Genomic DNA, 144179 nt, shown 5'->3' on the forward strand with positions numbered 1-144179 from the left:
ATTGTTAGTCCCAATACTATAGCTATGTCCAGCACTGTGTTGAAGTGGGCAGGGACTGGCAGTGGTCTTCTATCTCAAAGCACAAGGACTCCCTCCTCTTCTGTGGCCTTCGTTGGCCAGGTATCCAATGCCTTTACAAAACGTGATGGTGAGGATTACTCCATCTATGGATGAGGATTTTCCTCAATAACAGGAAAGAGTTTGAAGAGAACTCCAAAAAAAACAAGCATTTACAATGCAACGGTCTCGCCTTTGCAAAAGTTAGAGCTATTGGCATTGTAAATGACAAACTTTATTTATGTGTTGGGTTTGAAAACAGATAAATAAATGGCATTGTCATTTACAATGACAATAGCTTAATCTCTCACAAATGCGAGACCTATTGCATTAGCACACACACAAAGACACACGCACCCACACACACACAGAGCCACACGCACCCACACACACAGAGCCACACGCACCCACACACACAGAGCCACACGCACCCACACACACAGAGCCACACGCACCCACACACACAGAGCCACACGCACCCACACACACAGAGCCACACGCACCCACACACACAGAGCCACACGCACCCACACACAGACCGAGCCACACACACACAGAGCCACACGCACCAACACACACAGAGCCACACGCACCCACACAGAGCCACACGCACCCACACACACAGAGCCACACGCACCCACACACAGAGCCACACGCACCCAGAGCCACACGCACCCACACAGAGCCACACAGAGCCACACGCACCCACACACACAGCCACACGCACCCACACACAGCCACACGCACCCACACACAGACCGAGCCACACACAGACAGAGCCACACACACACAGAGCCACATACACACACACAGAGCCACATACACACACAGAGCCACCCACACACAGCGCCACCCACACACAGCGCCACCTACACACAGGCTGCATCTCTTACCAGTGTAATTCTATGCCCATGACCTGTAGTGCCCTTGGGCAAGCCCTTTCCTGGGAATGGAATGGAATGAAATACCCACCAGTCAACACGTGCAAGGCCCGCCTAAAGAGCGGTCGTCTTTGTCAGGCATGGCTAAAATTAGAGTGTTTACATTTTACATCCACGAGGGTAAAAGAGCTTGATTTGAACACCAAGAATATCGCACTTTCACAAGGGAGACTATGATTCATATTAAAGATAAGGACGTGTTTTCCCAATCTTGTGTGCATTATTTTGCACAAAGAAAACAATAGTCTCAGGAGGGAACGTGCAGAATTACAGAAAATTGTGGCATTATTTTAACAGGAAAACATTTTAGCTGAATAATGTAAAGAACATAATGTCAATCCTTTGCAAACAAGAACTGAAGCATATAGCAATCGAGAATGCTTGGTGTTAATGTTAATTATGGTGCTACTTGTAAAAGGATGCGTGCCAAAGTATTTCACCCAGTGGGGGGGGGGCAAGTCACATTCAATGAAGCTCCTTACCATTGCCCTTCATGGTCATTCCGATGGTGCCCCCGGTGAGGATAACGAGCACTCGGACCGCTGAGAGTCTCTTGAGAAGCCGAGATGCTGCGGCTACTGGACAGGTTCCGGCCGCAGGCCGGTGTCCGATCATCTCCACCCTTCGAGGTAGGGGACGTCGTGGGCAGCCCTGCGGCCACCTCAGCCTCCACCTCATTCAGGCTGGTACGGGACAAGGGTCTACCTAGCACAGAGTTCAGACTTTCCTTCCTGTCTGCCATGATCTTTCAAACTAGGGGCTCGCGGGAGGAGGCTGTGTCTAAAGGAGCTGTGCATGTCACGTGATCTGCGGCTACGTCATGATTGCAGCCGCCCCCTGTACAATGTGCGTCGTGCATGCATTGCACAGACAGTACATGTGAGCGTTAGTGCTGAGGCTGAGCGATAAATGTGCGGTGCAAGAGTATTCTGGTTGAATGTTGCCATACGGAGGGCACAGAAATCGCAAATCGCAGTTCCAGAAGCCAAATACATTTTTCCATTTTAGTGATGCCATTTACCATAATGTAGTGCATTGCTTTAAATGGGTACGGAGTACCTGCATTTTTCAATAGGGATTCAATACTTTTAATGGGAGACTCCGGCAGCAGCGGGCGGGGAAGGAAGCCGGAAAGCAGGCAGCAGCAGCGGCGGAGGGGGGCGCACTGCTCAGCGAGTCCTCGGCACGGCGGCCATTTTAAGAGTGGCGGAGAGTCCAGGAACAGCTGCCCACTGCCGTCTGTGTCTTCTTTCGTCTACCTGGGTAAAACTCTTAACATTACAAGGAAACTTTTTTCAATTGTCACACAGTGTTTCAAATTGAAAACAAGCGTTGTCAGAGCCGCCACTGTGGGAGCACAGGGAGGAGACTGCGAGCGAGCGGGGAGCTGGCACAGACTGACGAAAAAACAGCCCAGGCAAAAAAATAAAAAAAAGCATTTGCAATGCAATAGGTCTCGCAGCATTAAAGTTTGAGTTATTGGCATTGTATATGACAATGTGTTGCATTAAATTTTTAGCAAAGTCTGTATTGGTGTATAAAGATGATTTGCAAGATGATAGCTGTTGCAAAATATTAAGCAATGTTGGCAATGTTGGCAATAATATTATATTATAATAATATTGTAAGTTACTGTTGTACTTATAAGCATTTTGGTAGCGCATAGTGATGTTGTGGTGCCCCTGAGTGATGCTGTAGTGATAGGATAGATAGCGAGGGCGATAGATAGATAGAGGGAGGCCGAGAGAGAGATAGAGGGAGGGTGAGAGAGATAGAGGGAGGGCGAGAGAGAAATAGAGGGAGGGTGAGGAATGGAGTGTGGGGCAAGGGATGGAGTGTGTGGCGATAGATAGATAGAGGGAGGCCGAGAGAGAGATAGAGGGAGGGCGAGATAGAGGGAGGGCGAGAGAGAGATAGAGTGTGGGCGATGGATGGAGTGTGGGGCGAGGGATGGAGTGCGGGGCGAGGGAATGGAGTGCGGGGCGAGGGAATGGAGTGCGGGGCGAGGGAATGGAGTGCGGGGCGAGGGAATGGAGTGCGGGGCGAGGGAATGGAGTGCGGGGCGAGGGAATGGAGTGCGGGGCGAGGGAATGGAGTGCGGGGCGAGGGAATGGAGTGCGGGGCGAGGGATGGAGTGCGGGGCGAGGGAATGGAGTGCGGGGCGAGGGAATGGAGTGCGGGGCGAGGGAATGGAGTGCGGGGCGAGGGAATGGAGTGCGGGGCGAGGGAATGGAGTGCGGGGCGAGGGAATGGAGTGCGGGGCGAGGGAATGGAGTGCGGGGCGAGGGAATGGAGTGCGGGGCGAGGGAATGGAGTGCGGGGCGAGGGAATGGAGTGCGGGGCGAGGGAATGGAGTGCGGGGCGAGGGAATGGAGTGCGGGGCGAGGGAATGGAGTGCGGGGCGAGGGAATGGAGTGCGGGGCGAGACATGGAGTGCGGGGCGAGACATGGAGTGCGGGGCGAGACATGGAGTGCGGGGCGAGACATGGAGTGCGGGGCGAGACATGGAGTGCGGGGCGAGACATGGAGTGCGGGGCGAGACATGGAGTGCGGGGCGAGACATGGAGTGCGGGGCGAGGGATGGAGTGCGGGGCGAGGGATGGAGTGCGGGGCGAGGGATGGAGTGCGGGGCGAGGGATGGAGTGCGGGGCGAGGGATGGAGTGCGGGGCGAGGGATGGAGTGCGGGGCGAGGGATGGAGTGTGGGGCGAGGGATGGCGTGTGGGGCGAGGGATGGCGTGTGGGGCGAGGGATGGCGTGTGATAGAGGGTGTGCGTGTGGGGCGAGGGATGGAGTGTGGGGCGAGGGATGGAGTGTGGGGCGAGGGATGGAGTGTGGGGCGAGGGATGGAGTGTGGGGCGAGGGATGGAGTGTGGGGCGAGGGATGGAGTGTGGGGCGAGGGATGGAGTGTGGGGCGAGGGATGGAGTGTGGGGCGAGGGATGGAGTGTGGGGCGAGGGATGGCGTGTGGGGCGAGGGATGGCGTGTGGGGCGAGGGATGGCGTGTGGGGCGAGGGATGGCGTGTGGGGCGAGGGATGGCGTGTGGGGCGAGGGATGGCGTGTGGGGCGAGGGATGGCGTGTGATAGAGGGTGTGCGTGTGGGGCGAGGGATGGCGTGTGGGGCGAGGGATGGCGTGTGGGGCGAGGGATGGAGTGTGGGGCGAGGGATGGAGTGTGGGGCGAGGGATGGAGTGTGGTGCGAGACTGTCCCATTGTTTGGGGGCTCGAGGCGAGTTTGGACGATTAAAATGAGCCACAAGCCGCTCAAAGTCACCTACCTACATGTCCATTAGATGGACCGCAAACATGGCAGGAAGCACCACATCTGCTGACACTCGTATAGCCACCATGACCACCATCGCTGCTGCAACACCTGTGGTCACCACATCCACCCCCTCTGCTTCAACACTTGTAATCATCACATCAACCACTTGTGCTATCGACTTCTGTCATTTACCATTGCAGGCACTACTGCTGCTGGGCACACAACTGCTAAAAGCAGAGAAACAGCCCAACACAAGTGCCATATGTCAAAGTTGCTATTACCCCTGCCTCAGATGCCACCCCATCCTGAGTGAGTACATCTACTCTCACAAATCTGCTTTTGACAGCCCCAGTCATAGGCTCCCATCCGCCCGGGACTGGCGAAGAAAGGTTAAGTGACACCCAGGCTAGGGTTTCGCTTTAAAGACGCCTTACTGCTTTTAAAATGTTCCTGTATTAACTTGGCCTCTTGCTTTCAATTTAGTGCCTGTGCGCAGGCGGGTTCAGAGCTCCGCTGTCTAATGGCGGGGGGCTACGGCGTCTCAGAAGGGCGGGCAGTCACAGCGCCGTGAGGAATGTTGAAGCTGAAAGATAGACTCTATCAAAGAGTGTCACTTTGTTCTCTCGAGATGGCCAACTGAGCTGTCAAAACCTGGATTTGTCACATTTTTCTATTTAAAAACTATTTGTGTTTCTGCCAGTCTCATGGTGCAATTTTACTCATGGTATTACAATGGTAAATAAACGTGGAATGGAATGGATTTCTTCACGGCTCTGAACCGATTACATTCATTCACCGGAGCAGAGTTCCGCCAGCAGTAAAAACATCGCGAGACCAGCCTGTCAATGTTCCAGTCGATCAAAGCTATACACTGAATGGGACCACAGAGCTTTTCATCCTCTCTGCATCCCTGTATGAAATCCGACCTGTTCACAGTGGCATAGCAAGTGTGTCATTGGCCTAATGCAAGTACTGAAAACAGGCCCATTCCCTATGGCTGGGTAGAAAAAGGCACCCATAAATGTGGTGCAGTGCACCAGTACGCCTGTCGGCCCGGTGCCACTGCTCCTGCTGCACCTCCTTGCAATGTGTGCGCCAACGCCAATGACAGCACTTGAAAGGCTGTCAAAAAGCACCATTTTCCCCGGGCATAATGTTGGCATGTCAATCTTGCCGATATCTACCATGGGAAAAGGCCCAGAAACTAACGGAACGTGCTTATTTTCGTGCAGTAAGATTCAAAACCAGGATGTTATGCCCAGATTTCCTGGATGCAGATTGTTACTGGAGTTACTTGTCGAATCCAATAAACAATCTCTAGACTAGAGTATCTGATGTGATCAGTAACTCCTAATCAGGGTCTTTGTGTGGGGTGCAACTGGTGCATCCGAAATGTTCTGCATACAGTATAGGAGCACATGATGGGAAGCTTGCATTGAGGAAAAGCCATTGTACCGACCTAGTTGATGCTCTCAGCTGCCACTTTTGGGGTGTTGGCCGTTCACTTCCTCTTCACAGACGCCCCCCTCTTCTCAGATTGCCTGCTTCTTCTCTCTTGCAGGGACGTGGTGGAAGCGCTGCTGAGGAACAATGCAATAACGAACGTGGGGGACTGCAAGGGCTGCTACCCGCTTCACCTCGCTGCCTGGAAGGGAGACGCCCAGATTGTCAAGCTTCTCATCCACCAGGGACCCTCGCATACCAAAGTCAACGAGCAGGTGGGGCGCTCTCCTCACGCATATGGCAGACTCCGAGTGAATAGTGTGCCCAGTAGGTGGAGTGAAAAGGTATGGTGCTGGCCCTAAAGAATCTAGAAGGTTTTCATTTGGTACATCTGATGGAACTCTGAGTCAGAGGTCGTTCGTTGCCTGTTGGACGTCAGTTTTCACTGTTTGGCAGCCGTCTATGAATTTGTTCAAACGTGCAAGTTCCAAATTTAATTGGCCATTATAAAAGTCTAATTACCTCGTAATAATGGCTCAGTGTTAAAGTGCTCCAGCCCACATTTTATGTAACGAAATATCATTTTTTGTAACCCGGGTATCAGTCTGGCCACCGGCCTCCTGGAGGAAGATTGGAGGCTCGTTTAACCCTCTTACCTTTCCAGCCGCCATTACATCTTGTGACGTGTTTCTGCTCATTTGCGGACAAAGTGACGGCTGCGGGGTACATTACAGCTCCCAGTTGGTACCGCCATCACGGATAATGTCAAATACACACAGCTCTGGTGAAGACCGGCTGCAGGGTCAGGGCAAAACGTGCAGTTCGATTCCCTAAAGTCAACTCGTTTGAAGGAGAAACAGGTGAATGGACAAGGGTTTGAGAGATGTTACATTGAGAAAGCAAAAGTCTGCAAGTTAATGCGATATAATATAGTGTTGTATGCCGATACATTAGGAACACACTTTAGTAATATCTTTATTGTTGGATTAGGAGAGATCTCCCTCAAGCTTTGTGGATTCTGGCGATGCAATTGAGTCCTGGATTAGAAACGGAACCCGTTGTGTAATATTCTTGTGTTCTTAAGTCTGAAGCATAATTGAAATTCTCTCCAGAGTACTCCGAAACTTTCTAAAAGAGCAGGACTGATGTTCTGGTTAATGCAGTTATAGTATACTTCGTAAGAGTAACCGTGAAGCTGAGCAGTAGGTACGTTCTCAGGCATCGAAAAAACGACTCTTCCAATTAATTAATTGGAGTCCTTCGAAAGCTTAATAAAACAAGCAGTGTTGTAGGCGGGAGGGGTGATGCGCTTGTGCGTGCGCGTGTGTATGTGCGCTTGTGTGTGTGTGAGAGAATGCAGCGTGGGGGGCCTGTATGTGCGTGCGTGGGTGCATGGGTGCGTGTGTGTGTGTCTGAGAGAATGCAGCGAGCGCGTTCGCGTGCGCGTGATCGTTTCGAATCGCCTCCAAGGCGATGCGCGCGGCAAGGAATGTCTCCTGGAAAGGAGACACGGCCACAATAAGTTCTCGGCCTAAAAAGGAAACACCCACAATGGGCCACCTTTTCATGACGAAACAAAGGGGGTGGGGCTAAAAAAAACACAAACGCCCACGAATCTGCTCTAAGAATGAGTGACATTATTATCTTCCAATGGCTAGCCTCCATTTATGGAGCTAGCCAATGGAAGACAGAGGCGGGTTCAACCCCACTAGCTAAGACAAAGTTTCTCGAGCAGCACGACACTGCTGCGCAGTGTACGCCAGTCGAGACCTAAAAATGACTGCTGGTAAAAGAGAAATAAGGTAACAACGCCCAATAGGTCTTAGGAAGCGAATGAGGCTTCGTTGCCATTGTTTAATGTTCAGTGGATGTTCACGAAAGTTTAAATCCATGCTCGATTTCCCAATCGGTCACACACAAACGCATTTACTAACAATTCGTCATTTTATTGTGGAAGTATAGCATTACTCACCCCTCCTACACCCATATTGAACACCACACTCCTAGGCCATAGGACTGTGCGTGTTTGGACTTACCTTAGGATTTTGATTGCAGACATTTTGGCCCATTCAACAGAGGGCCTCTCTTTTTGTGTGTCAGACTGCTCTCCTTGGCAAGATAAGCCAGTCCCCCCCCTTTTTAAAAGAACTCTGAAGCCAATACTGTTCTGCATCCTCCTCAGCCAAGCCTGTAGCAACATAGATTTGATTATAGGTGCTTTTCACATCCCCCGCCCGCCTTGTTGAATAGATTAGCTTGCTCTACAGGCACACTTTTCAGCCCTGCAGCACCAGAACTGTAGAGCGCGGCCCCAGGAGTGATGCTGTGAGCTCACACTAAATGTCTGGTCAAGATGAAGTCCTATGACAAGCATACTGTGGTGATGGTCAATGGGTCATTGTCTTTTCAGTCTAACTCGTATGCTAATTCTGTGAATCTTGCAATATTCTATCTGCAACAGTATCAATAGCTTTACTTTAACTCAAGGTGGAGGGCACAGAATCGTTTAGATCAGCAAAGACATGGCATTCAAGAACAGCAAATAAAAACAACCCAACCTGCCCCGGTCCATTTGACGAGGTGAGAAATGGGCCCACTGACCATTTTCAAATACACACTGGTTTTATTGTTATTTCTCCAGCATAAACCTGTATGAAAACTGCACAACTTAAAAGTAGAGTTCTTTGCGGGGTTGGATGTGGAGCAGCCACTGTGTCAATGAGCACCATTTACATCTCGACAATAAAAAGGTTGTGTTCCTTCGCCCTGAATTGCCCCACAGCACACTCCCTCCACCAGGCATCATAATGCAAAGCATGTCTTTAGTTTCCTTTCGTACGCCATGGACTCCCGGCGGACCCTGACGGACAGGGTTCTGTGCCACGAGAGAGTACGTATTCCTGCATGTCCCTTTAAGAGGCCGAGTCTGATGCCTCCGAGCTGTCCTTGACATCGGTGCTTTCTGTGGCCTCGCTGACTTCACTCACATCCTTGCTGTCCCCGCTGTCTTCGGTTCCTTCCACCTTCGCCACGTTTCCGCCTCCGCTGGTGCATTTCTCATCCCGGCAGCACTCGCCTACATGGTTCGACTTGTGATCTGCTTTGCTGTCGATGAAGCCCAGTGCGCTCTGCTTGCCTCTCTCCTTCACCTCCGTGTGCTTCTTGTGTTGCTGTGATAGAAGACAGTGTTTACAAGTCTGAAACTGTGCACCCATGGTCACAAGAACATTAAAGGGTCTATGCGCGGTGCAATGTCCGTATACTACAGGCCATAGAAGGCCACCAACCGCTTAATCGTCCAGCACACTCACGGTGGAACTTTGTGCAGCTGAGTTACAGCACACATCAGACCCTGGAATTCCCTATATGTGATTAAATATATATATATATATATATATATATATATATATATATATATATATATATCACACACACACACACACACACACACACACACACACACACACACACAAGTAACTGGCCAATGCTGAGATGGAAGTATCTGCCTGCACCTTCAGTTTTCCAGCATTGATATCTTTCATAGATTAACATGTTTGTATCATTCCCAGTTGTCAGGGCTGCAATCACCAAATAGAATTGTACACAAACTGTATCAAAACACAAAAATATAATACCCTAGTGCTTGCACCCTATTCACCCCAATGTCTGGGTCTGCAATGGAGCCCATTAGGTGAAAGCTTCTTTCTTATGAAGGCACCATACCCTGAAAATTCACAGACAAAATGTGTGATGGAATAAAATTATGGCTTAATTTAAGGGTGGAGGGAAGTTTACTAGTGAACTTAAAAAAGGAGCCATTCTAAGTAACTACAGTTACAGGCAAGGAACTTATGTTCTAGCTTTTTCATTCATTTGCATATGCTTGAATGAAGGCTAGCAGGCAGTACAATAAAAAGAAGGAACAAGGGAGTGAAATAGGCTTCTTGGAGCTTCATTTGAATTCAGTGCACTCTTTTGACAGTCAGTATAAGCAGCGTGTTTTGTGAAATATGTAGGTTGTCCGCGACGTTGCAGCTTTGGAAATATCCAGGAGAGGAACTAGAGGGTGGGTGCTGTAGAGACTGCTATTCCTCCACTGGAAGGTGCAGAGGGTTTCGAGTGAGCAGCTTTTCACTGTGCTGCGATGGTGTAATACAGACCACAAACAGCGGAATGTCTCCTGACCGGACATCATCTGTCCTTTACTGGGGTGGAGTGAAGGGGAGTTGATCAGATCTGCAATGCCTTGTCCGCTCCAGGCAGAATTTGTGGGCTTTCTTTAGATCAAGTGAGTAGCGTGAACGTGGGCAAAGATGGTGGGTTTACAAAGAAAATAGGAAATCCAAATGCAGAATCTTTTGGAGAGCACTCACGGAATAAACGTGGACCGTCTTTCCAAAATGACAATGTTTGCAGGTTTTAAGAAGAGTGTCCATGCCCGAGAACGTTTGATTTTCACCAACACGTCTGGCTGATGCAACGGCTAGCAGTAGTGTCTTTTTCCAACTAACACATTTTACTACTGCTCCTCTTATGCTTAGCAACAAAAAACAGCCCAGTGCTCCAAGGAAGATTCTGCAATAGATGGACGAGCCCTTGCTCAAAGTCCTGTATTATATACTAAGACAATGCACAAGTGTCACTGGGTTCCAACATGCATTTTGGGTAGCAGCACCTATCGCCCAACGAGAAGATCGCTTGAGACCAAAGTGAGGAACTAGCAGCAGATATGGGAGTAGCTCACCAGCTCCCATTGGGTATTCTGAGCCTTAAACAGTGTCAGAAAGTTACACTACTCTATTGAACAGACCATCGGGCTCCTGTCCAGTTTACATCAAATGAGCTTGCTGCTGTCCATGTGCGGATAGCAGTCATTCAAACGCTTCCTTGTGTACATTCTGCACACCCTCAGCAGGGCTCTGTGCAACCTAAGCAGGGTTAAATTACCTACAGCGTAACCTCATCAACTTTGTTCATGTGATAGAAATTAACGTCAGAGGGAGCAGAAAGGTCCCGAGGAGGAAAAACCTACTTTGCTGAGCTCCGGTCAGGTCTGTGGGCAAGTGGAGATCGCAGTCTACTTCACACACTGAATCTCCCAGCACACAGAAATACCGAAGCGGCCATGGCAAGGATTCGCCATTAGTACACAGCCTCAGACGTTCAACTGAAGATGGATCTTCTAGTACCCTGAGCACCTGTCAATCCAAGAGGCACTAGTAGTAAGTGTCCTCTAAGCAACCAGCAGAGGCACACCAGGGAGCCCCACCTGAAATTAAGTAGCTTCCAAACTATGCTTACTGAGTGTGGGGGGGATATGTGGGGAGATGCATGTTGATCAAAACAATCACTTAAAATAACATCGGTCTTTCTTGCGACAAGCAACCTTGAGCCAAAACACTTTCCAGATGTGTGTGTCATTAGCAGAGGCACTGGCTCTTAGAAGGAACATCCAGTAAAGATGTTGGGAAGGTGGAGACAAGCTAATGCTTGTCCTTTTTGCCTTCAACTTGTAACTCAAATTATCCTCTATTGACGCCACTGGAGATGGCTTCTAGACCTGCTCTGGCCAGGCGCCGCACTTACCAAATTCAGCTTCATGTGAACAGTAATGTGCGCGGAGAATTAATCTGGGTATCTGTATTACCTGCCCGTCTCCGGAGTAAGTGCACAGGACTAAGCCAGGTCTTTAATGGACCCTCTTGCCAAAGGCGGTACAAGAACTGGACAGCTTTCAACATCTTGCAAGCTTTTTGCCCGGTCATAGTAAAGGAAGCATTAATTTTTCTTCTCATCAAACCAAGATAACATTTTGCGTGGGATATTTTGGGTGTGGAGTAAGAATTTTTAATATCATCTGGTGGAGAATAAACCGGAGGCGAAAGGGGGGTGGTCTTCTATAAACACCGAGTCGTGTTGCTCTGGCCGTTGCTTTAACAGCGGTCACTGTTCTGAGATTCACCACTACTATTTCCACTCTATGCACCAATGTTGGTAAATTGTTTTACCAAGGCGCATCCTCATACTAGGCAGAGATAGCAGCAAAGCCCCAACTCTCCTAAAAGGTCGCAGAAGTTGTGATGCGGGCACTACATGACTAGGAAGCCTCTTCCATGAGCGAACTGAAGAGGTACTTGTGAACGGAGAACCTATGAATGGGTACATTATCAATGAGGTAGGAGGAGAGAAAGGCTTACCTACTGACAACGAAGTAGATATATAGATGAGGGGGATTTTGATGATTTTTTTCTTTATTGAAGACAGAGGTTTCCAGAAGTGGAGAAAATAATTCACTCAAATTCTTTAACTTTCTTTATTTTATCCTCCGAGGTGCAAACGTGGTAGATTCCACTCCAGAGGATGGGATAGCTGGTTAAAAAAGAATCTCCACACTTTAGGATTGCGGATGGAAATAATCATATTAAAATCCTAGCTCTAACAGCTGCGGTGCGAGTGATAGATGCACTACAGTTTGGGTCATCCGCATAAATATTTATGACTGGACCAGCCACAGGGAAACATCTTTTCAAAGAAGGGGAAGGAAAATACGGAAAAGGTATCTCATCTCTCAGAGCGAAGTCGATGAAAAGCTGCAGCGGACAGATACTTCATATTATGGCAATAGCACAATGTGTGGTGGAATATCGTGTGTACGGTGGCCTCAAGGGAGAGTGGAGTTGTAAACCTATCTACTTGATCAGCTGCAGTGTAGACCTGGGAAATAGGATAGGTATACTATCAGCACCAAGGTATTTGTCTTTGTATAAAACGCTATTCCTAACATTCTCAGTCATAGGGTGTAGAATAGTTTGTGCAAGGCCATGAAACATACAATGTTCGAGAACCTGGGATTCCCTGCTCCTTTGCTTCGGTGCAGGACTTCAACCCCAAACTTCCCCCTATGATGCTGGAATCCCCTGCATGCGGTTAGTCTACAGTACAGCACCAAGCCCTTCAGTTGCCAGTGTGCTGCTGTGTTACATGGGTTTCATGCTCTGCAGCTAGAAGCTTCTCTCCACTGCTAGCGCTCAGGGTACTGTTAACCGCTCTGATCAGAAGGATGACTGTCACTCATCTTACCTCATCAGCCATCAGTGTCAGGTCCCGCTTCATGGCGTAGGCGTCCTCGCCATCCGCGTAATACTTGGGCTCCACTTCACTGATCCTGCAGAAGGAAGGAACCACAAGATGGTTTCAATTTCCAGTTTTTATTTGTTGGGAATGCTGGAGTGTTAAGTGTTTCCCAGGTTTTAAAAGTTATAAAAGCAGTGGTTACCCTGGTTTACCCTTTTTGTAGCCCAAAAAAAAACAAAAAAAAAAAACTACACGGAGGCTTTTCCAGTGCTTATAGAAATCTGATAGTATTGCTGTCGGCTCTATGCGAGTGCTTTTCTGTCAGTGGTGGGCGTTTGTGTACTAGTCTCTGTTATTGTTGAAACATTTTTAAGGGGCCGTTTTTAGTTGGAAAAAACAGTGGTCCTGGAAGAAGTCCAAGCCTCTCGACCCATTACCCTCACTCAAAACTTGCATCATGCTCACTCGCACCTCCTCTCGCCTGCGCGAGCACACACAAATTCAACGCATGGAGGATTCTACTCAAAGCCTGCAGGTTTCTACTCAAAGCCTGCAGGTTTCTACTCAAAGCCTGCAGGTTTCTACTCAAAGCCTGCAGGTTTCTACTCAAAGCCTGCAGGTTTCTACTCAAAGCCTGCAGGTTTCTACTCAAAGCCTGCAGGTTTCTACTCAAAGCCTGCAGGTTTCTACTCAAAGCATGCAGGTTTCTTCCGTCATGTTAGTCCTGCACGGATCCAGCTCGGTTGGACCCACGCAGGATGCCCCAAGTTTACAACGTATCTAAATGTGCTCATTGTGGCTATAAATTGGTTTTGCATGTTTAAACATTAGAGCAGGCAGACAAGAAGGCCAATGGTCCATTTCTCACGTTGTGCACCATCACTGACAATGACAGATGTCCACTTGAGGCATAACACTCTGTTATTGAGATGTGTATAGTTTTCTAGCACAGACCAAATACTGTACCCTTTGCTTTGCACCGAAGTAATTGGTATTTAAGGGATAAGCTATCAAATGTTGGTATGTGCGAAGTGCAGTCACACACAGCTACGTTACTGTCATTTGGCAATCACCAGGCCGCCCCGGCAGTCTGTCTCTTTAAACTATCCATTAAAATGCACACACCTAGCTCAATAAACAAGCTGTTCGGTTTTAGAATAAGAGCCTTAACTCCAAAAACCTAAGCTAAGTTAAAAAAATTAAAAAGAGACATTGCAACATGAACAGCAGCAGGCACACATTATTATTAATTAATTCTTGTAGAGCGCATGGCTACCCTTGGCATCCCTGAAATGTAACAAGGAACGTCGGCAGCAGAGACATTTTGTAGTTTTTTTTTTCTTAGAACATATGGATCAATAAGCTGCACAGAGATTTGAAAAGGAATATGCTACTTACCAGTATGCATCTGTTCTTGGCATGTAGGGCTGCTGACATTCATATCTGTGCATAGATCGCCGCCTAGTGTTGGGTCCGGATGATTGCACATTGTTGTCCTGGAAGAGTCTTCGAAGTATCACGAGATAGGTGGCTCCTCCCCTTGACTACAGTGCGCATGGGCATCCTCTCCATCCTTGGATAGTTTTTTGCCATTGTGGCAGAGGTGGAGTGTTGTACAGTAAGAGATGTCCATGCAAGAAAGTGAGAGTTAGAATGAATGCTACAGCTGCGACAGGCACCGGGGAGGAGGGTGGGCGGTATGAATGTCAGCAGCCCTACATGCCAAGAACAGATGCATACTGGTAAGTAGCATATTCCGTTCGAGGCATGTGGGCTGCTGAATTCATATCTGTGCATAGAATGTATAGCAGTCTCTCCCTTAGCGGTGGCTACCTGTGCCAGCTGCAGAAGTCTGAAACAAAGTTTTTAGAACAGCCTGTCCTACAGCAGCTTGCCGTTTGGAATGTACATCTACACAATAGTGTTTTGTGAAAGTATGTATGGTAGACCATGTGGCTGCTTTACATATTTCCTCTAGAGGAACATTTCCTAGGAAAGCCACGGATGCCCCCATTTTGCGTGTTGAATGTGCTCTTGGGGGAACTGTTAAAGTGCGTTTTGCCTTAAGATAACATATTTGAATGCACTTAACAATCCATTTGGCTAACCCAGATTTAGAAATGGGTTTGCCTTTGTGTTGTGGTGAAAAAGCAACAAACAACTGTTTTGTTTTCCTGAAATCTTTTGTCCTGTCTATGTAATATAGGAGAGCCCTTTTAACATCTAGTGTGTGCAGGGCCCTTTCAGGTACTGACTGTGGATTTGGGAAGAACACGGGCAGTTCTATTGTTTGATTGATGTGGAAGTGGGACACCACTTTTGGCATGAATTTAGGGTTTGTCCTAAGCACGACCCTATTAGCGTGGATTTGGAAGAATGGCTCTTGAATAGTTAGGGATTGCAGCTCGCAACTCTTCTAAGCGAAGTAATCACTACGAGAAACGCCACCTTCCATGTTAAAAATTGTATTTCACACGAGTGTAGAGGTTCAAAAGGTGGTCCCATTAGTCTGGTTAAAACGATGTTTAGGTTCCAGACAGGTGAAGGTGGGTGTCTTGGGGGGATCACTCGTTTGAGCCCCTCCATGAATGCTTTAATTGCAGGCACTCTGAATAGGGAAAGGTGTTGCTGTTTTGAAGGTAAGCTGCTATGGCAGCTAAGTATCCTTATAGATGTATAGGCTAGATTGCAGCGATGTAGGTGCAAAAGATAGCATATGATATTTTGAGTTGATGCGTCTAGTGGGTTTATGTCATTGTTCTTACAGTAAATGACAAAACGTTTCCACTTTGCCGCATAGCATGCTCTTGTGGTAGGTCTTCTTGCCTCTCTGATAATGTGCATGCAGTCAGGAGGTAAGTTTAGGTAGCCACACTCTATGACTTCAGGAGCCAGATTGCAAGGTTCAGCTGTTGTGGATCTGGGTGCTGAATGTCTCCATGGCTCTGCGTTAAGAGACTGGGTGTTAGTTTTAGTCTTTCATGAGGCACCACGGAAAGTTCTAGGAACGTGGTGTACCACGGTTGCCTCGCCCATGTTGGAGCAACTAGGATTAGCGTCATGGAGTGCTGGCGCAGTTTGCGTGCCACTAGCGGGATCAACGGTGCTGGTGGAAAAGCGTAGGCAAATTTGCCTGACCAGTTCATCCATATCGCATTGCCCTGAAACTGCGGGTGTGGGAACCTTGCGGCGAAGTACCGGCATTTTGCGTTTTGTTTTGTGGCAAACAGGTCTATCTCTGGTTGTCCCCACTGTTGAAAGTATGGTTGAAGCACTGTGGGATGAATCTCCCACTCGTGCATCTGTTGGCTGTGTCTGCTGAGCAGATCCGCTATCTGATTGTCCTTGCCTGGGAGGTGTTCGGCCATGAGAAAAATGTTTCTTTGAATAGCCCACTTCCACATGCTTTGAGCCAGATGTGACAGCTGTGGAGAGTGTGTTCCTCCCTGCTTCTGTATGTAGTACAGTGCAGTTATGCTGTCCGTCCGGATCAACACGGTCTTGTTGCACAGATGTACTTTGAAAGCTTTCATTGCCATAAAAATTGCCATCAGCTCCAGTAGGTTGATGTGCATTTTTTCTGCTCCGTGGTCCATAAGCCCTGTACTGTGTGGTGGAGGACATGGGCTCCCCACCCTATCAGGGATGCGTCCGTTGTCAAGACTATTTGTGGTACAGGCTCTTGGAACAGTTGTCCTTTGCAAACGTTTTGTGGGTTCCACCAATGCAGAGAGTTGTATGCACGACTGGTCACCAACACTAGGTTGTCTAATTGTCCTTAAGCCTGGTTCCACTGACGTGCTAGGCAATCCTGCAGCGGACGCATGTGTAGTCTTGCGTGAGGGACTATGAAAATGCATGAGGCCATCATACTTAATAGTTCATAAACACTCGGGCTGGGAGCGAGTGTTGGGGCTTGAACCTTTGGATTAGCGTCTGAATGCTGTTTATTCTGACAGAATTCGGCTGTGCCTTCCCTGCTAGAGTGTCTATCGTCGCTCCCAGGTATTGTTGTACGTGGGCAGGCTGAAGATGGGACTTTGGGTAGTTCAGCGAGAAACCTAAACTGTGCAGGAGGTGAATAGTGCGTGACATGTGGCTGGCACATTGCTGGGCTGACTGTGCTTGTATTAGCCAGTCGTCCAGATATGGATAGACATGAATATGCTGTCTTCTGAGATGTGCAGCTACTGTCGCTAGGCACTTGGTAAATACTCTGGGGGCTGTTGTCACCCCGAAAGGAAGGACTTTGAATTGACAGTGCTGATTTTGTATTGTAAACCCGAGATATTTCCTGTGTGCTGGGTGTACCGGTATATGGAAATATGCGTCTTTGAGGTCTAGTGTTGCGAGGAAGTGTCCTTGATGCAACAGTGGCAACACCTGCTGTAGAGTGAGTATGTGGAAATGTTCTGATAAAATGTATTGGTTTAAGGGCCTGAGGTCCAAGATTGGCCTGAGAGACCCGTCCTTTTTGGGGATTAGGAAGTATAGTGAGTACACCCCTGTACCCTGGTGTTCTAAGGGTACTAGTTCTATGGCCCCCTTTTGTAGCATGCTGATGACTTCTTGCTGCAATAAGTGTAGGTGTTCTGGCGGACATAGGACGGTGTTTTGGGGGTATGTTGGGTGGTGTGGAGATTAATTCTAGGCAATAGCCATGCTAGATAATTTGCCTCACCCACCTGTCTGTAGTGGTTTTCCCAGACTTGCAGGAACTGCTGTAATCTTCCCCGACCGGTATTACATGGTCTGGGGGCATTGACAAGAAGTCACTGCTTGGTATTGGTAGAGGATCTGGTGGTGTTATTCCCTCGTCCTCTACCTTTGCTGTTATTGCCACGGTATCCACCTCTACTGTTTTTGTTGTAGGTGTTTTGCGTGTTCCCTTTGTTGTATGAGGTTTGCTGCGCTGACCCTCCTCTTGCAGCTCCTCTGTTGCCGGAGCGACGAAAGGTGCCGCCTCTGTATTGTTGTGACTGCAAGGCTCCCATAGACTTAGCTGTCTCGGTATCCTTCTTCATTTTGTCTAATATTGTGTCCACATTAGGGCCAAACAAATAATCAGGGTTCACTGGCTGATTAAGTAAAGTGGTTTGAACCTCATTTTTGAACCCAGAGATGCGGAGCCACGCATGTCTTCTGAGCATGACACTGGTATTGATAGCCCTGGCTGCTGTGTCACCTGCGTCTAACGCACACTTGATGGAGGCGTTCGATATTAACTTTCCCTCCTGTATTAGGAACTCTGCCTGTTCCTTATAAAGGTCAGGTAGATGCTGGAGAAGGTGCTCAAGTGTGTCGTAGTGTGCCCTGTCATACCTGGCTAACAGGGCTTGTGTGTTTGAGATTCTCCATATGTTAGCTGCTTGAACAGCTACCCTTTTGCCTGAAGCCTCCAAAATTTTAGACTCTTTGTCTGGAGGCGGAGCTTCGCCAGTAGTTTGAGAATTAGCACATTTGCGTGCATTGGATACTACCAAAGAGTCCAAGGGCAGCTGTCCCTTAATGTATGTAGGGTCCACTGGTGCTGGCCTATATTTCTTTTCTATCCTGGGGTTAATGACTCTTGCCCTGGTTGTTTCCTTAAATATGTCCCCTGCGTGTTTAAGCACCCCTTTAGCATTGGCAATGTTTTCACTGATCTTTCAGAAGTGTTGAAAGTGTCAAAGAGGAAGTCTTCCTCAATGGGGTCTGCATGCATTTCCACGTGGTGGTTGTATGCTGCTCTTTCGATTAATGCATTGAAAGCAGCTGTGTCCTCTGTAGGCGAAGTTTTTACAGGGTATGCAGTATTATCTTGCACGGGCTGCGAGTCGACAGGATCGACCGGATCAGACCATGGTTGATTTTGGTTGTCCTGGTCATTGTCCACTGGATAATTATACAGTTCATTATCCTCATATTCTACATCGTCATCTGTGCGTGTGGGAGAATATGTATAAGTTTCTTGCACATGTGTGCTGATGGGCTCAAAGAGAGTTGGAGATGTAGAAGAGTCTTTTCTTTTTTAGTGGTATTCGGTAGGTTTCAGCAGAAGTGTCTGGTCTGATTTTCCTTTTTAATAGGGTAAGTTTGCCAGTATCTGGGTCCACATACAGTTTGGTCTGCTCTTCTGCGGAGGGCTCTTGCTCTTCATGTGCCTGAGCTATTTTCCCCGTTATCGCCTTTCTTGTTTGTGTCGGTTCGATTTCCGTCGTTGGTTCGACCGATTTTTGGCGTATGTGCATCGGAAGTCCGAATTTTATCGGTCCGAGGGACTTTTGTGCTTCAACAGTCTTTTTAGGCTGTATGACCTTCTTCGGTGCCGTGATTGTTATCGACCCGACTGTTTTTGTTTGTTCGATAACCACTTTTTGGCCTTGTGTCGTCTTCGGAGCTTGGTGCTTCGGAGTGATGTTTTGCCTCGGCTCGACCGCCCCTTTGGCCTCGATTCTTGCCTTCGGCTCGAGTGGTCTTGTTTGCACCGTCTTTGGCTTGTCGACTTATTGTTTCGGCTCGACAACCATCTTCTGCTGGAGTCCTTTGTTTGTGTTGCCTGGCGTCGACATCAATCTCGTCGGTTCAACGGCTTTTAGTTTAGGCATGTCTCTGGGCGTACTGGCTCTTGGCTCGACAGCCCCGATATGCGACCCAGCCATGTCGACGGCCATTTTGTGTTTGGTCGGCGCCGATGGATCCGCACCTTTCGGTCTGAAGAGTGGGAACTCTATCAGTTTCGGTTTTTGTTTTGCTTCTTTAACTTTCGGTTTCGATATTACCAGGGAATGGTAATGTTGCACAGATGGCTCTTGCCTTATGTTCTTAGCCGGGCTGAATTGCGGGGCTATAGAATAGATGTTTAGATCTTGGCCAAGGCCTTCCGGCGATGCCTCGACCTGAGCCTTTGGAAGCGTATCGGTGAATGTACTGGGCTCCGTACTCACGGTTGGCCCAGTGTCCTCGCCGGAGTCGTCCTCGACGGCTCCGATGCCTGGATCGTCGTCCCCTACCTCGACGATGTCGTCTTCTTCGTCGACGTAGTAGTTGGAGTCATGTTCCGACCCCTGCTCCGACTGCTGGTCAGAGTCCTCTGCTTCGACGACCTCTTCGTCGTCTTCAAAGATGTTCTCCGGGTCAGGCGCTGGCTTCTGCATCGTCTGCCTCGCTGCTCTTCGAACCCGAAGTGTTTTCTTGGAACGAAACTGCGCACAAGCTAAGCAGTCGGCTTCATTGTGTTCAGGAGATAAACACTTGTTACACACAGGGTGTTTATCTATGTGTGGGAATTTCGAGTTACAATTGGGGCATCTTTTGAATGGACTTCGTTCCATCGACGATTGGCCCTTGGTGTCGAGAAGGCCACGTGGCCTGATTCGACGATCTGAGTATAAAACAACCGAAATAAAGTAGTCGTTACCGATCGAATAACAATACCGACGACCCCGAAGGCCTTTTAGAAAAAGTTTTTTTATCGACTCCAAACTCCGAGTTGGAAATCACATCCAAACCCAATGGCGGGAAAAAACAATCTAAGGATGGAGAGGATGCCCATGCGCACTGTAGTCCAGGGGAGGAGCCACCTATCTCGTGATACTTCAAAGACTCTTCCAGGACAACAATGTTCAATCATCCGGACCCAACACTAGGCGGCGATCTATGCACAGATATGAATTCAGCAGCCCACATGCCTCGAACACATTGTTTCTTTCATTGCTCTCCTGCAAGGATTCAATACAGCTGCCCAGGTGCAGACTCGGAAGCCTCCTGGTAGTCACAGAGTGAACATGAGCCGGAAGGAGCACTTGTCTTGAGAGGCGTGGGAGATTCTACATCCCTCTGCCACCATTCCTCCTCGCAGGGTTCACTCAATGATAACAAGAGCCCCTCTTGGGATTCTCCTCGCCCTGCACCGGATACGGTGCACACATCTCCACCATGGCAATGTCCACTGCTCCCTGCGCCAATGGTTGGGGCTGTGCCACCTGTGGACTCAAGAGAGGGAGCGATGGCAGCAGTGCGGAGAATGCAGCATGCTGGGGGCACCTGTGAGTGAATAACACTGCACACGATCGGTTTGTCTGGGCTGCAGAGCTCATTGCACAGGACCTTCTTAGCAGCATGTGTCTAGTATTAGCACGAGGGCTGCGCGTACCCTGCATTGGAGCCTTCGTGTGTCAAAGCAGGATAGGTACAGGACCTTGCATTGGAGCCTTTGTGCGTCAAAGCAGGATACGTACAGGACCTTGCATTGGAGCCTTTGTGCGTCAAAGCAGGATACGTACAGGACCCTGCACTGGAGCCTTCATGCATCAAAGCAGGATAAGTCTTGGATCCTGCACTGGAGCCTTCACAAGTGTCAAAGCATGATAAGTTAAGCTAAACTGTTTTCTAGCTTTAACGTTTTTACATTGGTGGAATTTTCTCAGTAATCAAGTTTCGGAATCCCTCGCGATGGGACAATACCAAGGATGGTGGACACATAGGAAGAAAATGACATTCTGGAAGAATGTCTGTCTTAACGGGGCTCTCTCATAGGCTGGTCCGCAAAGAAGCCATCAACAAATGAATAAAACAACGTCAGTATTAGCGAAAAGAGGTTAAGTCAAGCAGTGAAAGAGGAGACATCCTAACATACTTACTGGAAATTTAGAGTGTTCGAGTACAGGTGCAACGCAGCTCGGTTACTAAAACAAACACAGAAAACACAATTATTTGAATTTTGTACATGTAATGCACCTATAAGAGCCTTTATTATATTTCATAAGACAGATAAAAATGAATTGCTTGAATCCTTTCCATCCATGGCCTTTGGTAGGATTACTATTTGGTCTCTCTGCAGGATAGCCTACATCTGCTCAATCACAGAGTTCACATGACTGCTTTAAATCGCCAGGATGCTTACTTCCATGTCCAAATTCACTGAAATCATCGCACGTTTCTGAGATTTGAAGTAGCCGGCACTCACTATCAATTCAAAGTTTTCCCTTTCGGATTGAAATCTTAGGGTCAACAAACAAAAATCGTCTTTCAAGACTTCAACAACTTAAACGTTCTTGTGAGCAGTTCGACATAATTCAATCCAAGGCATTCGTCTCAAAGGAAAGACAAATACGGATTCAACTGTTAGCACGGAAATTGCTCAGAAGAAAGTCTGTTTTAGTTCACCTATACAAATCACTCCTCAGAACACTATCCTATAGCAGGCTACTGATACCAAATTTCTGCCTCCACATGCGACCTATGCAGGAGGAACAAGACACACAAGTCGCAGGTTCAAGAGTCCCTCGACGGTGTAATTCAGATCACTTAGACCATGATAACATCTTTGCAATGGTGGATACAGAATACAAACCTGTCCAAAGGATAACAGGATCATCAGTACTAAGTCATACGGACAAAACCACCAGCATGCATTATATAAAGAAGCAAGGGGGTAGGAGGTCAGCAGCTTTATCGCAACAAGCACAGGAAATTTGGAAGCAGGCTCTGCAACATCAACTAACACTCAAAGCGGAACACATTCCAGGAACAACCAGTGTCCTAGCAGACACATTGAGCAGAACAAATACCAGCTGTCAGAATGGGAACTCAACCAACAGATTCTGGACAGCATTTTCGATTGTTGGGGAAAACCAAACCTAGACCTGTTCGTGACAAGGGAAATATCGAAAATGCAGGTTCTACGCAAGCTGGCACCCATAGCAGGGGTCGGGGAGGGGGATGCGTTTTCGATCAGATGGTAGGGGATCCTGGAATACACTTCCCCGCCAATCCCATTGATCCCAAAAGCTACCGAGAAAATTGAAGAGGGGACTTTGTTGAATAATTCTATTTGCCACCAGATGGCCCCGGCAGTCTGGTTCAATGAGCTCCTGCTACTCTGAGAACAGACCCACATTCAGTTGGAGAAAATACAAACGCTACTTCATCTGAACCAGACATCCTTCACTTGTCGGCCTGGCCGCTGAATACATTGAATGTAAGGCTGAGTATTCCAAAAGATTGCAGAGAAATCCTTGCGAGGGCCTGAGCTGACACTACCAACAAAACAGACAAACTCAAATTAAAAGGTTTCCGTTTTTAGTGGCAGGAGGTAAACATTCATCCCATTTCAGCACCACCAGAGCAAAGCAACATCTCCCGTATCTGCTTCTGCTAGCAAAATTAGACTTGTGTCACACTTCAATAAAAGTACATCTGGCAGCGATTTTAGGATTGAGAAGATCGGATAAATCCCCTATATTGTGGTCTAGCAGAGTGATCAAGCAGACTCTCAAAGGCCTTTTTAGAGCGTTTCCCCCTGTAAAGACACCTCCTCCATCTTAGAACCTGAACATAGAACTTGGGCAACTGTTGAAAGCCACATTTGAGCCCATTCACAAAGCAGATCTAAAACTCTTAACATGGAAAACAGCACTAACATCAGCAAGGAGAGTTTATGACATTCAAGCGTTCACAAATGAAGAACTGTTCACGCAGTTCAGACATAACAGTGTGATTCTAAGAACCAATCCTAAGTTCATACCAAAGGCTGCTTCGGATTTTTATTTAAATGAGCCGACCATCTTAGGATATGCTTTCCAACTCCCCAGTGCCTCTGAAAGATCTTTGCCTATATTGGAAGTTAAAAGAGGTTTCAGGTTTTATTATAATAGGCCACAACAGTTTAGGAAACCGGACCAGCTATTTGTCGCTTATGGAAACCTTCTAAATGGTTTCCCAGTTTCCAAGCAGAGTATAGCCTGATGAATCTCAGCAGCTATGCAATTTTGCCATAGAAAAATCCGAAAGCAGTTGAAGGATAAAGTAAAAGCTCATTCTACCAGGGCTGTCTCTACTGCCACAGCTCTCTGTAATGGTGTACCTACTGAACAAATTTGTCGCACAGAGATGTGGAGAAACAGGCACATGCTGACATGGCACTACTGCCTAGACTGCTCTGAACGGAGTGATGCCGCTGTGGAGTAGCAGTGTTGGGCCATCTATTTCAATATGGTGAGACATGTCTTAATTTGTTTCCCCCCTCCTCTATTCTATTAATTTATTAATGATAGTGCAAGTGTTTTAACTGCCAACTACTCTGATTCAAGCATGTGCATCTAGGAAAGATCCAATAATGGAGAAGAAAATAAGTTGCATACCTGTAATTGTAGTTCTCCAGTATTGGTGTCTTTCATAGATTCACCGGCGACCCACCCTCCTGCCCATAGAGGCTCCCATTATTATCTGGGTCCTTCTATTCCACTTGTGTTACAAAATCTGAGGGATTGATGCCTCTGTGGAGAGTGTTCTAGAGTGCTGTTGCCTGATTGGCTGAACTTTGGTTCTTAATAAAGCATAAGGATTAGTTATTAAAGTGAAAGTTTTTATGCATATAATTGAATCCTGCTTTCTTGGTACCATGGGACTCCCACTTCAATGACTGGGAATGATTGAAGCATGTGAACCTGTGAAAGATACTATAATGGAGAACGATAGTCACAGGTAAGTGCCTTATTTTCTTCTCCTGGATATAACAATCACGCTTGATCTTTCACGTCCTGAATATGGCAATGTGCTTTCTATATACCTACTTAACAAACTTCAGCTAACTTTATACTTTGGATTAAAATACCACATCACACCGACGATACAGGATGCCTACGTTTAAAAACAACATGCACCAGTCTCGGAGAAGTATAGTACTGATCCCATATTCCTGCCTCACAAATTGGTTGGATTTCATCCTACCTGCACCATATGGCTGCAACCTTTCTTCGTCTGGTCAATAAAATCAAGTGACATATCCTGCTTCTCCTTTCTAGTACATCAGCTGTGCATTCACTATTCCTGCCAGTCGAGCATAAAGTCTGTGTTCTATGGCAGGAAATCTTCTCGGGGCTAGAGTTCAGTCCTAACATTCACTCAGTAACTGATCTCTCTAAGAGTTCCCTTTTAGGGAAAAAGGTGGAGTTAAATGTGTACATATAATTTATTGTCCCCAAATAAAATGCTCACAGCTATAGCCAGAGCATAGATTCAGCATATGACCAAACACTGTAAGGCTTCTACCTAGGAATGGATTCAAGAAGCAGACGGGAAGGTAGCGGAGGCAAAAGGAATTCAGTGTCAATAGAAATGCTGGAAACATTCCGTTTGCCGGTACAGAAAGCCTGTTCCACTCACCTTTTCCGGACGTGCAGAGACACATATTTGGCGTTGAAGTTCTCAATCATGGCTCGGGACGCCTGGTCCATCAGCTTTTGCGCCAGTCCCAGGCGCCGGTGCGACCGCTTCACTGCCTGAGGATGGAGAGGAGAGATGAACAGCCACAGCTTCCACAAATCACACCTGAAATCCTTGAGAGGAATGGCTCCTCTCTGGCTGGGGCTTGCAGCCAGGACACATCAGAACATAGACAATTCACAGAAAGGAGGGCAACAACTGCTGCTCAACAACACAAAGCCTTAAATGACACAAGAGGCTCAAACATTGAAAGTCAGAAAGAAAATAACTGCTACTGCTGTTTCCGGCCATGTGCTGGATGCTGCTGCAAAAATTTCCTGCATTATTTTCATGCAGCAGCAACGCTGTATCTACCTATCACCACCTACTGTCAGCGCCCATTGCAACAAGACCCAAATACACTTCCAGAAGGCAAACTAGACTTAATCAACTACAGTAGCTGCATCGCATCCTCGGATCCGTGGGGGTGCATCTAGGCTACACCCTACAGTGCTCTTTAGAAGTCAGGAGTAGAAATCAAGCACAACTGAACTCTTGCTGGTGGGCAGGGGTAAAAGACCCACCCTATCAGGCAACCTTAAGCAAAAAGGATAAAGTCTGTCAGATAGTGGACCCAGACCTGTCTCCTATACACCTCCTTTGAAGCACCAGCCAGGCTTAACCAAAGAGAGCAATGCACAGATTCATTCTGGGGAGTTACTGGGGGACACCAGGAAGGGCGAAGGAACTTAAAGTATTAATAAACTGAACTGGCTCGATGAACTCACACTAGACTGCAAAGTGTGCAGATGGTGCTCATCAAGACAACCGCATGGAAGGCCCTGCAGGGATAGGTTCTTTGTTGTGGTTGTCTTTACTGATATTCAGCGACACTCAGAGAAAATCTTTCCCTTACACAAAACAGCCTATTTAATGTCAATCTTTCCAAAACCCGATTTAAAAGCACAAGATTACAAACTGCATCGTTTAGTTTTATATACGTAACTAGCCCCATTTTAAAACAATGAATTGAAATAGCTAGTACCCCTAAACTAAGCGAGGGATGTTCCCACTAAACGCAGCAACGAAAAACTAGATAGTTGTGTGTGGAAAGCTTGAATTATCAGTCGACACCACAATCCAGACCGTTTTTTAAAAACTTATTGTGCCCCGTCAGACACATCATCATCTGTGGTCATGCTTCAATAGGAAGAGAAGCGCCAGAGCGCCGCACACCCAGAAGCGACGCGCACCCGGAAGCGCCAGAGCGCCACCCCGAAGTGCCAGAGCGCCGCGCACCCCGAAGATTTCTCTGCACTGAAACACAGGTAACCCTAGATGGGAATAATGAGCCTCGTGAGTGAGGTGCAGCCCCAGTCTGTGGCACAGCAAGCCTTTGTGACCCTTGCCGGTAGCCGTTAAATAAATACTAGTGTCCTCTCGTAAGTTAGGTGATTCCCCCAATTTTTCCCCCATTTCTTGTTTTCTTCAAAACGTGAGCTAGTTTTTGTGCTTTGAAATTCGTACTTGCACATTTGTTCAAGAATTCAACCAAGATAGCCATGCTTGCACTTCTTGCACTGGCACCCACTACCTCAAAGGGCTCAGAAGGGCGAGGAGGGAGTTTGCTTCCAATAGAATCCCTGGCACTTCTCCTGCAACTACCACCTGGATAGCCAATTTCTTGAACACTATAATACGAAGCATTTCATTAGTGCACTTGTGAGAGAGAGGGTGCATCTCTTGTTTAGAGGGTGCATCTCTTGTTTAGTGACTGCAGCATAATGAGCCCTTCAAATATTCGAAGCCTGCAGAGTAAACTTACAGGTTTATTTAGTGATAGAGCAGGATGGAGCGACTGGGTACCGATCCTCAAAGTTTTGGGCTGACCTGGGAAACTTCATAACTGGATTCACACGAACACAATGAAAAATTGATCTTGGTGTGTCGGTGGTGTATGCAGTGTTCTCACGCAGCCTGACCTCGGTCAGGAAAGTGAATGTTCCTTCTGACACTCCTGGCCACACAGAAGCCACGCTACATGCACTCTTTTGATGCATTAATCCCCAGAAATGTTTAAATGAAAGAGGTCAACACGTGGGGGGAAATGGCTGTTGCATTTTGTTTGCCCATACAGGACCACTAACTTTCCATTTCAAAATATAAAATATATATATTTACAAAATATGTAAACAGTAACAATTTGCCACAAAGCAAATAGTCTTTTGAGAACAATCGTACAGGGACATTGTAGAAGGGGAAAGCGGCAGAAAGGAGCTAACCAATGCCAAAAGTATTGTATCTAAAACCACCTGGAGAAATTCGCCTGGACCTTCAAGGATGCCAGGCTCTCGTCCCATTCTGTCTGCGCTCCCCTATAGCCTACACAGGTGTGTTGCCCGCAGGTGCACTGGTTGCACGTGGGAAAACCAGACTGGAGGCAACATCAATAATATGCCTGTGCCACAAAGACAGATCAGGGCCTCACCCAAGAACTTCTAGCATCTCCTGGTATCTTAAACACGACCACTGTGTTCTGCTGTCACGTATAGATTTGTGACAATGTAATTAGTAAGCCGCATTAAGAGCAGGGCAGGCACTATCTTTTTGAATTTATGGAGGCCTTCTCGAATAATGGAATATTTGGATGAAAGCATCTACCCAAGAAGAACAGAAAAGTACTTACCAATGAGGTGATGTGTCCATGGGGAACGTCGTCCGGATCCTCTTCCCTAAGAGCACAAAGACCGCAAGAAAGAAAAAAATGATTCTTTCCCTTCAGCAAGAATAACTTGCAAGCCAGTCTCTACTGAACAAAATAGTTACTATTTGCATGCAAAATGGGAGGTTAACATCCACTGTAAGGTCAGCGGCATTAACTGGCCTGTTTTTGTTCTTCCTAATCAGTTTTTGTTAACAATAGTAATTTTAAAAGCACTGCAATCAAATGAAAAATGCCTTGTACACAGATTATAAGACAACTGCTGTTCCACAAATGCTCGTACGAGACATGCTATTTTGTTTATAGTTTGTACAAAAGCTTTTTTATCCTTTATTATTATGGTGACTCCATGTTACAAGGAGGTGGTGCTCCTGTCCTGGTTTTTGTGTTTTACAACCTAATGCATTTTGAGGCTTGTGATGTTGGTTAACTTCAACTGAACTAACACAACTGAAAACAATGATTTGTAAAAGAACAGCCCAAGACTGGAGTATTGTGTCCTTGGGGGACATGGAGTTGGGAGTGAAGTTATTACTCTTTGGGGCTTTGCATCGAATGCGATTTCGTAACAGAATGGCAATGCAGGGTACAAACACAAGGAAACAGGAAAAACTTCACATCTTTTATCTCATGTCTTACATTTTCGCCAGGACGTAGCCAACGATCTTTCCATTCTCATCTTCAGCTATGTAAGAAAGCTGAAAGGGAAGAGAAAGAATCTATAAGATGTGATGCTCCTAAGGCAAAAACTCAGCAGTGCCCCCCGTGAACAAAGATCAGCCCCCACAAACCTGTGGCCAGGACAGCCCATGGTAGAAGTAGTACTTCATCTGGTAGTTTTCAGGAAGACATAGCAGGTTGCAGTGCTGCATGTTCATAAGGTCTTCCGGCTGCATTGAAGAGAGGGGAACCAAAAAATAAAACGTTTGCATTGGTTAACTGCACAAAGGAGCATGCTTCTGCACCCCCACAAAATAGCAGCAGGGACAGGTTCCATAATCTGGTCAGAACTTCATGTTCTCAGCTACACTACTCTGTATACAGATTAAAAAGGGACAATGCCAGCAATGCAGGGGGAGGCGTAAACAATTTGGCTACTCTCTCAGGTTAAGTCCCCAAGCCTGGGTCACTCCCGCTACAAGATGGACTCAAGTCACTCTTATCACCGCAGTCCGGAACATTCGCCATTCGCACAGCTACAGGGCATTATTAGAGGGGTCTGGGCCGCCGAAGGAGAGGGACTCTGCAGCAGCCTCTTACTTCTGATATCCTTCGGGATCTTGTGAGCGCTATATAAAACTTACTAAATAAATAAAATATATATTGGAAAAAGTACGAGTCCAGGGTGCATACTTTCTGACATCTCATGTTGTCACTTGTTTGGCATCACTGCTGCTGACGAGGAAACAGCCAGGCACAAGGCACAAAATGAACTATAGCAGGAGAGCCACAGCAGTTTCAGGAGTAACAAGAATCCGGTAATAAAAAGCTGTGCATGAGTCTATGCACTATACAACACACAGAAGTGTAATTATTCAATCCAGAAAAATAAAGCTGCTAATCTGCACTCTGAAACGAGAACATAATCAAAACAGAGTACTGTTGACCTGAAATGGGCCATTGGTACAAAAATCAATGTGTGTGTGTGCCACATGTTGCTTGGTTTCACACTGAGCAATGTGTCAGTATTAAGCACCATATAAAGAAATGTTTTGAGAAAATTGAGTGTTGCAACTTGGACCACGCGAGCAGCCATCTGTCGAATTATTAGGATACTTGAAATACAACGAGGTGCAAGTCTGCTATTTACCTCCGGGGGAAACGGGTTGGATTATCCCTATCATACCATGCATTCTTTAACAGTGATGTTACTGTAACTAGATATTGCTCTAGGATAGAAGTCAGCAGTTACGCTTTGAGCCCTTTAAAAAATAAATGCGCCAAATAAGATTCTAGTAAAAAAAAAAAATAATTGTACAAAAAAAAGTTAAAAGGTTTTGCGCCATGCGATATAACACACAGATACTGGCCAAGCCTGAATGAGAATAATGGTATTTAAAAACTGGCCCACATTACAAAAGTTGGTCTTTCTGTCTTTGCTGAAACAACCCTGTTTTATAAAAAGCTTCCAATGCACTGTAAGTGTTTTATCGGTCTAGTTTATGAAGGTGTTAATAGAAAGTAGAGTATCTGTGATGATAAAATCACAAGACTGGCAGGAGCACTCTGGATTGGAGATTTCTCCATCTGCTTGAAAGGACATTACCAAAGCTTTCCTTCTATCCTGATGGGCTCCGAATGCCCAAGTATCCTTCTCTGGATCTCCCGCAGTACTAGATTTCCACACAAACAAGAGGCAGCTCCAAAGGGCCTGGTGTTCTTGGAAGACTAAGAGTCTAGTAGTGCTGCGGAGTAGTGACCCATGCTTCAAGCATCATACAACAGCTGCTGTATGTTCTGTGCTGGGAAGGTAAATTGATGCCTCAACACGAACCTTCAGTCCAGGACACGGTGAAGCACAACTCGTTGCAGCGCATATCGAATAGGTCGGAAAGGAGGTCAGTGACCAGGGTTATCACAACCTGGTGGTACAAGTTCCGCCTTTACCTGCAATAACGGACATGCTGCTGCAGAGCTGCGTGTGTGAGGAACCTCAACCTGCATCACCTTGCTTTTCAAGGAAGCAAGATCCAATGCTCAAACAACTGTCGAGCTCCAAAGCTCAGAGATAAGTGAAACACACTGGTTCAGAATTCCTATAACAAACTTGGATATGAAGAGATATGTGCTTACCACATACATGCCAACATTTTAGGAGTGGTAAGTGAGAGCTCTTCAAAAAAAGGAAGAGTGTATTTTCCCTATTGATTTGTCAACGCCAAGGCAATTTTAGGCCGGAGGCAACTAAAATAAAGCCAATTTCGGCTTTAATAATCCAGGGTCTCCCATCTGAATTGGATCTATTGACATGTATGTTACCATGATCATAACTGTTCCTATGAGTTACTGTCACGATAAGATTGGATAGCCGTGTACTCCTTTTTATAGCCGTTTCCTTACCTTCCTCTTTCTTTTCTCACTCTGGTCTCTTCTCTTTTTACTTGACGTGTACCACTTTACATAATTACTAGCACAATGACGAATTAAGATGTTGCCCTCCTTAAATCTGTATAATACTAAGTCACTATCCATGATTCAATGCTTTAACTCGCCGTGCACGTATGCATCACTGTCACAGGCAATGGTAAATACTGGTAGTACTTCACTTTATTGCCACTTTACAGTTTTAGATGTTATTTAAAGCTTTCACGTTGATTGGAATATGAACAGTCTGGAGAACTGCACCATATATATTCCCTTTCTGTGTTGCTTTCCTATCCTTAAATAAGTTATCGTGGAGGGCAGTCTCCTGTACGTCTCATTAGGTCGAGCCTGGGCAGCACATGTGCTGCTCTGCAAGGCATACTGTATTCAAGACTGTGGCTTGAAGCACCTCCTATCTTTTCCATTTGTTCCTGTTGTTGCCCTTCATAAATACATGCTTTTGATTGGTCAGCATACTTAATTAGTTCCACCTTTTTGTGTTTCAACTGCCCGTTACACATCGTCTTATGCTTTTTTATATATAGGTTCCGTTGTGTGCACAATTGTTTCTCTTGTTTGCATCAGCTTATGTATCAGCACAGCACCTGCTTCACGGATGTTGTGCTTCATGTTTTGGTTGGCCTTGGCATTGCAGGTTTAATTATTGATTTACTTTGGAGGCTGTGCGCCTTTTAATGACGTGCCCACTTTTATTTTCACCATGGTGTCTTGCTTCCTGCTCGCACTGTGCTGTCTCTCCCTTTACCCCGCCCCCCACCACCCTTCTGAGATCGCTGCTTGTATTTTAAGTGTTTTGCCCAAAATCAGAGTATGTTGAGCCAATGAAGAGACTCGAACTCCAGACACAACAGCTCTGACCGCACGTCCTTCACAGCACGTTTGATGCAGTTTCATTGCTGTTTTTAAAAATGTTGCCAGATGGAGTCATTTATAAGCTTAAATGCTGTTCAAGTCACATTGCGTGCAGTCTCTTCCCAGCCCTCACCTTTTTCATTTTCACCATTGCTTCTCATTTCCTGCTTCTTGCAGCCTACTTGCCCTGTGCCGTTTTTTAAATATATTGTAACCTAGATTTAACACTTATGCTCTTGACAATTTCTCAGTTGCTCTGGTTTTCAGTGTTGGGAAGACACCCTCTGGAATGTGTGATTGAAGATCGTGATGCTTATAGTAAGGCTTGTATAGAGGGTTTGTAAGGTTTGGAAATGTGATTTAAATATGGCGTGACGGAAGTGGGCATGAAGGAATTTTGGTCATCAATGAGTCTACACAGCGGAACACCGGGGGATCAGAGAGACACGGTGTGACAGCGAGTTTATGCAGTATTTTCGCAGGGTTGAGCAGAACCTCCGCACATGCCACGAAGTGAAAGGCTGAGGGAGCTGCGCATCAGGAGACAGCCATCCCCCTCGATTATATTGAAAAGGAGGAAACACAGAACTAATTTAATGAAATAAAACGGAATAAAGCTGTGTCACTGAAGAGAATAAAGCAGAGTGGGAGGCCGCTGCTCCAGCCGGAGTTGTCCCAGTGTTGATGACGGTCGACTGCGAGAGGAGGAGAGCGGGTCTATTGGGGCCAACTGCGAGATCGCTTAATCGGGGGCACCCCGCTTGTGCAGGATCGGGTACAGTGAACGATCCTCAGCGGCCCGGTAAGTCACCGCAGCGCGAGTCGGGAGAGGTGTCGGCCACCATTTCCTCACAGCACAGAAGGGAGAGACGAGCGGTTTGCCCGGAGGAGACTTGAGGCGACGGCTGAGCAGAGACCGCAATAGCTGCGGCGAGTGCGGACAACTGGTGAGGATTTTTTTCTATTTAGGGCAGCAAGTCGCCATTTATGTCTGAGGCGAAGTAGGAATCGGCGATGCCTGACCCCAAAATGGCGCCTGTGGCAGACGACATGCCTCATACTGATTCTGGGACCTCTTCCCAGGCAACTCTCCCACGCTAGCAGCAGAGCGCAAATTACCGTCCTCGTTGGGCACTCATTGGGAGCACTCCATAGCCTGCAGCATTAGCAAATACAAGACAATCCAGGCAACAACACATCAAACAATTACCTGGCGGGTGAGGGCTGAAAGACACTGGTGTGGCGAGAGACGCTCGCCTTGCCGGACCCTAAGATGACGGTCTGGCTTTGAACACAGACATTTGAGAGAGACTCCCCCAGCTCCTGACTTGCTGCCTTGTTCACAGCGGCAGTGAATTGATATAGCTGGAACGGCGCCCTGCCTGATCACCAAGGAACCTCAGAGTCTCCCCACAAACCTGATTCTATTGGCCACTTGCTCAAAATGGCGCCCATCGGTCGGATATTCATATTGGTCAGTGAAATACACAGAGTAGACGCTGCGTGGGGAAGGCTTCCAAGTACAAAACGCTAAGTAACCTATAGAGGTAACGCCGCTTCACTGGAGGAATCACCTGAGCAGACCCCATAGTGTCATGCTGCAACTCGGGACCCTCCAGGTGCATGAGAACTGAGGGGGGGGGGGAGAGACAAGATAATGTCGTTTTGACCGTGGTGGTGATGGGGTGCGAAGGCTGAGCGATTGTGCACATTGGGTGGGTGCTGTGCGTGCAGTCTGGGAGAAACGCTGCATGGAGGGACTGCTTCTGCAACCCTTGAGTGTTATGGTAGAATGTCTAACCTTAAAATGGCGGTCTCATAACGACGTGGGTCATAATGCTACACTGGCTCCCCTCTAGCTGTCTCTCTGAGTCCAGGGGCTGGAGGTGCTCCCTATCCACCATCCCACCCTGGCTTACTCACCTTGACATTGACTTTGGGACATTCCTCTGACTGTTGAGACCTATCTAGCTGACTGATGCCCAGTGGAGTTACCTGCTAGCTTAAGAGGAGTTGGGCTGTGGATTTCCCCCACTACCATCACCTACCCAGCCAGATGTTGGGCAGACTTTCCTTCGTCTCTGTCGTTTTTCTCCCCTACCCATTTCCTTTCCCCTGCCCCCTCTACGTCCCACTTTTCTTGTCTTCCTATACCATTTAAAATGTTTTGCTTCTTAACCGAGACCTTGCTGTTTGGCCCTGGCCCGGTGGAGCTACCTGATAGTTAAAGAGGAGATGGGCTTTGGACTTCCCCCTTAGCCGTCACCTACCCAGCCGGACTCGGGGCAGACTTACTTTAGTCTCCCTGTCCTTTATTCCCCTTCCTCACCTTCCCTACCCCCTTTCCCTTCTTCGCAGCTATGCTCTTGAAATGTTTTTCTAGCAACTGATGTTACCTGACTCTAAGGTACTGTTTAATTTTGTGGAACCTTGTGCAATGCGCTCCGATACCTTTGGGTCTGGCCAGTGCTATATCGAGCATTTTGTCTGACGCCCGGTGGAGCTGCTCGGTTCAGCTAATTGAGGAGATCTGCCTTGGTTTTTCCCCTGACCGTCACCTGCCCAGCCGGACACTGGACACCGTTTCTCCCCCTTCTCCCTGACTCACCCCCCCTGCGTATTTCTGTTCTGTCTTTCCATTTCTCCGTTCTTTCCATTTTTCTGACTGATGCCCGTTGGAGCTACCAAGAGAGCTATAGAGGAGACTGGCCTTGGATTATCTCCCTGGCCTTCACCTACCCACTCGGTCTTTGGGCTGACTTTCCCTTATCTCTTTTCAATCTTCCCCCTCGTCCTCTCCCTTCTCACTCCACATCTCAACCTGCTATGGCTCCTTCCTCCCCTACTTTCCTATCAATTCTCTCAACTGCGTTGTTTGTTTACTGTACCTTACGACGCTATTGTAACGGATGTAATTTGTAACGCAATGTTCCTCTGCTATAGTGCTCGGATACTTACGGGTCTAGCCAGCGCCTTATAATCCTTTTCATGGACCTTTAAATGCAACGTTCCCCTGGTTATGCGCTCTGATACCTCCGGGTCTAGATAGCGCTATATAACCTTCCCAAATTCAAATAAACTAAACTGTTTTTTCCTGAACGCTGAGACCTGAGCAACATGGACGATGACCGGTGGAGCTGCTTGACAGCTAATGAGGAGTCTGGCCCTGGTTTTCCCCCTTGACCGTCACCTATCCAGCCGGTCATTGGGCATTGTTTCCTCCTCGTCTCCCCACTTTTACTCCTTCCTCCCCTCCCTCCTACAAATTTTTGAAACATTGTTTATGTGTACTGTACCTTACTATGCACGTATCTGATGTAACTTGTAATGCAACAATCCTAAATGTAAAGCGCTCCGATACCCTCTTGGGTCAAGTTCGCCCTATATAAAACTTTATAAATAAATAACTTTGCCTCACATTTGCTGAGCACTCCTTGCACGCTTTAAGGGATCCAGGGTTTGTGAATATTAGGTATAGACTGAATATAGACAAGACAATGCAGGGGAAATGGCTAGAGTTAGATATCTACTGTATATGTTGTGAACATTTATCCTTGGATACAAGGCTGCTGTCAAATGGCCTGAAGCGCTCCTTACAAAGGACTAGAAAATGCATTCCCACCTGCAGAAGGGCTGACGTAGAAGACCATTGGGGACATTTTCTGAACAGCAGGAGACCACTGACCTTGTGAAAAGTCTCTTCTGGAGAAATACCCACAAACAATCCAATTAACATTTAAAGGACATGACCCGGGAGTGAACCTTTAAACTGAAAGAATATTTTTTTTTTTTTTTTTTGCAGAGTTTTATATAGCGCGAACTAGAACCGAACCGAATCAGTTATCAGAGCGCTTTACATAGCACCAGTTACGTTACATGAGGACACACTTTCATTTTAGGCACGGGGAGATTAAGTGATTTGCCCAGAATCACAGGGGTTTTTTGGCCTTACCGAGACTCGAACCCAGATCCCCAGGTCCGAGGTCGAGCGCCTTAGCCGTTAGGCCAACCCCTCTCCCCTATAGAATTGCTCGTCATTTACGCAAAGATGCCTTTCTCCACCTACAACAGCATTAGAAGGACACAGAAGTCAACATTCCTTAAGAACTCTCCCATTGCTTCCTCTGGTTAAAGCTTGAGCAGGTAGAAAGAAGGTTGGGATTGACAGTAAACCCTGCACTGGTTGGAGGATTCTGATCTACGGTATTCTGCAATCTCCAAGGAGGATTTATTCAGTTTGAATTAAGTATTCTCCCTACTTCATCCCGCTCTTCAGGGCATCCCCAAAATAGGGTGGACAAAGACAAGGTTTTTGCCTGTTTAGGCCTTGGGCCAGAAGCGCTGCTCCACTGAAACTCACAAGTGGAGCTAAAACCATGCCCCCCACCCAGCACCTGGTACAGTCAAATCTCCACAAATACACCCAGATGTAGATGACAAACACAAAGAATTCCCAAAACACAGACCAAACCTCGTACACGTTCAACAAACACACACCCTCAAACTAATACTAAATAACGCTTGCTGTGCAGTACTCCAAGCATCAGACGTCACTGACTTCATCACCTATTACAAGCTTGATGCCCTCTTCACCATAGAAAGACGATTTACCACCACATCTTCGCACATCCTTATTTCCACAGGGTACTGCAGCCATTGTATCAATTGTACACATAAAGGAGAAGGCCATGCGGTTATCCATAAGTCCACTTGGTTATGCACCCTAAACAAGTAAAACAACTCAGTGGAGCTGCTGATATGCCATTTCCCCAAAATTAGCAATTCTCCATCATCCATATTATTTATAGTCTTTCCAGGCAGAACTTGGATTCATTCATGAATAATCAGATATCACCACCTCATCACTCAAGTGTACACCATGTCTTGTGTAACTTTAGCCTTCCAGATTATACAAGCATAAAAAAGACACCCCTTCAACCTCATCGACACACTCAATATGGTAGAACATGTCACACAACCAACACACTCTGAAGACAACATCCTCAACTTTGTCAGCTTACCATCACAAACAATTCAATTCAAACCACCCATGCGCCCCAGGACTGAAACGACTGGTTAGCCATACAGATCTCCCTGCTAAGCGTTCTACCAGCAAACTTGGATTAATATTACAATACAAGCGAAAAGGAGAGACAAGGGAAGAGGAGAGACAAGAGAAAAACAAGCATCATTATAAATATGTATCAGGGCATATCAAACCACGTTCTTTTTGAGAATTGCATCTTCTACCTTACTTAAATATATTTTTATAGTTGTGGGCATAAGGGTTTTGTCCTCATAGGGTAAGCACTCAATACTGCCAACACTAGTCAAGGTAACCCCAGAACTATTACCCCTGTTCCTTAAAACCGTACCATCTCAGTTTGGGCCAGACATATACCAATCAGTTTTGACGCTGCTCCCACAGAAACACGCCAGCCCGATTTGCCAGGCCAGGTCCTCCTTGAACCGCAACACTTAACAGGACAGATTTCACCCTTATGACGGCTATACCATCTAGTATAACTTGGTTCAAATGGCACAGTGTGCACGGAACCCACGTTTCGGCACACCATTTAGGGAGTCGCTGAAGTATATAAAAGTAAAAACCTTCAATGAAGCAATCAGCAGAACACTTTTCAAGACAAGAAGTGCACCAATCCCCTTCCCAACTATTCCTAACTCGACAGAAAGGTGCAATGCCATCAACATCTTCAGTGAGAAATACAGAAAATTCAAAACCACCAAGCCTTCTTTCTCCTATGTACATTAATTCCTGCAGAATCCCAAAGTGGTCATTCTTCATAACACCCATGCAGATCTCACAGACACACTCAACTTCCTCAAAGTAACTTCTTATGTCACCGATGTCTTACCCTAGTACCATATTCAACTCTCTCAAAGCCACTTTTTATTGGTATGCTGTTTTACACCTATCACATGTCCTTCCTCAAATCAAAACTCTCCCTGGAGAATCTCTCAGCCCTACTCACCATTGTCAATGCCCCCCTCACTCACGACATGCAGTCTATAAAGAAAGCAATGCGTTTTTTGCTACCCTTTCCCGGTACTGGCAAATCCAACAGGAAAGGGTTTAAAGCAATAAACAGCATTTGTTCATACAACTTAAGTTATGTTGATTTGTATTGCGCACTAGTCACTTGAGAGGGTATCCAGGCGCTTGGCCAGGTGTGTGGTCCCCCAGGTGCTTATACAAGAGCCCAGTCTTCAGCTACTTGCAGAACTCAAAAAGTGAGAAGGAAGCTCTGATGTGTCTAGGGAGGTCGTGCAGGTCTTGAGTGCAATGTAGGATAATGAGTGAGCCCCAGTTTTGCGATTGCAGATGCGGGGAGTGAGTTAGGCAAGAGCATAGCTGTGTGGTGGGTTGGTGAAAGTGTATGCAACTGTACAGGTATTCTGGTCCTGTGTTGTGTAGGGCTTTGTATGCATGTAAGAGAAGTGAGAATTATCTGCGCTTGTGAATGGGGAGCTTCCAGGGGAGGGGTGTGATGTAGGTGCGGTGTGGGAGGTTTAGTATGAATTTGCTGCTGTGTTCTGGATGGTCTGTGTAGGAGTTGTTTGGAGATTCCAGTGTAGAGTAAGTTGCCATAGTCCAGCCTGCTGGTGAGGAGTGTGATTAACGGTCTGTTTGGTGTTCTGAGGCAACCATTTGAAGATCTTTTGCAGCATGCGTAGATGTGGAACCAGGGGGTGCACACTGCTTGACTTGAGCCTGTTGTCTAGGATGATCCGTAGATTTCTTGTGTGGTCTATGGGTGTTGGTGCTACCTGCGACAGCCACCAGGTGGAGTCCCACAGGGAGGTTTTGTTGACGAAGACCAGTACTGCTATCTTTTCGGAGTGGAGCTTCAGGCAGTTGGTTCACATTCAATCTACTATGGTAATACAGTTAGTGAACTTGGTCCTGGTGGTGGTTGTCTTGTCCGATAGGAAGAGAATGCGTTGAGGGTCAATGAGTGTTTTCTTGTTATCGGATGATGTTGGTGAGCAGTGTCATGTATGGGTATAAATGGGTGGGTTTGTGGGACGATCCATGATGGCCTCCACATATCAGTTACACGTGTAAACAGTATATGTAAATATCAGTATGTGCATGTGTTGCCTCATTAATGCCAATGGTATAATATCACCTTACACAAAATGCCTTGAGGACAACATGAATAAAAACTTGCCAACTGATGTGTTGGACGTGCAGGCTTCCCAAACTGCAGGAAAGGATCTGAAGGTCAGAAATCAGAGTTCTAAGGACAGGCATCTCAATGGACGGACTGGCCCTAGTACTCATGGATGTTGAGGGAAACGGTCATTCATTCACAGAATAATTTTAGGGGGCAATAAAGCCGAATGTTGTTTTACAATTATGTGGGGGAAGCATAAAGCGTTCTTGGCTCTTATAACACTGGGAGGAGATACACACATGCAAGCCACTTCTGATAATGCTTTGGAGAGGAATCAGACTGATCACCTTTTAGAGTACTTCGGGTGACAGATTCTCACGACCACCTCAAGAACGCTCTGGGTCTCGTAAAATTAAACATCCCTCCAACACCAAGTTAGAGGCAGCCAAACCCCAAACTGCAGTAGGGAGGAAATGGCTTCCGCCTCCCAGAATGCTTTATATACCTCCACAAGCCAAAAAGCACTGTGAGCATGCAAGACCAACAAGCAGGAAAACAGAAGCCCGCACAGACCCATCACTGATTTAATGCCTTGCAGGGAAGCCATGCCACCACCTGTCAGGCTGATGCCGGTGACAAGACACCCTCCCAGAATGCACAGAGAGGTTGTGGGCCACCATATCCCAGAATGCTTGGAGGAGAACTTGGGCCTCCACCTGCCAGGCTGATACCGGTGGCAGACACCCTCCCAGAATGCACAGAGAGGTTGTGGGCCACCATGTCCCAGAATGCTTGGAGGAGAACTGGGGCCTCCACCTGCCAGGCTGATACCGGTGGCAGACACCCTCCCAGAATGCACAGAGAGGTTGTGGCCACCATGTCCCAGAATGCTTGGAGGAGAACTGGGGCCTCCACCTGCCAGGCTGATACCGGTGACAGAGATACCCTCCCAGAATGCACTGGGCGCATGGACTACTTTGTCTCAGAATGCTTGGAGGGGCACAGATGCCTCCACCTTCCAGGTAGATACCTGTGACAGAGACACCCTCCCAGAATGCACCAAGAGTTTGTGGGCCACTTTGTCCCAGAATGCTTGGAGGGGCACAGAGGCCTCCACCTTCCAGGCTGATACCGGTGACAACACCCTCCCAGAATGCACCGGGAGTTTCTGGGCCACCATATCCCAGAATGCTTGGAAGGGCACGGATGCCTCCCCTTGCCAGGCTGATACCAGTGACAAAACGCCCTCCCAGAATGCACCGGGGGCCCACAATGCCCCAGAAACCTTTGAGGGGCACAGAAGTCTCCATCTTCCAGGCTGATACCGGTGACAGAGACACCCTCCCAGAATGCACCGGGGGGGGGGGGGGGGGGGGGCACCATGCCCCAAAATGCTTTGAGGGGCACAGAGGCCTCCACCTTCCAAGCTGCTCCTAACAGATGCCGGTCACCATGAATGCTTTTGGCCTAGACAGTCCACCCAGACCCATAATGCTTCGGGAAGATGAGCCATCTAGCTCCTAGAGTGCTCCACGTCATCCCCGGCGCTGCCTGACGTCACTGTGCGCGTGCAGGCGCGAGGCTCGCCCCGCTCTCTCTCACCCTCGCGTTCCTGATGTTCATGGCGGCGGCTGGCGAGGGCCCCTTCCTTCCGGCGCCGGTCGGGGTCTGCTGGAGTCCGCACCGGGAACCGTCCGACGAGCCGCACACTCGCTTCCAGAGGCAGCAGGAAACCGGAAGTACCGGCAGAGTGATTGAAAAGAAGGCTGCCCAGTCAGGAGAGAGGGGGCGGGTCCCTAGAGGCACTCTCGCACAGGGCTAACGCTGCCCGGAAAAGGGGCGGTGCTACAGAGACGTGATGGCCATATTGAGACGGGTAGGATTAGCGTTTCGGAAGTTAGCTAGCTTGCGTTCAGCCGAAATCGCCCGTTCCAAGATGGCCGACTTAGGCGAACGTAAGGCTGTGCGTGCACGAGAAAGTCATAGACACTAAAGACAGACTCACTGTCAGCTGCAGAGCAGCCACTTTAAGGGCAGAAGCCTGATTTAAATGGTCGAGAGCACGTGTCTGACCGCCCAGCGCCTTGAAGCCGCAGGATTAGGATCTCAGAGACGCCTGGCGGTGAAACCGGAAACGTAAGGCTGAGAATTGCACATGTTTTCGCCGTTTGGTGTACATTTGTCGCACCCAAATTGAAAATGCCTGTTGTGGCTAATGCCCCTTTTCAGGACACCCATATCAAACTTTGACCAGGATTATCGATGCAAGGATTTATGGTTAAATGGCTAGGATGAGGTATTACATGGCTGTATTGGATTGCATCAGGGTGCTTTGCAGAGTTTTTAGGCTCTCTGCAAAGTACCCTGATGCAATCCAATACAGCCATGTAATACTTTATCCTAGCCATTTACTACAGTTCATTGCACGTTTTCTGGTGCCGTGAATGAGTAGCTGCTCCAGTCCAGCGTTTCATTTATTCTTCTTGTGCAGTTAAGCTAGTCCTCTGTAAGCCAAGACTACAAGCTCCAGAATGCAATGCAAAAACCTGCACAGAACGACTCTTGCATGAGGGGGTCGATCTGTGCAAGTCTCAAGGACAGATTTGAATACAGATTCCGCTTTGGTCTCCCATAAAGGCTTTGGTAAGGAATTCTACTACTTAGCCGCCCTTAGCTTTGCGGACCTTATCAATGCATGAAAGGCCCTGGTTAGCGGATCGAAGTGCTCTACTAGCTACGTAAAATTTGACCTTTTCCTCATAGGTAGCTGGGGCCTTTATTATGCAGCTCTCTGTAATTGTTAGTAAAGTAAAGTAAAGTCCACATTTGTAAAGCGCACAATCACCCGTAAGGGTCTCTAGGCGCTGGGGGGCCGTCGGGAAGATTAAGCGAGCTATTGCCCAGAGTCACATGGTGCTGGGCTGACCTGCCGCCGGAGCCGGGGATCGAACCGTGGTCCCCAGATTCCAGCGTCAGTCGCCCTGGCCGCGGCGCCACACCTCTTCGTGTCTTAAATGTGTCTATTTGCCTAATAGGAAGTCAATGCAGTGCTTTTAAAACCCTGCAGATGGACTGCCTTTTGAGGGTATTTAGGATAAGATGTGCTGTTGTATTTTGCACAAGTTGGAGCTTGTTCAGAAGTTTCTCCGATTCCCCCAGCTGCAGACTATTGGCATAGTTTAATCTGGCCATGATAAATGCATGAACAATGTCTTTCCACTTGTGCACGGGGAGAATTTAGTGGTCTCTTTTAAAGAATTCAGGACTTGGAAGCAGGTGGGCGTCAAGGTCTGTACTTGCAGCTTGAAAGAAGATCAGTCCTGGTCAAATTTGATCCCTTAATTTTTTTGCCTCTGAATCTGAAATTGAAGGCTCCCACAGTCCATCAGGCCATAGGCTCCTAATGTCCACCTGTCCGCTTATGACCACTACTGTGCATCCAATTTGCAACAGCCATGAGGCAGCCCTGAACGTTTGCTACTACGGTGTCATCCACTTGGTGAAATGCTAACATACATGGAGTGTCGTCTTCCTAGGACTCAATACTATAATCCCATGGCTCCACTACTCTAGCCAACAAAGCCATATAACTGTTGAACAGTGTGCGCAAAGCTTATAAACACAAACAAACTAGCAGTCTAAGTCTCAGCAAGCATGAGGTTGTTCAGAGAAAATAGAACCAGAGCATTGTGCCCTTTGTGAGATGGAGTCATTTGATAAATTGATATTAGTTGGAATTCATATTTTAGATTTGAAACGCAAATTATCAGAGAAACTCAATATCTCAATCACTCTCATTGTAAATTTAGTCTAACCCATGAGCATATGTTTATTTTTGCAGAACTTTTGTCGCAGACCATGATCAGCTGAAGCATCCAGTGACTGACTTTGACCGTGGGCCAAGAACTGACAGCCACCCATTTTATTTCCAAAGCTTTAAATGTGTGCGAGGCTAACATACAAGACCAATGGCCTGGTGCCTTTTGAACATGGGCTAATTTAATTTTACCAATAGAAACTGAGCCGTGCCAACTCTTGCAAAAATCCCACAATTTGTTTGGTTCTACATACAATGTCTTTGTAGATTTAACAGTCTACAAAAAGCTATTGAAAGTGCCTAAAATGGCATTCCAATTTAATTTTAATGTGGATGCAGATGAAGAAAACCAGCTTTATAATTCTAGTGACGCAGACCTTGATGTGGATTCTGGCGACCCTTCCGCAGTGCTGGACAACGAAGGCAGCTCTTCAAAGGCCAAGAATATTTCATCAAAAGGACGCAAAGAGCCTCAGGAGTTGGTGTGCACAAATAAGCAAACCACTAAATCATCTATATTAGACTTGGCAGATAAAAAGGAGACGCTCACTCCCTTAGAAACTCATATGTGCTGTAATGTTGCTAAAGAGCACAGTGTTCCAGAGAATGTCAGCAGAGTACTAGAGAATAAAGTTGTGGAAATGCAACATGGTCTTCAGTTTGTGGATATTTCAGTGGTGGAAAGCATCACATCCATTGAAAAGGCTGAGGCAGAAGGCATAGTATCTAAGACTATTTCTTCCCACTCCGATCTAATTTCAGGCGTCTACGAAGGAGGATTAAAAATCTGGGAGTGCACGTTTGACCTTATGAAGTTTTTGGAGGATAACTGTGTGACATTTGATGACAAAACTGTCTTGGATCTTGGTTGTGGAGCAGGTTTGCTGGGAGTAGTCGCGCTTAAAGGAAAAGCTAGAAACGTTCATTTTCAGGACTATAACGGCACTGTGATTGACGAAATCACTCTACCAAACGTGGTGGTAAACAGTGGCATCGAAGCCGTGCCAGAGAGTCCTTCGGCGTCCAGTGAACCAGACTTAAAAAAGTTTAAGAAGTCATATTCAATGCAGGGATGGCTCCCAAGATGCAGATTTTTCTCAGGGGAGTGGTCACAGTTTACTCAGCTGCTGCAAAGTGAAAACCCACCTATAAAATATGACCTCATTCTCACATCGGAAACTATATACAATCCGGATTATTATAGTGCTTTGCACGATACTCTTTCAAAGTTATTGAATGAAAACGGACTTGTTTATTTAGCAAGTAAGGTTCATTATTTTGGGGTGGGAGGTGGTGTTGCCGTTTTTGAAAACTTTGTTAGAGAAAGAAAGATCTTTAAAACTCGAACTCTTAAGGTAATTGAAGAAGGGCTTCAGAGGTTTATCATTGAAATGTCTTGGGAGAGTAAGTGCTAATGCATTAATGGAACCAGACCACCCAAATTCTGAAATAAATTAAATTGCGCATGTTAAAAAATCTGTAAAGAATGTATTTTCATTTATACTTGTGCATGTATTATAGCCGGTTTTCTGAGGGTTTACTACACTGTTTCTGACCCAGGGTAGGAACTACCGTCCATATGGGTCAGCTGACATACTTAGTCTATGCGAGAAAAGGAGTGATTGCACTTGAGATATAGGGTAAACAGAACAGTGTTTTAAAGTAGGCTAGGTGAAGGTAATGGGGGTCTTTTCACTGCAGCAGTTAATGGATTCTACAAACCCACAAAGTTGCACTCAGTTCAGGCAATAGTGGCGTCCCCACTGATGCCAGTAATGCGGTGGGCACTGCAGAGTTCGCTCTCTATTGGCTCCCACCTCTGCTGCCCAACTGTCGGCTGTGGTACGGCTGCCATCTCTTTTGTTTTCCATGCGTTAATTCGATTTATTTCACACCTCTGGATGACTATACAGAAACACAACCATACAGCAGTAATCATTTGGAGACCAACCCTCATAATGTTTTACATCAAATAATAGAATTTTTAATAACTGTTTATTCAATATTCACAAAGAACAATATCAATAACAAAGTATCAATCATTTCTACAAGATTCAGAAAGCAACATAAACATTTGTTAATTTATTCTTTGAGCCACAACTATAATTTGCTCATTTTAATGTATTATAAATCTGACATTAACAAAAACATCCTAATATAGCGCTCTAGTTTAGTGACTTTCATTAGATGAAAATGATTTTATAGCTTCACTTTGAGTGAAAAGAGGCTTCACAGAATTTTAGAAACATTTATTAAGCTTCTTGCTGGCACTAGGTGAAAAGCCATAATATGCTTTGGCTCAAGGGGTCTCAGTCCCAAGGTTCCTTAAAGGACATTGAGAGTATGTTTACTCTTAGGATACACTTTCGGGCCTCTGGGTTGGTTAGTTGGTCCAAAGAGATTTCTTAGCCCCCCAAAAGCTTGATTGATCTGCAGTCTTTCGAGGGGTTACCATTATCGACAAGACTGCAGCTCTTTTAGGAAGTCTAGGTCAGAAACCAAGGTTTTCAGTAAACCTTCCTGTACACATTGCATGGCAGCATTTATTGCTATAAAGAGCGAGGATCCTTTTTGCGCAGTCTCTCCGCAGTATCCACTTCTCAGCAATGCATATGGCACCTCTTGGACCTGAAGTAGTAGCACATTTGTCTTCTTGAGGTGCAACTGCTTTTAGTCTCTCTCTAACTTAAACCCCCTCAGCTTTCAGTCAGTTCCTCTCACCCAGGTAAGAGCAGTGGTCCACAGGCAACTCAAGAGATGCCCCCTAAAAGGCCAGTGCTTCTCGAAGGCAGAAATCTCTCACTAGATTCCTAAATTTAAGTTCCTCTTGAGTCAGGCTCCAAACTGGGCTATGTGATGAATTCAAGATGGCCCACTGTCCTCTTCCACCTACTTTAACAACCCAGCACCCACCCAACACGCGTTCTCTTACTCTGTACTCCGAAGCCTCTCCAAACAGAACACCAGAAGGTTTACAAACCGATCATGTAGATATTTAACAAAAAAAACTACATTTGAGGATATTTAGCCAAATACAGTTAATGCTACAGTAAATCTAACCCAACCATACAAAAATCTGCCAAGTCACTTCAAATATTTTTTTAAAAGTTTTAAGATCTTGTTTGACTAATGGTCTGTCCCTCACACACAATCCCAGGCCTCTGGCCAGTAAGAGTTTCTCTTACCCTTCTCCTAGGCCACACTCCTCAGTTTTATCATAAACAATGTTAGCCTCCTGCTGTGGGTTACATTGGGCATTACATGTCCAGTCAAAGCTTCGTGGGTCTCAGAAACCCAATTAGTGCATTTAAAGGGAAAGATTGTGAGTGGCATCTGCTGACCACATCTGGAATGAGCAATAACTTGATTCACAAAGGAGCCTTTCCAAGCGGCAAAGCACTCTCCTATCCTCTGGCAACCAAAATCCAAAGTTTGCAAGATGCTAACAAAAGTCGATTGCAGGTTCGCACACTGCATGGATTTGGGCTACAATGGAAATTTTGTAAATGGATAAAACAGGCGATGGGTGGTTACTGCAAATACACAAATTTGTGCTTGAAGGGGGAATCGTGGCTGATGGAGAGTGTACCAGCAGAATTACCACTGGCAGAAGGGTAGTACGCAAAAAGCAACCCTCCATGCAGATTCTACAAGAAATCTCTCAGTGGTGGATTTACGGATATCCACCGACACTAGATCATCCAGTGACCCATCTCTTACCACTGAATGCGGTTCCTTTGAATAGTTGCAGCACAGCATTTAAATCACACATTAGCCATTACACATATTACACATGGCTATTGAAGAGGCCATAGATGTAGATTTCAGATTAGCCGAAGGGCTGTGGGGTGACTATGCCAGAGACAGACTGTACAGATTTGTGGCAAACATCTTTTAACACCTTGTTTGCAGTTGTAAAACCTGCATGGCTCTGAGGGAAACATTATTTCACCACACATACGGCTTATTTATCACCAGTGAGATTTTCCAAAATGACCAAGGGTCCCCCTGTTACTTGTAAAAAATGCAACATGGAAAACGCCCCAGACACACACATGTTTTGGGCCTGCCCTGGCAACCACTGCATTTTGGGAGAAAGTGGGTGACACTCTAACAAGGATTTTGGGATACCCAATACATATTTCTCTAAGACTCCTCATTTTTGTTATTTCTGGCGAAATCATAGGCCCGAGCAGAAGTTTTCTATTCTATTCTGCTAGCTAGACGAGAAATATGTAGAAGATGTGCATGGAGTTTACCCCCCAGATTGGTTGTGTTCCTTGTATAAAATCTCTAAGATGGACTTGGCCAGGCTGAAAGATAGTAGGAAGAGAGCCATTTGGGACTGTCTGATAAACTGGACTCCAGGCTAGAACAACTATGAGCCATCTTGTTTTAACGAACTAATTACATGATCGTATGATTAAGCCTCATTGGAAACTCAGACTGTGCTGGGTCTCACTGCTCTCTCGTGGTCCACAGTTTCGATTTTGGAGGAGCCCTCCGCAACAGTTACTGGTTTTAATTAATCAGAAGAGTGTGACCACCCTCTCCTTGACAACAAGAGGTCAGCAACAGGAACGAGGTTTGTTTGCTACTGGTAGGCGGGTGACATCATGAAGGCCCAAGTCTCAAATTGAGTAACGGGGGCAACTTCCTAAATTCCTAGTTGTCTGGGGTTGGAGGCGAATGAGGAGAGAAAAAAAAAAAAGCTATTACACAAATCGGAAACCACAACTAACCGTGGCCACAGACTGAGCTCTGGTGACTTTATAGTAAAGACTTTACAACAGTCGCAAGTTATCCTCTTAACAAATATCCTCCCAAATGGATTTCTGGAAATACTGTTTCTTTCATGCAGCAATTTAACTTTTGGGGTTGTTGATTGAGAGGGCTTGGGATGTGCACCACGTCTAAGCAACTTAAGAGATTTCCTGTGACCTGCCGCTGGAAAGCTGTCAAGACCTGGGTTTCAGTCAAGCAACAAGCGAGTGACACCAGCACAGTCCTGTACATCAGTCGGACACAATGGCAGGTTATAAAATCTGTGTTTTGTGATCGTGATGTCAAACTTCACCTAGACCAGTGCACAGTCCCTGCTGAACGCTGCTGTTTGAAATGGCATTGACAGCTTTCAACCCGTTGTTGACGAGGGCAGCAGTCCTTCAGGGCTATCCCTTTGTACACTGAGGAACGAAAGGCCACATATTGCTTAAGCATATTAGTGTTCACTGAAGGCACAAGAGGGTTGACTAATGCACTTGTGTGATGCGGAGCAGTCTTTGTGTTAAGATGGAGCCATAGGACGCGTATGAATCCAGATGCTGACGATACCTATCCTTCAGCCAGCAGCTGGTCCAGCATCTGTTGGCACATGTAGAGACTTCGTGGCACATGGAAGCAGCCTGCGGAGACAAATGTAGAATGTTAGCTCATTGGAAAGTTCAAAAGTGGTACCGACTCACCCCACTTCTTCCAAACCCCAAGTCCCGCACAGTTGACATGTGTTACAAACGAGATCAGTTCTAATTTAGTGATTGTGCTCCCACAGTTAATGACAGAGATACCAACAGCAAAGATAGCAGAGAACATACCTCAGCTTTATCTCTGTGTTCACACTGCGATTGCCCAGATTCTGTCCCAATCATGTTACAATCTATCACATATTCTGTTCCCAGCACACCTCCAAGCCTTTATGATCATGTGTATGATGAACTCCCTGAAGTTACTTCCATGTTGCACCGTCTTCCCGCAGACATGGCTCCCCTCTATGTGAGAACTAATTTCTCAATGTCGTGTCACTCCTTTCCATCCCATTTTATGCCTGAGATAGTTAAGTCTCTTTCATGTCTCTCCTCTTCCACGCAACATCAACACAGATCTTTGTACATTTTTAAAAATGACAATCCTGGGCTCCTTCTGACCTTCTCAGTGAGGGCAAAAAGCATCCATTAACTGCCCGGTCTGTCGACCACCACCAATATCGCTGATGATATCCGAAGAATAATTGTTGAAGGCAAGCGTTCCTTATCATGCACACGAGGACCTTTCTCATGTCCCCAAAACCTGCAGATTCCAAAACCCTGCTGGTACTTTTCCGAGATCCTTCTTTACCCTCAACAAATCTCTATCTTGTGCAATTCTATATGTGCTGAGGAGGACCACAAAGCATAGGACCGTTGCATGCCAAGATGAACTGCATCAGTAGAAAGACGCTCGGATCCTGGTCAAATGGTATAAAACAAGCTGTTGATCCAAATATATCATCTACTCCAACTTAAAGCTCCCAGAAGCTCTCTTGCTCATCAAGTGAGCTGTGGAATGAGAGCTAGAGTTGATGCTAACTTTTTACCATATCACTTCCCACCACAAATCTGCTGTTAAGAACTGTAAATAACGCGTTGCTTTTCTCTAACCTATCGGTTTTGAGTGAATGCCCATGCTGCCTCTTGCTGGCTCCCCACAGCAGAAGACTTGTGTTGCTGATTGGTAGGACCACCACCTACCAGAGATTTGAGGGGTGCTTACTGTGGCCTCTTGTGGATGCTCTGTTTATATCACCAGGACAACCTCACGCACCGCCGGCCAGTAAAGGGATTAACCTTCGTTTTGTAGATGAGGTGCCCCTCATAGCCCTAAAGAAAGACCAGAATTTGTTACCAGAGATGGCAAATGAAAGCGAAGAATCAAAGGACAGTGGGTGGGCCTCCCTCAGGAACTGATACTTTGGACACTCCTGTGCTCTGTTGGTATTGGCGACCTTCAGGGGTATCTGGAATGGGTAGTAAATAAGGAGGAAGAGAAACAAAAGGAGCACCCCTGTTCCCTAAAATCAGTACATACAACCAAGAGGGTCTTCCTCCAGCCTCAATGCAAACCACCCTGGAGTGGGCACCTGGTGGGGTTCCCTACAAAACTCTCAGTCTCTTGACAAGCCAAGACACATGCATCTGCTTCTCTCAAGGGGTTCTACCTGCTTTCTCACTGGACGCACTTGCATAATTTTTCATGGTCCTTGAAATAAAAGATTGAAAGGCTGTCTGGGGAGCTCAAGAAATCCTATTTAATACACATAGGAACCTCAGGGCAGTACTATAAACCAGGGTGGCACTTCACAGGTTATAATGGCCTTAGTGTTGTGTGGGCGACATGTTTTAGTTATGCGTATATCGTACCCGACTTTCCTCAGGACCTTTACAGTTCGGATCCCCAGATGGCAACCTAAAAATTTAGGGTTTTCAGTATCGGAGATTTACCCAAATAGAAGTATCTCGTGCATACCATGGATCCATTCATGCACATGAACCAATACATGGTAATTCCTGCATAGGTATCCGTAGAGAATATAGAGAACCATTATTCATCCAAACAACAACTGAATCTGTGCTCAGGTTTTCTTGCACATTCCTGTGTTCTCTGCACACACAACATCAAACTATAAAACCAGTGTTCCTAATGGTCTCACAAGCCACAGATGAGGTGTTTATATTAATATTTACCTGCAGGATATAACCCGGTCGGTGTCCTTAAATGATTGTTTACCTGTGGGCGGCATTTCATGCAAATCGCATTCCATTTTCTTATTCGCTATATTTAGCTCTTATGGCTTTATACCAACAGAGGGAGAGGGTGTGTCTGTAGTCACACCCTTGTTAAGTGGGGAAAAACACAGGAGGAAGTTAAATGTTTGTCTGATGTAAGTTTGATCCCTCAGATATGCATCAGATGCTCAAATTGCCGGATTGTAGGCATAGACCGTTTCCCTTTAACTCGTCATATTATTCGGAGGGTAATTTCTTTTCCCTTACATGAAGGAGGTGTCTGACGTGCTTTGAAGACCTAAGTAACGGATGCCTGTAATGAGGTAGTATTCTCTGTCACCCCCATCCCCCCTTTTTAGGCAATTACTGCTCTTAGCACCAGGATACCAGTCTGGTCACAGAGTGCTTTACAAATACTATAAATAATAAGTAAGTAAATTAGAGTCAATGCACCAACCATCATTAATGGTTAAAGAGGTCTGAGAAGTTCATTTCCCCTTCAATTCTCGCCTTAATTAGGGGTTATTATCCCGTGATCATGCAAACCTTTGCTTCGGCTAAAACGTGAGTATGTATGTTGGTTCCCGCCATAATTATCGGGAAATTCTAAATAAAGGAGGTCTGTTTTTATCTTTGTGTCCTCGGTAATTACCGGATTCTGTACCAAACCTGTTATTGGTCGCCAAAGGCTTTCACTATGTTGTCTGGGTTCATTAATAGTTTGGTACTGGACATAAGTATGTCTCTTAAGTATATTCTCTAGCTGTTAATGTTTGATTCTCGTTCCCCTCTCTGCTGGGAGGTCTCATATTCATAAGCGATTGGGCATTTCTTTGGTCCTTTCGGGTTTGTACTCTCATGTAAGGTTTTGTTTAGGGCGAGGTTTAATGTGTAATATCTGATGTGATTTGTCTCATACCTCCCCAAGGTATGTCATCGTTTATTCCAGTTTTCTGGCTGGAAAAACAAAAAATCCACTGTGTTCTCTTTCGAACAGCACTTTGTCAAGATTCCTAATATTCGATTCTAGTTGTTCAATGGCTCCATTTCAGATCCGTCATTGTCGGGAGCGGAAGGAGTCTGGCTCTGCTCGTGTGAGGATTAAATCACCTCAATACAAATGAAGCCAGGAGATACGACGAGGCCCAGCAGCCTCCTCCTTAAAAGAGATTTTCAGTGAGTCCCACAACATTATTCCTTGAGGCTCCATAGTTTCAACCCCTAAATGCACCCCTAGTTGAAGCAGTCAACCATTATCTCCTGAGGTACAGATGTATGCAGGCGATAATTGATCTATCACCCTGACCCCCAAAAAGCAAAACAACTGAGGTGCTCTTCTTAACCTGAAACACTTCGCCCCCTTCTAGGCGTAGGTCAAGAATACAAATCTAGAGTTACGCATGGTTGGAAACATCTTGCCGTTCCTTGAACCCCAGCATGGACAGCAGAATACACTGTCATCGGCCATGCACTGTGCGTTACCAGTGTGGCACGGGGTCAAGTTGGAGATATTGCGAATCATTCACAAGGTCTGCTGAGGTGATCTTCCCACGTACTTCAGGAGATGTGGTCAAGTGTCTTAAATCTTAAAATGGTTACCATCAAACCAGTAGACTGGGTCCAATCCCGGCTTTGACCCGTGAACAACATTTGTGTGATACTGTGCAAATAAACTTTACCTCAGATTTTAAATATGTTAAATGCAATATTTAAAACCATTGCAACCTGTTTTTGTCAGTCAGTCAAAAGCTTTATTATCGGCTAAAAACCATAAAAGCACATATTTACAAAAGTTTGAATAAAAACATGCCAATATACAACAATACAATGTACTCGTAATAGAGGACAATACTCCTAAAACAGTTTTAAGTACAGCATTAAAAACATGGGCAGATCCTTTAGAGTTAAAAACAACACAGAGAGAGGAAAGAAAACAGTCCCTTCATGATTTAGTATTAGGAATTCCTTATGGATTACAGTGGTTTTTGTTACCCATCCTCTACTGGGCCCCACAAACGTTTCTTTTCTCTAAACACCACCGCGTATGAGGTCAGTGTTGCATCAAACGCCTAAAAATAAACATTTATCTAATCTGGTCTCACATCATACCCCTTTCAGGAAGCTTAAGTGCAGCCACACTTCTGGAGCCTGCAAACCCACATTAATTCCTGCAGGTGCCTGGAAGCCCATATGATGCATGAAGCAATTTATCGGCTGGCGCAGGAGCGGTCTGCATCATGGAGCCTGGGCGTTCTGAGCTTGGTGCAACCAGGACCCTAACCCTGGCATCAGAGTACAAGGATTATGTATTAAGAAAGTGACAAGTACTTGACACTTACTAGAGTGTGAACTAATTATGAAGCCTGCACAAAACAACTACTAGAGGCTACAGTAGTACAAAAAAATAACAATTATTGATGAACACAGGGATGATAAAGAGGGTACCATCCTCTCACACTAGAGAATCACATAGGTAAAGGGCACTCACCTTTGAATGGACCACCTTTGATGGTAAGCGCCACCTCGCCTTCCCGATTCAGGTAGCCGAACCATTCGCCATGCTCCGGGTCAGAGAACTGCGAAATCAAGATAGTGGATGGGATGAGTGTAGCACAGAGTGTACCATACATGGGGGATGGGGGGGGGCTCTGTGGAATGATGAGGTGATGCCAACAGAGCACATAGAAAGGGTGGAGACCCCCCTGGACCACAAGAGGACTGGGATATTACAAATTGTTATGAAAGGAAACACCTCCAGGTTCAAAGTTTTCCTAAACAGGATTACTTCCATGTGGAGAGACATGATGGGGCTGTAGAAAGAGATGTTTTTAGTAATGAAATGACTTCCATGGGAAGGTACACTGGAAGCAGTGCTTAATTTGAGACCGTGGTTTCCGGTGCTCGGCACCGGAACTTAATTAGTAACACCAGAACTTATGACAGTCTGCCACATGGTGGCGCTGTTTGTCTAAATTAGAGGTTAACACAACAACAATTGTTTATTCATTCAATATCCATTCAAAATGACTAATACCTGATGCCCACACCATTGTTATAGCTTTGGGAGCCAAAATAGTCTGAATTGTCACACTTGGAGGGTGTGAAGGGTGGTAGTTCTGTTGGTTCTATCACTGGCAGGGGCAATGTGTAATGCAAGCTGCAGTGGCCTCCCGACGAGGGCCCTGGCATCTAGTTTCTTACAAATTAAGCACTGACTGGGAGTAAACAACCTTCATAGCGAGGAGCAGAGTAGATCTTGCTTTGGAGACCGGTTCATAAGCCCCATATGTAGTCCTTAAATTACACAAGCATGGGTTGCCATGACAACCATAAATCAAGGCACCTCCCACAGAAACCCGTGGTCTGGATCAGGCACAGCTATGGTCACCCCAGGTCTGGCCCTTGGTCACATGAGTCTAGGATGAGGCTGTACATCAGGCCCAGAAGATGGAAGTAAAGAGTCAGCTGCCCATTGTAAAAGGATTTCTTATATATTTATCTCAAGTATTTACTCTGGCAATCCTTGTCTCACTGTTCATGCCACCAAAATGTCCTGCATTAATGTAACAGTCCTAGATGACTCCATTATTATCATTCCTCATTCATTATATACAAAAAAGAATATGTATAAAAATAACAAATGTAAAAAATTAAACAATTTAAAAATAAATAATAAATAAAAAAAATAAAGGACATTTTCTTTACAAAAAAAAAACGACCTGCAATGTGCTTTAAATACCAAAGAGAGGGCCAGCAGATAGACACTTGATTTGCCACAGAATTCTGGGTCTAATCTGAGTGATGCAGAAGAACGGACTGCATTCTTTGGCCGCCACAAACCGCACCCCACAAAAGCATTTTAGAATTGAGAGCTGGAGAAGTCATTCCCTCATTCCTAGTGGAAGGACACCCCCTGGTTCTTGTCTAAACAGAACCATAGACCGGGCAACCAGATTTGTGAGATAAAGATTGACTTTAACAATGAATATCAGACAGTGGCAGCCTCAGCAAACTCTGGGGTTGGCCATGACCAGTTGGAGCTGTACAGAGGAGACACCGCTCCCCACCGCTTTCCTTTGTCAGTTTGACCATCACACAGCAAGGACATCCTAGGACCCTTCTAGGGCTCCACACCAACCACCTAGACTCATTCAAGCAGCCAGACAGAACATACCCGGCTGAAGACATACTCGTAGACCTTCTGGAAGAGCTGCAGCAGCTGAGGGTCGCGGGTCTCGCAGTAGGCCATGAGGAACGCAATCATCGCCTCGCTGTGCGGCCACCACATCTTCATGTTCCACTCCAGCTGCAAGAGAGGTGGACAGGCTTCAGTTATACAACTGTGTGTGATCCTTCGTCGGAGTGTCTGTTCTCTCTGTAGAGCTCGTGTGCAACCACATGAAGGAAGGTTGTGAAAGCACCAGGATGTACATAGATTACAATACGAAGGACCCTGGAAAGACCCTGTGGCAGACTGAGCAGTGGAGTGCAGATCTGAACTCCACATGTGCCACAATGACATCATCAATGTGGTACATGGGATGGCCACAGGTGAAGGAGAAGAGTGCTCATAAACATTATAAGTAGGGCTCCCGGTTCGATGGTATTTATCTTTTGGCCATTTCCATCTGTATTTATTCATATTTATTTTTTGGGCATTTTTTCTGTATTTATCCATATTTATTTTGTGTTTTGCGTATAAATGAAGTTGATAAACTGTACATTTCCATATCTATTTAACTGATCGACGCGCACTCATACTTTGATGTCTGTCTAAATTTAGCTATTTAAGCTGCCAAATATTATTTAACAGTACATCCACTGGTAAATACTAGCATTTTACCATAAATGTATGTTGACATATGCCGTTATTTAACCGCTTGGGTGCGGCGGTTTGAATAGGTGGGCTGGGCCGCGTCGGCCAACGGACGTGCGCAGCACTACGAAGGTAGTGCTCGCGTTGGCCGACTGGCACATGGAAGGGGTTAAAGAAATTTTATCCTGTTTTAAAATTTCCATGCTGTCCATCTTCTCAGCTGCTGGCCTATAATTCATGAAAGACTGCATGGGGAATCACTTAAAAGAAGCCCACTTTTCTGTATTTATCCACTTAAAAAAATAAATGCAGAAAGAAAACACATTATTTTCTGTCTGTATTGATCTGTAAAAATCCGTAAAAATGAAAAACTGGGAGCCTTTATAAGATACACTCATGTGGCAAACACCATGACCCAGGGTGGGGTCAGAGGGCGGCCACTCCTGGTTGCCACTAGTGTTCTTTTTATGAAACTATTGAAGCGAGGATGCTCATTTAGTATTTGAACTGGGACATACTGTTACCTCACAATACTTACCTTGACAACACCATTCCTTCATCTAATGTTCAATTAGATTTTTTAAAAAAAATATTATAATTAAATATAATTCAATGTTCACCTTTGGTTCTAGTTAAAGTTGGGGTTAGCATTCGGATAAGGGATGATTACTAGGTCTGGCTTGGCTACAGCTGTGGCGATATGTATTCTTACTAATACTTAAACATGAAGAGGGCTTTTGTTTCATCCCAGAGGAGTAATACTCTCTCACTGCATGCAAGTGGCTGTTTGGCGTATTATTTTGCCTCCTATGGAGTGCTTTCATTTGTAATTCATGAAGGACTATTTTAAATTTTAAAACTTAGTCATCACACATTCAATTTTTTAGGTTACACATTCATTCTACATATTAAGCAATTTATTTGTACATTTCAAAAATAATTTCATCTAATAAAATATTTCAATACATTAGCATTAAAATGAGCGTAAGGGCTTTTTAACACTTCATGGACTCAATATGGTTAATTATTAAACCTTAGGTGGAGGGTTATCTTTGGACACTGGCCAAGCAGATGTGTTTCTTCATGGGGTGTTTGGGGGTGGAACCTTACACTATACTATATAGACATTTATAAAGCGCATGGCTACCCGACGGGTTTCCCGGAGCTGAAATCCTTTCCATCCTACCTTATTCAGTAGGAACTGTTCAGAAAAGGTGGGTTTTAAGAAGCTTCGTAAATCTAATTCCTTCATTGGTCAGTCTGAGAGAAAGAGGTAGGGTGCTTCAGAGTTTAGCTGCCAAATAGGCAAAGAATGCCCCCGCTTCAGGCTTTCTTGACTGTAGGAACTGCAAAAAGCTTCTGAACCTCCGAGCGCAGAGGGCTGTCGGGGGTGTAAGGAGTTTACAGATTCTGGATTAGGGGAGGACTGTAGTTGTACATCATTTTATGGACCAGGCAGAGGGACTTGGCTGAGCAGGGCTGGTAAAATACCTTACAGTATAATATGCAGGATACTACAGACTTGAATTTAAATATTTTGCATACCGGTAACCAATGAAGGCCTACAAGAGTAAAGGAGACCGAATGGTGTTTTGGACTCTTCAACAATGTGCGCGCTGCCGCTTTCTGAACTAGCTGCAGGGTCTTGATCACATACTGAGGACTCCCTGGATAGACTGAATTACCGTAGGCAGGATGAGATCTTGGCCACTCCCCATTACATTCCACCATTCGGATCACGACTGAGGGCGGATCCTGCAGGTGTCCTTGTTATTGATTGGAGGGTGAGCCAAGCTGCCGCGTGCATTTGATATACAAACAGGGCTGAGCGGTGGCGGGGGCCTTGTGATGTAAACGTGCTTGTTACGTCACGTCGCCAGCTTCAGCCTTTCCTCATCGGCGCACGAAGCACCTAGGCTCCCTAAGCCAATGAAAACGCTGCAATGCAGAGTTGTGATTGGTTCCCCTAAGTTCCCCTAAGCCAATTTATGGGGGAATCACTAAAACATCCTCTTGCGTGCGATGCTGCCGTTTGCTCCTTGCCCTGTGAACACATGTGCGATTGCAACAACCTGTCAACCTCCCAGCAATGTTACTGGCCCAGCCTAACTGAGAGTGCATTTTAAACACAGCATATTTCAAATATTTCTTAGAGGATGTGCCTCAAACCACCTGTCAGACTTCTGCAGCGTAAAAGGTGCAGCAACACTGGAAGTGGCCAACAGAGGGCCGATGCCAGCCATACAGCACAAGGAGCAGGACAGGCCAGTCGCACGGTAGAATACCGCACTTGGAGCAGGACAGGACAGTCACACGATAGAATACTGCACTAAGGGCCCTATGTATCAAAAAGTCATTTTGCGAATCTCAAATAGCGATTTTTTGTGAATCGCTATTTGAGAATCGCAAAATGCTATGTATGTAGGATTAGCAAATAATTTTGCGAATCCTACATATTCCTTAATTGCAAATCGCAAATTGTGATTTGCAATTAAGGAATACCTCCCCATTCATTCCTATTGGCTAATAGGCCCATAGGAATCGCAAATTGTGAATGCAAATGCAAGGGTGCCAGAATGCCAAAAGGACAACCTGTTGCACCCCTGAAAAGTACACGTGTGCGCATGTGGCATACATACATGCCCCAAGAGCATGTATGTGTGCCACATGGCACTTTGAAAAATGCAAAAAAGTGCATTTTTCAAAGAAATCGTAAATTACCACCAACTTGAAGTTGGTGGTAATTTGCGATTCCTTATGGCCAAATTGCACATTTTCTGTGCCTCTTACATTGCATTTAAGGAATCGCAATTTGCGATTCCTTATATGCAGTTGCAAAATAGGGAATCGCTATTTTGCGATTCCCTATTTCCCACTTACCTGAACTGCGAATTTCAGCGTTTGCGAACAAAATTTTCTTTCATACATATGGCCCTAGGTCTGTTTTTGGATAAACATTGCAAACGGCTCACACTCTGCTTCATTGAGTCAATGCAATAATATTTTGAACTCTACATGCTTGACTCGGGTAGCCACTGTTGGAGTCTTCATATAAACTGTGGACACAAAAACACCACTGTATGCTTGTTTGCTTACGCTTTTATGTGTTTTACTAGCAACAAGTCTCTTTTGCTTCTTTCAAATGTGTGTCTTTCTAGTGTGAGTGGCTGCATGGCGCTGGTCTATCATTTAAGAAACTAAAGATAGGTGAATGATGACTGCAGTCCTCGCTGCACACAGAAATGCTGGCACGAAAAGAACAGCTCTAAAAAGGGGGCGTGCTCCCATGAGCTCTCGCGTTGTCACCAGCCTGTGCAGCAGTAGAGAGCTGTGTGTTTACGACTCACTGGGTGCAGGCATTGCACATGCAATCAACTTTGTCCATGCCCTGCACGTGATAGATCAAGAGCTGGGAAACCTGGCATTGACCTATCACAGCCTGTGTTGGGTGACACTTGGCCTGTGTATCAGGATCCCTGTGCTAGATTGATTGTCAGATGTTGTAATGGATTCTCTAACACTATGTCCAGATGCCTCTTGGTCTTGTTTGTGTTTGCCTTCGGAAGAAAGTGGTGGCACAAAGATGTGCCTCTTGACCTGTTACTTTGACCCACTGTTTCAGACTTATCGGGGGACATTCCGCCATGTATGGCAAGTGTTGATACGACTGCTGCAGCCTCTCATCCTTTCAAGCTCCCTCTTCGGGAATCATGTCTGTATCCTGTGGATGACTTTCTATCGGTCCCACCGCTCACCCTTTTCTCATCATGATAGTTTTTTTTAAACTTTGGCCGCGCACTCTCCTATAGTTAATATTCATCATTGGTTACGGTCAAACGACAAGGAAAAGATAACAACAAGATGACTGCATTGAAGTAATGGTATTGTAAATATCTGATGAGTTAATAGTGAACGAGGTAAAAATACTGAGGTGATGGCAGGAGAACAAGTGGGATGGAGTGATTAAAACACCATTTTGTGGAGCTGACAAGGCTGCTAGTGTGGCTGAGATTCATTCAAGCAACCCATGACCAATCAGGTTTTGTTTACTTTAGTGTGTCACCAGGAGTGGGACAGGTATGTCCAGTCGTCAGTCCTGTGTTCACTGTGCCACTGAAACCACCCTATACCCGGCTGACTAGCGCCAACAAGGGTAAAACAGTCCTGGGTTGCTTGTGTTCCGGTGCAAAGAGAACCTGGCATGGCAGTTTGGGCTGAACTGTTTCCCATTGGAGCAGGACAAAGATTGATTTGCATATAGCTGGGTCCAAACTGAGGTGGCATGGTGTGCAGAATAACGATGAATTGGGATGCTGCCTGAGTGATTACCAGTGGCTGAGATTAATTCACACATTCCATCCTTCACTGTTTTATATACTTATTGTGTCGCCCTAAGTGGGATGGGTTTATTCAGACGTGGGTCCCGTGCACACTGTATCACTGGAACCAAGCTGTACCTGGCTGATGAGCACATAACTAGGGTGAAACCTGCATTGAATATTTTCCGGTTTATGGAGGACCCGGCTTGGCAGTTCGGGATAGACTGTTCCTATTGGCGATGGGTCAAGACTGATTTGCATATAGCTGTGTCCAAACTGAGGCTGCATGGTGTGCAGACACATGCCAAGTAAATACCTGTGGCTCAGATCAATTCAAGCCTTTCACCCATCACATTTTTTTGTTGTTTACTTGAGTCCACTAATGGATCCAACACAAACATGTATTTAATGTTTATAGAAGTGTGTTACATAAGATGTGGTCTATTGGCCTGAATTCGGATTTTAGGACCTGGTGACGGGGATGCTAATTCTGGCTTCAGCACTTGACTGAAAAACGTGGACTCTGGGAAAATCCCATTCATTTACCTGTAACCTAAAATAGTTAATAAGTGAAAATGTAATGCCATTGTACACGTCACATAACTATGTAATTCTCTACTCTATGGACACGATCTTTTACAATCTTCCAAAACCCACATTAATGTTATAAAAATGACTGCATTTCTAAGTGCACTCTCCCACTTGATGGTCATTGTATCGCCCTTAGAAGAATAAAAGGCTGAGTGGATCTGCTGGGATTTGAACCTGGGACCTTCCGTCACATACATACATCTACAATGGATGTAGGAGTCCACTAAGCTGTCTTAAATGCTTTGCTGGCCCTGGGTAGGCTTGCAGAATATACATACAATTTTTTATGTAATACAATCACTGGACACAAGACTGTTGAGGTGGGTGACAGGCGGAGTGGTGTGAGACTGGGGCATGGCACCACTCGCCTCTGAACGCGAGCATCAACAGCGAAGAAAGACTAGCATCGACCTACATATGTATATTTCAGTTACCATCCTCTGTCATTGAACCAGTGAGCTGGGGAGACTTGCCCTTGTAGAGAAGTGTGGCTCAATGGTTAGAGCGGCAGACCCTGATGCAGTTGTCTGGCCGGGCCCACGGTTCAATTCCCGCCTCGGCGGGTCTTGGGCTCGATTTCCTCAGACCTGATAACTCTCGCCTCGTTGCCTATTCTAATCATGAGTCCCACTCTGCAACTCGGGGCAATAGCTTGCTTAATCTCCACAACGGCCACAACAACGCTGAGGATGCCTGACTTCACCTTGGGGGTGCCCAGGAGTGGGTCCTCACAGGGAAAGGCCAGGAAGGGTTCCTCGGCGGTATTTGTACAAGCGCCGAGATGCCTACGGGTAGTCGTGCGCTATACAAGTGCGTAGTCATTTCATCATTTCATGCAGTAGGGACTCTTAATTTGTGAAATGTTTCCTTAGAGCATTCTTGAAGACAGGTAGGGTGGATGTAGCCATGAGCTCCAAGATTATTCCAGTAAAGACGGCCAAATAGGCAGAAACACTGAAAAAGAACAGGGCGCGTAGGGGTTTGGGAGCTGTGAACTGGAGGAGGATGGAAGCTCGCAGATATGCGGCTGTGGCATCTTGAAATGATGCGACAAATACACAATCAGAGCCCAGGGAGGGCTCATTTCTCCTGCTTTGTGGACCCAAAAGCTCACAGATTTACTGTATCTGTATGTTACTTGAATTCATTAAAAGATGTCGCCAATGAAGAACCGATTTTCACGTGGCCAACAGGCCATTTTCCTACTTTAACAAGTAATTGTAATTGTGCTTTACATTAAATTCTTAGCATATGGGAGAGCGCCGATAAGTTGCACTCGTATCATATTTGAATTTAGTACTATATCTGATGAAAGACTTTATAGACAACAAATATATAGCACTGCATAAATATCAGATCCAAAATGTAGTTAACAAAAGATTTATTTTGTTAATATGTCCCATGTATTTGATAAACATATTGTCTATGCTAATAGTACGCCATATCTTTTTCTGATGTTTATCTAATCCTAGCCACAAATTTAAGCCTAGCTCCAAACCTTTCCTAGGCTTACACATACTTGACGATATTATTGCAGACAATATTCTGACTCCAGATATTCTTGTAGTCCCCAGTATTTTGATCAAATGATATTTAGCACAGAAAACATTACTTGCTTTCAGCAGCTTGTAGTTTATGTTTATGGGATTTATAGAGCGCGTGACTACCCTTGGGCATCTCAGCGCTAAAGAAGCAGTACAGCAGGAGAGGGAAACTAGTCCTGTGGGAAAAGCCATGTCTTAAGTCTTTTCCTGAACTGTGGGCCCGATTCACAGAACTAACTTAAGACAAAATCCTAAACTTACTACTTTTGGTATTCACAGAAGTTAGGATTTTGTCTTAAATTTGTCTTAAGACAGACTTAAGACAGACTTAAGTTAGGATTTTGTCTTAAGTCTGTCTTAAGTCTGTCTTAAGACAAACTTAAGACAAAATCCTAACTTCTGTGAATACCAAAAGTAGTAAGTTTAGGATTTTGTCTTAAGTTAGTTCTGTGAATCGGGCCCTGTGCTTCTTCTTGGATGGATCGGATGTCGGGATCTAGGCTGTTCCAAAGCTTAGGTATCAGATGGGAAAAGGACCTTCCCCCCATCTGGCTCTTTTAGTTACGGTGTTCTTCATGAGAAACTTTGAACTTGACCTGAGTTGTCGTTGGGGTGTATAGTGGGTGACCAGGTTTTGAATGAGTGCCGGACCCCTTCGTGCATGGCACAATGAGCCAGGTGGAGGGATTTAAATTTGATTCTGGCTTGAACCGGAAGCCAGTGTAGTTCCTTCAGTGTTGGTTTAATTGATTGACGTCTGGCAGCGTTTTGAACAACTTGTGGACGGTTGACTACATATTTCGGTGAACCCAAAAAGAGGGAGTTGCCGTAGTCCAGCCTTGAGACCACCAGGGCCTGAACCACTGTTTTCTTTCCACCTTCTGGGAGTAGGGGCATAATCTTCCTAAGCAGACGTAATGTCCCAAAGCAAGTGCAGGATAGATTTTTAGCCTGTGTCTCCATTGTGAGATTTTGATCTAGCCACTGTGCTGTAGATTCACATGATGTGCACACTCCTGCCATCTAGTGTTGGACTCAGATGATAGAAGTTGTTTTTCCTTGAAGGAGTTTCAGTTTGAGGTAACTCGTGATGGCTCCCCTGAAGCCCACAATGCACCAGGACGCAGACTCCATCTCAGATCCTGTTCTTTCCCTTTGGGCAAGTGTTAGTGTGGACATGCAAAGCATTCTAATGTCTGGGAGCTGGCTAAAGAACAGGTAGTGGTGAATTAAGTAAACCGTAGTACAAGTACCACACATGCTACCTCGAGCTTGCATCCGGTGAGGTGGTAGAGCGCATGTGAATCTACAGCACGACAAGCTGCAAACCAATTATTTCATATAAAGTGTGTGTTCTGCTTGCAGCGTGTGTTGCTGTAGATCACATGCGCTCTGTATGAACTTGAAAGCAGTACCCATTCCCTAAAGGTGTGCCTGCTGTTGCACATGAATATATCCACACAGTGGTGTTTAGTGAACGTGTACATAGACGACTAAGTAAAGGCCTTACATATCTCCGATAATGGGATTTTGCCTAGAAAGAGCATTCATGCACCTGTCTTCCGAGTGAACGTGCTCGGTGTGCAGACTGTAAAGTGCGTTTGGCTGTAGCATACATTTTCCAATCCACCTATCAAGTCAGACTTTAAAATACTGGTTCAACCTATAGCTTGGTAAACGTGACTAGCAGCTGCTTTGTTTTATTGATGGACGTGGTAGGAACCACCTAGTACATAATGGCTCTCCGAACTTCTAAAGTATGGAAAAGCCTTTCGGAAAGTGCAGGTTGAAGCACAATGGTGTGTTCTAAGGCCAATTTTGTCATTGTGGAATTGAATAAAAAAAGTTCTTCAACCCACAAAGCTTGGAGTTCACTCACTCTGCGGAGGGAAGGGACTACTATAAGGAAAACCACCTCAAAGCGAGAACTTGCAGCGGGCTGAAGTGGAGGGGCTCAAAGGGAGGCAGGCCCCTGGAGTTGAGTAAGGACAGTATTAATGCCCAAAAGAAGATTAATGGTGATGTAGGTAGACGCACACGCACTAAACAACAGACAAGCACAGAAGTTTATAGATACATCAATGAAGTAACAAATTATAGTTTGCACTGTCACTGTATGTTTCGCTTATTACAGCAATTAACAAACGTCTTCCACTTAGCAGTGTGACATGCTCATCTGGTAGTTTTTTTTGTCTCTTTCAGAATGTGCATGCATTCTTCAGGAAGTTGCTAATACCTAAAATCCAGGACGTCAGGTGGCAGATCGCAAGATGAAGCATCTAGAGGCTGGGGTGCACCAAGACGCCCTCGGGCATTCGTGCGCTCTAAATATCCAATAATCAAATCAAAATCAAATCAAATCAAACTGTCCCTGGTGGGTGTTGTGTGGACAGGTCTGGGTACAATTGTAACTTCTTGTGAAGGTGGATGGACATCTCTAGAAGTAGTATGAACCATGATTGTTGAGCCAGGTGAGAGCTATGTCATCGGGGCTTGCTGTACGTTTCTGATCCTCTGCTGAGTCAGTGAGGGAAATGCGTAGGCAAAGATCCCGGACCCCGTGATCAATAGGGTTTTGCTTGGGGACTGTGGGTGAGGGTACCTGGGTGGGAAGCTTCAGCAACTTGCGTTCTTGCGTGTGGTGGAACACATCATTTGTGGTGTGCCACAAAGTTGTTGTCCACACCTTGATGTTCAGCCAACGCGCATACTTGATGACGAATAGGCCGAAGACAGATTGTTTGTGCAAGATTCGCGAAGTGGGGTGAGTGAGTGGACTCTTGTTTCTGAAGGTAAAACATTGTCATCATGTCTGTGTTAATGAGTACTACCTTGTTAAGAATTTGCTTTTGGAAGGTTATCTGCGCTGCCATTAGCTTCAGTGCAGTGATGGTCAGAAGACACACTGGAGATGACCACCGTCCTTACATCGCGAGGTTGCTCATGCGAGTTCTCCAGCCTACGAAGGAGGCATCTGGACTGATGCTCACTTGTGATTGGGGACAGGAAACGTCCTACCCGACAACAAGATAGTTTGGTTCCAAACTTGCGTTTGTGCTTTGAACAGGGCTCCACAAACACCAGAAGCAACCATTGCCCAGTCACCTGTGACCGCTGCCGTAGAGACTTTCCAGAAGAGTATGCATGTGCAACTCTGCATTTGGCAACACACAGCACCATCATTCCTAGCAGTTTCTTTATCCATCGCTGTCTTAGGAGGAGATGTCTGGTAAATTGGATGTAACCACAGAAACACCACCACTCTCATTGCGGGGGCACGCTTTGCTCTTTACTTCTTTGAATGTGCCTCAGAGGTATGCTCGACGGGCAACACATTATTACAAAGCCCAATTTGTGAAGGAGGTGAGTATTTTGTGGGTGTGGGAGGTCCGGTGCGACCAGATATCCACAGTTGGCACTTTGTGCTTTTTGGAGCTATTTTCACCTAAATCTTTAAAACTGCATATCTCTGGTTCCACTGGTTGGATTTCTGTTTTGGTTATGTATTATTTTATTTTTTTAATGCTTTGTTTTTCTAAGTTGGGGTCCTTTTTAGGGCTCGGGCCTACGTCACACGAAGTGGGGCGGGGCTTCCGAGCTCTAATGTTATAAAAAAAAAAAAGTTCAGAAAGGGCTGTGGGCTGCCGCATTCCAGAAAGCGCGCGTTTTTTTGCGTGTGGTATTCTGCCATGTGAATGGTAATTGGTCCAGGCAAGGCTGTGTTTAAGTAAGGCAGCACGCCATAGGGCTTTGGAATTTTTGCAATGTCCACTTCCTGCATAAAGTGTTCGGACACGCGCAGAAGAATACATAAATCCTCAATTACCAGCTGTCCGAGGTGCCCGAGGTGCCGGTAATTGAAGGCAGATGGTGCTGGGAGCGTGTGCACTGCTGGTTTTTTTTCCCCTTGAGCTCTGTGTGCGCGCCGGCAAACCCGCGCCTGCTCTTTGACTGAGGTAGGCTAAACAAGCATTGGCAAAGCAAATAGGACTCTCCTATACAAAATCTGTTGGTTTTGTCAGGGATATGTTTAGCTGTTTAGCACAGCTGAAAGTAAAAAAACAAACAAAGTGCTTTGATAAGCACTCGTGCCCACTCACCCGAACTCAAACTTTTAATGTCAAAATAGAAGATCACTTTAATTTACTGCCCTCATAAGAGACCCCTTGCAGTAGCTCTCGTTGTCCTCTTACCAGATCCCTTGCATCTTCCCAGCTATTGCCAGATTCCTCACTCGCTCCCTGTCTCGTCACCATGACTCACTCTCTCCACCCTTTCATAAAAAAAACACTCCACCTCGCTTTCCTCTCACTGGGAGCCTCACATTTACTCTCACAGTCCGGTTACCAGATTCCTACTGCCGTTGTACCAGATCACTCATTGTACTATTATTCAGTGTCCTATCATTAGAGACTTGCTTCCCCCTAATGTTCATACCAGTTTTTCAAACTCATTCCCAGATCACTCACTCACTGCCCAAGCAGACACTGGTACATCCTCCTGTGACCAATGTCAACAGTTCCCTTTCACACAAAGCCTTCGCAGATCCCACGCATTCACTTCCCCCTCACACCTTTTCCCACACCTCCTGCTTCTCATACAAGCCTAGCCACTGATTTCTTGCACTAACAGCCTTCTCCTTTTCACGCACACTTCACTCCTGCTTCATTTCCCTTTTATTTTTCTGCCCCAATGCATTTCGTTCACTCATTTAACAGAATTATATTGTTTTTCCCTACAAAGGGACGGCCTCCTTTACTTTGTAAAGAAGATATGGTTTATCTTGTAAGCAGGTATCTAAAAAAAAATGGGTGCTGCTCTCAGAAATACATTACTTTCAAAATCGCATGTACAAATTGCATGACCTTTATATACAGAGCTCAGTGTGAACGATGTGGCTTGTACACACCCAACCATACACACCCAACCGCACACACCCACACAACCGCACACACACCCACACACAACCGCACACACCCACACACAACCGCACACAACCGCACACACCCACACAACCGCACACACACACAACCGCACACACACACACAACCGCACACACACACAACCGCACACACACACACAACCGCACACACACACAACCGCACACACACACAACCGCACACACACAACCGCACGCACAACCGCACGCACACACACAACCGCACACACAACCGCATGCCCACGCACACAACCCCACGCACACACCCACACAACCACACGCCCACGCACACACAACCACACACCCACGCACACACCCACACAACCACACGCCCACGCACACAACCACACGCCCACACCCACACACACTCAACCACACACACTCAACCACACACACACAACCACACACACTCAACCACACACACACACTCAACCACACACACACACTCAACCACACACACACACTCAACCACACACACACACTCAACCACACACACACTCAACCCCACAACCAACCGCACACGCACACACCCATGCTACTACACACACACACATGCTACTACACACACACACGCTACTACACACACACGCTACTACACACACACACACGCTACTACACACACACAACTACACACACAACTACACACGCGCACACCACCATCCGGCAGTGCACGCTTTCACCAAGCGCACACCGCCACACACATCACCACACACATCACCACACACACCACCACACACACCACCACACACACCCACACCACCACACACACACCACACACACAAACACACCACTACACACACACACACCACCACACACACCACCACCACCACACACCACCACCACACACACACACACACACCACCACACACACACACACCACCACCACACACACACACCACCACCACCACCACACACACAAACACACACACCACCACCACACACACACAAACACACACACCACCACACACACACCACCACACACCCGCAGAGTAGTGAGTGCAGAGTAGTGAGGGCAGAGTAGTGAGGGCAGAGTAGTGAGGGCAGAGTAGTGAGGGCAGAGTAGTGAGGGCAGAGTAGGGAGGGCAGAGTAGGGAGGGCAGAGTAGTGAGGGCAGAGTAGTGAGGGCAGAGTAGTGAGGGCAGAGTAGTGAGGGCAGAGTAGGGAGGGCAGAGTAGGGAGGGCAGAGTAGGGAGGGCAGAGTAGGGAGGGCAGAGTAGGGAGGGCAGAGTAGTGAGGGCAGAGTAGTGAGGGCAGAGTAGGGAGTGCAGAGTAGGGAGTGCAGAGTAGGGAGTGCAGAGTAGGGAGTGCAGAGTAGGGAGGGCAGAGTAGTGAGGGCAGAGTAGTGAGGGCAGAGTAGGGAGGGCAGAGTAGTGAGGGCAGAGGGCAGAGTAGTGAGGGCAGAGGGCAGAGTAGTGAGGGCAGAGTAGTGAGGGCAGAGTAGTGAGGGCAGAGTAGGGAGGGCCGAGTAGTGAGGGCCGAGTAGTGAGGGCCGAGTAGTGAGGGCAGAGTAGGGAGGGCCGAGTAGGGAGTGCAGAGTAGGGAGGGCAGAGTAGGGAGGGCAGAGTAGGGAGGGCAGAGTAGGGAGGGCAGAGTAGGGAGTGCAGAGTAGGGAGTGCAGAGTAGGGAGTAGTGAGTAGTGAGTAGAGTAGTGAGTAGTGAGTTGAGTAGTGAGTAGAGTAGTGAGTAGAGTAGTGAGTAGAGTAGTGAGTAGAGTAGTGAGTAGAGTAGTGAGTAGTGAGTAGTGAGTAGAGTAGTGAGTAGAGTAGTGAGTAGTGAGTAGAGTAGTGAGTAGAGTAGTGAGTAGAGTAGTGAGTAGTGAGTGCAGAGTAGTGAGTAGTGAGTAGAGTAGTGAGTAGAGTAGTGAGTAGAGTAGTGAGTAGTGTAGTGAGTAGTGAGTGCAGAGTAGTGAGTAGAGTAGTGAGTAGAGTAGTGAGTAGAGTAGTGAGTAGTGAGTGCAGAGTAGTGAGTAGAGTAGTGAGTAGAGTAGTGAGTAGAGTAGTGAGTAGGACATCACAGGCAGCAGCTGTGCAAGCTTCTCACACTCACAAGAAGGACATCACAAGCAGCAGCGGTGCAAGCTTCTCACACTCACAAGAAGGACATCACAGGCAGTAGCAGTGCAAGCTTCTTACACTCACAAGGAGACCACAGGCAGCAGAGGTGCTGCCTTCTTTCACTCACAAGAAGGACATCACAAGCAGCAGCGGTGCAAGCTTCTCACACTCACAAGAAGGACATCACAGGCAGTAGCAGTGCAAGCTTCTTACACTCACAAGGAGACCACAGGCAGCAGAGGTGCAAGCTTCTCACACTCACAAGAAGGACAACACAGGCAGTAACGGTGCAATATTCTCACACTCACAAGGAGATCACTGGCAGTACACACCACATGAACACACTCCATAACACATAGCAACAATACATTGGCATTTACAATGCCATTAGCTCAAACTCAAATAAATCCGAGCCCGATTGCATTTCTAATGCTTGTTTTAGTGTGTTTTCATTGTGTTACTGTTTAAAGTGCTGTATACATACTTTACACATTGCCCCCTAGTTAAGCCCCACCGCTCTGTACCAAGCTATCAGAGGGTTGAGCACAGGTTCATTGAGGCTTTGCTTGCGACTTCACCCTGACAAGGATTGTGATTTCTGCTCGAGTATGGTTTCACTCCCATCAACAAGCAATCCAATTTCTTACGCTCTCCTTGTGTTTCGAGTTGTGGTTGTCTGGTGTTTTTTCTGGTTACATTGGCTGAAGACCCAGCTCAGTGTTCTTTTGGCTTCAAGGCTTATGGTTCGACCTCATGAATCTTGCTGCTATGGGGGTGGAGGGGCTGATTCACGTCCTTCTAAGTCCTCGGCTGCTACAGCAGAAGTAGACTCAGAGACAGTCCTGGCATTGCATCATAAAGTGATGCACCCAGTGTCTGCCCCATCAGTGCCCAATGTATCTTAGATCTGAAGGCATTAAAGGCCGCACAGGCACTTCTGTTGTGGTCCCTTGGTAGACTGAGGTGACCAATCCGATTCTGGTCGGAGGACAGAAGTTAGCAGTTGCAAGAAGGGCAATATTAAAATAGTTTGTTGCCCATTCCCTCCCCATTCTTATTTCGCTTAGCCACAGGATCATCACAGGATGCTGAGTTGAAGTATCAATAAATGTTTGAGGCCTTTGGTCGATGCTCAGTCTGTTCAGATGATTGATTGATATCCTTGGTATATTGGCGCTTTTGTTGTCCGATGTCGAGAATATTAATTTTGCAGTCACCCTTAGTGGGATTAGTATGCCCAGACGTGGGTTCCGGGCTCACTGTGCCACTGGATTCAAGCTATCCTGGCTGAAGAGGGGCGAAACCCCGAAACCGGTCCTATGATGCTTGTTTCCGGTCCAGGGTGGACCTGGCTTAGCAGTTCGGGCTGGACTGTTCCCATGAGGCACAGGGTCAAGACTGATTTACATATGGCCAGGTCTAAACTGGGGTGGCATGGTGAGCAAAAGAATTATGGATTTAACCCAGATCGCTTGACTGGGGATGAATGTTTTGATTTGTTATGCATTCCGTCCATCAATTGTGTGTCTTGTGCAGTAGATGCAGAGCAGTGGAAACCTGTGACGTCCAAACCAACTGGCAGAAAAAAACAGTCCAAGGCGAGGTCTATGTCCTGGTGAGTTGTGGGTTTCGGAGGGAGGTATCACGAGTTACCTTGGAATCGAAACTCCTTTTTTCAAAGAAAAACAATTTGCATCACCCAAGCCCAACACAAAATGGAAGAACATGTAGGCCGGTGATATACAGCAGCCATTGCTACAAATCCTAGTAATACACCTTTGTAATGCTATGGGAATCTTCGATAGCTGAGAGAGTGCCGCCTCATCGGAGGTAGCCCTGCCCAGGGTATTCCTGTACACAGGGTGCCATTTTCCAACCAAGACAAGCTGATGGTAGCACTGAGCCATTGAACAAAACACTCTACACTAATGTGCATGGAAGCCTATATGCCAATTTATAGACATGGGGCAGTGCTGCTAAACTGTAAACGGCGTGGATAGGCCCCTCTGGGATTGTTCCGCCCAGTGCGTGGTACTTGTCTACTCAAAGCTGACCAACACACCTCATAGAAGGTTAGTACCTAAAGCCCTCTTCCTTCCTGTCCTTTCTGGAGAGAGAACAAGCAAACTGCCTGTTACTAAGCCGCTACATGTTAACACCAGGCATGTATTCATGTCATAGCATAGCAGTGCACACAACACATTAAATAAAAGACCAGGCTTCCTGAGCTCCTTCCTTGTTCCTGTAGCTGCCATTTTGGATGACAGGCATAAAACACAACACAAAAAAAAATAAGACACAAAAATAATATCCTAACCACATCACTGTCGAAGAAAGATATTGTAGTGCTGAAAAAAAGCAAAGACTGAATAAGAATTTGGAAAAATAAAAAATTGTAGTCTCTTATAATAAGGTAAAAGTATCAACAAATGGAAAATGTCTGTTCCTGTGAGTGCATTATGTTAGAGTAGAAGAGGCAATCGGAAGGAAGAGGAATTATTAAGATTTAGAAAATTAGACGGGACCTGAATCTATTTTATCATAGCCGGCAAGAAGCCGGAGGCGAAGGGTCCCATTGCTAACGCAAGGTGGATTGGGGCTAAAAAAGTTGCTCAACTGAGTTTTTAGGTACATCTTACTAACCAAAGGGATGACCGAACCACTTATTTGAAGAATTTTCCATCTGAGAATAAAATAGTGGTGGCCCAGATTTTAGACCTACTTGAGTGGGACAATGACCGTCAACATCTTGGAAAGAGAGAAGGCCACCGTGATCCATATCCCAGCCCGTCTGGAAAGACAGCAGCATGAACTTCTCGATGGCCTTGGTCTTCAAAACTTGGTCTTTTCGCTTTATGGCATGGCGAAGGAGAAACCAGCCGGCCTCGATGGCATGACCTTCAGGAGAAAGAGAAACGCTGTAAATAATGGAGGCAGTCGGTGGCAGCGTATCGTAAATGTACTACTGGAGGGATACAGCAGATCAGCAGCGCACAGCTCATTACCAGCGAGGGATACAGAGGAGATTCACCGCACACACCCATCGGAGGGATACATAAACATTTCGTGGATTGCTGGTTTCCAGTACCTGGATTCTGAACCCGTCCTGAGCATCCCGGGAGCTCTTTGCCATCGTCAGAAACAGTCTCGAGGACCGCCTGGCCATCCCGCTAGAGGATGGTAAAAAAATCAGAATATACAAAATGAGTTGTTTGAAGGAGGTACCCTGTCTTTGTACAGTGCCCAGAGTAGTATTTGCTCTGCCCCTCCCCCACCCACTGCTGGGGCTGGACCTAGTCTCCTTCTTCCTACTCAAGTCTAATCTTGAACAAGGACACAATGGTGGTTTTTCGCCTACCTGGACATGCCGTAGGATCTGCTCCGCGCACCAGTCCCCCAGAGCCGAATACTTCTCCACCATTTCCTGGTCCCCCTCCTCCAGCTGATCCACCAGGTTGAGCAGCATCATGGGCACCGCCATACTGCTGGAGGGGGCAGCGCCAGGCATGGGCGGGCGACCCAGCCCAGTGGGATCCACTCGCACCCAGTGAACGATTTGGTCCATCATTGCTACGGCTTCTTTCTGCCAATACAAGCGAAAGCTTTATGGTAGGAGCAGCTTCTGGGTGCTTTTGAAGGCTTTGGGGAGAAACAAGCATAAGAAATGTGTAGGGATGAAACATCTGCTCTACCACAGTGCCAACCGTCCGTTTACAACGTTCGTTCCCTGCTAGTCACAGGGCGAGCCATGACAACACAGAGTGTCCCCACGCTACTCACCCACGTCGACAAGATACTACAAAATGGCCTCCCTTTCATCTCCCCAGTCTGCAGCCTTCTTGTTCTTTTCAACCCCCAAACTCACCCATCCTCACATCCCACCTGTTGAACGTGTCTAGCCCGCAGGACAGAAGTTTAAAGCCTGGATCTGGGGTTCACACTGGTCTCGAAGGCCTGGCTCTGGGGATTTTGGGTAGAGGGTACACACCTTATATTTCTCTTCTCCGGTGACCCTCCAAAGCTCGTCCATTGCCATCGTGTAAAAGCATTCACTAAATATTGTGCGTTGGACTTTCACAGCCTTCCCGTCGCGAGTGAGAACGAAGGCGCACTTCATTGAGCCTGGTGAAACCCGGGCGTTACGGAGCAAGAACTCACCCCCTGTGGAGAGACCAGGAAAAGGGAAAACACATGCAAGACATTAATGATTAAACAGCAGCCCTCACATGGAGGAAAGGTCTGTGCCACTTCAGCCAGAGAAACAGTGACAGAAGGCGCGTGGGCTGTGGACTGAACGGTGGCCTGGATGCTAATTGACTAAAATGGGCAAGTGACATCCTGCACCTCTCTGGCCACCTGATGACATCACAGGATTGAACTATTGTACCACCTTTAGACTTACAATGGCCTCTTTGCTAATGAGGGTCTGAAAAGAGGGCAAGGTGTAGAATATCTAGTGAGTAAAGGAAGCTCTTCAGTCCTGTTTCTTTTCTAACACTGATGCTGCCACCTTCAAGATCCCGGAGAACTTGGGTGGCAAGGGAATGGATTAAACCCAGATCTGTGACTGGGGTGAATGTTTTGCCATTGTGCAACATTCCGTCCATCATCTTGTGTGTTTTGCTGTTCGCCCTATGTGGGAGGGGTATGCCCAGACGTGGGTCCCATGCTCACTACGCCACTGGAGTCAAGCTATCCTGGCTGATGACGGCTGATAGCCAGAAAACGGTCCAAGGATGTTTGATTCTGGTCCAGGGAAGACATGGCTTGGCAGTTTGGACTGGACTGTTCCCATGAGGCACAGGGTCAAGACTGATTTGAATATGGCCATGTCTGAACTGAGGTGGCTTGGTGAGCAAAATAACGATGGATTAAACCCAGATCTGTGACTGGGGTGAATGTTTTGCCATTGGCAACATTCCGTCCATCATCTTGTGTGTTTTGCTGTGGGAAGGGGAGTGCCAAGGATAGCAGAGAGCAAGCCAGGGTGGCTGCCAATACTCCTGGTTCTCCATCACTCTGATCCATGTAGGGACGGTGGAAGAGAAGCAAGAGAGAGGGCAGAGCAAGGAGAGGTGGAGGATTTGGGAGAAGAGACAGATGGACTAGAGATGGGAAGAATAAATACAGGAAATAACAAAAGAGAAAGCAGAAGAGAGTACTAGAAAGGGGAAGAAAGAGAAAAATAAAGAGAAGAATAGAATGAAGGAGAGAGGTGATTAGAGAGGAAGAGAGACAATAGATGAAGACGATGGAGAAAGAGTGAGGAAGGGAGAAAGAGCGACACCTCACCCGCGAGAGCTGCCTGGAGAAGGTCAGACCGGTGGTACCTGGCGACCTTACGGTACAAGCGGCAGTACATCCAGACCTGTCCAAGAGGAAGGAGGCAAAAGAATCTCTTAAGCAGGGTGGTAAAGGGCAGGCACAATATTCCAGGAGATCCCAAGTACAGCGCAATAGATGCCCAGGCGTTGCACCATCGGCTGCGTTGCCACCTCTGGCAGGCAGCAGGTAAGTGGTACCGCCTGAGGAGCGCTCTCGGTCAGTGAATAGCATCACTGTAGGGGCTGTGGGGCATTATGACGAAGGAGGAACATTCACCTGTCTTCCTTGGAGCCAGACGTACTTCAGGTCATCATATACAGCGCCATCTCTGCTGAGGCACGTGAAAAACCCACTGCGAAGAGAACAAGAAAGAGTCAAAGGTAGGTGTCCTAATGCAATGGTGAGGACAACAGAGTCAAATTTAGGTGTCCATCTGCAATGGTCATCCTGTGTTTTAGGTCTGGCTGTACAACAACCTTATGTCATATTCTCAAGAACCACAAATTACGTACATAATATTTTCAGGCGTTTGGGCATTTTTTTTTTCTTCATTTCGACCAGTACTTTCTGTACAGAAGGGTAGGGTATGAATCCAGGGCATATTTTGTCATTCTGTTCTCTAGAAGATAGGACCAATGATGCGGTTTGGAAAATCGCTATGAAGCTTTTGTTCTTCCTAGAGTTTGGGGCAGACTCCCCCTCTACCATGAGGCGTCAAGTTTCTAGGAGTGATGCCCCTAAGTGACTAACACAATGACTTGATAGTGAGGTCTACACCCTACAGCTCCCAGGAAGGGTCTCCGCTCTGGCGCTCTTAAGATTAACAAGCATTTACAATGCAATGGTCTCGGCATCATTAAAGGTAGAGCTATTGGCATTGCTCATGACATTTTATTTTCTTTAAATCATAAATAAATGACATTGTCATTTACATTGTCAATACACACCACTCTGCACTCAACTGCACTCACCTGCACTGCACTCAACTGCACTCACCAGCACTGCACTCACCTGCACTGCACTCAACTGCACTCACCTGCACTGCACTCAACTGCACTCACCTGCACTGCACTCAACTGCACTGCACTGCACTCACCTGCACTGCACTCACCTGCACTGCACTCACCTGCACTGCACTGCACTCACCTGCACTGCACTCACCTGCACTGCACTCACCTGCACTGCACTCACCTGCACTGCACTGCACTCACCTGCACTGCACTCACCTGCACTGCACTGCACTCACCTGCACTGCACTCACCTGCACTGGACTCACCTGCACTGCACTCACCTGCACTGCACTCACCTGCACTGCACTCACCTGCACTGCACTGCACTCACCTGCACTGCACTCACCTGCACTGCACTCACCTGCACTGCACTCACCTGCACTGCACTGACCTGCACTGCACTCACTTGCACTGCACTCACTTGCACTGCACTCACTTGCACTGCACTGCACTGCACTCACCTGCACTGCACTCACTTGCACTGCACTGCACTGCACTCACCTGCACTGCACTGCACTCACCTGCACTGCACTGCACTCACCAGCACTGCACTCACCTGCACTGCACTCAACTGCACTCATCTGCACTGCACTCAACTGCACTCACCTGCACTGCACTGCACTCAACTGCACTCACCTGCACTGCACTCAACTGCACTGCACTCACCTGCACTGCACTGCACTCACCTGCACTGCACTCACCTGCACTCACCTGCACTGCACTCACCTGCACTGCACTGCACTCACCTGCACTGCACTCACCTGCACTGCACTCACCTGCACTGCACTCACCTGCACTGCACTCAACTTCACTCACCTGCACTGCACTGCACTCAACTGCACTCACCTGCACTGCACTGCACTCACCTGCACTGCACTCACCTGCACTGCACTCACCTGCACTGCACTCACCTGCACTGCACTCACCTGCACTGCACTCACCTGCACTGCACTCACCTGCAGTGCCCTGCCCTGCCCTGCACTCACCTGCACTGCACTCACCTGCACTGCACTGCACTCACCTGCACTGCACTGCACTCACCTGCACTGCACTCACCTGCACTGCACTCACCTGCACTGCACTCACCTGCACTGCACTGCACTCACCTGCACGCACTGCACTCACCTGCACTGCACTGCACTCACCTGCACTGCACTGCACTCACCTGCACTGCACTCACCTGCATTGCACTGCACTCACCAGCACTGCACTGCACTCACCTGCACTGCACTCAACTTCTCACCTGCACTGCACTGCACTCAACTGCACTCACCTGCACTGCACTCACCTGCACTGCACTGCACTCACCTGCACTGCACTCACCTACACTGCACTCACCTACACTGCACTCACCTGCACTGCACTCACCTGCACTCCACGCACTGCACTCACCTGCCCTGCACTCACCTGCACTGCACGCACTGCACTCACCTGCACTGCACTCACCTGCACTGCACTCACCTGCACTGCACTCACCTGCACTGCACTCCCCTGCACTGCACTGCACTCACCTGCACTGCACTCACCTGCACTGCACTCCCCTGCACTGCACTGCACTCACCTGCACTGCACACACCTGCACTGCACTCACCTGCACTGCACTCACCTGCACTGCACTCACCTACACTGCACTCACCTGCACTGCACTCACCTGCACTGCACTGCACTCACCTGCACTGCACTCACCTGCACTGCACTGCACTGCACTCACCTGCACTGCACTCACCGGCACTGCACTGCACTCACCTGCACTGCACTCACCTGCACTCACCTGCACTGCACTCACCTGCACTGCACTCACCTGCACTGCACTCCACGGCACTCCACTGCACTGCACTCACCTGCACTGCACTCGCCTGCACTCCACTGCACTGCACTCACCTGCACTGCACTGCACTCACCTGCACTGCACTCACCTGCACTGCTCTGACCTGCACTGCACTGCACTCCACTCACCTGCACTCCACTGCACTCACCTGCACTGCACTGCACTGCACTCACCTGCACTGCACTCACCTGCACTGCACTCACCAGCACTGCACTCACCTGCACTGCACTCAACTGCACTCATCTGCACTGCACTCAACTGCACTCACCTGCACTGCACTGCACTCAACTGCACTCACCTGCACTGCACTCAACTGCACTGCACTCACCTGCACTCCACTGCACTCACCTGCACTGCACTGCACTCACCTGCACTGCACTGCACTCACCTGCACTGCACTGCACTCACCTGCACTGCACTGCACTCACCTGCACTGCACTCACCTGCACTGCACTGCACTCACCTGCACTGCACTGCACTGCACATACCTGCACTGCACTGCACTCTGCACTCACTACTCTGCACTCACTACTCTGCACTCACTACTCTGCACTCACTACTCTGCACTCACTACTCTGCACTCACTACTCTGCACTCACTACTCTGCACTCTGCACTCACTACTCTGCACTCACTACTCACTACTCTGCACTCACTACTCTGCACTCACTACTCACTACTCTGCACTCACTACTCTGCACTCACTACTCTGCACTCACTACTCTGCACTCACTACTCTGCACTCACTACTCTGCACTCACTACTCTGCACTCACTACTCTGCACTCACTACTCTGCACTCACTACTCTGCACTCACTACTCTGCACTCACTACTCTGCACTCTGCACTCACTACTCTGCACTCACTACTCACTACTCTGCACTCACTACTCACTACTCTGCACTCACTACTCTGCACTCACTACTCTGCACTCACTACTCTGCACTCACTACTCTGCACTCACTACTCTGCACTCACTACTCTGCACTCACTACTCACTACTCTGCACTCACTACTCACTACTCTGCACTCTGCACTCACTACTCTGCACTTTGCACTCACTACTCTGCACTCACTACTCTGCACTCACTACTCTGCACTCACTACTCACTACTCTGCACTCACTACTCTGCACTCACTACTCTGCACTCACTACTCTGCACTCACTACTCTGCACTCACTACTCTGCACTCACTACTCTGCACTCACTACTCTGCACTCACTACTCTGCACTCACTACTCACTACTCTGCACTCACTACTCTGCACTCACTACTCTGCACTCACTACTCACTACTCTGCACTCACTACTCTGCACTCACTACTCTGCACTCACTACTCTGCACTCACTACTCTGCACTCACTACTCTGCACTCACTACTCTGCACTCACTACTCACTACTCTGCACTCACTACTCACTACTCTGCACTCACTACTCACTACTCTGCACTCACTACTCACTACTCTGCACTCACTACTCACTACTCTGCACTCACTACTCACTACTCTGCACTCTGCACTCACTACTCTGCACTTTGCACTCACTACTCTGCACTCACTACTCTGCACTCACTACTCTGCACTCACTACTCTGCACTCACTACTCTGCACTCTGCACTCACTACTCTGCACTCACTACTCACTACTCTGCACTCACTACTCTGCACTCACTACTCTGCACTCACTACTCTGCACTCACTACTCTGCACTCACTACTCTGCACTCACTACTCTGCACTCACTACTCACTACTCTGCACTCACTACTCACTACTCTGCACTCTGCACTCACTACTCTGCACTCACTACTCTGCACTCACTACTCTGCACTCACTACTCACTACTCTGCACTCACTACTCTGCATTCTGCACTCACTACTCTGCACTCACTACTCTGCACTCACTACTCTGCACTCACTACTCACTACTCTGCACTCACTACTCTGCACTCTCTACTCACTACTCTGCACTCTCTACTCACTACTCTGCACTCACTACTCACTACTCACTACTCTACTCACTACTCTGCACTCTACTCACTACTCTGCACTCACTACTCTGCACTCACTACTCTGCACTCACTACTCTGCACTCACTACTCTGCACTCACTACTCTGCACTCACTACTCACTACTCACTACTCTGCACTCACTACTCACTACTCAGCACTCACTACTCTGCACTCACTACTCTGCGCACTCACTACTCTGCGCACTCAATACTCTGCGCACTCACTACTCTGCGCACTCACTACTCTGCGCACTCACTCCTCTGCACTCACTACTCTGCACACTCACTCTGCACTCACTACTCTGCACACTCTCTGCACACTCTCTCTGCCCACTCACTCTGCCCACTCACTACTCTGCACTCACTACTCTGCACTCACACTCTGCACTCACTACTCTGCACTCACTACTCTGCACTCACTACTCTGCACTCACTACTCTGCACTCACTACTCTGCACTCACTACTCTGTACTCTGCACACTCACTCTGCACTGTGCACACCACTGATATCATGGAATCTTCCACCACACTTTCTAAAACTCTATAGTCCGAAGCATAATAGGCACAGAACCAAAAGAAGGGTAGACATTGCTTAAAATAATCTTATTGTATTTATGAGAAGCAAAAGCGAGACTGTGAAATGTGCTGAATATCAGTTTGTTACGAATCAACAGAGTGGAGTTAGAGAACCAAGAAATAGTAATTTAGAATCCGGGTTAGAAGGAGTAGTAATCACAAGCTGAGGATCAACGGGCGCGAAACAGCATGGTGGGCGCGCAGGAGACGCAGCGTGAGCGTGCACATCAGCTGAAGATCGCCGGAGAAGACACCGAGCCTGCCTGCTGCCGTGACTGACCCGCTGCAGAGGGAAAGAGCCCGGTGAGTGGGGGTAGAGGGGGGGGCGGCAGAGAGGGAGTGGGCAGAGAGGGTGTGTGTGTGTGTGTGTGTGTGTGTGCGTGCGTGTGTCTGTCTGTGTGTGTCTGGTGTGTGCCTGCCTGCCTGCCTGCCTTTGAAGGTGCGCGTCCACAGCCCCTGGTCGGCTCGTGCACCGCTCTGTACTCCCTTGCGAGCTTACTCGGTGACAATAGTTCTCGTTGCCGAGACCTAAAAAGGAGTTGTTTAATCCAGCAGGACCCAGGAAGAGCGTTCTCTGCCCTCCTTGAGAAGTAAAGGAGGAGTCCTTATCAACGTTACATATCTGACAGGAAACATAAATATGCAGACATGCAAAGACACTGGGATGCTTAAGCTATGTTTATTCTAAGTGTTAGACGGGGACCCTGAGGGTCGGCCGGATACCGAGGGAGAGATCCCCGAGGGGGACCGTCTCCGGCGATCGTACAGACAAGTACCCTCCCTCCCCACAAACAGGCACCACACCAAGTCGAGTTCAAGGCTTTATATAAGGTTCTTAAGGCAAGGATATCAGCGATACAGGATAACTTGGACCCGGGGGTCCTCTCACTTCTAGTCTCTGTAGGGAAAGGGGGTAGCGGGACAGTCTTGGTACCGGATCGGTACAGGTAGTGGTAAAAGGCGAGCTCACAATCCTCGAGCTGGAGGGTCTGTGGATCGGGCCGCGGCAGCGCCAGCAGGCCAAGGTGATAGTCTCATAAAGCAGAGGGCCGCGGCAGCGCCAGCAGGCCAAGTCGATGGTTTCACGAGGCAGAGGGCCGCGGCAGCGCCAGCAGGCCAAGACGATGGTTTCACGAGGCAGAGGGCCGCGGCAGCGCCAGCAGGCCGAGACGATGGTTTCACGAGGCAGAGGGCCGCGGCAGCGCCAGCAGGCCAAGACGATGGTTTCACGAGGCAGAGGGCCGCGGCAGCGCCAGCAGGCCGAGACGATGGTTTCACGAGGCACAGGGCCGCGGCAGCGCCAGCAGGCCAAGACGATGGTTTCACAATGCAGAGGGCCGCGGCAGCGCCAGCAGGCCAAGTCACGGATGAGTTCTTCTCGGGTCTCTCGACTCCAGGATACAACTGCCTTCCTGGTCTGGCCCTGCCCCAGTTATAGGTCTGGTCCCCTTTGATGTCCGGACCCTCGCGCCTGGGGGCCGGGAGGTCCGGGATGAGGGAGTCCAGACACCCAGCAGGGGGGTGGAGCCAGCGCCCAGGCGGCCGGGGGTGATCGACACCTGGCGGAGGAGAGCCGTTGACGATTCCTTCTCCCATTGACTCGCCAAGTGGTCACTCTGCCTCCTGGGGGGAGGTTGGTGCCTCGATGTCGGGGCCGGTCGGGCCCAGGGTGAGGGTCGAGTTGAGGCCACGCGGCCTCGTGCTGCAGTGCCCCAAGATGGCGGCTGGGCCGAGGCCGTGGTGTGGATGGTGACCCGGGCCAGCTGGGTCCGGAGCTGGTGTCTTGTGGTGGAGGAATTTGCAGTGTACTTCGGGTGGTCGTCGGGGACTCTGGCTGGGGATGCAGGGGGAGCCAGGGTCCAGGTCCCATTGCGGGGAGGGGGGGCAGCCCGACCATGCGGCCTGTCCAACATGCGTCCCCCCCAGCTGAAGGCGGGGAGAGTCAGCCATCTTCCTGGGGACTCTCCTCGCTGAGGCGGAAAAAGCGTGACAGGCCGTCGGCGTTGGCGTGGTCCTGGCCTGGACGATGTTCCACCGTGAAGTCCATCCCCTGCAGGGAGATGGACCAGCGCAACAGCTTCGGGTTTTCCCCCCGCATTTGCATCAGCCATTGCAGGGGTCGGTGGTCTGTTTGCACCCGGAAGTGGGTGCCGAAGAGGTATGGCCGGAGCTTCTTGAGTGCCCAGACTACGGCGAAGGCCTCTCTCTCAATGGTGCTCCAGCGCTGTTCTCGGGGCAAGAGGCGTCTGCTGATGAAGACCACCGGATGGTCGACCCCTTCGGCGTTGAGTTGGGAGAGGACGGCCCCCACACCATGATCGGAGGCGTCCGTCTGCACAATGAATTCCCGGCTGTAGTCGGGAGCCTGGAGCACGGGGGCCGTGCACATGGCGGTCTTTAGCTTTTCGAAGGCCGATTGGCAGGCCGGGGTCCAGTTGACGGTTTTGGGGCTCTTTTTGGAGGTGAGCTCCGTGAGGGGCCCCACGATGCTGCCATAGTCCTTCACGAACCGCCGGTAGTATCCGGTGAGCCCCAGGAAGGCTCGGACCTCCGTTTGGATCGTAGGGGGTTGCCAGGCCTGGATGGCAGCGATCTTGAGTTGGAGAGGGGCCACCAGCCCGCTTCCCACTTGGTGTCCCAGGTAGGTCACGGACCCTTGGCCAACTTGGCACTTGCTGGCCTTGATGGTGAGCCCGGCTTGCTGGAGGGCGTGTAGAACCTCCCGCAGGTGGCGGAGGTGGTCGGTCCACTGGTGGCTGTACACAGCAATGTCGTCCAGGTAGGCGGCGCTGAAGTCTTCCAGGCCCGCCAGTACCTGGTTTACCAGCCGTTGGAACGTTGCCGGGGCGTTTTTCATGCCGAAGGGCATGACTTTAAAGTGGTAGTGCCCGTCTGGGGTAGAGAAGGCGGATCGTTCTTGGGCCCTAGGGGTGAGGCCGATCTGCCAGTAACCCGCTGTTAGGTCGAAGATGCTCAGGTAGCGGGCGGCCCCCATCCGGTCAATTAGCTCGTCTGCCCGGGGGATGGGATGAGCGTCGGTCCGGGTAACTGCATTCAGCCCTCGATAGTCCACGCAGAACCGGAGCTCAGGGGCAACGCCCGGGGCAGCTGCCTTGGGAACCAGGACGACCGGGCTCGCCCAGGGACTGTCTGAGGGTTCGATCACTCCTAGGGTCAGCATCTGGGACACCTCGGTCTGGATGCAGGCTCGTACCCGGTCTGGTACGCGGTATGCTCGGTGTCGAATAGGAGGGCTGTCCCCGGTGTCCACATCGTGGAGGCACCAGGGGGTGACTCTGGGGGTGAGGGAGAACAGGGAGGCGAACTGCCTCAGGAGCGTTTGGCAGTCTTGGCGTTGCTCCGGGGACAGGGCCTCGGAGAGCTGGACCCCTTCCACTGAGCCATCCTGCTCGAGGGCCCTCAGTAAGTCCGGAAGGGGTTCGGAGTCTTCTTCTGTCCCAGTATCGGTGGCCATCAGGAGGCTGAGTTCGGATCGCACAAAATGGGGTTTGAGCCTGTTGGCATGGAGGACCCGTAGGGGGTTCCGGGCAGTCTCCATGTCGATTAAATAGGTGACGGGCCCCTTGCGTTCGATTACCTTGAAGGGCCCGGACCATCTGTCTTGGAGGGCACAGGGCTCAACCGGGGACATCACCCAGACCTGTTGTCCAGGTTCGAACTCAATGGAGGACGTGTGCTGATCGTACCACCTCTTCATGTCCTCCTGACTGGCCTCGAGGTTGGCTTTGGCGGTGTCTCGGAACCGCCGGGTCTGGTTGCGGAGAGCCAGGAGATACCGGTAGATGTCCGGGGGAGTTTTCTGGGGAGGCTGCTCCCAACCTTCCTTGACTAGGCTGAGGGGGCCCCGGACGGGGTGCCCGTACAGTAGTTCAAAGGGGCTGAAGCCGAGGGACTTCTGCGGGACCTCCCGATAGGCAAACAGGAGGCATGGAAGCAGTACGTCCCACTGGCGTCGAAGGGGTTCTTCTAGACCCATAATCATCCCCTTGAGGGTGCGGTTGAATCTCTCGACCAGTCCGTTTCCTTGCGGGTGATAGGGGGTCGTGAATTTGTAGGTGACCCCGCATTGCTGCCAGAGGGACTTCATATATCTGGAGATAAAGTTCGTGCCCCTGTCACTGACGACCTCCCGGGGGAACCCCACCCGGGAGAAGATCCCCATCAGGGCCCGGCCCACCACGGGGGCCGTCACAGTCCGAAGAGGGATGGCCTCGGGATAGCGGGTGGCGTGGTCTACAAGGACCAGGATGAACCGGTGTCCTTGGGCTGTCCGAGGGTCGAGGGGCCCCACAATGTCTATTCCCACTCGTTCAAACGGGGTGGTGACGACAGGAAAGGGTTGTAATGGTGCTTTGATTTTTCGGCCACTTTTTCCGCTGGCCTGGCAGGTGGGGCAGGCCTTGCAGTGGTTGGTGACATCCTTCCGCATGTGGGGCCAGAAAAAATGGGTCACCAGGCGGTCGTAGGTTTTATCCTGCCCCAGGTGTCCGGCAAGGGGGACATCGTGGGCTAAGTTCAGGAGGAAGTCTCGGAAGCGAAGGGGCACCACCAGCACCCGACTGGCCCCTAGTTCTGCAATTTTCTGCTCGCTGTAGAGCAGGTCTTGGTCCCAGTAGATCCAGTGGGCCCCCGAGGTATCCCCGGTGCTCTGGGCCAGGGCTTGCTGCCGGAGTCCTTCGAGAGAGGGACATGTTTTCTGTTCGGCCCGGAATTGTTCCTGCGTGGGGCCTCCCTCCTGCCGCCATTGTGCCAGGTCAGGGACGTCCCGAAGCTGGTCGGGTCCTTCTTCGGTTTGGGTCAAGGGAATGGCTTCTGGGGCGGCCTCCTCTGGGATGAGCGCGGGAGGAGGTTCTGGCCACTCGGGCTCTTCTGGGCTGGGGACCGCGCGGGCGGTTATGGACCGGGTCGTGACGCAGACCCATTCGGGGAGGCCAAGCATCCCCAGGTGCTCCCTCCGTTCGACAGCTGCCCAGGGAGAGCTTTCAAGGTCGTTTCCTAGGAGGCAGTCCACGGGGGCATCATCGCGGACAGTTACTTTTAACATCCCTGTTACTCCTCCCCACTCGAAGGGGACGCAGGCCATGTGGCATAGGCTTTCGGAGTTGTCTGCTGATCGAACAGGGCAAAGAATGTTCGGCAAGATTTGGTCTGGAGTGACGAGGTGGCGTCGGACCGCCGTTACACTGGCCCCGGTGTCGCGGAGGGCTTCCGCCCGGCGACCATTGATGTTAACCCATTGACCGTACTTCTGTGTGTTGGCGGGAAGGGGGGCCCGCGGAATCATGTCTCTCTCCCCTAAGCAGACCAGTGCCATGGCGGCGGGTGCCCATTCCGAGGGATCGGTCTCGTACTCCTCTTGGTCTTCCGGGATTATTTCTTCCCCTAGGGCCGCCGCTGCAACTTGGCGGGGAGTCGTGTTCGGATTCTTTGGGCAGTTGGGATCACTGGCGTAGTGGCCGGGTCGCTGGCACCTGTGGCACGTAATGTTGGCCCGGAAACCGGCCCGGACGGCAGGGCTTCCCCGGCCAACCGGGGTCGAGGGGTTTCTGGGGGGTGACGAGGGGCCGGGGTCTCTCCCCCGACCCTGACTTCCTCCTCCCCCTCGGGGGCGATACGATCTGGATACTTCGCTGGGTGCGCTCCGGCCAACTCGGGTGCTTTCCCACCGGTCGGCTTCAGCGGCGAGTTGTCGAGGGTCGGTTAGCTTGCTGTCCAGGAGGTGTTGCCGGAGCTCCACGAAGCAGTTGTTCGACAGGTGTTCCCATACGATAAGGTCAAAGAGTTGTTCGTAGGTGGTTACTTTGTTGCCCTTGATCCACCCCTCGAAGGCTCGGCTAAAAAAGTTCACGTACTCCACCCAAGTTGTACCCGGAATCCGTTTGCAGTCGCGGAACCGTTGGCGGTACATCTCAGGTGTGAGCCCGTATCGAGTGAGGAGGGCGGCCTTCATGTGGTCGTAGGAGGTCATTAGCTGGTCCGGGAGTTGCAGCAGGGCGTCCCGCCCTTCGTTGACAAACCTCCCCCATAATCCGGCTCCCCAATCGCTTCGGGGAATCCGGTGGGAGGTCATTGCCACCTCATAGGCTTTAAACCACTGCTGGATATCATCGTTCTTGTGGTATTCCCGGATGACATCTTTGGGGATGTGAACCTTGGGCTCGGTCGAGGCAGACGGGGTCGGTCGTTCGGGGAGCCCGAGGTCTTTATTCTGTTTCTGAATCTCCAGTGCTTTGAGATTGCGCTCATGTTCGTACTCTAGTCTCTTTTCCTCTAGCTCCCTCTGTCTTTGCTTGTCTTCCCGCTCTTCCCTGAGCCGTAAGTGTTCCAGGGTTATTTTTTGTTCTGCCAGCTTGAGTTCCCCATCCAAGCGAAGTCGGGCAAGTTCTAATTCGTGGAGTCTGGTTTTTTCTCTTTCTCGGATCTCTTCCAGGGAGAGATCCGCTCTTTCTTTAGTTGGTGCGGGGCTCGTTTCGGTTGTTTGTGTTCGGGGTACGGCCGTACCTGTTTCTGCCCAAGCTTCTAGGGCTCGTTTGAAGTCTTCCTTTGTGCTAAGACCTGTGGTTGGAAGTCCAAGTTCTATGCAATATTGCTTCAGTTCCCGGTGGTTGTAGTCTTCCAATTTTTCCATCTGAAATTTTTCCGTTGTTCCGCTCTCTATTGACATGGTTGTTGTGTGTGGTGGGGCGAGTGACTTTCTGTACGATTATGCGTAGGTTCGGATCCCACCGCTGCCACCAATGTTAGACGGGGACCCTGAGGGTCGGCCGGATACCGAGGGAGAGATCCCCGAGGGGGACCGTCTCCGGCGATCGTACAGACAAGTACCCTCCCTCCCCACAAACAGGCACCACACCAAGTCGAGTTCAAGGCTTTATATAAGGTTCTTAAGGCAAGGATATCAGCGATACAGGATAACTTGGACCCGGGGGTCCTCTCACTTCTAGTCTCTGTAGGGAAAGGGGGTAGCGGGACAGTCTTGGTACCGGATCGGTACAGGTAGTGGTAAAAGGCGAGCTCACAATCCTCGAGCTGGAGGGTCTGTGGATCGGGCCGCGGCAGCGCCAGCAGGCCAAGGTGATAGTCTCATAAAGCAGAGGGCCGCGGCAGCGCCAGCAGGCCAAGTCGATGGTTTCACGAGGCAGAGGGCCGCGGCAGCGCCAGCAGGCCAAGACGATGGTTTCACGAGGCAGAGGGCCGCGGCAGCGCCAGCAGGCCGAGACGATGGTTTCACGAGGCAGAGGGCCGCGGCAGCGCCAGCAGGCCAAGACGATGGTTTCACGAGGCAGAGGGCCGCGGCAGCGCCAGCAGGCCGAGACGATGGTTTCACGAGGCAGAGGGCCGCGGCAGCGCCAGCAGGCCAAGACGATGGTTTCACGATGCAGAGGGCCGCGGCAGCGCCAGCAGGCCAAGTCACGGATGAGTTCTTCTCGGGTCTCTCGACTCCAGGATACAACTGCCTTCCTGGTCTGGCCCTGCCCCAGTTATAGGTCTGGTCCCCTTTGATGTCCGGACCCTCGCGCCTGGGGGCCGGGAGGTCCGGGATGAGGGAGTCCAGACACCCAGCAGGGGGGTGGAGCCAGCGCCCAGGCGGCCGGGGGTGATCGACACCTGGCGGAGGAGAGCCGTTGACGATTCCTTCTCCCATTGACTCGCCAAGTGGTCACTCTGCCTCCTGGGGGGAGGTTGGTGCCTCGATGTCGGGGCCGGTCGGGCCCAGGGTGAGGGTCGAGTTGAGGCCACGCGGCCTCGTGCTGCAGTGCCCCAAGATGGCGGCTGGGCCGAGGCCGTGGTGTGGATGGTGACCCGGGCCAGCTGGGTCCGGAGCTGGTGTCTTGTGGTGGAGGAATTTGCAGTGTACTTCGGGTGGTCGTCGGGGACTCTGGCTGGGGATGCAGGGGGAGCCAGGGTCCAGGTCCCATTGCGGGGAGGGGGGGCAGCCCGACCATGCGGCCTGTCCAACACTAAGTTATGTTAAGTGAGTTTCTATATTATGCAACAGAGCATCTGCAGGGCTTATCCCAGGTGAGGGCTAACACTGGCTGTCCCATCACAGGAAACTTAAAATAAATCTGCATACTCTTTTTAATCAAAAGCACACAACTACTCTGCACTATAGACTGAGAAGATAAAAATGTTTTATTTCAAGGAATATTAGAAGCAACCAGATCCCACAAAACTGATGTGTAACAGAACATTTTTGTTTGCCTGTTGCAATTTCTAATTTTGAACTTTCACAGTTTACACTTTCAACAACAAAGCGATTCAATAGCAGTGCAAGAATATGGAGTCACCAACATACCCCACCTCGACACTCAACCCAAGAATGGTAGCTTCTGTCCAAGCAATCGCCCACCCAGTGTCCTGTATGGGGCAGGAAGGAATCCTGAAAGTGACCCCTCTCGCCCAGCAGCAGTCGACAAGACTTCACACTTGTGTCGCAAACCTTGCAGCTGCTGACTGCCCATGCCACGTCCACACAAACAGACCCTTCTCTTACAGAAACCAAGAGCTTAACGAAGGGCCCTGCCAATCACAGTCTTCCACATAACACTGAGGCCTGGAATTAAAGGTCTCCAAGTACTCACGGACTCTTCGATGGTCGTCAGTCAGGCTTTAGGCAGCTTAAGGGAAAGAGCAGTCACGTCTCACTCTAGAGAAGGCAGCCGTACACCAGGGGGTGAGTGGCAGCCGGCAGTCCTGGTGTCTACTGTCCTCGCCATTGGCAACGCTGTATGTAGTGGTCCACGAGATCCCCCCCGACCATCCGCAGAACTACATCTGATGACAGAGTTTGACCTGTGTGGTGTGTCCAGGGTCTGACCTGTACAGCGAGTTCAGGCTCTGACCTGTAGAGCGAGTCCAGGTTCTTACCTGTAGAGCGCGTCCGGGCTCTGACCTGTAGAGCACGTCCGGGCTCTGACCTGTAGAGCGCGTCCGGGCTCTGACCTGTAGAGCGCGTCCGGGCTCTGACCAGTAGAGCGCGTCCGGGCTCTGACCAGTAGAGCGCGTCCGGGCTCTGACCAGTAGAGCGCGTCCGGGCTCTGACCAGTAGAGCGTGCCCGGGCTCTGCCCTGTAGAGCGTGCCCGGGCTCTGCCCTGTAGAGCGTGCCCGGGCTCTGCCCTGTAGAGCGTGCCCGGGCTCTGATCTATAGAGCGTGCCTGGGCTCTAACCTGTAGAGCGTGCCCGGGCTCTGACCTGTAGAGCGTGCCCGGGCTCTGCCCTGTAGAGCGTGCCCGGGCTCTGATCTGTAGAGCGTGCCCGGGCTCTGACCTGTAGAGCGTGCCCGGGCTCTGACCTGTAGAGCGTGCCCGGGCTCTGACCTGTAGAGCTTGCCCGGGCTCTGACCTGTAGAGCGTGTTCGGGCTCTGACCTGTAGAGCGTGTTTGGGCTCTGACCTGTAGAGCGTGTCCGGGCTCTGACCTGTAGAGCGTGTCCAGGCTCTGTCCAGGCTCTGACCAGTAGAGCGTGTCCAGGCTCTGACCTGTAGAGCGTGTCCGAGCTCTGACCGGTAGAGCATGTCAGGTTCTGACCCAGGTAGTGTCGCGGTCTGAGCCAGAGCGAGTCCTGGGCTGACCCACAGCATGCCTGGGGTCTGACCCCGATCGTGTTGGGGGTCTCACCCAGAGTGTGTCAGGATCTAACCTAGACTGGCTTCAGTACTTACTGTTCAATTCTAGCCAACATATTATAAGTAGCCCCCCACTTCTTGGGAAAAAAATCACATATGTGCCCCCCCAGGTCTTCCACACTATTGTATTCTTTAACATTTGTATTCGCCCCGGGTCCAGCTAACTGGCTGTGGGGCAGGGAAGGCATAGAAGATATATAGAGAAAGGCAACAGGTGATAGGGCGCACAGCTATTAATTTAGGCTATATTCAATTGACACGTAACTCCTCTTGCTACTAGGCAGAATAGGGAGGTTACCTATCTCCCTAGCTAATACACTGATCCCAGGTATTTAAATAATTCAAAAGGTTTTCTGCCGAGCAAAAAAATATATTAAATAGCAACACTCTCAAAGTTCTTAGTCACAATATTCTTATATTGTCCATTAACTAGTTAGACACCAGAATCCAGTATAGATTGGTCCGTATTTATTTTTCACTTCTCTTGATTCAATTCATCAATTTCCAGTAGTCAGATCAGCCTTATAAGCAGGTCAGCCGACACGTGTTTCGTTGTTTAAAACAACTTCATCAGGGCTGCAAACCAGAATGAATATATAAAATAAAATAAAAACCTTGTATACTTAACTATTTACAACCAACTGTAATAATTTGAAAATATTAATATTGATTAATCTAACACCACCAAAGTGAAAGACAGGCATAGAATTCCCAATACATTCGTGTCTCGAATTTATAAATTGGTGTTTCCCGGTGTCATAGAAGAGTACACATCAAAATCATTCGGATCTTTTGCCTTCTGTACGCAATTTGTACACTTATACATACATTTTCACAAAATTTCTTACAAAGATTATTTTCTCATCTATCTTAATCTATGGAGTGGTATGGAGCCCCCCGCTTCGTCCTGTTGATCACCGCCATATCAACCCCAGAAGCAATTGTATTTTTCTATTGGAATTTAGCATATCTGCTCAAAGTCCATTTCCCTACATTTTGAGATGAAGTTTTTTACCTTTCTCTAAGTCTCAGTTCTCAATTCAATAATATGTTCCTTCCGTTTCTTTAAAATTAATTTTCGATTTTATTATGCAGGTTCTGTAAAGAGAGGGACATGACTATATATATGTGTCCTCAGTTTACCCAAAATAAATATTAATCATAACTTAGAATAGGTCTTACCAGTCAAATGTCCAGAGTTCGCCTATTACTCTTATAAACGCGGTACCGGTAACTTTATTTAAGCTATAAGGGAGTAAATTAAAATCATAATTCACCCCTATATCCATTTTAATGCTTAACAGTTTTTTGCAACTATGTTCGCAATAGTCCTTACCTCTAACAAAATCTGTGATTCTAGTATTATTATCCACTTCTTAATCGTATATCAGAATCTATAAAAGAGTATTTATAACAACATTAGTTATCTTTAAATTCGTTGTGTATGCCAAAGTATCTCGATTAAATAAACGATCGGTGAAATCATTTACACTCACCTAGTAAGAGTGTCTATCTTCTCTTACTTCTTCCCATCTGCTCGCGTACCGGCGTTTGTTACGAGCGCCATCTTGTTTAAGTGAATATTTTGCAAGTATGTACCGCGTATCGATGTATTGTGCGGCCATCTTGTGTAAGTAGTAGCGTGATTAAGGGCGCTACATGTATGTCTAAAATCAAACAGTTTAAGCCGCATAATACCTTTCATTGTGGCTTTCTAATGCAAATAGTAGCGAAATTAGTGTGCTCCTATATATAATTCTAACATTATATAGTTTATACTGAATGTTATTGTATTGTATATTTTGGCAGCCATCTTGTGTAAGGCATAGCGTAATTTTAGCGCGTTACTTGTAAAACAGTACCCAGGATAGGCAAATCCGTGTTGCAATCATTATATGCGATTGCAATGATAACTAATTATATTTTGAAGCGATTTACGAAAATTTTGAGCTCAAAAAAATTTTTTTGTTTATAAGTGGTCTGACCCTCTCTGGTCTAAAATAAATTATTCTTTTCAGTTGGCCATAATACCAATATGGCTATATGGTGATGTTGTGCTGTCTACGTGACAGTAGAGAACAGAGCCTACTTAAATATATTTAGCCTCATTCCACCATATTGAAGTGGTGAGTTTATCAATGTATTTCAATGGTGAAAGTGAAAATAAGATCTTATGGGGTTAGCGTAGCGATGACCCCCAGTGTCAAAGCTGTCGGCATCGCACACCATTCCATTACATTCACTCTTTAAAGAAATTAAACATAACAACCTATGGAGGATTAAAGGCATAAGCAGAAGTATAATCACATCTCGTAAAATTACATCTGATTATATCATGATTACAGTTATGATAAATAGGTTATATCCTCTATACAGTAATTTTATCATATTCTTAATGGTCTCCTAAGTAATACTGGAGCTCAGAATCAATGTTAAGACCATCTTCGACTGCTCTAAGGACCATAATCCATCTTGCCTCTCTACGTCTTAAGTGCAGTAGTCTATTCCCTCCACGTCTATCTAATGTCACTTGCTCAATTCCATGGTATGAAAATTTATGCCTTACAGAGTCATTATTATTTTGGATCAAGTGTGAGGAAATTGGATACCTGGTATCACCATTCTTCAATGCCCGATAATGTTCGATCATACGGTCTTTCAATTTCCTCACAGTGCTGCCTACGTATATTTTTCCACATAGGCAGACAATTACATATACAACATATGATGTTTCACAATTAATAAAAGATTCGATACGGAATGTCCCAGTATTGTTATATTCAAAAGTTTGTACTTTTCTCATTGCCCATCTGCATGAGCTGCAGTTTCCACAGTGATAAAATCCCTTTGGACATGTCCGAAGCCAGTCACTTTGACTTGTTGGTGTAACAGGTTTGGGGTAGCTTGGACTCACTATATTAGCAAGTGACATTCCCTTTCTGTATGTTATACTTGGACGTTCTGTTAAAAAAGGTTTTAGGCCTTTGTCAGAAGTAAGCATTTGCCAATATTTATTCATGAAATTAAAAAGTTTGTGACTACCCTTACCAAAATTGGTAATCATTCTGAGTTTCTGATCATGAGACGGGACCTCAGATTTATTTTTAGATTTCAAAGTTTCATCTCTCTTTAACCTATTAACTCTACGAACTGCTTTAGTAATTACAATATCTGAGTATCCTCTATTAGCAAATCTCTTAGTCATGTCTATGACATTTCGGTGAAAATCTTCATCTTTAGAGCAGTTCCTTCTTGCTCTGATCATTTCCCCATATGGGATTGATGTTATTTGGCTAATCGGGTGGCAACTGTCTGCTCTAAGTAGTGCGTTGCAGCTGGTCTCTTTACGAAACATGCGGCTGCCCAGTTTGTTATTCTCCACAAAAAGTTCAATATCTAAAAAGGTCAGTTTTTCTTTACTGAAATGGGTGGTGAATGACATGTTCATATCATTTGTATTCAAGTATTGAAAGAAACTATCTAGTTCCTCTGGTGTACCTCTCCAAAATAATAAGCAATCATCTATAAATCTACCCCAGTAGTAAATATGATCAATCCATTGACAGCCTTTGGGGCCCCAAATAAGCTCCGCCTCCAGTCTCCCCATAAAGAGGTTCGCGAAGGACGGAGCAAATTTGGAACCCATCGCTGTCCCAATCTTTTGTCTGTACCAGGTAGATTCAAATAAAAAATAGTTGTTTTCAAGTACAATTTTGGTCATTTCCAGTAACATGGATGTATGATTCAGATATTCAACTGGCCTGCCATTTAAGAAAGTTTCTATGGCTTGTATTCCTTTGTCATGGTCAATGTTAGAATAAAGAGATACTACATCCAAAGTTGCTAGAATCATGTCATTCTCCCATATCACATCATTCATTATATTGAGAACATGTTTCGTGTCCTCAATATGTGACGGTAAATTCTGCACATAAGGTCTAAGATATGAATCTATAAATTCAGAGAGTTTCTCAGTAGGTCCCCCTATGCCCGAGATTATCGGTCTCCCTGGCGGTTTCTCTTTGTTTTTATGTATCTTGCGCAGACAGTACATACAAGGTGCTAAATTCCAATAGAGTAATACAATTGCTTCTGGGGTTGATATGGCGGTGATCAACAGGACGAAGCGGGGGGCTCCATACCACTCCATAGATTAAGATAGATGAGAAAATAATCTTTGTAAGAAATTTTGTGAAAATGTATGTATAAGTGTACAAATTGCGTACAGAAGGCAAAAGATCCGAATGATTTTGATGTGTACTATTCTATGACACCGGGAAACACCAATTTATAAATTCGAGACACAAATGTATTGGGAATTCTATGCCTGTCTTTCACTTAGGTGGTGTTAGATTAATCAATATTAATATTTTCAAATTATTACAGTTGGTTGTAAATAGTTAAGTATACAAGGTTTTTATTTTATTTTATATATTCATTCTGGTTTGCAGCCCTGATGAAGTTGTTTTAAACAATGAAACACGTGTCGGCTGACCTGCTTATAAGGCTGATCTGACTACTGGAAATTGATGAATTGAATCAAGAGAAGTGAAAAATAAATACGGACCAATCTATACTGGATTCTGGTGTCTAACTAGTTAATGGACAATATAAGAATATTGTGACTAAGAACTTTGAGAGTGTTGCTATTTAATATATTTTTTTGCTCGGCAGAAAACCTTTTGAATTATTTAAATACCTGGGATCAGTGTATTAGCTAGGGAGATAGGTAACCTCCCTATTCTGCCTAGTAGCAAGAGGAGTTACGTGTCAATTGAATATAGCCTAAATTAATAGCTGTGCGCCCTATCACCTGTTGCCTTTCTCTATATACTGTTAATTAGGTTGGGCTGCCGCCATAGGCGTATAATAACTATGAATCGTGAGCAAGAAGCACTTGATCTATTTAAAAACCTAAGTATAGGCTCTTCTATTAATGTAGCAGTAGCCTCGACAACACACACCAAACAAGAGGGTCTTAGAGCCAAATTCGTCAAACTGGAAAGATTAAAAACTACAGAACTCAACAAATGGTGGGATGCTGTAACACTAAAGCAGTACCTAACCATTAACAGAATCCCGAGAGGATTAAGGTCATCTATTCTGCCAGCTTATGAAGATTTGGAACCAGACCTACTTGACAAATGGGAGCACGAACTAACTACTAGCTCATGCAACCTGATAAGAATTCTCATCGACAATGCTGAACGTAAAATAGCGAAACTACTGGTTGAAATTCAAACTGTTGAGGATGAGATTAAGCAATTAAACCTACCAGAGGCAACCATTAAAAATTATAACAAACTAGATGAGATACTGGCGAATTTACAGGCAGATATCAAGAGAAGGAAAGCTCGTAAGATCAAGAGGGATGAGCAAGATTATTTAACGGGGAGGGTATTTACCTTTGCCCGCAAATTCGACTATCTATTCCCAAAAGGGACAGGTAAAGTTAGAACTCCCACCCCTCTTAGCTCAGCTGTAAACACATCTACAAGCAGCTTATCTACAAATGAGGATAATACAGAAGCTCCCGCTGCTCCCACTGGAGATAATATCACCTCCAATATAAATTTTTTAGTGGAGGTCAGAAGAATCAGAAAAAGCAACCGGAATATAGGGGAGAGATTTGGCAACAACCAAACAGGAAGACAAGAAGGGGGAGACGTGGCAAACGCAGGAGAAGTAGCCCCAGGGATGAGAGAGAGACTGAGATCATGGAGGAAGTAACTTCAGGAACCAACGAAATTGAGGTAATCAACCTTTCATCTGTTAAGCTGTCTGAGAGTATGACTAGTATACTAACAAAAGGATTTGGATTCTGTCCCACTAAAAATATTGACTGGTATACCACTAAGATTGACCTGTATAAATTTGTACGGTTGTTGAAGCTTAAAAATTTTTTCTCTAATAAGGAGGATGTAGCTGTGAAAACTCTTAATAAACCAGTTTTGAGCGAATTAACTATCCAAGAACTGTATGATACTAGACTACTGCTCTCATTGACGGAATCAGAAGAGGATCCAGTAACTATGAATTCTCTTTTACATGATTTAGAAATAAATCCAAGTCTTTCAAGTAAGAGTGGCTTAAAAGAAAAATCTAAATGGACACCTCAGTTGTCCACGGGTAATGTGGTTGACGCCTTTTATAAATCGGTTAATCTTGAGATAGACAACCAGATTAAAAAAGAGCACCATCATAAAAGAATCTTTTTAGACAACTTAAGAATGGATGAAAGGGAAGCATTACGTAAACTTACAGACCACCCAGAACTAATAATACGTAGAGCTGACAAAGGTGGCAACATTGTTGTTATGAATCGTGATGACTATAATGGTGAAGTATTGTCACAATTGAGGGATAGTAGATACTATGAGAGGATTAAATCTAATCCCCTGGAAATGATCAAGACTAACATAAACACTAAACTGAAGGTCTGGTATGAAACAAGTTTATTAGATCACGATGAATACTTATTTCTCAAAATTGATTCCCCAAAAGCACCTTGTATGTACTGTCTGCCCAAGATACATAAAAACAAAGAGAAACCGCCAGGGAGACCGATAATCTCGGGCATAGGGGGACCTACTGAGAAACTCTCTGAATTTATAGATTCATATCTTAGACCTTATGTGCAGAATTTACCGTCACATATTGAGGACACGAAACATGTTCTCAATATAATGAATGATGTGATATGGGAGAATGACATGATTCTAGCAACTTTGGATGTAGTATCTCTTTATTCTAACATTGACCATGACAAAGGAATACAAGCCATAGAAACTTTCTTAAATGGCAGGCCAGTTGAATATCTGAATCATACATCCATGTTACTGGAAATGACCAAAATTGTACTTGAAAACAACTATTTTTTATTTGAATCTACCTGGTACAGACAAAAGATTGGGACAGCGATGGGTTCCAAATTTGCTCCGTCCTTCGCGAACCTCTTTATGGGGAGACTGGAGGCGGAGCTTATTTGGGGCCCCAAAGGCTGTCAATGGATTGATCATATTTACTACTGGGGTAGATTTATAGATGATTGCTTATTATTTTGGAGAGGTACACCAGAGGAACTAGATAGTTTCTTTCAATACTTGAATACAAATGATATGAACATGTCATTCACCACCCATTTCAGTAAAGAAAAACTGACCTTTTTAGATATTGAACTTTTTGTGGAGAATAACAAACTGGGCAGCCGCATGTTTCGTAAAGAGACCAGCTGCAACGCACTACTTAGAGCAGACAGTTGCCACCCGATTAGCCAAATAACATCAATCCCATATGGGGAAATGATCAGAGCAAGAAGGAACTGCTCTAAAGATGAAGATTTTCACCGAAATGTCATAGACATGACTAAGAGATTTGCTAATAGAGGATACTCAGATATTGTAATTACTAAAGCAGTTCGTAGAGTTAATAGGTTAAAGAGAGATGAAACCTTGAAATCTAAAAATAAATCTGAGGTCCCGTCTCATGATCAGAAACTCAGAATGATTACCAATTTTGGTAAGGGTAGTCACAAACTTTTTAATTTCATGAATAAATATTGGCAAATGCTTACTTCTGACAAAGACCTAAAACCTTTTTTAACAGAACGTCCAAGTATAACATACAGAAAGGGAATGTCACTTGCTAATATAGTGAGTCCAAGCTACCCCAAACCTGTTACACCAACAAGTCAAAGTGACTGGCTTCGGACATGTCCAAAGGGATTTTATCACTGTGGAAACTGCAGCTCATGCAGATGGGCAATGAGAAAAGTACAAACTTTTGAATATAACAATACTGGGACATTCCGTATCGAATCTTTTATTAATTGTGAAACATCATATGTTGTATATGTAATTGTCTGCCTATGTGGAAAAATATACGTAGGCAGCACTGTGAGGAAATTGAAAGACCGTATGATCGAACATTATCGGGCATTGAAGAATGGTGATACCAGGTATCCAATTTCCTCACACTTGATCCAAAATAATAATGACTCTGTAAGGCATAAATTTTCATACCATGGAATTGAGCAAGTGACATTAGATAGACGTGGAGGGAATAGACTACTGCACTTAAGACGTAGAGAGGCAAGATGGATTATGGTCCTTAGAGCAGTCGAAGATGGTCTTAACATTGATTCTGAGCTCCAGTATTACTTAGGAGACCATTAAGAATATGATAAAATTACTGTATAGAGGATATAACCTATTTATCATAACTGTAATCATGATATAATCAGATGTAATTTTACGAGATGTGATTATACTTCTGCTTATGCCTTTAATCCTCCATAGGTTGTTATGTTTAATTTCTTTAAAGAGTGAATGTAATGGAATGGTGTGCGATGCCGACAGCTTTGACACTGGGGGTCATCGCTACGCTAACCCCATAAGATCTTATTTTCACTTTCACCATTGAAATACATTGATAAACTCACCACTTCAATATGGTGGAATGAGGCTAAATATATTTAAGTAGGCTCTGTTCTCTACTGTCACGTAGACAGCACAACATCACCATATAGCCATATTGGTATTATGGCCAACTGAAAAGAATAATTTATTTTAGACCAGAGAGGGTCAGACCACTTATAAACAAAAAAAATTTTTTGAGCTCAAAATTTTCGTAAATCGCTTCAAAATATAATTAGTTATCATTGCAATCGCATATAATGATTGCAACACGGATTTGCCTATCCTGGGTACTGTTTTACAAGTAACGCGCTAAAATTACGCTATGCCTTACACAAGATGGCTGCCAAAATATACAATACAATAACATTCAGTATAAACTATATAATGTTAGAATTATATATAGGAGCACACTAATTTCGCTACTATTTGCATTAGAAAGCCACAATGAAAGGTATTATGCGGCTTAAACTGTTTGATTTTAGACATACATGTAGCGCCCTTAATCACGCTACTACTTACACAAGATGGCCGCACAATACATCGATACGCGGTACATACTTGCAAAATATTCACTTAAACAAGATGGCGCTCGTAACAAACGCCGGTACGCGAGCAGATGGGAAGAAGTAAGAGAAGATAGACACTCTTACTAGGTGAGTGTAAATGATTTCACCGATCGTTTATTTAATCGAGATACTTTGGCATACACAACGAATTTAAAGATAACTAATGTTGTTATAAATACTCTTTTATAGATTCTGATATACGATTAAGAAGTGGATAATAATACTAGAATCACAGATTTTGTTAGAGGTAAGGACTATTGCGAACATAGTTGCAAAAAACTGTTAAGCATTAAAATGGGTATAGGGGTGAATTATGATTTTAATTTACTCCCTTATAGCTTAAATAAAGTTACCGGTACCGCGTTTATAAGAGTAATAGGCGAACTCTGGACATTTGACTGGTAAGACCTATTCTAAGTTATGATTAATATTTATTTTGGGTAAACTGAGGACACATATATATAGTCATGTCCCTCTCTTTACAGAACCTGCATAATAAAATCGAAAATTAATTTTAAAGAAACGGAAGGAACATATTATTGAATTGAGAACTGAGACTTAGAGAAAGGTAAAAAACTTCATCTCAAAATGTAGGGAAATGGACTTTGAGCAGATATGCTAAATTCCAATAGAGTAATACAATTGCTTCTGGGGTTGATATGGCGGTGATCAACAGGACGAAGCGGGGGGCTCCATACCACTCCATAGATTAAGATAGATGAGAAAATAATCTTTGTAAGAAATTTTGTGAAAATGTATGTATAAGTGTACAAATTGCGTACAGAAGGCAAAAGATCCGAATGATTTTGATGTGTACTATTCTATGACACCGGGAAACACCAATTTATAAATTCGAGACACGAATGTATTGGGAATTCTATGCCTGTCTTTCACTTAGGTGGTGTTAGATTAATCAATATTAATATTTTCAAATTATTACAGTTGGTTGTAAATAGTTAAGTATACAAGGTTTTTATTTTATTTTATATATTCATTCTGGTTTGCAGCCCTGATGAAGTTGTTTTAAACAACGAAACACGTGTCGGCTGACCTGCTTATAATGCTGATCTGACTACTGGAAATTGATGAATTGAATCAAGAGAAGTGAAAAATAAATACGGACCAATCTATACTGGATTCTGGTGTCTAACTAGTTAATGGACAATATAAGAATATTGTGACTAAGAACTTTGAGAGTGTTGCTATTTAATATATTTTTTTGCTCGGCAGAAAACCTTTTGAAGGCATAGAAGATTCAGTGCATGAAGTACTGAATTTGTCATTCACACAGGGAAAAGGGAGAAAGATGATAACACAACTTTACCAAACTCCAGTAGACGAAGTGCAGGGTGGAGGAAGAAACAGGCAAGAGATGCAATGAAACTTGGCAAACCTGGCATTTGGTGCCATTGGCAGCAGGCTCCTAAGGAAACCTATAGTCCCCTACACTTTTTTTGCCCAGGTTTTCTTTAGAAAAGGTATGGAGACTGTCTGCCCAGGTGTCTTAAGGTTTCATCGCATTCACATGGTTTGGTCCCAGTGGCAGAAACTGTCATAGGTTAGGGGATGGTATCCGAGTTCGGCACTGTTCAACCGGTGACCAGCACAGTGGTGCAGTCAGTCAGACACCAGGATTAAGAGTAGAACTGGGCCCAGTTATTCCTAAAATATCAAGACGTTTGATGTCTGTAGGTGTTGGGCGAGTTACTCTATGTATGCCGGGCGAGGTCCTCCAGCATCTCCTTGATGATGAAATAGATCTGGGTAGCAGACTCCCTCCCTAGTCATCCTTCTTTTCCAGGGACCTCTGTCTCACACAAACAGGACATGCTTTATAATAAGGTCCTTCTGTTTGACATATATACTTTTGCCAGCAAGGCCAGTGCACCAATTTTGCCACAATAATGTCTGTGGCAATTTGCTCTCGCCCCCATACCAACAGTCGCCACATCTGATGCTTGTGGGAGCATTGAGCACACTGCAGTAATGGTACCATGCTTGGATGAAAATACTGCTCCTCCTCCTCAAATTAAGTATTCAAGTGGCACAAGCCCTGTTTCTCCTCCTCAAAGTATTCAAGTGGCCAGTGTTGGCTGGTAGGGAACAGGGGTTGGCGGGCGGGTAGGAATATAAAAACAAAAAAACACCTACCTTTTCCGACAGCCGCATCGCTCCTCCGCGTCTCTGCTCCGGAAGAAGCTGCAGGAAGCACCCGGCACACAGGCTCCCCTGAGCCAATCACAGCGCTACAATGCAGCATTGTGATTGGTCTGAGCGCCGTGAATTGGCGCTCAGATTGCAACAAGGAGCCTGTGCATTTTCCAGACTAGGCGGTCCATTACAGTCTGGTGGAAAATATGCAAAGTGCGCATGACTGTTTGGCTGTCCGAAAACGGCCGTCCAAGCAGTCATGCGCACTTAGTTTATACAGTCCCCTCCTCTTCCCACTATGAGCGCCCAGCCCCACCCCAACCCAGCCTGCAGCAACCAAAGATAAAAAGATAATAGCGTTGTTATTATTGTTTTCCTTTTTCCATTTTCACTGCTCTATGAGCAGTGGGGCGACGCTCCTCGCCTTAGCGGAGTAGCCGCCAGTGCACGCGACACGCTTTGCTCCTCCCCTTAGATGAAGTATTCAAGTGACACAGGCCTTGCTGCTCCTCCTCAAATTAAGTATTCAAGTGACACAGGCCTTAGTCCTTCTTCTTAAATGGAATATTCAAGTCTCACAAGGCTCGTCACATTTGTCGGCTCGTAGGAGTATTGCGCCAAAGCCCCGAAAGTGCCAGTATTTACAGCAGCACTGTCGCAAAAGTGCAAGAAGGAAATGATAGAGAGCATCTATGAGACGGGGTCACTACTAGTGACCTTGTGAGAAGTGGAACAGGGTCCTGTTCAACACAAGCTAGTACATTTCCAAAGACCTGCTCTGCAGAGCAGCCAAACAGAGCTAAAGGTTTCCCTTAGTGCACGCTCAACTCGCGTTAAAAGAACAAGCTTGTGCTAAATGTACTGCAGTTTAAAACCTTTTGCCTCTCTTGCCTGTGGGTCTCTGTCCTGCCAAATGATAATAATTTGAAGATTTAAATCTGGGGGATAGAAGGCAGGAATAAGATTTGTTCTGCTTTGCAGGAAATGACTATGAGACAATTTCCTTGTTTGTATCCCAGTGAACCACAGTGAGCCTCCTGAGACAAACCAACCAAGCACTTTCTGATGCATGGTACATGCACATATAATAAGCTTAAATATACTTTAGTGACAGATAAGCACAGAAAAGGTAACATGTTTTTTAAAAGAAGCCTACCCATGTTCTTGGTCATGGGAGTTCTTAGTCCAGAAGGCCATCACTCGATCGAGGTCGTCAGCGATCGCCTGCCTCCAACCCTGGAGCTGCGCGGTGTCCATCTCTCTAGACAAAAATGTAAAAAAGGCAGTAAATGTCTCACCTGCAGCTATTTCAGGGCTGGAACCCAGACAGAGCTGTAAATAGACAGACCCATGCCTGGGATCCAGACAAGGCCAGGAACCCTGACCAGCAGATCCCACACAAGGCCAGAGCCTGAACAGTGCCTGGAAGCTGCACACACCCTGAATCCACACACAGACACTGAATCCACACACAGACACTGAATCCACACACAGACACTGAATCCACACACAAACACTGAATCCACACACAGACACTGAATCCACTGAATCCACACACAGACACTGAATCCACACACAGACACTGAATCCACACACAGACACTGAATCCACACACAAACACTGAATCCACACACAGACACTGAATCCACTGAATCCACACAAAGACACTGAATCCACACACAGACACTGAATCCACACACAGACACTGAATCCACACAAAGACACTGAATCCACACACAGACACTGAATCCACACACAGACACTGAATCCACTGAATCCACACACAGACCCTGAATCCACACACAGACCCTGAATCCACACACAGACCCTGAATCCACACACAGACCCTGAATCCACACACAGACCCTGAATCCACACACAGACCCTGAATCCACACACAGACACTGAATCCACACACAGACACTGAATCCACACACAGACACTGAATCCACACACAGACACTGAATCCACACACAGACACTGAATCCACACACAGACACTGAATCCACACACGGACACTGAATCCACACACGGACACTGAATCCACACACGGACACTGAATCCACACACAGACACTGAATCCACACACAGACACTGAATCCACACACATACACTGAATCCACACACAAACACTGCATCCACACACAGACACTGAATCCACACACAGACACTGTATCCACACACAGACACTGTATCCACACACAGACACTGAATCCACACACAGACACTGAATCCACACACAGACACTGTATCCACACACAGACACTGTATCCACACACAGACACTGAATCCACACACAGACACTGAATCCACACACAGACACTGAATCCACACACAGACACTGTATCCACACACAGACACTGTATCCACACACAGACACTGAATCCACACACAGACACTGTATCCACACACAGACACTGAATCCACACACAGACACTGAATCCACACACAGACACTGAATCCACACACAGACACTGAATCCACACACAGACACTGTATCCACACACAGACACTGAATCCACACACAGACACTGAATCCACACACAGACACTGAATCCACACACAGACACTGAATCCACACACAGACACTGAATCCACACACAGACACTGAATCCACACACAGACACTGTATCCACACACAGACACTGAATCCACACACAGCTTGGGCACCACACAAGGCCTTCTACTTGGACAAGACCTGGAGCCAAGACCAGCTTCTATTTCCTACCACACTTTACTTTCCTTTCCATTCACAGTGGAGGGACCACTGTTTGGATATTTCCACTTTTTTATTCTAGAAGGAGTAATTTGGATTCTTCTCTCAGAAGCTGAGCACCTCAACATCTGTTTCTGGTGGGTTTTTAATTGGGCTATTAGTGAACTTGTGAACTATACCAGAGGAAATCAGTTAAAATCCAACCTACATTGAAGGCACTGTTTCAGCTCATGTTTCATGGACTTACAATCCTCACATTGTTAAGAAGCCAAACCAGGCTGCAGAGGGACTGAAGCCAGCTTCAGACAAGGTCAGGAACCCACTGTTGTGTCCTACATTTGAAGGCTTGTTATGTCATACTGTTATTTAATATTTTGTTATATGTATTTAATTCCATTGTCACAACTTAGTCTTTCATGGTACTTACCTGCCATGTACCGTATTTAATCCGGTGTTAAGTGACACGCTGGTCAGATGGAACGTGAAGTGTCTGCACGCCAAGATGACCCTACGCAAACCTTTCAGGATGACGCGCAACACAGGACCATGGCGGACATCTTTGTTTTTAATTAACGAGGCTAGTTTTGGAAGTCCTCCATATGTTTTGGTACTGAAGAGATACACCGTGAACTAACGACCCACACAATTACAAATGGATTAAAAAGGGCAGTACTTGCAACCAAAACAAATGGTACAGAAGGAATTGTATATCGGATATGTTATGATCTTTTAGTTAAAGGGATGTTTTGCTATTGTAAAAATCACTGGAGCGATAACCTGCATAGGGTAACTGTGCAATCATACGATGGCTGCGTCACAAAGCATACAATGGCCACCGACATCCTTCCTGCTTGCTTCAGGGAACCCAGTGGGAAATGCAAAATTAGGGATTAGGGCAGTGAGTCCCAACCTGCGGTCCAGGGACCCCTGGGGTTCCGCAAAGCCTCCTCAGGGGGTCCCGCGACTACTTAGAAAATTAAATAATATTGACAGATTAATTAAGTGTTTATAAATAAAGAAGCTAAATGTACAATTGACATTTTTGAAAACATACTGTAAATGTGATGGAATTTGGAAACTGGAGACTAAATATTAAATTAGTATCCTCAGATTGATTTGTGAGAACAGTGCAGGTGCATCAAACAGAATAGTGTAGGAGTGATGAGTGGTCTCAATTGAATTTACAAAAGCTCCAACTAATTCCACTAATGATTAATTGGGGCTCCTTGGAAGTCAGAAGGTTGAGAACTACTGGTTTAGGGCATTTGACAATTATTTAGTTGCAACTGAAGGAAAGGAATATGACCCAGACTGCAAAGGAGCACCATTATTTAATTCACCGACATGTGAAGGACAGAAGATGTTTGATCATTTGCAGATGAAGTTAATGGTGAATGAGGGATCTTAGCTAATACCAGAGAAGCAATAAATAGATTAGAACGGATCATTTTGGAAGAACACAGGGCCATATTACCAAGATGTGCGTTAAAAAACGCACATCGCACATTTCCCTATCGCCGGATTTTATCGCAGGATTTTATTGCCGCGTTAGCGCGTCATTATCAACGCGCAACACGTAGGCGATATTAAATCCAGAGATAGGGAACATTAGCGCGTGAAAACAAGCGTTGTTGTCACGCGCTAATGTGTGCCTTGATAATATGGGGGGGTGGATTCAGCTTTATGATCCACACCCCTGTGTAATCAATGCCTAACACCTGGTCAGAGCAGGCGTTGGGAGACCTGCGATAAACGAGTTTATCGTAGGTCTTTTCCTCCCAACGCCTGCCTTGGTAATAGGGTGTTACCACCTCCAACCACATTTATCATGTGGTTGGACGTGGGAACGCCCACTTTGCATGTCATTAGCGATGTTTCTCGCTGACATGCAAAATGGGCTTGAGGCAGGCGTTAGCATGCCCTTGTTAATAGGGCGCTGGAAGTATCGCCGCTTTCTCGGCACAATTCGCCGAAAAAGCGGCGATACTTCACCTTGGTAATATGGCCCACAGTGTCATTGTGAAGAAGCGATGTTTTCACAAGGAAACCATTGAGGAATGTTTAGAAAGAAGTAATATGTATTTTGGCTGCTTTCTGTGAATTTGAAAATGTGATCGATCAAGAAGTCTCCAACCTTTGTTATCATAAGAGCTACTTATGTTCAATGAAAATCATCCGGGGCTACTAGCCCATATGGCTGTTACCACAGTGACTACATTAGAAAAGATGACATTAATGGCCCCCACAGCAGGATCACCAGCAGTGTCCCTCTCGGTACATAAGGGAACGTTCCCAGTAGTAATGTCAAATAATTGCTTTATCAATTTGTAATGCCTCTACATGTCATAGGAGCCATATATGCAATTCAGCCTGGCACCTAAGGAAAATTGTGAGTAGTACGTCTACTCAATGCAGCATGAATTATCATGGAATTGGCTACTTAAATACATACATTTGGTCTCCAAACATCAACTTATTATTTCTGAAAATACACACATTTTAGTCTCAAATACATGTTTTTCATCTGTGGAAGTATTCTTAATGCAACCCAAAAAACGGTTTAATCACTGGGTTGAGCTGAACACAGGGGAGCTACTTACAGTTATCTGGAGAGTTACCAGATCTCCTGAGCTATTCATTGGAGAACCAGACAGATCAGTATATGAGAGAGAACAATGCTGTGCTTTGTTACTCTGAAAAAGTTCAGGAAAGACTGTTATGCAGCAGGAATCCAACGTGGGAGCAGACGGTAGACATTGCCAAAGGCTTTGAAAGATCAGATCTGTCATCAAGGGTATTTTGTGGAGAGTGTGGTGGGTAGATGAGTGTTAATGCTTTAGTTATGGACAGGAGGGCGATAAGAATAAACAAACTAGTCGATCACAAGCCCAATGTTATGGATGTGGTTATAGAACATATTTAAGGAGTAATAGCAACTGTGCAGTTATAGGGAAACGATTAAGGAAATGCAACAAAGGGTCACTTTTCAGGGAACGAGAGGGGGCTGACGGACTAGTGCCCTTGAGACGTGTCCTCGAGAAACTATGAGAAGCATGCCAATGTTCGAATAAGTTGCTATTTACGATGTTTCAAGTTTATTTTATTTAGCAGAGTTACTTAAAACCATTGCTACAGATATCTCATTGCAAGTGCAAAAATTAAAAATCTATTAAAAGACATGATAGTATTTACAGTCCGTTAAAAGAGCAAGCGATTATTCTAACAGCGATATTTACGATGTATGTTGAGGAAGCAGGAGTTATTGCCTCAACGGAAGGGTCGTATTTTGAAGATAATGGCTTCCTCAAGCTTATCTATCACCATCATTTCTGACAAAACCTTTAAAAAGCGACTCTAACTGTAGATTGCATGTCTCTAATGTCAGAGTTATGACTTTTGGAAAGTTAAATATCAACAGTTTCGGCTATGTTGAAGACTGCTTGAGGTTTAATGACAGCGTGATCTACATCCATCCATCATACATAAAAAATTAAGGGCTATGATGGGTGGGATGGGGAATTAGGAATTGTTTGTCGCGGTACCGCCACACCAGCTGTGCTTCTGGAGTGAGAGACTGCAGATGTGAATTATTTTATTAAAATGGAGCAGCGTGATGGCAGACAGAACTGGCTAAGTGAATAGTTTTGATCACAAAAGAATACTTATGCAAAATAATGTCCCACTTGAGCTTAAAGTTAAAAGTTTTCGACTCAATGCGTCGGTTGACTTCAAAGCATTACTGGGTGCTATGTGTATAGAGAAAGTTTATAAATCAGTGGATGCAGCAGAGTCTGTTTCTGCAGTGACTATCACTAAAATAAAAATCCATTTGTGTGTGAATCTGAGGTCCTCAAATAGGAACACTGAGGTTGTTTGTCCCCCACTTCTGAAAACTGATGCGACGCTGACGATGGGGGTTGAAGCTAAGTTTTTCTCTAGTGCAGATGTTCTACCTTATCACTGGGCTGCTGCAGAGACAGAATCCCAATTGTGCCCAGTCTGCCATGCCAAAGGGATCCCAGACTTCTGTTTAACTTTTGGGTTAGCATCTGCAACAAGCGTGTTTGAAATGTTTCATCTATGTCTTATTTAAAGACAATCCAGCGCCCAGATGTTTCAAGACAATATATTAAATTATGCAACAGTGATGGGTGTACATTACTTTTGGACAAGGTTTTAAGTGTGTTGCAAGAAAGAGGTATTGTTGGTTAGCAAAGACAAATGCAGGTTTTAACTACCAGCATGGAGCAGCTCGAACACAGTCATAGTTTTGATGGATTTAAAGCTATTGTAGAGGCATCCACTCCATCGCATGAGTACCAGCCATGATCACTTATTGCTTTAAACGAATACTGTGTGAGGTTTGCGATTGGCTATGCAATGGTTACTGAACGACTCAAGAATGTTAATAAAGAGAATAACGTGTGTCGTGTGACAACCAGAAAACAGTTTTGAAAGAACTCAAAGACATTATAGTAAAAGCCCCTGCACTGCAAGCATTTGAGACTGGATATTGGTGCGTGGTCACCGTGTCCACTAGAGCCGTAGGTTTATGTAGTAGGCTCATATATAATAAAAGAAGTATCCAGTCAGGTAGAAGATAAAATAAAGCATTTAGTCCAGGAGTAAGATAGCCCACGACATCCTTCTAGTCTTCCAGCTTTGAAAATGACATAAAGAATCTCAGACTTAGAATGCCACAGGAAACCTAAGAATGTTTTAACATAACAAATTCCTTAAAGCTATATCAGATAAATATACAAGTAAGTATATACATACCACAGTTTACAGTGACGCGCCAGTGGGTGTAAGGGAAACACAGGAGCATTGCTTCTATTTCACGTACAATACAAGAAGCAGAGAAACACTAAAGTACAATAGAAAAAGTGGCATTAGTGTGTTCTTGGCTTATTGACAAATCAAAAATGTATCTATGGAGAACTCAGTTTATGCTACGTACTGACGGTAACCCACTGATATATGTTATGGGCAAAAATGGCGAGGTCATAGCTTCAGCAAGGAGTGTGTGTTTGACATCCGGTCCAGGAGCATATTTAGAAATCAAACATACACCTGGGGGCAGCAATCAGAACCGATAGTTTGTCACGTTTACCTCTTCAAGAGGATTTTTTATGCAGAAAATGTGTTGATATGTCATAAAGAGGGTGGATTGCGGAAATTACAAAGATTTAGCGAGGTTAGTTTGAGTGAAGTCAGACATAAGTTTGTTCCTTTAATAGAGCTGCAAAAAAGTGTTATTTTGCTAGCCCGTGAACGATACATTTGTTTTACCACTAGCAAGAAAATGATCTGGTAATATTTTTGGGTGGCCAAGATTTGACCTCCAAGTTGAGATTTTGTGAATGTTTGCATAAAATGTGTCCTCTCAAGCAAGCACAGCGAAGAATACAGCACTAGAATCTGTTCCATGCCCAATGGTCCAAGGGCGGAGAGAGCCATCACGTTCGCGGTCCACTGGGTGCTCTAACTGAAGATCTGAAATACTCGATTGTGGACTAACAGAGGGGAAGCGAACTGCTATTGATTGTGGGAAGGGTGTGCTCTCATTTATCAGATAAAAATGTGAAGTTACCATAATACTCCACATCTGCCATTGGAGAAACACTGTTCAGTCTACAGTCAGAGAAGGGAGTGGATTGCCATGGTGATCTCAGGGTGGCTTTATGACGTAACTGGTGTTGAAGAGAGTAAAATCAGTGGTGTATTTGTGAAAGAAAATGTAGGTTTGACTCGAAGCAGAATGAAAACCTATTATAAGAAGTAACTTGGTGCAAGAGAAGTTGATGTGAAAGTTGGTGATTGGGTTTCATTAGAAAATGTTCCAGAGTTGGTACGTGGTGTTTGAGACTTGATGGAGCTGTTTTAGTCTCAAGGTCTCAAGCAGCGCTGAAGGGTGGAAGGTGGTGGTGGAAGAGAAATTTGGAGATGGTGAGTGGTAGGTGCTTGGTTGTCACCAGCATGGATTGCGCGGCAGTCTTTTGGGAGTGCGCTAACAAGGAAACTGCCAGAATGGCTACCAGCGAGTGTGTATAACAGACTGGCTCTCATGAAGGTTCAACTGGTGAGCTTAAATCTTTCCACAGAGGAGGACACCTAGAAGGCTCCGACAGAAGAATTGTCGCTGGTACTTCTGATGGCGGTGCGTCTGCTGGTGTTATGGCATAATTCCAGGGTTAGCTATGAAATTAGCATTTATGAAAAGTTCTTGTAATAGTAATTGTATAAATATTTGGTATTAATGTTGGCTTTTTAGTTATTTTAAGTTTGAAATGATTGAAATTCGTCTTTTTTTGTTTGATTAAAGCGGCGAAGATGTTTTGTATATTACAAACGAAGGTTTATCATGTCATACTGTTTGGTTAACATCCTCATGCTTATGTAACTCTGTTGTGAAAGGGATTTAGTATGTGTGTTCTGTGGGCAAAGTTTCTCTTTGATGATACCAACCTAGTTGCGGGGTGAAATATTGCTTTTAGGTGAACACCGGTTGCTCGAGGTGTTCAGGCGAGCAGGACTTTGCCGAGTCCAGTCGAGAGATCACTGGTGCATGAGCTCTGAGTTAAGTAGTTGTTGTGTGAGTTTGTGCTCTCTTTTCAAGGGAGTGGAGGTAGTCATTGGCTGATTATTTAACATGAGCGGTGAGCAACTGTCTGTTGATTAGAATGTCACTCACTCCTCTGTCCAACTCACGGGTGTCCCCAGCTTCAGTCTGGATTGAGTTGTGGGTGCAGCTCCTCAGGAATCCTTGTTATCACCAAAATAAACTTAGATCTTTGTTTTTTCAAGAGTCTGGATCACATTTCTGCTGGTGGTGTCCACAAGAAGAGGTGCAACTGGGATGATGCCTTTGGGTGGTCAATAATGCAGCCATACAATTTCCTTAAACTTCATATAGCTTTGGAAACCCTCAGGGGAGAGGAATTGGCCTCACGGCTAGGGCGGTCGACCTCGAATCTGGGGAACTGGGTTCGAGTCTCGGCAATGACACCGAACATCCTGTGATTCTGAGCAAATCACTTAATCTCCCCGTGCCTAACAAAAATGAATGTGTCCCCATGTAATGCAACTGGTGCTATGTAAAGCGCTCTGATACCCGATTCGGGTCAAGTTCGTGCTATATAAAACTCTGTAAAATAAAAATAAATAAAAAATAAGGTGCCTGGAGCCAACAAACATTAGACCCCTCACTCAGGCTGGAGAACATTGCTAAAGTTGGACCTCACTCAAACATCACCCGTCATGAGGTCTGTCAGCAACCGCACAAGGTCTGGAATCTAGTAAGTCGCTGAATCCATAGAAAGCCTGTGGCCCACACAAGTCATGGGATTACTGCAAGGTCAGAAAATAGCCCAAAGCCTAAAGATAGAGACAAGAACCTGGGAAGCACAAGACTCTCCGAGCAGGTGGAAAATGGCAGGCATCATCACAGCCCCTGCTCTATGCTAACCTCATTCTGGAACTGCTATGGGGTCACTGGTGCTGACACTAATGGGTTTCACTTGAAAGTGACCTTTACAACCAGTAGATTATGTGCAAGCAGAGTAGATTAGTTGAAATCAAGCCCTCTTGCACATCCTCTGCTTTCATTCTGACCGATAAGTCACCAAAGAAATGGTGTTGCCTGAAGATAGTTTTATTGCAGATTTAAGCCAAACCCTCTTCCCCTTTTGCTTCGGTATGAGGTTTCTCAAGACAGTTGACAAAATAAAATGTTGCAAAAACTGTCTCAAATACTAACATAAAATCTTGAAGAAAAGTGGAACCAGAAAAACTACACAACAAAAACTAAATATACGTACAGCTAAATGCAAGAAGAAAAGGCAAATATAGTTAAGCGAAGTTGCAAGTATTTTAATAAGGTTGCATCAAACTTGCTAGTGGTATTAATAGTGCTTTTACTGCTGAAGGGAACAATCGTTTGCTGTAGCAGGGCAAGAAATAGGAGCTAGTGATGGGCAGGCTCACAGAATAAATTGTTCTGACCAAAATGCAAAGTTTGTTAACTTAGATAGAAAATATAAATGAAAATATTTAGACGTTATGCAGTAGCAAATATTTCCTTGGATATGGGAGGTGGTGGAAGCGGAAGGAAAGATTATGTTACACCTGTTTACCGGTCACTAGATTATCATTCATTCTGAGGTCCTCATGGAAATCGGCTATGAGTGGGCAGTGCATATGTGGGATGTATTGTCAGGGTGAGCGCCATCTTGAAAATATACCTTTAAGAGAATACAAAGTTGTGCTGGTGCACAAGAGAGGGTGGTATATGGTAAAATACATATAACTGAAATTAGGTCAAAGTTGTAGGCTGAGACACCAGATATAGATTTTCATTTTGCGTTGGACCCCAAACTCAGGAAGCAGTGATAGCTGCAGAAGGCAACAATGAGGCAACAGTAACTGAGTCCATGTGTCAAAGCTATCCCTTCGTGGTCGCCAAATGTAGAGATCACACTTCAAGGATGTCTTTATGATTCCTATTTCTCTTCTACGTTGGATTGCCAGCTTCTCAGTCAATGGGTGAACCAACAAGACATATGAGGCTAAGCCCTGATGCCTAGTACCCTACGCTTCCCCCCACGACTCCTGCAATTCAGTCCCCATCGCTCAGAGAAAAAACTCACCAGACTCAATGCCGAAGTACCCCAACAAGAGCCATAATGCCCTACCTGTCTCGCCCTCCTACTATCACCTCATCAACAATACACTCAAGTTACTCTCCAATATACTCTGCCTCTAACCACACAGACCACCTTAATCTCACCTTCCCAACCCTGGATAATCCCCTCTGTCTGTACACTGAAATCACGCGTGTGCCTCACACTCAACAAGTGGAAGGCAACATGGGCCCCAGGTATGGCTATAAGAGGCCCCCAGAGTGACTTCACTACAGTGCTCAATATTTGAAAGTAAATTACTTTTAAAACCTTAACACTTCTTAAATCTGACTCCCCCAGGGCCTACTCTGCACCCCCACTGATTCAAAACTGATGTAGTCCTTCCATCCATACTAATATTATAAAGGGAGAGCCCAAACCTTTGAGGCGGGTAATCCAGTAACAACAGCACCAATCACAACACCCAATACAGCGTTGGAAAGGGCAGTTGCAGCAGAAGGACATAGGCTATGCAGACGGCCACCATATATATATTTTTTTTTGGCAGAGTTTTATATAGCGCGAACATGACCCAAACTGAATCAGGTATCAGAGCGCTTTACATAGCACCAGTTACGTTACATGAGGACACACATTCATTTTTGTTAGGCACGGGGAGATTAAGTGATTTGCCCAGAATCACAGGATGTTTGGCGTCGTTACCAAGACTCGAACCCAGATCCCCAGGTCCGAGGTCGAGCGCCTTAGCCATTAGGCCAACTCCTCTATACATTTAAAAGGTAAAAGAACCGTGCCAGCAAAGTTGTCCCTTGTGGGCGTGTCTGCATTGTGCTGTGGGCCTGGGATGGGGGCGTGACTAACGCTGGGGGCGTGTGGTACGGCCATCACATCGTGGGCTGTGGGCGTGTGCTGGGGGGCGTGACAAACGCTGGGGGCATGTGTCCGCCCTTCACGCCATGTGAGTCGTACATACAATCGCCAATTAGGTTGCTGCTCAGCATCAAGGGGCACGCTGGGGGCGTGAGAAACGCTGGGGAGCGCGTGTCCGGCCTTCATGCCAGGTGAACGCAATTGCGCCGCATCAAGGGGCACGCTGGGGGCTTGAGAAACGCTGGGGGCGTGTGCTACGTTCCGTCCTTCATGCCATGTGGGTCGTACATTAAATCAGAAGATCGTCTGATGTGGCCGTGTGCTGGGGGCGTGACAAACGCGTTCACCTGGAGGCCTGGTAAGTAACGTTACTGCAGCCTTTCCTGCGCGCCGTTACTGAACTCTCTTATTCAACGAAATTACACGCACCTGCTACCATCAACCAGGGTTCTAGCCGGGCTCAGGCGGCGGATCAGTACACTAATTACAACCGCCTGATAACATCAACTAGGGCTGCACCTGGGCCTCAAGCGGGGGAACACGTGCCTGCTAACATCAAACAGGCCTGCATCTGGGCCTCAAGCAGAGAACACGCAAATGAGCGTGTCTGCAGGGACAATTACTGCAGCCTCTCCTACTCGCTGTCACTCAACTCTCTCATTAAACTGATTTACCCGCGGCTGATAACTCTCTCATTCAACGACATTACATGCGCCTGCTAACATCAACCGGGGCTGTAGCCGGGCTCAGGCGGCGGATCACTACACCAATTACACACGCCTGCTAACATCAACCAGGGCTGCAGCTGGGCCTTCTCCGTCCCTATTCTAATGAAACAAAAAATGTTGTCTACCGCGAGATTTTAAAATAAATTGCCCTTGCCAAATACACACATTACACACATTCTATTTCATACCCGGACAACGTCGGGACAGACTGCTAGTTCTACTATAAATTAAAAAACACAATACTGAACACCCACTCAAACCACCATCCTTCCTATCAAATACCATCCTTTTCCAAAGCACTGTTTCCATTCAGCACCTCTGGGCCTCTGCCTACCTTTGTCCCTAATCCTCTTCGGCCTCCTGGTTATTACTGAACTCTCTGCCAAGTCCCAGGGGTGCCCCAAGACTCCACCTGCAGCCTTCTGCTCACTATCCACCACCGCTACAGAGGACATCAGTTCCTGCTCTAGATTCGTGAACCCCACCACATGGAATACACTCAGATCTTCTTGGTTCCATCCTTCGCTCGCCATCTTTATGACGACATCTTGGGTTGTCTGCCCACCATCTGATACTATATGGCCCTTCCTCCCTCATGCTGAGATCTGTGTAAACAAATACTTGACTTTCTAGGACCAAGTGCCATCCCTACCTCCCCTTGAGTCCCACGAGCACGCTGGCACCACCGCCATCTGCACGCAACTTTGAGGTGCCCTTCTTTTCCCTAAGGAGTCGTGAGGAAGCCATTTGTTCCACTGCCATGGACTAGAGGCTCCAAATATTAAACACGTGCCAGATCTCTCCGCTCTCCCCTCACACTCGGCCAAAGTCCTACTCACTCACATGAGCAAACTTGTTTACTGCAACAGTTCCTGGTTTCCTTCCCTCATTGCACGTTCTCCATCTTCGATAAGGAAATCGATAACCCACCCAGACAACCACTTCTTACTGAAAACCAGGAGGTTGGCCAGCTCTGGACAAAGGGCAGACTTCAGTCCAAACAGGTGCCATGGGATATAACGCACTTCTAAGTCTAAGACGGGATATCTGTTTCTGAAGGAGTACCCTACGCCGAACTCTACTTTAAGTTCAACCTAAGGACCTCATTCTGAAATTGACAACATTCTTGATGCAGTAAATTTGCACTCAAACCTCCTGATATAAAAGGGATTGGGATTTTCAGGTTGGGAATTTAGCACGGTATTCCAAGCATTTGGTTAAGTGCTAGGGAATTTCATGGAAAGCTGGAGTTACTGCACCACTTTTTTTTACGGGGAATTCCCGCTTACTGGGAAAAATTCAGATAGGCTTAAACCTGTGAAAGGTGTCCTCGTATGCGGAAATGCGAAATAAGCATGTTACTTGGAAACTATAATTTCCACCCAAATACGTATTTCAGTATACCTTGAAATCAGGGCCACATTTTGGAGGTGATACAGAGCAGTGAACGTTATTACCTCTTTATGGTACAAACCACAGAATGAGCATGGGCCTCTAAACTAGGGTCGGTGTGATATTTGTGAGCCCCCCCCCTCTAGTGTGCCTTCCACCTTCTCCCACTCTGCCAATCACTTACCATGCCCAAGGTGCTCCCCTCCATCCAAAGGTGAAGGTTCCAGAGGCTGTACGTATCTAGCCGCACCTGTCGGTGGTATCACCTGTCTTACCTGGCTTCTGTGCCCAGCCATCACTTCTCTTACCCAGCTCTTCGGGCATCTCGTGATTGTCCTGCCACCTAAGTCTGGTGCCACCCACCTCTAGGGCCACCTGGCCCTTGTGACATGTGGCTCCTGTGTTATGAGTTTGTATGCCCTGTGTACCTGGCTCTGGTCATACCTGTTGCGTGTCACCTGGCTCTTGTGAAATGTGGCTCCTGTGTCATAAATCTGTGTGTCCTGTGCACCTGGCACCACCTGTTGTGTGCACCTGGCCCTTGTGACATGTGGCTCTTGTTTTCTGAGTCTGTGTGTCCTGTGTACCTGGTTCTGGTCCCACCTGTTGCGTGTCACCTGGTTCTGATGTCACCGGGCTCTTGTGACATGTTGCACCTGTGTTAAGGGTCTGTGTGTCCTGTGCAGCTGACACCACCTGCACCTGGCTCTTGTGACACGTGGCTCCTGTTTTACAAGCCTGTGTGTCCTGTGAGCCTCGCACTGGCATCACCTGTTGTGTGTCACCTGATTCTGATGTCACCTGGCTCTTGTGACATGCGGCTCCTGTGCTACACGTCTGTGTGTCCTGTGCACCTGGCACCACCTGTTGTGTGTCACCTGCCTCTTGTAACACGTGGCTCCTGTGTTTCAAGTCTGTGTGTCCTGTGTACCTGACTCTCCTAACACCTGTTGTGTGTCGCCTGGTTCTGAGGTCACCTGGCTCTTGTAACACGTGACTCGTGTGTAATGAGTTTGTGTGTCTGCCTCTCCTACCACCAGTTGTGTGTCGCCTGGCTCTTGTTACATGTTGCTGCTGTGTTACAAGTTTGTGTGTTTTGTGTACCTTGCTCGGGTACCACCGGTTGTGTGTCACCTGGTTCTGACGTCAGCTGGCTGTGGTATCTCTGTCCGATGTGTCTGCATCTCTACTACAGAGCGTCTGTCCCTTTAAGTTTGCAGTCTGCCACTTCTGTTGTGTGGGTCCTTTCTGGGACGGGGGGATGGGTGTCTCTGCGTGCGTCACTCTCTCCTGCTTGTGTGATGTTTGTCTGTCTGTCTGTCTGTCTGTCTCTGTTTTGTGTGTAACTCTTAACATGTTTTCCCTGACTCCAGAGCTGCCTGTCTCCTCTTACCAGCCGTCCCTCTGTCCTCCTCTCCTGCCAGCGGTCCTTCCTCTCCAGATGCCCGGGGACTCTCGGCTCCAGGCTGCGCTCCCTCCGCTCCGGGTCATGTGACCGACGACTGCGCAGCTGACTCAGCACCTCACAGGACGCCCGGGGGCAGTGATGTGTGTGCAGAGCTCTGCAGGAAAACACACCTCCCCTCTCCAGCTGTGCCTGTTTTCCTCACTTTAGACTCATTTCCTCTGGGATCCAATATTGCACGTGACTCCTTGCACCGTAGAACTCAGAGCTGAGCGTGCGTCTTCCTTCTGGTGCATTATGGTACTTGTAGTTTCTAGAGACGCAGGGGGGCAGTGGTGGGTGTGCAGAGCCCTGCAAGAAAGCCCGCCGCCATCTGTGCCTGTTTGCCTGGGTTTACACTAATTTCCTCTGGGTCCGCTGTCCTACAGTGCAAGGAGTAACCAGCACTCTTGAAGTCAGTGCTGCCTTTCCGGTGCATTATGGTACTTGTAGTTTCAAGAGCCACCAAGGGTACTGATGTGTGTGCAGAGCTCTGCAGGAAAGCCCCGCTCCTACTGTGCTTTTTCCCCCCTAGGTTTAGACTCATTTCCTCTGTGCCTTATGTCTAAGAGTGCTCATGTCTCAGTGCACCGTAGAAATCAGAGCTAAGCGTTATGTATGTCTTCCTGGTGCATTCTGGTACTTGTAGTTTCCAGAGCTGCTGAGGCAGTGGAGTGTTTGCACAGTTTTCCAGAGACCAGTTTAGACTCTGGCGTCTCCTCTCCAGTGCGCATCGCTCCCTGCACCGTTGAAAGCAGAATTAAGCATTTGTCTTCCTTCCCTGTGCATCATGGTACTTGTAGTCCAGTGTTCCATTTTTCAGGGACTGCTGCTGGTGGCAGCGAACAGTCTGATTTTAGTAGTCTTAGACAACCTTAGAAAGCTCTCTAAGTGGTAGCTGTGGAGAGCAGCCTTCAGGCTTAGTCCAGAAGGAGTGAGAAGCAGCTTGTTTTACCAGAACTAATCATATAGGGCCTGATGTAGGAAGGCTATTACCGGTCGGTAACGGCCGAAATCGGCCGTTACCGACCGGTAATAGACTTTTCCTATGTAGGAGGCACATTTACTGATTCGGTATTTACCGAATCATCATTTACCGATTCGGTATTCTCCGAATCATCATTTACCGATTCAGTATTCTCCGAATCATCATTTACCGATTCGGTATTTACCGAATCATCATTTACCGATTCAGTATTCTCCAAATCGGTAAATGAAAGGTAGGAAGCACTTCAAAGAGTGCTTCTGGGCTTTAAGGATTCGTTATTTACCACCAACTATTAGTTGGTGGTAAATAACGAATTCCTATGTAAATGCAAATCTGTGCATTCACACCTGTGCCATGTGACAGACATGCTTGCCCTTAGGGCATGTATGTGTGCCACATGTGCACACAAGCACTAATCATGGGTGCAACAGGGTGTCAAAGTGACACCCTGCCACCCTTGACTTTTTCCCAATTTTACCGAATCGGTAATTACCGATTCGGTAATTGACATTCATTCCTGTGGGCCTTCAGGCCCATAGGAATGAATGGCAAATACCGAATAGATAATTACCGATTCGGTAAATACAGAATCTTAATGATTCAGTATTTTTTACCGAAAAATTATCTACATAGCATTTACCGATTTGAAAATACCGAATTGGTTAAATTCGGTAATTTCGAATCGGTAAATGTCTATTACCTACATCTAGCCCCTAGTGTAGGTTAAACGAAAAAGAACCACACAATGTAGTTATAAAAATAGTTATTTATTATACACACTCACTAACATATTAATATATCTCCTACCCGGAGATATAAACACAATTCACACAATATTTCAAAAGGAGAACAGGTGATTAGCACAAATACACAGTGGTCTCCAGGGGGAGACAAAACCATATACTAATAAAGTGGAATGCGAACTGCGACCGAAGTTGAGACTTGACCCAGAATACTCAGAGGAGCTGGGGACGCAAAGAACCACCCATGGTAAGTACCCAAGAACCCCACAGAGGCTGTGTGCAGAGTGGAAACACAGCTGCATACTCAATGCAAGTCAACGGGGAAGTCGGGGTTGCAGTTTTCAAGAAGAAGGACGTTTCCCAGAGGACCCTGAAGAAGCCCAGTGGAAGATGGAAGATTGGGGAGTCACCCCACCCGTGGATGCCCCAGGAACCAGGATACCTACACCAGGGAAGCTGGGTGCATAGGTGCGAAGTGACATCGAGAACCGCCGTAGACCACAATGGAGGACTTCAGTAAAGATGCCGCTGGCAAAGAAGGTGAAAGAGTCAGGTGGCATCCAAGGGGGAATTCTTGAAGAGGAGAACCTGCAAGCCGAGGGGACAGAGTTTATGCCACTCGGGAGTGACCAGAAGGTACGGAAGACGAATGACCACCGATGTCGGAAGATGCAGGAGAGTTGACGGGGACATTGTCACTGCAGCTGTGAGGACCAGGCGATGCTGTGGAAGACCAGGAGCCGTTCATGAGTTGTCCCATGTCGGAAGTCGAGAACCAGGGTGTCGGTGTCCGGCGGGAGCACCAATAAGCCTTGGCAGCAGCAACGAATGAAGAAAGCGAAGAAGGTGCAGTGTCGGGACCAGCAAGGTCCAAACGATTCACAAAAGGCAAGTAAGTCAGAACAGGCCCGAGCAAACAGGGGAGCCCGCTGGAGCCAACGAAGACCCCCAATAGGACCCACAGGCTGAAGGCACAGAAGTCGCAAGAGGCCCTCGAGCAGCTACCAAAGATGCAGGCCCACGGTGCAGAGGATGCGGTGAGGACGAAGATCTTAACAGGAAGAGATGATGTAGGCTGGAGCTCCTTGGAGCCCAAATATCTCTGGAGAAGAGAGTCAACAAGTCTTGGCAATGGTAAATCAGCCCGGTGCACAGGCGATGCTGTTCCAGTAGGTCTTATGAAGGATACTGGCCTCAAACTTGCTAAGAAGATAGTGCAGGCCTCGAGGGAGTTGCTGAACCACCACCTTTGTTACTTTCGAAGTCCGAATGGCATCAGGAGCAGTAGACCGGTCAGCTTAGTTACGGTGCCTGTAAATGCAGGGGAGTGACTCCTTCACTCCAAGGGAGATTACTTCGGGTTTCTTTGATGCCCACAGGCCTGGAGAAGAACATGGATGAAGCACAGGCACGGATGATGCAGAAGACTAGCAGGACGACGAGACCAGGAGCAGCAGGAATCTTCCTGGTGCAGTCTCGGTTCCCAAAGCGAAGTCCAACGAAGTCCAAAGTGCCCAGGTGGTAGAAGTAGAAGTGGTTTCGGATCTGAATCTTGACGAATCTGAAGAGCCATCACAGGTAAGCCCTTAAGTACCCCACAGAAAGGGTTGGGATGATACAAGGGTCCCTTCCAGAGGAGGGGCTGGAGAGAGGCGAGGACACTCTCATGTACTTTGTCCAGTTTCACCCCAGAACGGGAGCCAACGGGAGTATGCAAGGAGGGCACCAAATGTGCCCTTCAAGCAGACTGCGTGGTGTTGGCAAGCGCCCCCACCCGGCCCCAATACACTAAACCCTGTCTAAAGGTATCCATGTGTGTCTGGCTCTAATTCTGTCACCCCCCATGTAGAGAGTAGGATCCTCTAGAAGGACCTTTGTATACTAACTGGGCAGGGTTTCTTGTTTCTTTTTTCCTGTCTGGGAAGTGGTCACACCTCCCTGTGGCCGGGAACCTATTGTACTGCCTTCACCTGCTATAGCTCAGCTCAGCAGCAAAAGGGCAGAACCGTGTCTAGGGTCGGCAGCAGTACTAGCTTCCTGTTAGACCCTGAAAGGCTGGTATTGGGAATACAGGGGGAACCCTAGGGGAGCCCCCAGTACATGGGATCCTGTATCCAGCTCTGGAATCAGTGTTGGAGTAGGGTTCCAACATGTTTGATACGAAACATGACTGGTTCGGTGCAGCCAATACATAGTTAGACATCTTGTAAGTGAATTGATGTCCACTATATGTATAAAGTGGCTGACTGCACTTATCAACGCTTGGATAACCATCTCCTGGGTTTGTAGGGGGTGTCCTGTAGGACACCCTCACACTTATAACCTAGCACCCTGCCTTCAGGATTGAAAGGCCTGCCTTAGGGGTGACTTAAAGGTCTTAAGTGCAGTGACCTCAGATATAAGGAAACTTATATCTGTGGTGAGTGGTGCTTGCACCAACTCACACAGGCTGCAATGGCAGGCCTCTAGTCAGAGTTTGGAGGGTCCCTCCTGGGTGGCACAATTCATGCTTCAGCCCATGGGAGACCCCTGGTGCACCTATGCACTGGGTACCGTAGTACCATATACTAGGGACTTACTAAGGTACACCAGCAGTCAATTAGAAAGGTACCAAAGTACTTACCATAGTCTAATTTAGGGAGAAAGCAAAGTGACTGGGGTCGTGATTAGCAGGATCCTAGCCAGACTAGTCAAAAAATAGAATGACACCAGCAAAAAGTTAGGAAAGCCATGAATGCAGATCATACTTTCCTGCACTGTGTTACTGTAAGTTCCACAGAGAGCGCCCTCTCACCCGTGTCTGTAAGATATGTTACTGTAAGTTCCACAGAGAGCGCCCTCTCACCCGTGTCTGTAAGATATGTTACTGTAAGTTCCACAGAGAGCGCCCTCTCACCCGTGTCTGTATGATGTGTTACTGTAAGTTCCACAGAGAGCGCCCTCTCACCCGTGTCTGTAAGATATGTTACTGTAAGTTCCACAGAGAGCGCCCTCTCACCCGTGTCTGTATGATGTGTTACTGTAAGTTCCACAGAGAGCGCCCTCTCACCCGTGTCTGTAAGATATGTTACTGTAAGTTCCACAGAGAGCGCCCTCTCACCCGTGTCTGTAAGATATGTTACTGTAGGCTCTGCAGAGAGCACCCTCTCACCCGTGTCTGTAAGATATGTTACTGTAGGCTCTGCAGAGAGCACCCTCTCACCCGTGTCTGTAAGATATGTTACTGTAGGCTCTGCAGAGAGCGCCCTCTCACCCGTGTCTGTATGATGTGTTACTGTAAGTTCCACAGAGAGCGCCCTCTCACCCGTGTCTGTAAGATATGTTACTGTAAGTTCCACAGAGAGCGCCCTCTCACCCGTGTCTGTAAGATATGTTACTGTAAGTTCCACAGAGAGCGCCCTCTCACCCGTGTCTGTATGATGTGTTACTGTAAGTTCCACAGAGAGCGCCCTCTCACCCGTGTCTGTAAGATATGTTACTGTAAGTTCCACAGAGAGCGCCCTCTCACCCGTGTCTGTAAGATATGTTACTGTAGGCTCTGCAGAGAGCACCCTCTCACCCGTGTCTGTAAGATATGTTACTGTAGGCTCTGCAGAGAGCGCCCTCTCACCCGTGTCTGTATGATGTGTTACTGTAAGTTCCACAGAGAGCGCCCTCTCACCCGTGTCTGTAAGATATGTTACTGTAAGTTCCACAGAGAGCGCCCTCTCACCCGTGTCTGTAAGATATGTTACTGTAAGTTCCACAGAGAGCGCCCTCTCACCCGTGTCTGTATGATGTGTTACTGTAGGCTCTGCAGAGAGCACCCTCTCACCCGTGTCTGTAAGATATGTTACTGTAGGCTCTGCAGAGAGCGCCCTCTCACCCGTGTCTGTAAGATATGTTACTGTAGGCTCTGCAGAGAGCACCCTCTCACCCGTGTCTGTAAGATATGTTACTGTAGGCTCTGCAGAGAGCGCCCTCTCACCCGTGTCTGTAAGATATGTTACTGTAAGTTCCACAGAGAGCGCCCTCTCACCCGTGTCTGTAAGATATGTTACTGTAGGCTCTGCAGAGAGCACCCTCTCACCCGTGTCTGTAAGATATGTTACTGTAGGCTCTGCAGAGAGCACCCTCTCACCCGTGTCTGTAAGATATGTTACTGTAGGCTCTGCAGAGAGCACCCTCTCACCCGTGTCTGTATGATGTGTTACTATAAGCTGCACAGACAGCTCCCTCTCACCCCTGTATGATGTGTTACTGCTCTCTGCAGGGCTCTGCCTGTGACCCTGTGTCTGTGTGACTACATCTGGTGCTACTGCAAGCGGTGCAGGGAGTTCCCTCTCCTGACAGTGTCTGTGGGATGTATGACATTACAAAGCATGCTTTTACCACGCATGCCTTTACATCGCAGTTTTTACAACGCATGCTGTTACAACGCATAGTGGTAAGGGGTGCTGGATAGTGAATAGTTTAATTTACTATTCCAACTCCAGTCCCCGTGGATAGTAGGGAAGGTGTTGGATAGTAAATTAAAACTATTCCCTATCCTAGAGCGCCCCCCAGCGCTATGCGTTGTAATGACATGCGTTGTAATAGTTGCGTCGTAAAGGCACTGCGTGGTAAAAGTTGCTTTGAAAAGGATGTTCCCCGTGTCTGTGTGATGCTTCTTGTTAAGAGACCCCTCTCCTCCATGTGTGATGTGTTACTGCTCTCTGCAGGACTCTGCCTCTGCCTGTGACCCTGTGTCTGTGTGACTACATCTGGTGCTACTGTAAGCTGTGGAGGGGGTTCCCTCTCCTGACAGTGTCTGTGTGATGCGTCTTGTAGGGAGCCCCCTCTCCTCCATGTGTGATGTGTTTTCCAGGCAGCTGGGTTCAACATGACAAATAAAGAGCTGGTAACTCATCTACAAATCTTGCTGACTGTGCTGCCTGCCAGGGGGGGGGGGGGACAATGCAGCTTGTTTTTCCACCCAGCTCAGCACATTCACCAGATGAGCCATCACTGTAAGTTCCTCTTTATTGCAAACAAATATTACATGATTTTCTAAATCAGAGAACTGAAAATCCTTTCTTACCCCCTGCGAGCAAGGCAGGGTAGAGTGAAAAATGTAAATATACTGTGGGAACTTTTTCTGGAGGCTCTGGGCAGTCTGGAGTTCCTGAGCTCAGATTGTGTGAACCAGAGCCCTTTACCTCTGGTGTCCTGGGGTAACCCTACTGTTGGACCCAAGATTGATCCCTTGGGCAATCCTTTAAGACCAACTCTCCGGGCAGCAACGCTGAGCAGTCCAAGGCTTGTTAAGGGAGGCGCTGTCCGGTATGAGGCATATTTACTAATCTTTCACGCAACGCAGGGCAGCAACGCTGAGCAGTCCAAGGCTTGGTAAGGGAGGCGGTGTCCGGTATGAGGCATATTTACTAATCTTTCACGCAACGCAGGGCAGCAACGCTGAGCAGTCCAAGGCTTGGTAACGGAGGGGGTGTCCGGTCGAAGACTCGGGACATATTTACTAATCCTTTGCGCAACGCAGGGCAGCAACGCTGAGCAGTCTAAGGCTTAGTAAGGGAGGCGGTGTCGGGTCAGAGACTCAGGACATATTTACTAATCTTTCATGCAACGCAGGGCAGCAACGCTGAGCAGTCCAAAGCTTAGTAAGGGAGGCGGTGTCAGGTTAGAGGCTCAGAGACATATTTACTAATCTTTCACGCAACGCAGGGCAGCAACGTTGAGCAGTCCAAGGCTTGGTAAGGGAGGCGCTGTCAGGTCTGAGACATACTAACTAATCTTTCACGCAACGCAGGGCAGCAACGCTGAGCAGTCCAAGGCTTAGAAAGGGAGGCAGTGTCAGGTTAGAGGCTCAGAGGCATACTTACTAATCTTTCATGCAACGCAGGGCAGCAACGCTGAGCAGTCCAATGCTTAGTAAGGGAGGCGGTGTCAGGTCAGAGACTCAGGACATACTTACTAATCTTTCATGCAACGCAGGGCAGCAACGCTGAGCAGTCCAAGGCTTGGTAAGGGAGGCGGTGCCAGGTTAGAGGCTCAGAGACATATTTACTAATCTTTCACGCAACGCAGGGCAGCAACGCTGAGCAGTCCAAGGCTTGGTAAGGGAGGCGCTGTCAGGTCTGAGACATATTTACTAATCTTTCACGCAACGCAGGGCAGCAACGCTGAGCAGTCCAAGGCTTGGTAAGGGGGGCGGTGTCCGGTATGAGGCATATTTACTAATCTTTCACGCAACGCAGGGCAGCAACGCTGAGCAGTCCAAGGCTTGGTAACGGAGGCGGAGTCAGGTCTGAGGCATATTTACTAATCTTTCACGCAACGCAGGGCAGCAACGTTGAGCAGTCCAAGGCTTGGTAACGGAGGCGGAGTCAGGTCTGAGGCATATTTACTAATCTTTCACGCAACGCAGGGCAGCAACGCTGAGCAGTCCAAGGCTTGGTAACGGAGGCGGAGTCAGGTCTGAGACTCGGGACATATTTAATCATCTTTCACGCAATGCAGGGTAGCAACGCTGAGCAGTCCAAGGCTTGGTAAGGGAGGCGGTGTCCGGTATGAGGCATATTTACTAATCTCACGCAACGCAGGGCAGCAACGCTGAGTAGTCCAAGGCTTGGTAAGGGAGGCGGTGTCCGATCTGAGGCATATTTACTAATCTCACGCAACGCAGGGCAGCAACGCTGAGTAGTCCAAGGCTTGGTAAGGGAGGCGGTGTCTGGTCTGAGGCATATTTACTAATCTCACGCAACGCAGGGCAGCAACGCTGAGCAGTCCAAGGCTTGGTAAGGGAGGCGGTGCCAGGTTAGAGGCTCAGAGACATATTTACTAATCTTTCACGCAAAGCAGGGCAGCAACGTTGAGCAGTCCAAGGCTTGGTAAGGGAGGCGCTGTCAGGTCTGAGACATATTTACTAATCTTTCATACAACGCAGGGCAGCAACGCTGAGCAGTCCAAGGCTTAGAAAGGGAGGCAGTGTCAGGTTAGAGGCTCAGAGGCATACTTACTAATCTTTCATGCAACGCAGGGCAGCAACGCTGAGCAGTCCAAGGCTTAGTAAGGGAGGCGGTGTCAGGTTAGAGGCTCAGAGGCATACTTACTAATCTTTCACGCAACGCAGGGCAGCAACGCTGAACAGTCCAAGGCTTAGAAAGGGAGGCAGTGTCAGGTTAGAGGCTCAGAGGCATACTTACTAATCTTTCATGCAACGCAGGGCAGCAACGCTGAGCAGTCCAAGGCTTGGTAAGGGAGGCGGTGCCAGGTTAGAGGCTCAGAGACATATTTACTAATCTTTCACGCAACGCAGGGCAGCAACGCTGAGCAGTCCAAGGCTTGGTAAGCGAGGCGCTGTCAGGTCCGAGACATATTTACTAATCTTTCACGCAACGCAGGGCAGCAACGCTGAGCAGTCCAAGGCTTGGTAAGAGAGGCGCTGTCAGGTCGGAGACATATTTACTAATCTTTCACGCAACGCAGGGCAGCAACGCTGAGCAGTCCAAGGCTTGGTAAGGGAGGCGGTGTCCGGTATGAGGCATATTTACTAATCTTTCACGCAACGCAGGGCAGCAACGCTGAGCAGTCCAAGGCTTGGTAATGGAGGCGGAGTCAGGTCTGAGGCATATTTACTAATCTTTCACGCAACGCAGGGCAGCAACGCTGAGCAGTCCAAGGCTTGGTAACGGAGGCGGAGTCAGGTCTGAGACTCGGGACATATTTAATCATCTTTCACGCAACGCAGGGCAGCAACGCTGAGCAGTCCAAGGCTTGTTAAGGGAGGCGCTGTCCGGTATGAGGCATATTTACTAATCTTTCACGCAACGCAGGGCAGCAACGCTGAGCAGTCCAAGGCTTGGTAACGGAGGGGGTGTCCGGTCGAAGACTCGGGACATATTTACTAATCCTTTGCGCAACGCAGGGCAGCAACGCTGAGCAGTCTAAGGCTTAGTAAGGGAGGCGGTGTCGGGTCAGAGACTCAGGACATATTTACTAATCTTTCATGCAACGCAGGGCAGCAACGCTGAGCAGTCCAAAGCTTAGTAAGGGAGGCGGTGTCAGGTTAGAGGCTCAGAGACATATTTACTAATCTTTCACGCAACGCAGGGCAGCAACGTTGAGCAGTCCAAGGCTTGGTAAGGGAGGCGCTGTCAGGTCTGAGACATACTAACTAATCTTTCACGCAACGCAGGGCAGCAACGCTGAGCAGTCCAAGGCTTAGAAAGGGAGGCAGTGTCAGGTTAGAGGCTCAGAGGCATACTTACTAATCTTTCATGCAACGCAGGGCAGCAACGCTGAGCAGTCCAATGCTTAGTAAGGGAGGCGGTGTCAGGTCAGAGACTCAGGACATACTTACTAATCTTTCATGCAACGCAGGGCAGCAACGCTGAGCAGTCCAAGGCTTGGTAAGGGAGGCGGTGCCAGGTTAGAGGCTCAGAGACATATTTACTAATCTTTCACGCAACGCAGGGCAGCAACGCTGAGCAGTCCAAGGCTTGGTAAGGGAGGCGCTGTCAGGTCTGAGACATATTTACTAATCTTTCACGCAACGCAGGGCAGCAACGCTGAGCAGTCCAAGGCTTGGTAAGGGGGGCGGTGTCCGGTATGAGGCATATTTACTAATCTTTCACGCAACGCAGGGCAGCAACGCTGAGCAGTCCAAGGCTTGGTAACGGAGGCGGAGTCAGGTCTGAGGCATATTTACTAATCTTTCACGCAACGCAGGGCAGCAACGTTGAGCAGTCCAAGGCTTGGTAACGGAGGCGGAGTCAGGTCTGAGGCATATTTACTAATCTTTCACGCAACGCAGGGCAGCAACGCTGAGCAGTCCAAGGCTTGGTAACGGAGGCGGAGTCAGGTCTGAGACTCGGGACATATTTAATCATCTTTCACGCAATGCAGGGTAGCAACGCTGAGCAGTCCAAGGCTTGGTAAGGGAGGCGGTGTCCGGTATGAGGCATATTTACTAATCTCACGCAACGCAGGGCAGCAACGCTGAGTAGTCCAAGGCTTGGTAAGGGAGGCGGTGTCCGATCTGAGGCATATTTACTAATCTCACGCAACGCAGGGCAGCAACGCTGAGTAGTCCAAGGCTTGGTAAGGGAGGCGGTGTCTGGTCTGAGGCATATTTACTAATCTCACGCAACGCAGGGCAGCAACGCTGAGCAGTCCAAGGCTTGGTAAGGGAGGCGGTGCCAGGTTAGAGGCTCAGAGACATATTTACTAATCTTTCACGCAAAGCAGGGCAGCAACGTTGAGCAGTCCAAGGCTTGGTAAGGGAGGCGCTGTCAGGTCTGAGACATATTTACTAATCTTTCATACAACGCAGGGCAGCAACGCTGAGCAGTCCAAGGCTTAGAAAGGGAGGCAGTGTCAGGTTAGAGGCTCAGAGGCATACTTACTAATCTTTCATGCAACGCAGGGCAGCAACGCTGAGCAGTCCAAGGCTTAGTAAGGGAGGCGGTGTCAGGTTAGAGGCTCAGAGGCATACTTACTAATCTTTCACGCAACGCAGGGCAGCAACGCTGAACAGTCCAAGGCTTAGAAAGGGAGGCAGTGTCAGGTTAGAGGCTCAGAGGCATACTTACTAATCTTTCATGCAACGCAGGGCAGCAACGCTGAGCAGTCCAAGGCTTGGTAAGGGAGGCGGTGCCAGGTTAGAGGCTCAGAGACATATTTACTAATCTTTCACGCAACGCAGGGCAGCAACGCTGAGCAGTCCAAGGCTTGGTAAGGGAGGCGCTGTCAGGTCCGAGACATATTTACTAATCTTTCACGCAACGCAGGGCAGCAACGCTGAGCAGTCCAAGGCTTGGTAAGAGAGGCGCTGTCAGGTCGGAGACATATTTACTAATCTTTCACGCAACGCAGGGCAGCAACGCTGAGCAGTCCAAGGCTTGGTAAGGGAGGCGGTGTCCGGTATGAGGCATATTTACTAATCTTTCACGCAACGCAGGGCAGCAACGCTGAGCAGTCCAAGGCTTGGTAATGGAGGCGGAGTCAGGTCTGAGGCATATTTACTAATCTTTCACGCAACGCAGGGCAGCAACGCTGAGCAGTCCAAGGCTTGGTAACGGAGGCGGAGTCAGGTCTGAGACTCGGGACATATTTAATCATCTTTCACGCAACGCAGGGCAGCAACGCTGAGCAGTCCAAGGCTTGGTAAGGGAGGCGGTGTCCGGTATGAGGCATATTTACTAATCTTTCACGCAACGCAGGGCAGCAACGCTGAGCAGTCCAAGGCTTGGTAAGGGAGGCGGTGTCCGGTATGAGGCATATTTACTAATCCTTCACGCAACGCAGGGCAGCAACGCTGAGCAGTCCAAGGCTTGGTAAGTGAGGCTGTGTCAGGTCTGAGACTCAGGGACATATGTACTAATCCTTCACGCAACGCAGGGCAGCATCGCTGAGCAGTCCAAGGCTTGGTAAGTGAGGCTGTGTCAAGTCTGAGACTCGGGGACATATTTACTAATCCTTCACGCAACGCAGAGCAGCATCGCTGAGCAGTCCAAGGCTTGGTAAGTGAGGCTGTGTCAGGTCTGAGACTCAGGGACATATGTACTAATCCTGCACGCAACGCAGGGCAGCAACGCTGAGCAGTCCAAGGCTTGGTAGGGGAGGCAGTGTCTGGTATGAGGCATATTTACTAATCTTTCACGCAACGCAGGGCAGCAACGCTGAGCAGTCCAAATGCTTGGTAGGGGAGGCGGTGTCAGGTCTGAGGCTCAGGGACATATGTACTAATCCTCCACGCAATGCAGGGCAGCAACGCTGAGCAGTCCAAGGCTTGGTAAGGGAGGCAGTGTCTGGTATGAGGCATATTTACTAATCTTTCACGCAACGCAGGGCAGCAACGCTGAGCAGTCCAAGGCTTGGTAGGGGAGGCAGTGTCTGGTATGAGGCATATTTACTAATCTTTCACGCAACGCAGGGCAGCAACGCTGAGCAGTCAAGGCTTGGTAAGGGAGGCACTGTCAGGTCTGAGACATATTTACTAATCTTTCACACAACGCAGGACAGAATCGTTGAGCAGTCCAAGGCTTAGTAAGGGAGGCGGTGTCAGGTTAGAGGCTCAGAGACATATTTACTAATCCTTCACGCAACGTTGTTAGTAAAGTTGTTGCGCTGTGTAAAAGGGAGATAGCAGAAGTGTTCCATATTTACAAAGATACAGAGCATTTCTGCTCTCTCCTTGTGCTGGTGCACAGTATGTGACCTAGCGCCAACATGGCACCATTGCACCATCGTGCAAGAGTGTCTGCGTTGTAAGCAGGATTGTTTTTGTGCAGGAAAGGGCACTTTCCTGCACAAGAACAATCATGAGAGGCATTTTACTCTTTCCATCTATGCTGGGGAAAGAGAAAATAACCAGGGGAAATAACGATATTTCTCCTCGTTACGCCTCACTGGGGAGGTTGCAGCATCTTGACGCATTCCCGGGTGCACTAGCTTTATTAAATCTGGAATGTACCAAACACCGTGGGTGGAGGTGAAGGAACGCTCCTGCTCCACCCGTGGAACGCCCCCTAGCATGAAATGTAACGTAACACAGAGCAAGCCGCTGCATTGCATTACATTTCTTTACAAAGGCGCGCGAGGCGGCGCAAATCCCCTCGCATGGGTTTCTAAATATTACTGAAGCCTTGCGTTGACCTTGCATCGCCTTGTGCAACGCAAGGACAATGCAAACGGTTGATTGATCTGGGCCTCAGTACTGAAGAAACCATCGCTCAATAATTGATAAACTGTGGATGAGCTATTACTTAAGATTAAGAAACTAAGACACCTACAAAAGACAGAGAGAGCAGTTACTACAGAGTACTACTGTGAAACGTACCCCTCTGACTGAGTGAAAGCCTTTTTGGCCAAGGACTTTGGCCTTTCCCGTACAGGAGGGAATCACAGTGGGGCTGACTGGAGTAAGTCTTGTGTGTTTTGCTCTTTTCCTTTGCTACAGTCCCTGCCAGATGAATACTCTGTTCTCACCCATATCACCGCAATGCCACTGCACCTTCCTACATGGTGGAAAAGCTCATGATGCCTTACTGTGCCGGCAGCTCTTGTATGCGTTACTGTCAGTGGTGTAGCATCTTCCCAGCCGGGGTATCCGCCAATGGCTATGCCACACTTGGAGCTTGGCATCCCATGTCTTTATTCATCTGCGTCGAACTGCAAACTCAACATTCTAAAGCCGCCTTCACTGGAATGCACTCTATTCATTACGTCATAGCTCTACAGAGCTCATCAGGAGCTAAAAGGGTTCTGTCATTGTTAACTCGCAAGACACTACAAGGAGGAGCGGTCAAATCCTGCCATTGTGTGCAAACTGTGTGGTCCCGACTACAGCCTAGCAGATGGCATCTCTGTCATGAAGGACACCAGTGCAAAACCAACAGTTGATGGACAGAATGCAGAACAATGTCATACATTCTCCTCAGTTCAGAGATCTGGGCCTAAATCCATCGTTTTTTTGCACTCCACACCACCCCAGTTCAGACATGGCCATATGCAAATCAGCCTTGACCCTGTGCCTCATGGGAACAGTCCAGCCCGAACTGCCAAGCCATGTCTTTCCCAGACCAGAACCAAGCATCCTAGGACCGGTTTCTGGCTATCAGCCTTCTTCAGCCAGGATAGCTTGACTCCAGTGGCATGGTGAGCACGGGACTCACGTCTGAGCATACCCATCCCACTCGGGGTGACAAATGCAAAAACAACACAACCTCAGACATGTCATGGTAGCCCCAGCATCAGTGAGTCCGAGGTGCACTGGGGGTCGTGGAGGTTGCAGTCACGGAGATCTCGCTGTTTGGGTCTTCCACAGGCCAAATCTCAAACCTCCCCTCCTCTCAAACAAGAAGGTAACTGCCTCAGGTCAAAGCAGTGGTGAATCTTGACTACTCTTGAGAGTCTGACTGTATCCGAAGGTCAAGTTCATCTTAGTGCTTTGGCACTTCTCAGCGCTAGGTCGCAAATTGGAATTCTCCTTCCGGTGGATTCCTGGATACCCCTATCAAAGGTGTTGGCTCGCTCTCTACTGGGAAGACACATTGAGGCTTCAAGATCTTCCTACAGGTTCTCGATGCAGGTCACACCTCATGTTGCAACAGTAGCGTTGCTTTGCCAAGCCCCTTCCAAGCATTGACATCTTTTGAGAGACGTCTTCTTCATGCGCAGGCAACTCCATTAATGTCCCACCTACGCAGTCGGCCAGTTCTCACCTTTGAGGTTATTTGCAGGCAGCCCCTTCTGGCAGGCGAGTCAACTCTTCTTCGGATTACCGGTTTCGACCCCGATATGGGGAGCTGGTGGTAGGTACCCCAACGAGGCAGCTCAAACCAGTCTTCCAGTTGACACTGGTGTGAGACCGTAACCATCTGGTCAGGAAATGTTGGGGCCCTGACTGGAAGCTTCCACCCCATCTTTATATTTAGGTTACAAACAGATCTTCTGTATTCCAGCAGTTAGGTTTTATGACCACTCCTGTTCAAATCTGTATTTTTGTGAATTCAGCATCAAATGTTCGAGCAGAAATGCAGGTGAGAGCTGGGAGTCTAGTCTAATAAGCTATACAAACAAGAGTGCACAGGCAAGGGGGTTGCTGTACTTAAATACTAGTTAACATCTGGGTGATAGCTGTAATTGTAATTGTATTTATATAGCGCTTACTACCTCTGACGAGGCGTCAACTCGCTTTTTCAGCGAGTAGCACGCTACTCCAGAACCCAAAGAGAATTAGTGGTGAATTAGTATAGGGGAATATAAAATTAATTTGAGCGGTGGGCATGTGACTTTGTTATTTGGATCGAAAAGGGATAGCGGAGGGATAGAAGAGGTAAGGGTTTGTATTTACATTGCCCTTGCTACCCCTGATGAGGTGTTGAAGTTCTTTCCGGCGGTTAACACACTACTCTGGAACCAAACAGGATTAATGGGAAATTAGTATAGCAAAATTTTAAATGAATTTGAGCGGTGGACATGTGAGTCTGTTAGATGGATTGAAAAGGATAGTGGAGGGATAGAAAAGGGAAGGGTCTAAACAGAGTTTTTTGGAGCTCATAACTTAACAAGCATTTGCAATGCAATAGGTCTCGCATTAGGAAAGTTTGAGCTATTGGTATTGTAAATGACACATTTTTTATTTATTTATGTGTTGGTTTTGAAAATAGCGAAATTAATAGCTTAGTCATTTACAATGCCAATAGTTATAACTTTCGCAAATGTGACACCTATAGCATTTGTAATGCAATATGTGTTGTATTTACATGACTTAGATGTATTTTTGTACAGCAGTCATACTGAACTCGAATATTGAATAGTGATTTTAATGTGATAATGAAGAAAAATGAGGCATTGAAATTAAATATTTGGCGAAGATCACATATTTTGCGACCAGATAGATGGGTCATGCGCACTGCAGTTAGTTCTATTCGATTATTCATGTCACTAGACCTGCAGGTTTGGTAACATTTTAAAGATTTTTTTGAGGCCTGACTCGCCCAATAGCTACCACCCAGTCAGAAAGGCTATGCAGTGGATGAAACAGTAAGTAGGGAATGCTACAATGTAATACATGTACCCAATACTTGCCCGCAGATGCATGCACACTCCTTCAACGATTTGATATCTAACTACAGAAAACAAGAGTTCTAACCAATGCCCCCACTTAATTGCTTTAATTGTCTAAAGAGTCTACCGCATCTCCCTGGGATGTGCCCAGCAGCACTTAAGACTACATGTTGTCCTTGAAATCATCTTAAAAATGAAATATTAGGTTGTCGGGGCAAGAGTGAGCAAGCTCAGGAAACAATATCTAGTTTGCCCACAAAAACATCAGCGATTGGTATGGGTTGGACAACTCAGCCGTCAACCCAACATAATGAGTTATCTTGGAAGATAAGGATCCCATATACTCTGGCAACTTTCAGATTGGTGCATCATTCCGGAGTTAAAAATGCTGGCTTCCTTGTATTTTATGTTGTTAACTGGCACACAGTAGATTCTGTTTCAGACTGGTATATTGTTACCAATATCCAGTGTAACTGATACTAGTTCAGCGTACAAAATTAACTGTGAGAAGTCTTCCATGTTGATAAATACTAGTGTGGCAGAGTCTTACTCCCACCACTATAAGAAGTTATTTTCTGTGCTACGGGTCTTGGATAGGTTCAACTTACTTTTCTGAATCCACTGTGTGCAACTACATGTCAGAATGACTATATGGGTTACCGATTACAAGAAAGATCCCAGAGGGCTACATAACAATCCTCAAGTCAACCGAGTAATTATTGCAAATAATTTATTCCACAGCAGTGTAGTAGTAGACAGAGCAAAAAGTGAGCGATCTGACCTTCATGAGCCATCCTTCTAGATTGGGCCAATACCTAGCTGGAGGAAATAAGGCTGAAAGAAGTTTAGAATGATTTATATAGTTGGCTAACACTTGGCAAACGTAAAAAAGGAGTCACGTGTTTATTAGTTGTAAAAGCTCTGAACCACAACTATTCTCGGGGTCGCTATGTTAGAGATGTTCTATGGCGAGTCTGATAATCTGGAGACAATACCAGCAACCTAGATCTTGGAAAGACATTTTCTGGGGACTAACAAACATAGTAAAATCATGAATGGATGGTGGTACATGCTCTTTGTTCGGCTGCTCTTGCATTTTCCAATTATACTCAGTGAATCACCTCGTCTGTCCACGAAATGGCATATTCTACTGAAAATGCTTAATAAGACTGACTATACTACATACGATTGGTGCTATCAAAATCCAGCGTTTTCATTAAGAATTATCAATTATTTCAGCTATTTTGTGTACTTTGAGATTCATGGTGATTTGGACATAGTGTGTCAATGAGCACTTATCACTCAGCTGCGATTGATAATGCATTTTATGGTAGGTATAAGTAAAATATGAGTAGCGTCACAAAGAATACATAGGATTTGCCACGTGAGGCCAATAAAAGCGTGGTCAAAACTAACTTGAATTTGGCTGGGTCCAAACTGAAATGGTATGGTGGGCAAAAGAATGAGTGGGAATGCTACCTGAGGTATTGCCATTAGTTAGGTTTATTGCAAGCATTTCTCCCATCACCTTTTGTATGTTTGATGTACTGCCCTAAGCTGCAAGGGTATGTATGCCCAGACGTGGGCCCCATGCTCACTAGCCCACTAGAACCAAGATACACCAAACAATACCAATCATAGAGTAACTTATCTTGGGTTGCTTGTGCTCTGGAACCTAGCCTACATGAGCAGTTTCAAATGCTTCCCCTAGCGATAGCCAGAAGTTTAACTTATTGCAAGCATTCCTCCCAACATCTTTAGTGTGTTCGAGGCTAATGACTGAACCAAGTGAAAATAACATTTGCGCCAAATGAAATCTGGTGACATATAATTATATAAAATAAAAACATCTCGCCCGTGGGGTTAAAGTAGATGTTCCCGTGACACGAGGCTATCCGACAGGCATGTGTGCTAATGACGCTTCCATCAAAAGGCAGCTTGAGTGTGAAAGAGTAAGCAACGCCAGTAAGAACAGATTTGCATTTATATCGAATCGCTTGAAATGTGGGAGTACCTGATGTGTGCTTTACTTCTTGCATTTGACAGGGCGAAGACTCTAGGCTAAGAGATAAAAATGCAGGCCCTTTACTACATTTCAGCCTTTTCCTACCCAGAACCGCATTGCGCCTTAGTGGCCGCCAATGAAGAGTGGGAGGGGTACCATGAGCTTTCTGCGCATCTGACAGCACTGCTCTTTGTCTCGCGCACACAAACGGAAATACCGGCGGCGATTGGGGCGGTGGTGAGGGGGGTGATCACATTACACGGGTGGTGGGGGCTTGCGATAGGGAGTCTACATCAGTGGGTGGCACTTCCAGCTGGAAACCGTTAACTCTACAACTGCCTAGAATTCTGGGAGAGTGTATGTCAAGAACTCTGTGTGCGCCGTTACCGGTCGCAACGGTTTAACACCCAGAGCCCGGAACATACAAAGGCATTTTCTTGAGGGTTGGGGCGCGACGCTTCTCTAGCCTGCGTGAGAAGGGTTGTCTAAAAAGGACTTGGTTCTCGCCGCTCGTTCTCTGACATCTAGAGGAAAAGTCTCTGTCCCCAAAGGGGCCGTGGAACCGCAGGTTACCACGACCACCCTTCCGCCCCGCAAGACAACCCTCACACCCTTCACATATCCCGTACCTCTTCCGCGGTCTGAAACTCGTCCATCGTCAGCCTGCGGCAGCCCCTTACCAAGAAACTGCGCACGCGCACCGCCCCTGGTAACGGATACACACACAGCCACGCGTGGCACCGCCCCCGCGGCACGCGCTGCAGTGAAACTAAGAAAGGACTCCCCAAGGCGCTGTGACCTGCACCCGCTTATCCCACCGCCCACATCAATTGACACAAAGAAAGGACTGCAACGGAAAGAACAAGCACCGGAGCTGGCAGGAGCCGGAGCCGCGTTTCAAGCACCGGAGCTGGCAGGAGCCTACCCTGCGGGTGCCGAAGAAGGGAAGAAGAGTCCTGCTGCCGGGCCCTGCAGCTGAGGAGAGCCGCCGCAGGAATGAAGCCAGTGAGTGGGTTGCTGAGCCGGGGGGGGGGAGGGAGGGAGCATGTGTGCGCGCAAGTGGGGGGCGGGCTGTGTATGTGTGTGTGCGTGCGTGCGTGTGTGTATGTGTCTGGAGTGCGTGTGTGTGACTGTGGGTGAGGGGGGTGTGTGTGAGCGAGTGTATGCCGTGTGCCTGCGTGTGCATGCGCTCGCCTGTGTGTGCGCATGCAGAGGGGTGGGGGGTGGGGGCTGCCTATATGTGAAGCGCTCTGATACCTGATTCGGTTCGGGTCTGGAAAAAAAAAAATTAAAAAAAATTTAAAAAAATGGCAGTTACTCTGCGCATGCGCGGGTGAGACGCGCGCTCCCGCGGTGAAAACCGCGAAGGAAACGCTCGTCCACATCGGTGTCCACATTCCCATTAATGGGCAACAATAGTAGTCGAGCAGACACTCCGTCTGCTCGACCTAAAAAGGCGTGTTTGGGAGATCTGATAGTGAAACAGGTATGAGATGATGCAAAGAGGGAAGAGTCTAGAAAGGATCATTTTGGGGATCACAGTAGTAGAATGGAGTTTGGGAAGAGTCAGAGAGTGGAGGTAGAGGATATATTGCTAGAGGTATAGGGTGAGAAGTAGGGTAGTGCATTGGAGATGCTGAATTAGACGTAAAGATATTACTATAAGGAAAGTAATATATGTAGATTTAAGTTGTACTTAATAAACTCAGATTTTTAAGTGTTGCTGTACTTTAATGTTGCTAAATATATGTATCTATTTTTATATATATATATATATATATCACCACCAATTGCTGACCTTAATGGAAAGTCAGCGGGACACATGCTCCAGGTACACAACAAAGGATTTATTTAGCATAATTGAAGCGCTTCCCTGCAGTCCGTGAAACGCTTTGGCAGACGCATTTCTGGCCGGAATGGCCGTCATCAGTGCCGGTCCCACAGGCTGATAGATTCTCGTGGGCTTTGAAGACCACTCCCTTAAAAGTAGTATCTCGACTCCTCCTGCCACAGGTAGGTGTGTGGATTGCGCTGAGGATCCCAGGTCCACTGCATGATGGTAGTTGCAGTCCTCACGTGGTTCCCATACAATGATGTGGAACACTGAACAAATGAATGTCCCCAAATTCTTGGTGCTGGGCTGCACTCCACTACAAGAGTCCTGGATATGATGGTCGCGCTAATACCTTTGTATGCTTTCCGAGGTTAGACTCTGGGGTAACATACAGCCCAGTCCAAGAAGCGCTTTCCGAGGTTAGACTCTGGGATAACGTATATATATATATATATATATTTTATTTTTTTTAAAAAGTTTTTTGACAAAAGCGTGTAGCCGAAACGCGTCTGTCGGGTTCTTGTTTGCGGCAATAAAACGAATGAAAATGTCCCCCTGGTGTGCACATCGATTTGTGGTCCGAGAACGGGAGCATCGCAATGTTATATATATATATATATATATATATATATATATATACGCTGTAATTCAATAGTGAAGCAATTGTAGATAAATAGTTATGGTAAAGATTTGATTATTTATGCAGCATGTGAACGTGGACTCCTGCCACCACGACCTGTAGCGTCCTGCCAGTCCAGCTACTCGCCAATAACTGTGCCACACGCAGAGAGTAATTTTACACAGCTTTATTCCGCTGCGTGTAAGTCACTACTCAATATTCTAAGCCTGCCTGCAACTCATCTTCCCAACGATTACATCACAGGCCTACGGTGTACAGTGGAAACCAAAAGAGTTCCAGCATTGTTTTTAGGTTCAAGACACTACAGTAGCCTTGAACAATGAGCCGGGTACAGGGAACCTTTCAACTTTATAAGGAACCTCAGTCTCCTTTCTTAATTTCAGAAACATTCTTCTGTCCGAAGTACAGGGAGAGAGATGTCTGTAAGTCTCGAGGTAGTGAAGGGAGGGAACTCTGTAATACACATCTGCTGACGGGGCTCTCTCTCCAAGTCTCCATCTTTGATCCCAAAGTATTCCAGGTGCAACACACAGTGGAATGCATAGTGGATGTAGCCTCACGCATTGTTTGCTTTCAGACATCCTTCACATACAAGCAATGCACAAGCATGCAAGATATAAACACCAGCAGTGCATCCCCCATACTCCTCATGGATGGGCAAAGAACACAGGGGCATATTAGCAAGGGCGTTATAGCCGCTTTAGCGGCACTTTTTGCCGATAAAGCTGCGATTTTTTTATCGCCCTATTACCAAGCTGTCGCTAACAGCAGTTACCGACAACTTCCAGGCGATAGCGACCGGTTTGGGTCCCTCTTTGCATGTCAGCGATATTTATCGCTAATGACATGCAAAGTGGGCGTACCCAAACTGGTAGCGACTGAAAGAAGTCGCTAACACAGCTATCGCCTATTAGCAATACCCGCGATGTGATGAAAAAATGCACGCTAACCCCGATTAGCGCCAGGATTTAACACCTGGTAAAAACCTGACTTAGCCTTTATAGTCAATGGGAGGTGGACTCTATGGCTAAGTCCCCACCTGCCTATTAGCGAGATTTCGATAGGAATTTTATCGCTGGAAATCTCACGTTATTGATGGGATTCGCCGCTATCGCTGGATTTTTTATCGCTGTGGAGATACACGTTGGTAATACTGCGTTATCTCTGCGATAAAATCCAGCGATAGGAGGCGATAAAAAAAATCACGCTAAGTGCGGTTTGCAATATTTTTCGCAAGTTGTTGCTAATATGCCCCACAGTTACAGGAGGCTGGCAGAACAGTTCAGAAATTTGGCAGCGGCCAGGGAGGTAAGAGGGAACAAGGCCTGCACTGCTGTCTGATCACTTCACTGCCACCACTGTCAGTCCTCTACAGCCCGGGGAGACGACGGTAGCCACTCTCCCAAGAAAGGGAGGCGCGCTTGGCACCTAGGAAGATGACAGTAGCCACTCTCCCAAGAAAGGGAGGCGCGCTTGGCACCTAGGAAGATGACAGTAGCCGCTCTCCCAAGAAAGGGAGGTGAGCTTGGCACCTAGGAAGATGACAGTAACCACTCTCCCAAGAAAGGGAGGCGCGCCTGGCACCTAGGAAGATGACAATAGCCGCTCTCCCAAGAAAGGGAGGCGCGCTTGGCACCTAGGAAGATGACAGTAGCCGCTCTCCCAAGAAAGGGAGGCGCGCTTGGCACCTTGGAAGATGACAGTAGCCGCTCTCCCAAGAAAGGGAGGCGCGCTTGGCACCTAGGAAGATGACAGTAGCCGCTCTCCCAAGAAAGGGAGGCGCGCTTGGCACCTAGGAAGATGACAGTAGCCGCTCTCCCAAGAAAGGGAGGCGCGCTTGGCACCTTGGAAGATGACAGTAGCCGCTCTCCCAAGAAAGGGAGGCGCACTTGGCACCTAGGAAGATGACAGTAGCCGCTCTCCCAAGAAAGGGAGGCGCGCTTGGCACCTAGGAAGATGACAGTAGCCGCTCTCCCAAGAAAGGGAGGCGTGCTTGGCACCTAAGAAGACGACAGTAGCCACTCTCCTAAGAAAGGGAGCCGCGCTTGGCACCTAGGAAGACGACAGTAGCCGCTCTCCTAAGAAAGGGAGGCGCGCTTGGCACCTAGGAAGTTGACAGTAGCCACTCTCCTAAGAAAGGGAGGCGCGCTTGGCACCTAGGAAGACAACAGTAGCCACTCTCCCAAGAAAGGGAAGCGAGCTTGATGTGCATTCTGCAGCACACATAGAAAGAGTGAAAAAACACTAATGATTGTTTATGTACAGGAAGGTGTGCCTTCTTGCGCATAAACAATCCATAATTGTTACGTGCAGCTAACATAGAAATAACAAATCGTCATTATTTAATGATTGTTTATGTACAGGAGGGAACAGCTTCCTGCCATAAACAATCCTTAATCATTTTTTGCTCTTTCCATGTGTGCTGCAGAATGCAGAACACATAGAAAAAGCAAAAAGGCGGAGAAATAAAAGCATTTGTCCGTTCGAATGCCTGCTCCCGCATGGTGTTCGTTTTTGGCGCTGCCACAGGTTAACACCTCTTTGTAACTCTCGGACAGCATCAAAAAAGCAATGGGTGTTGCAGTGGAACACACAGAGCAACACCAATTGTACGCCCCTTTCCATGCAGATACCTGCTTGAAAGGGTAACATTTTTATAAAGTGGCATTCTTCCACAAAAGGTGGCTAGACGCCACTCTGTAAATATGTTGCAGGGCAAACCGTCACCGTAGCGCCCAAAAAAAGCGACGCTCCGGTGGTGCTAATTGCTTGTGCATATGCCCCAAGAAGTGTAGGATGGTGACAGAGAGAGGCATGAGGTGGAATCAAGACTAGGCAGCCTTGGTATTCAGCAACCCTGGCACTGGGCAGCACCAGGTCTTTAGCTTGTTTCCGGTCCAGGGAAGGCATGGCTAGGCAGTTCGGGCTGGACTGTTCCCATGAGGCACAGGGTCAGACTGATTTGCATATGGCCTTGTCTGAACTGGGGTGGCAGAGTGGGCTAAAGAACGGTGATGGATTAAACCCAGATCTGTTGACTGGGTGTGAGTGTTTGATTGGTTCATATGCTCCGTCCATCACCACCCCCTTTTGTACCACTTTTGGCCGCCATAAGTGTGGCAGGGTATGCTCAGACGTGAGTCCCTTGCTCACTTTGCCACTTGATTCAAGCAAGCCGGGCTGAAGACGGCTGAAATGCCAGAAACCGGTCCTAGGAAGCTTGTTTCCGGTCCAGGGAAGGCATGGCTTGGCAGTTCTAGACTGTTCCCATGAGGCACAGGATCAGACTGATTTGCATATAGCCATGTCTGAACTGGGGTGGCAGAGTGGGCTAAAGAACGGTGATGGATTAAACCCAGATCTTTTGACTGGGTGTGAGTGTTTGATTGGTTCAGATGCTCCGTCCATCACCACCCCCTTTTGTACCACTGGGCAGCACCAGTGGCAGACTTCTAAGAAAAAACATTGGGCCTATGTGTTTGTTTTTTAATGAAACCTTGATTACCAACTAGGTTTCAAGGCAGGGTCCCACCTTCTGTTGTGCATGTCTGTCTTCAGTGTCGGCCCTCACCTCCTTTCTCAGAGAGGTCCAGGCGCGATACAGGTTGCAGCTGTGATGCTGGCATCTTTATCTCTTCCATCAGGCCAAGATGTACCTTTTTTCAATCTATGTTGGAAACTATTATGACAGTGACATTGGCCATTACCTGGTAATGTTTGAAGACACTTCAGTGAAACTTTGCTGCTGTAAGACACAAGCATGCTTTATTTGGAAGTTTATTCCTTTACAAATACACTTCTGCATTGTTGGAGCAGGGCCATCAACTATCAGGTACATGCATCAAGGTAGGCTTTTGTGATTCCTTAATTGCAATTATTAAGGAATCGCAATTAAGGAATTGCAAAAGCCTATGCATGTAAAAATCGCTATACAATTTGTGATTCCCAGACATTCCTTAATTGCGACTCACAAATTGTGATTCGCAATTAAGGAATGGCTTCCCATTCATTTCTACAGGCCCATAGGAATGAATGGGAGATTGCATGCACAACTTGCGAGCATGCAATTTCAAAGGTGCAAGAGTGTCAAAAGGACACCCTGTTGCACCCCTGAAATTGCTCTGTGCACACATGTTGTGCACACCCATGCCCCAAGGGCATGTGTGTGTGTGACCTACAACTTAGAAAAATGCATTTTAGTGTATTTTTCAAAGTTTTTGCAAATTACCATCAAGTTCAACTTGATCCAAAGGGCCCACCGGTTCCCGTTTACAGTTAATAAGCCACATCAATCACGTCAAGGAGAAGAGACCCTCCCCAGGGCAATTCTAGTGTGTTTTAATAACTTTCTAGCCCGAGAAGAAATTTATGCGCTGGCCGATCGGACAGGAAGGCAACCGCCAAGGGATGTAACTTTTTTGTTAAGACCTGATTTTTGCCAGGCCACAGTCTAAAAACGATGGCATCTTCGTCAATTGATATCGGACTTTCAAAAAAAGGGGGCTGTGGCATATTTACAGAATCGGGCGAAACTTAAAGTTGTGGCTAAAGGACAAACCACATTTTTCTGGTCAGAAATCCAGGCTAAAGAGTTTTTGGATGCTTTATAGGGGGGCGGTTAATGGTTTGATAGGTCTCCATGACCGAGTGTTGGTATGTCATTTCGGCCAGGGGAGAGGGATACGGCACTCCATACTTTGCAGGGACTCATGTGATGGGAAGAATGGGTGGGGGGGAGGGGTTTGAGGCGTGGGAGGGAAAGGGGGGGTTCTGGGGATTTGGTGGAGGGGGAAAAAAGACAGCGGCTGACAGGAAGAGGTTTATACAAGCAACGCAGAAGCAAGAGCGTTTGTGCTACAACAGATCAGAAGAAAGCCTTAAAGTTCCCATGTATAGAGTATCTATGGTCAATGATTTTGGTTTTCTAATAAGAAAATTTGCCTTAAGTTGTAATGATTATGGAAAGGAAGATTAAAATTAGTACATTAAACATATGTGGCCTAAATGACCCTAAGAAACGACAAGTCGTGCAGATATTACATATCGATATACTGTGTCTTCAGGAAACGCACGTTGCATGGGTTAAAAGGGGCTATTTAAAGAACATGGGTCTGGAACTGGTAGTGAGTTCCAAACAATCGAGAGTAAAGAGAGGGGTTGCGATATTGATAAAAAGGGGAGTTGGCGAGTGTGTAAAGCTGGCGGCTGATAATTGGGGGCGTTGGGCCATCTCGGAGCTTAAGATCGGGCATAACAGGTTCACCTATTGCAATGTCTATGGGCCTAATGCGGATGATGCTGAACTTTTTAATTTCTTGAATTTAGAATTAGCGCAGTGGACAATGCCAGTATTGATGTGTGGAGATTGTAACATTAATATTGATGCAGGAGTGAATATTAGATCTAATCAGGTTTACATGGGAAGAAAGTGGCTCATCTTCTCTGCTTTACGGGTTCTAATCTTGGATCATGGTCTTTATGATTTATGGAATCCAAAATATTCCACTGATCCTGGTTTTACTTTTTTTTCTGCCCCTCACGTAAAGTTTGTATGATTGGATTACTTTTTTATCACTGCTGCATTCTTAGTTAAGGCCCAAATCAAGATTTATCCTAAGTTGGTGTCCAACCATAATCTGGTAGTATTAGAGTTGGGTTTGGACTCGGATGTAAAAACAGAGCCGCTACAGTGGTCGTTTGATAGGAAACTATTACTTGATGAGGAGTATTGCCAGCACATGGCTAAAATAATTCAGGAATTTTTTGATATTAATAAAGGAACGGCCTCCCAGGAGATAGTTTGGGATACCTTTAAATCGGTAGTACGGGGGGGAAACACTCAGCTTTTCTAAATTCAAACGCAAGAAGATCTGGCTTAAACATCAGCAAGACTTTGATCAGGCCTTGACGGCTGAGTCAAATCTGGCAGAGAAAATTAGGCAGGGAGCAGAAGCAGAGGTAGTACGTGTAGCTCAAAGAGACCTTATTATTAAAAGGACTAGTGCATATGCGAACATTGCAAAAAGGGCAAGGGAGAAAGCGGTTTACAGCGATATTCCGAAAATTAAAGATCTACAGGGGGCCTGGCAGGAGACTAAGGAAGGGGTCTTAACTGCATTTCAGGGGTTCTATCAATCGCTATATAGTGATGATATAGGAGACATAGGAGAAGGGGAAGTGGAAGAATATCTGACTGATTTGATCCCTGCAACATTATCATAAAGTCAAATAACAATATTGAAGGCTCCTCCCGATTGGGGAGAAATTGAATTAGCAATATTAGGTTTAATGCAGGGCAAGGCTATGGGTCCTGACTGCATTCCCTTGGAATTTTATCGGACTTTTAAGAACTTGATGATAAGGGAATTAATAGAAGTTTGCTACCAAGCTTTTTTGGGGAATGCCCCGATTTCATGGTCTATTGCCACGATTGTAGTATTTAAAAAGAAGGGTAAAAAGGACACAGAATTAGGGTCTTATAGGCAGATTTCTCTATTGAATTCAGACAGTAAAATGTATTCCAAACTTATGGCCAATAGATTAAATGACTTGATGTCTGGGTTAGTCTCTCTGAGACAACATGGTTTTATACAGCGCAGAAATACTACAGATCATATAAGGCGGATCATATCGCTGCTGGATTGGGCACAGGGGACACATTCGCCGGTAGGTGTGGCCCTGTTGGACGCCGAGAAAGCGTTCAACAGGGTCTCATGGGGATTTATGTGGTCTGTTATGGCGAGAAAGGGGTTCCCGGTGGAATTTATTAGGGCAATTCAGACTATGTATATTCACCCGTCTGCAGTTATCCGAATTTCTGGGAAAACCTCAGGAAAGGTGCTTATCGCAAGGGGAACTAGACAGGGTTGCCCCTGTTCCCCCTTGCTGTTCGCATTATATATCGACCCCTTTATCGTCTCCTTGGAGAAAAATACTGCAATCAAACCTGTGCAGGTAAACAATAAGGATTTTAAAGTCTGCGCGTACGCAGATGATATTGCGGTTCTAACAGCGGATATGGCTACCGCTTTACCTAACATCATAGAGTGCGCTGAGGTTTTTGGTTGGCTGTCAGGGTATAAACTAAAAGTGGAGAAAACACAGTTTGTCCATTCAGAGGCCGGTCGTCCGCACCAAATTAAGTTTGAAAAGGAGGCTACATATCTAGGTCTTAAGATTACAGCTAAGGCAGAGGACATAATTTCTATTAATTTGAACCTAGTTATAGCATCTTCCAATAGGATATTAGAAAGATTAAATAATTTAAAGCTCTCACTTTTTGGGCGTAGTAATGTTTTAAAAATGCTTATTTTTCCTAAGTTTTTGTATTTATTTCGGGCTATTCCTTTTGTTACACCTGCCCACTTCTTTTCCCGTATAGATCGATTGTGTGCTAGATTTCTCTGGGGGAATCATCGAGCACGTAGGACACTCAAAATATGTACGTTGCCCAGAGAAAGAGGAGGGTGGGCTATTACAAATTTCTAGGTTTATCATTGGATACCTATTTTACAACATATGGGCGTTTTAATTCTACCGGAAGATCCAACCGAGGATTTTTCCGCTCCATCTATTTATGAGATACTTATGGGTATTGAGGCTAAGCAATGTTTGAATCACATTGTGGAGCCAAGTTATTATAAGAAAACCAGATTTAAGACTGTCTATACCGCTTACGTTATTTGGAGGACA

General features: G+C 47.0%; 3 protein-coding genes across 4 annotated transcripts; 1 reads left to right on the top strand and 2 right to left on the bottom strand.

The window, feature by feature from the left end:
* Positions 1–8309: 8309 nt before the first annotated feature.
* On the bottom strand, positions 8310–40584 carry NAA10 (N-alpha-acetyltransferase 10, NatA catalytic subunit). 2 transcript variants are annotated; one of them, XM_078664592.1, is made up of 8 exons: positions 40387–40584; positions 28480–28578; positions 28328–28386; positions 27653–27698; positions 24928–25043; positions 21402–21446; positions 12787–12871; positions 8310–8876 (listed from the first exon to the last, which is right to left on the bottom strand). In XM_078664592.1, the coding sequence occupies exons 1-8, from the start codon at positions 40405–40407 to the stop codon at positions 8619–8621; spliced, it is 729 nt and encodes a 242-aa protein (XP_078520718.1). In that variant the 5' UTR covers positions 40408–40584; the 3' UTR covers positions 8310–8618. The 2 variants fall into 2 exon arrangements, with proteins under 2 accessions (XP_078520718.1, XP_078520719.1); XM_078664593.1 differs by having other exon boundaries at positions 27653–27707; positions 40387–40553.
* A 191-nt stretch (positions 40585–40775) lies between these two features.
* Positions 40776–44077, top strand: METTL18 (methyltransferase 18, RPL3 N3(tau)-histidine). The gene is made up of 2 exons (XM_078664595.1): positions 40776–40920; positions 42626–44077. Exon 2 carries the CDS (start codon positions 42907–42909, stop codon positions 44014–44016), a length of 1110 nt encoding a protein of 369 aa, XP_078520721.1. The 5' UTR covers positions 40776–40920; positions 42626–42906; the 3' UTR covers positions 44017–44077.
* A 482-nt stretch (positions 44078–44559) lies between these two features.
* RENBP (renin binding protein) lies at positions 44560–115751 on the bottom strand. Its single transcript, XM_078664594.1, has 11 exons — positions 115677–115751; positions 101092–101194; positions 74007–74082; positions 73698–73773; positions 72394–72566; positions 71764–71988; positions 71494–71575; positions 71128–71303; positions 54317–54448; positions 52631–52718; positions 44560–48006 (listed from the first exon to the last, which is right to left on the bottom strand). Exons 2-11 carry the CDS (start codon positions 101190–101192, stop codon positions 47936–47938), a joined length of 1200 nt encoding a protein of 399 aa, XP_078520720.1. The 5' UTR covers positions 101193–101194; positions 115677–115751; the 3' UTR covers positions 44560–47935.
* Between the last annotated feature and the right edge of the window lie 28428 nt (positions 115752–144179).

The sequence above is a fragment of the Lissotriton helveticus genome, chromosome 10, assembly GCF_964261635.1.
Source record: "Lissotriton helveticus chromosome 10, aLisHel1.1, whole genome shotgun sequence".
Taxonomy (NCBI): Eukaryota; Metazoa; Chordata; class Amphibia; order Caudata; family Salamandridae; genus Lissotriton; species Lissotriton helveticus.

Coding starts and splice junctions, on each gene's coding strand:
- NAA10 (XM_078664593.1), bottom strand. CDS start 40,407: ATGAACATCAGGAACGCGAGG. Junction 28,579..40,386: donor TGAACATCAGGAACGCGAGG/GTGAGAGAGAGC, acceptor TCTTCAATGCAG/CCGGAAGACCTTATGAACAT. Junction 25,044..27,652: donor ATGGACACATCACCTCATTG/GTAAGTACTTTT, acceptor CTCCATCCTCAG/GCAGTGAAGCGGTCGCACCG.
- METTL18 (XM_078664595.1), top strand. CDS start 42,907: ATGGCATTCCAATTTAATTTTAATGTGGATGCAGATGAAGAAAACCAG.
- RENBP (XM_078664594.1), bottom strand. CDS start 101,192: ATGGACACCGCGCAGCTCCAGGGTTGGAGGCAGGCGATCGCTGACGAC. Junction 54,449..71,127: donor ACGGTCATTGTCCCACTCAA/GTAGGTCTAAAA, acceptor CCTCTCTTGCAG/CTGGAGTGGAACATGAAGAT. Junction 52,719..54,316: donor ACGAGTATGTCTTCAGCCGG/GTATGTTCTGTC, acceptor TTGATTTCGCAG/TTCTCTGACCCGGAGCATGG.